The sequence below is a fragment of the Giraffa tippelskirchi genome, chromosome 3 (assembly GCF_054371585.1).
Source record: "Giraffa tippelskirchi isolate mGirTip1 chromosome 3, T2T-mGirTip1v1.2.pri, whole genome shotgun sequence".
NCBI classification, from domain to species: domain Eukaryota; kingdom Metazoa; phylum Chordata; class Mammalia; order Artiodactyla; family Giraffidae; genus Giraffa; species Giraffa tippelskirchi.
In genome coordinates, this window is record NC_137277.1 from 18,241,277 (window position 1) to 18,371,984 (window position 130,708).

Below are 130,708 nucleotides of genomic sequence, written 5' to 3' on the forward strand. Positions count from 1 at the left end.
CCCATGGACAGAAGAGCCTGTCGGGCTGCAGTCCATGGGGTTGTAAAGAGTCAGACATGACTGAGTGACTAAGAACATGCATACGTGCATGTGTCTTAAAAATTCAAGTACTAAAACATGTTAAATGGATGAAGAGTAAATATCCCTTTCTCAAGTTTTTCTTCCCAGGTGTAACAGCTGGTCCTTTTTTGAGAAATTACCAATGGTTTCTCCTGTGCATATGTCAGCTTACATATGAGGTGTCATCCTACAGACAACCTCCATGTCTTATTTTTTCACCTCCTACATCTTGGAGCACTTTGCACATCATTTGTAGACCTGCTTCAGTGTTCTAATGACCACTCTACTCGGCACAACCGTGGATGGATGCCTTCAGCTTCCTACTTTCTGCTCCCAGCAACCCTCCACACAGTGCCCTCTCCCCAGGAGAGAGCACTTCCCAGAAGTGAATTTGTAGCGCTTACCAAAACGGAGGACCATGCAGGTGCTTGATGGGGGAGGGGGGAGCGTCTTCAGCTGTCTCTCCAAGTGTAATGCCTTAACGTCTTTGTGTAATACATTCTCTGAACAAGGACTGACATGTAGGTTTGGCCCCTTCCTAAAAACTAAAAGCTGTATTAAATTTAGCCCACATCACTTTATCAGATTTAACGTCTACAGATTTAAGCCAAATCATGGCAGGATGAAGGCCAGTAAACACATTCCTAGTGTGGTCTGCTCAGAGCACAGTTACGGCTTCTGTAGATGTGAAGTTTCCTCATCAAGGATGGGAATGGGCCCACGGCTCTGGCTCTCCCGGTTGACACGCTAGAGTGTTCTGTTTCTAGGCCACATGCTTTAGGAGGAACATGGGTGGGCTGAAGGGTTTGCAGAGGAGAGTAATAGGACAGGGCAAGACCTGGCTCCCTGGCCTTCGAAGGACATCTCATGAATCCGAAAGGATCTTTAGTCTGAGGGCGAGAAGACTTGCGCTGGGAAATAGCGGTGGTCTTTACAGTTAGAATTCCCTGGCGATCCAGTGGTTAGGACTCTGCGTTTCTACTGCTTCTACTACGGGTTCGATCCCTGGTTGGGGAACTAAGATCCCACAGATCTCATGGCAAAAAAAAAAAAGACTGTCCTAGGAAAAGGACACTAGTGGGGAGAAACCAGAGAGAGGCAGAATGTGGTTTCCATTTTTCTGACAAATTTTCTCTAGGGTTTTGAGGTGGTGTGTTTCCCACCGTTGCAGGAATTCACACAAAGGCTAAATTGGGGGTTGTACAGGAGGATTCGAGCAGGAATTTGGACAGATACTTTCTCAGGTCCCTCTCATCTTCACATTCTACAATTCTGTCTGAATGAACAGGATTTTTGTCTCCATCCCCTTTTCAACAACACTGATTGTTACAGTTTGTTTCTTTTTCCCTCTGAAGCTCCTGGAAAGGCTGGAAAGTATTTTAGTAAGTAGACACTATAAATCTTTGAAGTTTATGAATTGTTCAGAAAAGGAATGAACCCACAGAAGTCCTTTGAAGCAAGTGGCTGGCTCTTGTGTTGGAGCAGCAGGCCTGTCCTGCCTCTCAGTTCCACAGCTCTGTCCTGGGCCTCAGGAATGACACAGGGTGTCGTGTGTTAGAGACCTCACCTCCAAGGATGTGAGCTGGCCCCACATAAAAACGGTGGAAGATGCAAAAAGAGGGAAAATGAGACTCCCTGGGTGCCATCACAGAACTGCAGAAAACAGGACCTTTACATCAAAGTTAACAGGGACTTCCCTGATGATCCAGTGGCTAAGACTCTGTGCTCCTAATGCAGGGGGCCGGGGTTCGATCCCTGCCTGGGAGCTAGATCCCACATGCCAAATAAATAAATACTCGATGCAGCCAAATAAATAAATAAAAATTTAAAAACAAACCAAAAAACAGTGACAGATGAGTGTTACAGGCAACATAGTGAGTGAAAGTCGTTCAGTCGTGTCCGACTCTTTGCAACCCAATGGACTATACAGTGCATGGAATTCTTCAGGCCAGAATACTGGAGTGAGTAGCCTTTCCCTTTTCCAGGGGGATCTTCCCAACCCAGGGATCGAACCCAAGTCTCCCCCATTGTGGGCAGATTCTTTACCAGCTGAGCCACAAGGGAAGCCCAAGAATACTGGAGTGGGTAGCCTATTCCTTCCTTCTTCAGCAGCTTTTCCCCACCCAGGAATCGAACTGGGGTCTCCTGCATTGCAGTCGGATTCTTTACCAACTGAGCTATCAAGGAAGCCCAACATAGTGAAGACATATCAGGGAAGGCAACATAGTGGGTTCAAGTGGGCATGTCCTCTAAGCCTGGGTTTCCATGTCTATCAGGTGGGGCTAAAATAACCCTGCTGCATTTGGTGAGTGTGCATACCTGCTGAGATGCCACTCTAGTGCCTGGTCCACAGTAAACACTCACCAACTAGGGGCTGTGAGCTCTCGGGCTTCATACGTGAGGGTGCTTGATGGGAAGATTGGTGTTTCCACCAATAAATCTGGAAAGGCGCAGGGGAAAGCTGGTTGAGGGAGAGGCTGTGAAATCGGGAATATAGTCCCAATTCTTTCTTTACAGTAACAAGTCAGTTATTCTTTGTGTTGTATGTTGGGAAATAAATTTCCAGAATGAGCACATCCCATGGGCTGTGTCTCAAATGAAACTGTTTTGCTTCCACACCCCAAAGATCACTCAAATTCCAGATTAAACTTCAGTTAAACAGGATAGTTGTGAGCCAATCTGGGCTCAGATGGTAAAGAATCTGCAATGCAGGAGACCTGGGTTTGATCCCTGGGTAGGGAAGATCCCTTGGAGAAGGGAATGGCTACCCACTCCAGTATTCTTGATTGGAGAATTCCATGAACAGAGGAGCAGGTGGGCTTCAGTCCATGGACTCGCAAAGAGTCAGACACAACTTACTGACTAGCAAACAGGACAGTTGGGAGCCAATCTGGATTTCAGGTCCAATTTTATGTTTCCCTTTTTTCTATTTTTTGCCCCCTACCCAACACTCAGCCATCCAATCCAGCCTTTGGATGGCACTGCTTTTTTCTTTTCACTTGACGAACAGTAAGTACCATGAATATTGCAGGTACTAGATTACATGCTGGGAATATGACATTGTAAAAGGCAGGTTCCACTCACCCATCAGGGAGCTGATGCTGTCTGGGAGAGCAGGACAAGCTTCATGATGGCATGTGCTGCATGCTCTGACCTAGGGAAGGAGAACTTTAAAATACTTCACAAACATGTTGGGAAGACACCCAACCCAGGCTGGCTTTCTGGAGCAAGCCACATACTTTGAGACCTAAAGGATAAATAGGCATTAGCTGGATAAAATGAGGGTCAAGACAATAGGGAGAAGTTCCCGGGATAAAAAACTTCAAGGCACTGAAAGAGATTTGCAAGGTTGGAGTCTGGGTGAAGGTGGACCCGAAATGAGCTGGAGAGGCAGGTAAGGGATGGACAGGTGAGCCAGAACTCTGGGTTGAGGAGGGACTGGAGAGGGCATGGCTGGAGGAGTGGAGCTGGCCATCACCAGGATCCAGATGATGGAATGGAGAAGGAGATGAATTTATAATTGACAACCTCCAATGTTTGATCGAAGGACTGAATGATTGATGAAGAAGTGTGATGGTGGGATAAGTGTGATGGTGGGATCAGCCAATTCTCCCTGGCGGTCTAGTGGTTAAGTCTCTGCACTCCCACTGCAGGGGACATGGGTTAGATCACTGGTCAGGAAACTAAGATCTTGCATCCTGTGAGATGCGGGGAGGGCTGGGGAGGGTGGTGGAGGGTAGAAAAGAAGTGTGGCTGTGCAGATGCAGGGCTGGTGGCCAGGGGTCTTCTGATGGTGGTGGTTTTGTTGTCAAAGATAGAAAGGTCTTGAGTTTGGGAAGAACTAGAAGATATCAGGGGAGAGGGTTAGGAAGTGTCAGAATAACGTCCTGAGAAGGTAGGAGGGGTTGGTGTTCAAACCAAAGAGGGATTGATCCTTGTGGGGAGGACCCAAGAACACTGGCAAGAATGCAGGTGAGACTCTGGCAGGGTCTAAAGAGAGGATTTCAGACTGAGTGTAAAGTAGGAGGGGCGCGGAGGCAGGATGGGGTGAATTTTGTAGGGAGCAAAGGAGGTGGGATTAAATAATGGGGAGTGGGACGAGCACTGACCAGCTAAATGCAGGTGTGTTTGTGCTGTTTTGTTGAGCACCCAGCTGAGGTTGGAGACCACAGGTAGTTTTTTTGTTTTGTTTTGTTTTTCGTTTATTAATTAATTTATTTTTTAAATTGAAGTATAGTTGATTTATAATGTTGTGTTAATTTGTGCTGTACAGCAAAGTGATTTAATTATACATATATGTACATTCTTTTTTAAAAATTCTTTTCCATTACAGTTTATCATGCCGCTGCTGCTGCTAAGTCGCTTCAGTCATGTCCGACTCTGCGCGACCCCATAGATGGCAGCCCGCCAGGCTCCCTCGTCCCTTTGATTCTCCAGGCAAGAACCTGGAGTGGGTTGCCATTGCCTTCTCCAACAGTTTATCATAGGACACTGAATATGGTTCTCTGTGCTGTATGGTAGGACTTTGTTGCTTATCTATTCCATTTATAATAGCTTACATCTGCTAACTGTATCCGGTCTCATCACTTCATGGCAAATAGATGGGGAAACAGTGACAGACTTTATTTTTGGGGGCTCCAAAATCACTGCAGATGGTGACTGCAGCCATGAAATTAAAAGACTCTTGCTCCTTGGAAGAAAAGCTATGACTAACCTAGACAGCATATTAAAAAGCAGAGAATTACTTTGCCGACAAAGGTCCATCTACTCAAAGCGATGGTTTTTCTAGTAGTCATGTATGGATGTGAGAGTTGGACCATAAAGAAAGCTGAGCGCCAAAGAATTGATGCTTTTGAGCTGTGGTGTTGGAGAAGACTCTTGAGCATCCCTTGGACAGCAAGGAGATCCAACCAGTCCATCCTAAAGGGAATCAGTCCTGAATATTCATTGGAAGGACTGATGCTGAAGCTGAAACTCCAATACTTTGGCCACCTGATGCGAAGAACTGACTCATTTGAAAAGACCCTGATGCTGGGAAAGATTGAAGGCAGGAGGAGAAGGGGACGACAAAGGATGAGATGGTTGGATGGCATCACCGACTTGATGGACATGAGTTTGAGCAAGCTCCAGGAGTTGGTGATGGACAGGGAAGCCTGGCATGCTGCAGTCCATGGGGTCGCAAACTGAGTGACTGAACCGAACTGACATCTGCTGACCCCAACCTCCTACCCTATCTCTTCCCCAACCCCCTCCTCTTTGGCAAACACCAGTCTGTTGTCTATGTCCATTTCTATTTTGTAGATGGGTTCATTGTGTCATATTTTAGATTCCACGTATAAGTGATATCATATGGTATTTGTCTTTCCCTTTCTGACTTACTTCACTTAGTATGATGATCTCTAGTTGCATCCATGTTGCTGCAAATGGCATTTTTTACGGCTGAGTAGTATTTCATTGTATATATGTACCACATCTTCTTTATCCATTCATCTGTTGATGGACATTTAGGTTGTTTTGAGACTGTGGTTTTGTAATGAGGTCAACTTAGACAAGCCTGGGAGTCTCCCCCAAAGATCAACCCTGCCTCCCACCACCCTACACATGTACCCTCAACCACACCTCAACCTGGGAATGACCCCCAGAGAAGTGCCAATCATCTCATGAAGAAACAAGAGTTTCCTGGGGTCAACTTCATACAGTCTGTCCTCAGTGAAGATGCCAGAACACTTTCCTGATGTGGCCTCTGGGATGATGGTGGCCCTTACTCTCAGCAGCAGCCAGGATCGGTGGCTCAACCTGGAGGAAGTTGCAGGGGTCAGGCTGAAGAAAGGCAGAGCGGGAGTTTATTTTTAAACCCAAGTGGGCACTCCAGCTGCCAGGAAGGAGCAGACGGCTCTTGGGGAGAACAGAGACTGGCAGCTGGTCAGACACTTGTCAGGAGTGCTGCAGGCCGCCAAGTGGGCAGGGGTTCAGGTGGCTGAAGGCCAGGACTCTGCCTGAGGGGTCGCATGGTGGGAGGGGTGAGGGGAGCAGCAGTTAACACTTTGGAGCCCAGGAAGGCAGTGGGGACTCGAGGCCCGAGCCCAGGGACCCTGGGGGCTGCCCTGGGGCCATCAATGTACTGAACACTCCCAGCATCCCTCCAGGATGGGGTGGAAGGGTCATGGGGGAATGTTGATTCACGGTCAGATGGACCATGTGAATATCTTCATGCAAGAGCAAAGGGCAGTCAAGCATCAGGGCTGCTCTGTCGGCACTTGGGGGGACCAAGTGTGCCTTGTGCCCTTACAGCTTATCTGGACTGCAGAGGTGGCCAGGGCTTTGCAGCCTCATCAACCTCAGGAAGCAGGGAGAGGCTTCTGCCAAGTTCAGGTGACAGTGAGCCCTCTGGGCGGCTCCTGCCCCGAAGGCTGCCAGTGCACATTTCTGGAGCTGTCACCAGGGGAATGGCGTCCAGGTCGTAATGTCATAAAAGGACAATGACAGCTTGAGTCACAGCGCTGACCGATGTTTATTTCCCACCTTGCTTTCGACATCAGGAGGCCTGAAGAGCCCCCATGATTGTAGAGCTAAGGTCAGGTTTCGGAGGGTCTCTGGACTGGGTGGGAACTCCTGGGGGCCTGAGCAGACCTCAGTCCCTTAAATGTGTCTGTGGCACATCAGGAAATGAGACTTCCCTGGCGGTCCTGTGGCTAAGACTCCACACTCCCCATGCAAGAGGCCCAGGTTCTATCCCTAGTCAGGGAACTGGATCCCACATACCACAGCTAAGACCCAGGGTAGTCAAGAAATAATTTTTTTTTTTTTTAAAGAAATGAGAATAAATCTTCATCTTCAAAGGCCAAATGCTGAAGCTGAAGCTGTTACTGACAGCCTATGAACTCCTTTCAGCAAGAAGAGGTGTTCTCGGCACCAAGCCTCAGGCCCAGGCTTGCCTGTCTCCCGCTGACCTTCTGAAAATGTTGATAGAAGTTGGACTCTCTACTTACAGCAAGTTCCCGGGGGCCAGAGCCACTCAGAGGGCAGGACACTTCCAGAACTCTCAGTCTAGTTTAAGTTAAAATTCCCCAATCCTGTCAAAGTCCTCCTAGCCCTTCTTTTGCCTTCTAGAAAGGTACACCCAGGATCCCTCTGACCTTCTGTGAGGTCTTGCCTCTGGCAGCAGGTCTTTCTTGCTGTACTTTGTTTCATCTCTCCAGTCCTTGCCTGATTTCCAAATTGCCTGGGTTTGATACTGCAGTTTAGTAGCATTAGTTATTGTCTGAACCTAAGCCATTCATTCTGGTGGCTACTGGCCACAGGTGGCCATGGAGCGCTTGAAACATGGCTCACTCAAACTGAGATGTGCTTTAAGTGAAAATACATTCCTGATTTCAAAGACAGAGTGCAGAAAGCAAATAACCCCTCCCCAAAAAACCAAGGAGACCAATGTAACATCTCAATGATTATGTTGATTGCATGTTGAAATGAAATTATGGATATAGTGGCTTTGCGTGCTAAGTCACTTCAGCCATGTCCGACTGTTTTTGGCCCCATTGACTGTAGCCTGCTAGGCTCCTCCATCCATAGTATTTCCCAGGCAAGAGTCCTGTAGTGGGTTGCCACTTCCTACTCCAGGTGATCTTCCGGACCCAGGGTACATCTCCTGCATTTGGCAGAAGGGTTCTTTACCACTAGTGCCACCTGGGAAGCCCATATTGGATTTAGTAAAATGTATTAACTTTACCTACTATAAATTTGTATTTTTTAATTTTATTGAATTTTTCCTCTGTGCTGTACTCAGGTTTTCTCTAGTTGCGGCAAGCGGGGCTACTCTTCATTGTGATGTGCGGGCTTCTCACTGCAGTGGCTTCTCTTGTTGCAGAGCCCCAGCTCTGGGACACAAAGGCTACAGTAGTTGGGGTTCCCGGGCTCTAGAGCCCAGGTTCAATAGCTGAGGCAGAGGGGCATAGTTGCTCCACGGCATGTGAGATCTTCCCAGACAAGGGATTGAACCTGTGTCCCCTACACTGGCAGGTGGATTTTTATCCACTGTGCCACCAGGAAAGCCCAGAAGAATTTTAAATGCATACATAGCTTGTATGTGTGGGCTGCATTCAATTCTGTTGGACTGCATTCAATTCTGTTAGTCTAGACACTGGGATGAGCCAGAATGAATTTGCAATCTTTCCTTCAACTCCACGAGTAGACTCTAAGCAACCACAAGGTGCCAATGTCCCCAGCTTTAATTCTCGGTCATCTCCAACTCATGAGGACACCGAGGGGACCCACACATTAGCCCAAACAAATAGGACTGGGAATTGAAATCTGCACCCATGATCCACCCAGAAATCCTCAACAGGGACTTCCTTGGCGGTTCAGTGGTTAGGGCTCCCTGCTTCCACTGCAGGAAGCATGGGTTTCATCCCTGGCAGGGGAACTAAGATCCTACATGCCGAGTGGTGTAGCCAAAATAAATAAATAAATAAGTCCTCAGCAAGTAGGTCCTGGTCTAGAGAGGGAGATTCAGACACAGACTGGGAGTCATTTTATCTACTTTCTTGCTTCTACTTTTGAAAAACCCGATACCCGGGAATTCCTCCAATAGGTGGTCTTCAGAGCAAGTTTAATTTCTGGTTCCACATCATACTTTTTAGGCACCACTCTGTCAGAACTGCCTGACATGTTCTAAGCCAAAGTAAGTACAGATTTCCCCACTGTCCAAATTAGAGCGCTCCTAGCAGACCTTTCATAAGCCGAATGGTGTAAAGTGAAGAAGCAATTACCTTAGGAAACGTCTTGCTAACAGATGCACAAAATAAATTGAGATAAAGTGTAGATGTTCACAGTTCAAAGCTATGGCAGTTTAAAAAAAAGAAAAAGGACTTCCATGGTGGTCCAGTGCTTAGGACACTGCGCTTCCACTGCAGGTGGCACGGGTTTGATCTCTTGTCAGGGGAATTATGATTCCTCCTGCCATGCATCGTGGCCAAAAAAAGAAAAATCCAAACGAACAGAAAAAGCTATGGCTGTTGGATGCTGAGTGTGGTTCCTTCTGGTGTCGCTCTCACTCCTTGGGGTGTTCGAGGCCTCTGTAAGAGCTGCTGCAAACAGATGCTGCACGCTATTTCATTAAATCAAAAATTCTCTCCAAAGTTCTTTCAGTTAGGAAAACAGGTACTAACACAGGTCTCTTGTAAAAGCAAAAAGGGCATAAAGTGAACTTTCAAAAAACAAGGGATGCCTGTAGTTTTCCTATTATCTGTCTGGGCCAGGTCTGATTGTTCCATGCCAGCCTATAGAGTCTGATACCTGGTCAAATGGGAGGGGTGCTGGCATCAGAGGTGCTACCTCCCTGGCATTCTCACTGCACCCCCTTGCACCTGCTCACCTCTGCAGCCTCCTGCATCACTATGCACCCATGTAAATAACAGGGGGCTCTAGGGGTTCCTGAGGTTGAGAGGCAGGTGTGAGTGGCTGAGCACTGATCTGCAAGAGCCAAGTGCTGCGCCTCCCCTGAGTCCCCTGCCACTGTCTGCCAACAGCCACACTTTATTTTTATTTTTGGCCGCACTGGGTCTCCGTTGCTGCACGAAAGCTTTCTCTAGTTGCGGTGAATGGGGGCTACTCTCTGTGGTGAGCGGGCTTCTCATTGCGGCAGCTTCTCTTGTTGCGGAACATGGGCTCTAAAGTGTGCGCTCAGTAGTCGTGGTGCACAGGCTTAGTTGCCCCTTGGCATGTGGGATCTTCCCAGACCAGGGATCAAACCTGTGTCCCTCACATTGGCAGGTGGATTCCCAACCACTGGACCGCCAGGGAAGTCCAACAGCCACACTTTTTACTATCTGAAGTGTCAGCTGTATACACATCAGACCAAGTTTGAAGGTCACCACGGATCGGGAATTGATAAGGGGTACAGACAGGGATGGAACAGTTGAGAGGCAGAAGCGATGACGCTGTAAGTAGAGTTTGCAGCCCAGAAGAGAGAAGAGAGGGCAAGCCTAGACTTCAGGTCATGACTGAGGCTGGAGATGGATTCTTGTCAGGCTGCCTCACCTGTGAACCCACTGGGGGAAAAGCTGACCTTCTGCAGTGGGGGAGTCTGGGGGCAGAGGTTCCAGATGTGCTGGGGGACTGAGATGCTGGAACAGGGTGGGGACCAGGAATCCAGGCCAGCACTGCCCGGGTGGAGTCCTGCTCTCTCTGCACGTGACCGGAGGGGTCCTGGGGGCTCCTGTCCTGGTGAGCAGCTTCTAGCTGCTCACTCTCCCCAGGTCCCTACTGCTGCTATTTCTTGCTCCCGTTATCTCCTCTCTCCCATTCCCTTCCTTCCTCCTCACCCCAGCCTCTCTCATCTTATCTTTCCCCTGAACAAGCAGGACTTTCAGAGCCAGATATCTCCAGGCCCAAAGCACTCCGGAGGCCAGGATGGGAAGACTAGGTTCTTGGCTCAAACTTGGCCCCCAGTGCGGGGAGGGCTCTTGGCCTTGGCTGTGCTCAGCCCCTTCCTGCCCCAGGCACAGTGAGGCAAGAGCCAATTCTCTGAAGGCCTGAAAGCACAGCACCCTTGGGACCGGAGAGCGGTTTGATCCAGCTTTCTGGACTCTCTTGGGAGGTGAGGAGTCTGGCTTCAACCATAAAAGGGAAGTTGAATCTTCTGCCTCTTGCTAGGATGCTTTCCTGCTCAATTCCCATCTACTTTGCTGAAACTGGAAAGGACAGTTCTCTTTGTTGGGAGAGCAAGAAAGCGGAAGGGCCAGGCCCTCCACCCAGTCGGTGCCTATTTCCTGGCTGTGAATGGAAAACTACGCCCCTTCTTCCCAGTCTCCCAGCGCCCACTCTTGGGTGCTCCCTTCCCACTTTTGGTCTCCAGTCATCACACTTCCTCCAGGGCCACGGGGCACGGGGGAGGGTCCTGGGCCGCAGTGTGGTCATTCACAGAAAGGAGACACAGGCTGGTGTGAGTTCCATGGAAGCCCTGGGACGTGATCTTTAATGGACGTTCCTGTCCCTGCCTCCCCACCCCGAGCCCCAGATGACGTATTTACAGGATGCTGTTTGGAGCCAGTTCCAGGCCCACGTCAATGTGCCTCCACCCCTCCCTGGGCGCCGCCAGGGTGGGGCAGGAGGATGTGGACAGCTGGGAGCCAGGTGGACTGGTCACAGGAAGTCTTGGGTTCTCCACACCACACCCCCACCGCATGTGCATGCACACACAGACGTGACCGTGTGTGCAGAGGTATTCACACTTGTGCGGAGATGTGGATCCAAATGCTTGTGCCAGATGCATCGCCACCTGTGTGCACGTGTGTACCACCCGTGTGCACGTGTGTACCACAAGAGGATGCATTAGGGTACCGCCGCAATAGTGCAAATCCAGCCCTTAGCCTCCCGCCCCTGCCTCAGCTTGTGTGGCTGGCTGGTGGGGCAGGACTGGCCATAGGGGTACCCCACCCACCCCCTTGCTTGGGCAGTGCCAGCTGGAGTTCAGTATCGAGGACCCCACTGCAGCCACATCCGGCCACCTTAAAGGGTGTCAGTGGGCCTTGGTCCCCAGTTTGCCCTGAGGGGTGGTACAGATAAACAGGGAGCCATTTCTTCCATGATTCCTCCTCACAGATGCCCCAGAGGGATTAAGACAGGCAGCTCAAAGACCCTGGGGGTATTCGGAAACCCCTGGGGAGGCTTGGGGGTACCCCTGGGCAGAGGAGCTCCATTCATTTGTGGCTTTCATCCAGAAGGTAGCTTGATCCCCAGCTTGCCCCTGCTGGCTGGTTTTTAGCAGTCAAGGAGCCAGAGCTCCTATGTCCCAAGTGAGGGTCATGAGGAAAGGCCATGGGCAGGACTGTGTTTGTGGGGGGACTGAGGAATTCTGCCCAGCCTTGGCCTCAGGTTCAGCTGCAGTGGAGACCAGATTGGAGGACTGATGGGGAAAATGACTGTAAACTTACTACTCGGCCCTGGAATGGGGTTAAGGAGCAGAATGGGCTTGACAGGGCCTTAAGGACGTTTCTGGAAGCTGAGGATCAAACGTGAGACTTGCCTTTTCCTACTTCCTCTTGCACATCACAGGCGGAGCCCCTAACCCTCCAGGCACTGGGCCACCCCTGGCCTTCCCTCCTTGGGAGAGCCTCCCCCAGCAGATGGCCTGGGACCTCCAGGCCATGCCAAGGGGCACCTAAACCCTGAGTCAGCCCCAGCATCACCCTTCTTGAAAGGGGGAAGGTGCCATGTTATTTCAGGGACTATGTATTCTAGGATCCTACCCTCCTCCCAAATACATGCGTCCTGGCAGGGACAGCAGGATGATTGTTTTGGAATTGAAGACAATCTGGGACGTGTGGTCGCCGTACCCATAACCTAGGCCTCGGGCACGGAACAGGCAGCTTTGGTTTGATTCAGCACTCGGACTTGTCTCCAAGCTCAGCAGGGCTGGGCGGAGGGGGCGCACAGGGTTGCCAGGCCCCTGCCTGGCTTGGGGACTTCTACGTTCAGTGAGAAGATGCTAGGTGTGACCACCCCTGCGGGGAGGGCCAGAGGGATGGCCAGGCCTCAACTCCTTTAGTCCTTCCTGCAAATGTTGAAATATCCCCACAGCTGCCTGGCCCAAGCACCCCCAAAGTTACATTCATCAGTTGAGATTCAGTAAAAAAAATAATAATAATAAAAAATAAAAGGTTGATGTCAGCTCCCTCCCCCTAGGTGCCAGAGAGGTTAGACCCTCCCTGGTCCCAGCTGCCTGGTTTTGAGGCGGGGCCACCCCAGGCCAGCCTCATTGCTGGCTGCGTGCCCTCCCCCCGCCCAACTTGAGCTGTGGCAATCTGTGATGATGGAGGTTACATTCACAGGAGGAGAGTTGGTGTGCAAGGCCAAAGCCGCATGAGGTGGGGTGGGGGACCATGAGGGAAATGCCCTCCAGGCCTGGTCCACCCTGGTGGTGTGAGGGCAGGGCCACGACCCGGCCCCAAGCCCCTGTGGGGCCAGGAGTTGAAGGGCTGGGCCTGGAAGACATTGGCATGGTGCCTCCCTCCGTGGCTGGGCGGGGGCAGCCTCCTGGTTCTGGGCGGAGATGGTGGGCACCAGACTCGGAGGGAGGTGGGGGTGGCACTTAGGCCCCTCCGGACCTGGAACGGAGAGGGGGCATCAGGGGAGGATATGAGGCAGGGCCCAGAGGGAGAGCACCCCCACCTCAGCCGGCCCCGGGAGGTCAGTGCTGGGCCCTGGAGGCAGCGAGTCACAGGCTGGACAGAGAGGGGGTCTGGCGGGAGGTCAGACAGTGGCGACATGAAAGACAAAACGGATGGGACGCAGAGGTAGGCTCCCTTCCCTGGGGAGGAGTAAGGGGGGTGGTGCGCACAGCTCCAGGGTCCACGGGGCCAGAGGTGGGCTGACCATTGGAAGGGCAGGAGTTAAAGGACCAAGGCCTGAGAGGGTGAGTGGGCTGGAGAAGGGGGCACGGGGCACGTAGAGGACTCTCTTCCTGGAGCGGGGTTCTCCCACCCCGGGAGTGACAGCCGTGACCGCAAGGGTGGGGGAACCGGCCCCAGCTCCCCATCAACAGAATGCGAGGTGACGAATGAGATGGAGGAGACAAGGACAGCGGGAGGGAGAACGTGGCCGGCGTCACACTGCCCCCTGCTGGGTCGGGTCGTACCTTCCTCGGCGGATGTTTCTTCAGGAGCCAAAGCGAGGCAGGCAGAGAAAGGAAAAGAAGCCTTCCGTGACCCTCCCCTTCTCCCAGGGAGGGGCCTCTGGCTCCCAGGAGACACCTTGCCCCAGAGATGCTAGACATTCCTTTATCCCTAGACGCTAATGACAAGCCCAGGGATGTTTGTCTCATGTTCAGAGAAAACAAAAAGAGAGCTGGTCCAGGAAAACCTACTGAAGTTGAGTCCTGCATTTGAGTCCTGACTGCAGCTAACTCACTGCCTGACCCTGGGCCTCGGGTCCCTCGTCTGTACAGTGAGGGGTTACACCAGCTTGAGGGCCTACAATGTGGGTGCCCACAGAACAGCCATGGCTGGGTAGGGCCCAGGGACTGGGGACTTGGGCAGCCCCTGCTCAGCTCCACTCTGTGGCCAAGCTGGGATGCACTGAAGAACAGGGGAACCCAATCTTCTCATTTTTCAAGAGAAGCTGAAAATCGGGATTCTTAACGTAAAATGCCTCCGTTTTAAAAGTCTGAGTAACTGATTTTTTTAAATATAAAAACAAGACCCTGTGGGCTGGCTTGGCTTGCGATGTGTAAGCTCTGGTTTAGCTAACCTCTCAGGGAGGTCCCCTCAGCTCCAACAGCCTGGGGTTCTGATAACCCTGGGGGATGCAGGGGGTGTAGGGGGTGTGTTCATGTCTTACTTAAATCCCCAGCCCGTGCCGCCCAGGACGATGGCTGCAACCAGAACAGCCCCGGCGATGGAGCCAATGATGATGTTGGTGCCGCTGGGACCTGGGGAGGAGAGCAGGGTGGGGTTGGCAGGGGCAGGCATGGAGAACAGGAAAGACAGAGCCCCACCCTAGCCAGTTTCAGCCTCACCCTTATATCTCTCTGTCTCCCCCGTGGGCGGAGACGTGGGCAGGGGGTTGTGGATACTGCAGTCTTTGCCTGTCCAGTCTGGCTGACAGATGCACTTCCCTTCATTGCTGCAGACCTAGAGGTGGGGTGGGGCCGGTACAGGTGAGCAGGGCCCAGTCCCCTCTTATAAGCCCCTCCCGCGATCCCTGGCCTCCAGGCACCCACCCCGTGGTGGGAGCAGATCCGGCGCTCCCCGCTGCCCGGGCAGGTGCTGAAGTTGAAGGCAGAAGCTGGCAGGCAGCGATGGTCCAGGCACAACATGTTGGGCCCGCAGGCTGTGCCGTCCTCCACATAGCTCAGGTCTGAGCCATCAGCCAGCTGCACATGACCACCCCTGGGGAGACGGCACAGCCAACCTCTGCCCTTGCCCTCCACCCCCACACAGCTGTAACCTCCCCTTCCCCAGCCATGGTCCCAGCCACACCTGCAGTCCAGTTCTTTGCCCTGGTGGTAGAAAGTGACGCTGCTGATGTCTCCCCCTAGATCCCCCAGCCGAGGAGCTCCAGAGATGTTGACACAGAGGAGGAAGCCACACAGCACATCCCTGTTCGTGTGGAGACAGTGGGCCCCAAGTCTGACCTCAGACCCAAATACAGACCTCGTGTCTGCCCTCTTCCCATCCCCCGATTTTTTCAGAATTTCCCATTAGGACTCAACAGCTTGCCCCATCTCTGAAAAAACCCTGCCCAGCCCCAGAGCCCAAGCCCCCAAACTGGGATGGCCCAACCAGAAGCTTTGACGACTCACTGTTTATTGCACTGGACCCAGCCTGACCCCTTGCGCCCACAGTTGCCACGTTCTGTCCCCTCCACATTCAGCTTCTCATAGCAGAAGCGATCAGCAGCCACTGTAGGGAGAAGAGGCCAGCGTCACCCCACCCACTCCAGAACCCACCTGGGACCTCGGGCCTGCATCTCCAACAATGGCCTGACTCCAAGTCCAGCTGAGTCACTGAGATCCTGGGGGGCTGCACATCTGTTGGAGGGGTTTTCAGCCAGAGCCTGCCCCCTCTCCAGACTCTCAATTTCAGTCTTCCAGAGTACCTTCTCCCATCTCCAGCCGAAGACTCACCATGGCCCCAAAGGGCCTGGCACTGCCGGTCCCGGGTTTTGCAGCGACCTCCGTAGCAGCGGCCCTGAGGGACAGTCAGGAGACAAGGGACAGAGACACTGAGGACAAGACAGGACACTGCACTGAGCCAGAGACCCAGATGAGGCGGAACCTCCATCCCTTCATACCTGTTCATGATCACAGTAGTAACCGTCCAGCTTGTGCAGGTTAGGTGGACACTGTGGAGAGAGGCACTGGACTGAATAGAGCTGCCCCAGGACTGGGAGCTAAGTTCGGCTCCAGGGAAGAGTAAAGGCCTGCCAAGTGGGGGCTCTGGCCCCAGGGCCCCTCCATGCCAAAGACAAGAGCAGAGAACTCAGATCACATGGCTTAGCAGGTCCCAAAGCCTCTCCAGTCTCCATCAGTTTTCTGCACCTACTTCACGGGACTGGGAGTACTCGATGACTGGCATGTAATAAGAATTTAGACATTAAATAATATTATTACCCACTGTTATCCCTAGTACACTCCAGGCACCTAGCCAGACTATAAATACTGGTCGAATGATTGGAAGAGCAAAGCCAGGAGGCATGAAAAACTCCTATCTCAGATGAGAAACAGCCTGATCAGCTGTGGCGACGCCAGCAGCCCAGAGGAGGGGCGCGGAGAACAGTCACCCAGGAGAGGGATAGTGGCTGCCTCGTTGGGGGTCCGCAGGGCGGCCGGCACGGGCGGACCTGGCTCGAGTCCCCGGTGCAGGTCTCCGCGATGTCGCACTCGTTCACAGCCTCTCGACAGGACACACCCCGCGGCTCGTACTAGAGAAGGCATGCATTGCGGGGTTCAAGCAAGAACCACGCACTCCCGCGTCTTCCCGCCTCCTCTGCCCCACCCTCTGCTCGGCTTCGTCCGGGACCGCTCCCTGCCCACCCGCACCGCACCCTCCGCTCACGGTTCCGCCCACCCCGCCACTTATCAGCAGGTGCTCCGCCCCACTCCCCGTAGCCCCGCCCTCAATAGAACATAGGGTGCCGCACACTCCGCCCCTCTCCTTTCCCATTGGCGCTTTCTTCGTGTTAAGCCCTGCCGAGCCTCCGGCGGCCCCACCTCCCTAAGTGCCGCCCCCTACATCACTCTGCCCAGTACTCCCGGTCCCGCCGCCTTTCCGCCCCTGCGGTGGGTACCGCTCACCTTGCAGCGGCGACAGCAGAGCCCGTCGCTACACATGGCGTCGTGAGTCAGGGTGCATTTCTTGCAACAGTTCCCGCCCGCGCGACTGCACTCCTGAGGGGCACAGAGAGAAGGCGAGCCCTGACCCTCCCCACCCAGACCTCCCTCGCACCCACCCCCGCGTCCCCCGCCTCCTATCTGGCGCCCGCACCCGTCTCGCACCTGCACCGAGCCGCAGTCGCACTCCTCCCCCGCCTCCACGAAGCCGTTCCCGCACTCAGGCGGGTCCAGGAGCTGGACGGGGAAGGGGTGTGGTGTCGCGAGTCTGGCCGGGACTCTGCCCAAGCCCCGCTCCCACGTTCCTCGCCCTGCGGCTGGTATTATACCTTGAGGGGCTTGTTGAAGAGGCAGCTCCCGCCGCCCTCCTGAAGAAATTGGTTGTACTCGTCGATACTGCAGCGCGAGAACTTGCGGGGCAGGTAGAACCTGGGCAGGGGTGAGGGGACCGTGCTGCTGAGTGCCCGCGGGCGCCCCCTCTCGCCCCTTCTCAAGATTGGGATGGGGTGCACCAGAGGACTCGGTCACTGTCTCGAGGAGGCTGAAGATCTATGTGCCTGGACACTGCACGAAAATCCTCCCGCCTGCCCATCAAAGGGCAGTGGGCGGGGGACGCCGCTCTAGTTGACTCCCGGAAACCTCAGGACTCCGAGAGAGTCGGAGGTTTGTGCGCTGAAGGGGAAAAGGGCCCCCAAACGGGGCTTTGGCGGCGCCCAGTGGCGACTGTGCGCATTGCAGCCTGGACAATTCTGGCGTCCGGCTAGGCAATGTGTGTGTCTCCCTGTACAGTGTCCACAGACAACTGCGTTTCTTGGAATTCTGAGTGGTCCCGAGAGCGGGGTCTCTTGAGGCAGCCAGGTCCAGAATGTCACCCAATGCTCGCCCTGCGACTCCCTTTGCCCAAGAACTCACCCAGTGTCCTCCATGATGCAACCCAGCCAGTTGTCCGGACATTTGCAGTCCCCTGCAAGTTGAGCCAGGTGAATGTAAGGGCGGGTGAAAGACGGTTCCCCTTGTATGGACACCCTCTTCACTTCTAGAATGTGGGTCTGGGCTGGGGGTGGGATCTTCACTGATACCTGCTGAGCTCCGGTGTTTATTCCACATCATGCCCAGGTTCTGCCCCAGCGTCTGGGCCAAGGTCACTGCCATGGCCCCCATGTTGTCATACTTGGGGTGAAAAAGATGGAACACAAGGATATCTACATCCCTCCAAAAGGCACAGTGCTCATGCCCTTCGCAGCCCCCTCCCTCCAACCCCTCACCCCAGTCACACCCCCATCCAGCTTACCTCGTTCACGCCCCCTCCCCTGGACAGCGAGCAGATGCCCCCCACGTAGGCAGCCCCGCTGCTGGTGCTCTGGAAAGTTCTGCCCCTGGAAGAGAGAGGGTTGCCAGGAGAACTGGCTAGCCTGTTCTCCCTGGTGGCTAGCCTGGGCTGTGAGGGGAGACAGGCGAACCCCCGTACCAGAGCCCCTCCATGGGGAGGTGATGAGCAGTGCCCTTCATGTCAGCCTGTGTGACTCAGGCAAGCCCCTTTCCCCTTTTGGGTTCATTTGCCCATAAGCCAAATGAAGGATTCTAATAGGTCATCTCTAATTGCAAGGACCTTTTATCAGGTTTTTCTCCCGTACCAGGGCATTGGGTCCCTGAGAAAGGGATGCTGGGACCATTTGAAAGGAGGAGCAGGGTGAAGGGGAGGTAATGGGCAGAGGAAGGTCACCAGGGTAGGGAAAAGGGGCCTCAGCTTAAGAGGCAGGGGAAGATGACCAGCCACTGTTGCAAGAGCAGGTACAAGGGGATCCCAGTCCCCTCGCCCTGCAAGAGCACCTGGCCCAGAGCCATGTTCAGTAACTCTGTGATCTGCAATGACCAACAGAGGCTGGCAGGGTCCATGGAGTGGCGGACTCACGAGAAGAGGTGGGTGGCATCACTGGGCTCAGGCAGGCCCTCCCGCCGGTAGACCATGAGCCTGGCCAGGGTCTCCAGGAGGTCATCCTGCACCTGGATCTTGTCCCCATCTGCCCACGTTTCCATGGCAACCAGCACTATACGTGTATTGAGCTGCTCCTTGTACATCTGTGCCAGGAAGGGAGAAGATGAGGAGGGGGCTGGAGGTCAATCTGTCCCTCCAGGAAGTGGGGGTCACAGGCTGACTATGCCGTTGAGCGCTCACCCCAAGGATGTGTGCATTAGTGTGGGGCGTGGGAGGAGAGGGAAGGGGAGGGCGGCCTGCTCACCACATCTGCCAGGTTCACCACGGACTTGGCAAAGTTGCTGGTGAGGACCACCGACTGCCGCATCTGCTCAAACTGGGAGAGAAGAGAGTGGGCAGAGGGCAGGGCTGCTTCCACTCCCTCCTCCCAAAGTCACTGCCCCACCCTGCCTGGGAACGTACCAGCTGGTGGTCATTGATCACAATCAGCTCCACATACTTGGTCTCACTGTGCACTGTAGGGTGGCCCCGGCGGACCTGGGGGGTGGGTGGGCACTTGGAATCAGTCCCCTCCACGTCTGGTCAAGCCATAGACAGACTCGAGAGGGGCTGGGCTCCAGCCAGGAACAGTACCAGCTCCTCACTGGTGGGGATCCCATCCAGCCTTGGTACGAGGCAGGCAGCCTCGGTTTGCCCACTGTGGGGACGTGTGTAGACACTGGCCTTAGGGAGTGGGGTGGGGGGCTTCCTCCCAGGGGTGTTCTCTGACCTCCAGCCACATCAGTCAGAGCCCTCCTTTGCCCTGGCTACAGACGGGGGTATCCTGTCTGGACCACTGCCTGAGATCTCTGCAGAGGGAGGTCTGTACGGGCCCCCGTACCTGCCTTTTCCTTCTCAGCCTCGGCCTGTTCGGAGGGGCAGGATGGTCCGGGGCAGCAAACAGGCAGCCTGGGGGGAGGGTGCTGGTGAGGGGGGCACAGCCGGCCCCCTCCCTAGCCCCGCTTTCCCTCCCTTACCTGGTTCCCTGCATCCGAGGGGGGCTGGGAGGAGAGGGGTCCGGTAAATGAGGTGGGGAAGGGGTCCCTGCAATGAGGGGAAATGAGTTCTTGGGGGGTCCGGCCAGGTCTGCTCTGAGCCCCATTGTGGGGGGACATCTCCAGCCCTTCCCCCCACCCCACCCCAGGGTGACCCAGCACTGGCCGGAGCTCCCATGTCGGATCTGGTCTCCCAGATGCTCAGATTCCGGGGTCAAGACCTGGGGGTGCCCTGAGAGACAGGGGCAAAGGACACTGGAGCCCAGTGGGAGGTTACTTGGAGGACAGAGGGGACATTGGAGCTGGGGGGCATAGCAGGAGGGAACCAGAGCTGGGGTCGCTGCAGAGGGCAGTGAGGCTGAGGTTACCAAGGTGGAGGGGGGTGGGAGGGGGGCGGAGGCAGCTGCAGCCAGTGAGATGACAGCCACTGCGATGACGAGCGGGGAGGGCCGTTGGGGAGGGGCTCACCTGGGCATCTTCCCGAGGCCCGGCCATCTCTCGGGGCTCCACGATGTAGGTGAAGTTCCCGTCAGAGAAGACCCCACTGCAGTGAGAGAAACGCAGCTCCCCACCGTCCCCGTCCCCAGGCCTGGAGGCTCCTCCCACCACCCAGCCCCTCCCCACACTCACTGCAGCCCTTGGCAGGTGGAGAGGGCAGCAAAGGAGTGGGGGTTCCCCCGAAGCTTCCCCTGGTAGTAGCAGTGGTCTCCAGCACCCTAGAGGAGCAGAGAGCGTGATGGACGTGCCCCCTTCCCGGCATGAAGGCATGAAGGCTACTGAAGCTGCCCCGTGTGGTGTGCAGGTGGCTGGAAATCTGGGGACCTGGAAATCCGGGGGTATCTGGAAATCTGGGGACCTGGAGCCTGGCTCTGCTCTGGCTGTGCTCCTAATTGGCTGTTGCACCCTGGGCAAGTTCCTAGCCCTCTCTGGGCCTTCTTTACCTCATCTACAACATGAGGACCCTGGAGCACATCAGTGCCCCTTAACCATGAACTGGGGCTGGTAGAGGGGTCACAGACTTCTTTGAGAAGACTAACTGACATTCACAAAGCACCTACTGGGTGCCAGGCAGTGTTCTAAGCGCTTACCATAGACCTGCTCGCTTAATCAGATGAAAGCTAGGGGCTCACCCCCGACACGCACACACCATTTCACACATAGTGTGTTCACAGATGCCACAGCCTCTGTGGACAACCCCTGGTCACGTGGTCTGCGGCTGAGGAACTGAGCAGCGTGTGTCCTCCCAGCCCGGCTCGCGGGTCAGAGGGGATTGACACCCCCTCGCCTCTGCTTCCTACAGAATTACTTGTGCTCCAGTTACTGAACAAGCTGGAGGGGGAGGGCCGAGGCTATTTATAGACACTCATTCATCTTTGCTCACACCCCTGGGCCTTCGGGCCCGGGACCCTGGGGTCCCAGGGAGCCAGGAATTCCTGGGGCATTGGTGCTGAGCAAGATTCTGGCCATGGAGCACTGGGGGTCCTGAAATGTCTCCAGGCTGGCAGACAGGTGGCTGAGGGCCTGTCCCCTGGAGTTGGGCAAGGGGAGCTCAGAGCTCCACACCATTTGACAGGCCGCCCCAACTCTGATTCTGGAGGGGCCAGGCCCATCCCCATTGCAGAGTATACCCCGGAGCCCATCTCCACCAGCCACCTCTCCTGTCATTTCACCTCCCCAGCCCCTTCCAAAGGCACTCACGGTGCTGTGCTGGGTCAGCCCCTCCCGGCTGAAGTGGCGCTCCACGTATTGTGAAGAGAGAAGGTGACTGGAACAGACAGAATGGGCAGGAGGAAGAAGGGGGTCAAGGTGGGGCTGGGTCCTGCTTGGGATCCAACCCTGCTCAGATCTGGGTCCCCTGCCCCAGCCCAGCCCCCAGACCCAAGTCCAGGCCATGCCAAGCCCAGGCCATGCCTTGCCCACCCGCGGGTTGCTCAGCTCCCGGACTCCAGGCCACACTCACTGGTTCAACTCCAGATCCAGAGTGAAGTTGGAGTTGAAGGCTGGGATGACGAAGCTCACCTGGGCCAGATGGACAGGCTGGGAGAAAGGAGGGAAGGCAGAAGAGGTGTCGACCTGGGGAGGCCTGGTGGTGGAAACTAGGGGGCCAGGGAAACCCGGGTACAGGGAGCAGCCCTGGGGAGGGGATGGCCCAGACCCGGTAGCTGTGGGGACCACTGATTTGGAGGGAAGATGCTTTCCTCCAAGCTCATCTTCCTCCAAGACCCTGTTCCTTTCCTGAGTGGAGAGGCAGGCGTGGGTATCCCTGGGCACTGACCTCCCTGCTCTCTGGGTGCCAGTCCACCTTCTCTGGTGTTGGTGCCTCCGTGGGGCCAGTCCACAGGAGCAGCAGGGAAGGACCGAGGCAGCTCAGCCTGCCCACTGCCTCACACCAGAGCCTCCCTGCTGTTGGCAGGGCCACCCCCACTGCCAGGTGGACTAAAGGGAGGCCCCTAGAAGTATCATGGGAAAGAGGCAAACAGGAGATAGGGTACAGTGTGACCCCGGGGCCTCGCTGAAGTAGGTCCCTCACTTCCTCCCTACGTCCCCCTCCCTACGTTGGCCCTAGCCTCAACTTATGGAGGGGACCTTGTACGCTGCAGACAGGGTTAGAATTGATCGAAGGGCCCCTGGAAGCTGGGGTGATGGGCAAATACCAGCCCGTCAGGAGGAAAGAACTTGGCTCCTCTACCCTCAAGTCCATTGCCCTCTGCCTCGCCCAAAGCAGCTCATCTTTAATATTTCAATCCCATGGTTAATTTTTAAACACGGAAGTTTTCCTGATAAATTTTTCAGAGGGGCCTTTGCAGTGGGGCTGGGAGGCTCCAGGTTGTCATGGCAATGTACCAGGCCTGAGCAAGATGGCTGCCCTCCCAGGCCTGGGCACCCAGCTACGGTGGGGGGTGGGGACTCCAGAGCTGAAGCTAGTGAGCCTGGAAGGAAAGCGACTCTGAGATAAGAAGGGGCAGGAGAGTCTGGGCTGAGTGGGAGTTGGCTTTCTCAGCTCCCATGCCCACTGCAGGCCTTAGGTCTTACAAAAGATCGTGAAGCAGGAGAGGGGCCTAGGCGGGACTGGAGCCTTCTTCTCACGCTCGTCCATTCAAGAAGGCTAAAATTCAGATCCCCAGATGAGGGGCCCACCAAGCTGTACAGATGTGAGAAAGTTTGTTGGCTGTCTTTTTTGGGGGGGAGTAGGTTATAAGAAGGAGGGGAGCCCCGATGTCAGAAAATCCCATAGCCTGGAGCAAGGCACCTTCCTGGTCAACTGCCTAGACTACTGCTCTTCATGAGCCCTTAGTATGTGCCAGGCACTGTTCTAAATACTTTACGTGTGTGCGTGCTCAGTCGTTAAGTCATGTCCAACTCTTTGCAGCCCCATAGACCGTATCCCGCCAGTCTCCCCTGTTCATGGAATTTTCCAGGCAAGAATACTGGAGTGGGTTGCCATTTCCTTCTCCAAGGGATCTCCCCGACCCAGGGATCAAACCTGCGCCTCCTGCATCTCTTGGATTGGCAGACAGATTCTTTACCCCTTCGCCACCTGGGAAGCCCAAACTACTTTAAATATCATCATATTTGATCTTCTCAACAAACAACCAATGGAACAGATGTTACTGTTATCCTCATCTGACATATGGGGAAACTGAGGCACAGAGAGGCTAACTAACTTGCCCATGGTCATAAGACTAAGAAGTGGTAGAGCTGGGACTCAAGCCTCAGGAATCAGCTTCCGGGGCCTTCTTACCCGGAAGGTGAGGTAAGGTGGAAATGGCCCAGTGTCCATGAGAGGTCCTGGGAATCAGGGTGAGAGTGGAAAAGGGCCAGAGCCTGGCTCTGCAGCCCTCTGAGCCCCAAGGACACGGACTCACCCCATCCCAGGTTGACTGAAGCTCCAAGCTCCATCCTAAGCCCCTAGAGCATCGATTAGACTTGAAATAGAAAGTCAAGGACAAGAAGTCACTGCTTCCTCCTCCCCACCTTGGCCTGGATCATCTCTGCTTTCCCCCTGCCCCTCGGCCCCGACCAGCTCTGTCCCCAATACCCTACCTCCTTGGTCTGGCCCATCCCTGCCCTCCTTCTCTCCTTGTGGGACTTAGACGATCTCTGCCTTCCCCACCCACCCCTGTCTGGACCACCTCTTTTCTCTCCTGCCCTTAGGTCTGTTTCTACTTGTTCGTTCTGGCCCCAGGGACAAGCCTCTGTTCCTGCCCCTATGCTGGCTTGGCCACCCAAGTGAGCAACCTGTCCAGGACCCTTGCCTTGATTCCACTCTCAGAAGCTAGTGGCCTCACCTCTCTGAGTTCAGATTTTTCCCCCTGAAAATGATAAGATGCAAGCCTGTGAGGTTGGCTTGCTCGGAGGATTCTGGAAGGGGCAACCCTGGTGCTTGCAGAATCTCCCCCACTTAGGAAGTCGGTAAGCTAACCCACCAGGCTCCTCTCTCTCTGTGCGGACAAAGTTGACCACCCCTCTGGAGAAAGCCAGATCAGTGGGGGAACAGACCCCAGGTCCTCTCTGTCCCCAGCCCTTCTGCAGCCTGCCGAGGCCTTGGCTCCCTCCCTACCTGGCAGGGCCTAACTGGGGACTGGGCGCCTCCCCAGCAGCTCCTGTCTTGAGTCCCAGCAGGACACAGGGCTCAGGCCAGGAGGGGTCCTGGGGCAGTGCAGGGGCTGCTGTGGGGGCTGGGAGGCAGGCCCAGGAGAAAGGGGAGGGAAAGTGCATAGCTGTGCAGGTCTGCCTGATCTGGCCCAATGTGGGGGACATGATGGGGACACCCCTTGTCTACAGGAAGGGAAAGATCAGGCAAACCCACCTCAGTCCCCAGGACCTCTGTACCCCAGGTGGCTGGAAGGGGGCTTCTGCTGGCACCACAGTCCTAACTCCCCCACCCCACCCCCAGTCAAGCTTTCAGCTTGTGTTCTATTAACCCAATTGCTCCTGGTGTGGCTGGCTTCCTGCCCCGGCCCGGCCCGGCCCTGACCTCTCCTGTGATCCCTCGGTCCCTCCCTTGGGAGCCTCTAGTGTCCCTGACTGCCGTCCTCCCCTGCACCCAGCTGCTGGTGACAGCCGACCGGCCTCCATCCCATGCCCTGAGCTTGCCTCTGCTCTCCGGCCACCGGCTCCCGTGTGCTCAGGCTCATTTGATCTCAACCCGCCCAGGCCGTCTGGTGCTCATTTTATAAGTGCCAGAGAGGGACACTTGGAGGTGACTGGCCCAGGGCCACACTGAGGAGGCGCTGGGTCAAGGCTCACCCTCGGGCTGGTGTTCCTGTCTCTCACAGCCGCTGTGACCACCTGGCTGCAGTGACCTTGCCCACCCTGAGGTTTCCCCGTCACCAGTTGGTCCACTCTCCAGGCATCTGCTTGCCCACCACCAGATAGGATGCAGAGGTCAGGAGGTAAAGATCCTGCTGAAGTTCTAGAATGACAATACGGGTGCACTGTCTCTATACCTATGGGGAAGTGTAGAGTCTTGGGGAGGAGTCTTGGGGAGTCTTGGGGAGGAGGAGGTTAAAGACCTTTCTGGTTCCCAAATGCCCCAAAATTCAAACATCCAGGTGCTACTCCTCACACAGCAACCTGAACCCCTACCCTCGTCTGTGACCACAAGCCTCCACCCACCCACCCAAAAGGGCTCTGAAGTGAACTGAAAGTGGCTCAGTCGTGTCTGACTCTTTGTGATCCCATGGACTAAGCAGTCCATGGAATTCTCCAGGCCAGAATACTGGAGTGGGTAGCCTTTCCCTTATCCAGGGGATCTTCCCAACCTAGGGATTGAACCCAGGTCTCCCACATTGCAGGTGAATTGTTTACCAGATGAGCCACAAGGGAAGCCCAAGAATACTGGAGTGGGTAGCCTATCCCTTTCCCGGCGGATCTTCCCCACAGGGCTCTGGCTCCCCTCTATTCCTGGGCCCTCTGGTACACTGATTTCTTTGGTCACTGATTCAACTTTTCATAGGGGTGGCACGTAGGCTCCTGGAGCTCCAGCTGCACCTGCCCTTTTTCCTGCCCAGGAGCCCCTACACTTATGTTGTAGGAAAGGTATCAGAAAGAATGAGTGAGCTGCTTACCCTCTCTGAGCCTCAGTCTCCCCACTGGTAAAATGATGTTGTCATGAGGACTAAAGGAAAGCCCTCCTTAACATGTTATTCTCACAAAGGTTGTGCTTAGTCGCTCAGTCATGTCTGACTCTCTGCAAGTCCATGGACTGCAGCTCTCCAGGTTCCTCTGTCCATGGGATTCTCCAGGCAAGAATACTGGAGTAGGTAGCTGTTCCCTTCTCCAGAGGATCTTCCCAACCCAGGGATCGAACCCAGGTCTCCCGCATTGCAGGTGGATTCTTTACCATCTGAGCCACCTCACAAGGGTTAGTAATAATAAATGAAGAAGGAAGTATATATGTTCCAGCAGAACTGAGCTTTGAGGAATTGGATAAACCACGTGGGCTGGTGGTGGCAGATGGGGAAGAGCCAGAAAGACTGGGAGAAATCCCCCCTGTTCCTAGCCGTGGTCCCTCAAGATGCAATGAGGCTCCACTTTTCAGCAGGACCATGGGAGTCCTGGGGAGTGAGCACAGTTGGACCAATTTCCGATAATGGAATTTGACCTAAATGCTTGAAGACAGAGTCACTTCCTTACAGGGTCATTAGTCTCTCTGGGGACAGAGTCTGGGCAGCTGGGTCCCTCTAGGCAATCAGGAGGGGTGCTTAGGTGAGGCCAAGTCCACAGGCTAGTCTGGCTGGGGAGGATTCAAGACGCCTACCATGTTGCCCCCCGCCACAAACTTGCCCGGAGTCTGACAGGTAACCCTAAACGCCCTAGCTCCTGTTTCTGACACCCAGCGCTCCTGCCACACCTGGCCCTGGAGGGAGGGCAGGCCTGACAGATGTTGAACATCTGCTCTTGCCGGATCCCAGGCAGGACGCCTGACGCCCATCATCTCCGCTAATCCTCCCAGCAGTCTGGCAAAGCAGGGACCACTGTTACCCCCATCTCATGGATGGGGAAGGTAGGGTTCAGAAGGCTTGCCCAGGTCACTCAGTCAGAGGCAGGGGAGCCAGGATCCACTGAAGCTGTCCTGCCTCAAGCCACAGGCGCAGCCTTTCAAAGGGAAACTGAGCTTCCTGAATGAATTCTCTCTCTGCCCAACCTCAAGGCAGGGCTGGTTCACAGCCTCCCTGGAGCAAGATGGACTCAGCGCAGATCCTTGCCCTGGCTTCCAGCCACCAGCCTCCTCCAGGAAACCCCTCCTGCCTCTGACCCCAGGGCAGAGCTGTGACCTTGGCCGCAGAAACCACAGCACAGCCTTGGCCCAGGGCGGGTACTAGGGCTCCAGGCACAGATCCTGTGGCTCCCTGCCCATGACTGCCATCTTGCAAGGGCGGGGGAACTAAGGCTTGCCTAATTGCCCCCCAACCCTCTGCAGCAAGACAGCATGGACACTGCGGCACACACCCTTGGTCAAGGGCTTCCAGGTGGCAACTGATGGCCGGGGCAGCCCTCACAGGAGCGCAACCCAGTGACTGAGGTCCCCTCCCCCAGCTGACTCGTGGCCCTGGGACCCTTATCCCCTCTGTTCACTAACTCATATCCTGCCCTCCCTTTTGTTCTGAAGGAGGCTTGGTTTTTCCAGGGGGAGGCACAGCCCACATAGCAGCTTGATCCCTTCAGAACACATATAGCCTCCAATTCATTCAGCCCACTGACCCAGGTACCCTTGTGCAGTGAACAACCAGCTCGACTGTACACTGTGGCCCGCACTCTTCCACCTCACTCCCAGCTGCAGCCTCCCGCCGATCACAAGTTTCTGCACTTCCAGAAGCTCCCCCACCTCTTGGTCCTAGGCCCAGCCTGCTTGCAAACTGGACAGAAGTGAGGTGTTGAAGAGATCTGTGGCAAAGAGGGCAGAGTCCCCTAACCCCCTCTTTGCTGTACCCCTGAGCGAGAGGCCAGCATGCATTGGCTAAGAGGGCTGCCCTGAAAATCAATCTGGACCATGCTACTGAAGTGCTGTGTGACCTGGAGTACTTCACCTCTCTGTGCCTTTCCTCATCTGTGAAATGGGAATAATAATATCCTCACCTCCTGGAATTGGGTTGAGGATGTAATAAATTAATAACACACAAAGGCAGAACAGTGTCTGTCCCACCAAGGGCCCAGCAAATTTAAACTTTAATTTCTCTAACTTCTAATTCCTTCCTGGCCAGCTTCCCTCTCCCTGGTCCCCGCTCACAAAAGTCAGGAGTCTTTCCCCATCCCCACCTCCTGGTAGTGCGTGGGTCTGAGATGAATGTTCTGATCATCTTGATTTGAGGGATCCAGAAGCTAGGGCTCAGAAAGGTGTGGTGGCCAGCCCAAGGCTGGAGCAGGTGAGCACCTCAGATCCCCCATCCCACCCTGCCAGCCAGCATGTGTCCCCAAACTCGCCATGTGACCCATAGCAGATAGAGATCTTGCTGCTGCCCCAACAACTTGCTTGGCTTGAGGTCCCAAACGGGTGCAAGAACTTTGGACAAAACCACACAGTGGCGGGGTTTGGGGGGCACTTCCTTCGGGACAATGGGCTCAGGGCTGCACAGGCTCCACCAAGAGCCCCTGAGGTTCTGAGGTCAAAAGTGCTCCAGGGAGAGATGCCCAGTGGGAGTGGGAGGGGCTCCCTCCGGTGAGGAGGGACTATTCCAGACATCTCATCTTGTCTCCCTTGGTCCTCCTCCACCTTGTGCTGGGTGGGGTTGGAAAGTGCCTAAATCCAGAGAGTGCAGAACGGCTCCATGGGAAGAGCCTTGGTCTTGGAGAAAATCACTCCACTGATAAAGGTCTCATTGACTGGGACTTCCCTAGTGGTCCAGTGGCCAAGACTCTGTGCTCCTAAAGCTCCGGGTTCGATTCTTGGTCAGGGAACTGGATCCCACATGCCGGCACTAAGTTCTCATGCTGCAACTAAGACCTGGTGTAGCCAGATCAATATATATATGTAAAAGATCTCATTGACTTTGGGCAAGTTACTTAACATCTCTGAGCCCCAGTTTGTGCATCTGCAAAATGGGTAGACAAAAGTTACCCACCTTACAGAGTTGTGAGAAATCCACCTCAGGGGAAACAAGTACACACAAGGCAGGGCAATGAGTCAGTCTCCCGGGGAGGCTGAGGTGAGGTCCAAGGGAAGGGAGAGAGATCCCCACTGGAGGAGGTGACTGTGACCACTGCCCCGCAGATCCACAGAACCCTCCACTCCTGCCCTCCAGACACCCTGTTGGGCTTATTCAGACTTGGTCACACACACATGCCAGCCATTCACCCAGCAGAGCAACACCCAAAGAGATTCCCCCACCCTCTGTGTATCCCACCCAGCTAGTTGCACCCATCCTGATCTTTCCTCCATCACAGGCACCACCAGACCTCAGAATCCTGCCCGTGACTCTCTCTTCAGGAAGGACGAAGCTGAAGGAGCACCCACTTTTCATTCCTCCCTGGCCCCCCAGCTTTCCCTCATCCTTGTCCTCTGATCCCACTGTGGCGACACCCCATCCTACAATCTGGACATCCCCTAGGATACCAGTCAGGAGACCCAGCAGCCCGCAACGGAAGTCAGCTCCCAGTCATGGTTCACAGGCAGGGGGCCACCAGAGGAGAAAGTCGGACTGAGGACCAAACTCAGCCAGCATGACCCCATCCCTGGCCCTGGGACCATCCCTACTGCCCATCGATCACCTGCCAGGGAGCCTGGGCAGCCTCCATCCCCTTACCCTCCCTCCTAGCCCACCTTCCTCTCCCCCTCCCCTAGGCCTCCCTGCTCAGGACCATTAAACACCCCCTCCCCTGCTCTCTCAGGCACTGCCCTGAGTGATGGTCCATCTATTATGCATGCTGCCTTCCTGCTCCATTCCATTTCCCGAGTAGCTCCCCCTGCACCCCCACAGCCCCCTCCACCCCCCCTTAAGGGCTTTTAACCAAGTACATTAGGCAGGGCCAGATGCCAGTCTGACAGATGTCCGTAATGCTAGCCTCCGTTTCTCTCCTTCCTCCCTCTGCCCAGCTCGATTCACCTCCCACCACTCCCAGCTGCCAAAACTTCCCAGACCTTGGTGGTACCCTTCCTCTGAGTCTCTCTACTCCTCTTGTTTCTGCCAGGCCTCGCCATCCCGCCCTCGCCGCCCCCGTTGGCCTGGCTAACTTTCAGCTTCGAGCTCCTGGAGAGCCGAGGCGTGCTGAATGAATATTCCATCTGGGTGATTATTATTCACATGATATTAATTAATTATTAATTGCAATTAATCTCCTTCATTTCTAACCTTCCTCAGGGAGGCAGGAGGGGCCTGGCAGCTGAAAGGGACGGGGGGGGGAGTGGAGTTGGCATTTGTGAGTGAGCCTGGGGCCTTGAACCTTTTCCCAAGGCCCCACCCAGAGCGAGAACACGGAGGAGCACAGAGGTCCTATCAGTGCGCAGGGGAAACTGAGGCAGAAGCAAGCACTAAGCTGGTCCCCCCAAAAGCCCATTGAGAGTGGCTGTGGTAGAAACCCGGGAGCCCTAACCCCTGAATGGGTTCTTAGCTGCTTCTTCCTGCCTCTCACTGCCCTCCCCAAGCTCCATGTGGTGTAGGACCGCTTCTTTGGACAGGAGAGGGGGCTGGTGGAAGGCGGACCAAGGCTGGACTGAGCCCTGGGCCTTCTGGGTCCTCTGAAAGCAGGGAATCCCCACCCTGATGGGAAGGGGCCTGGAGAGGGGCAGGCAGGTGCTCCCACTAGTGGGTTCCAGCACCCTCTGAGTAGCCCATTGCATGGAAAGGGAAGCTGCTGGGGAGGCGCCCAAGCCCAGGCTGCCCCGTGGTCGTCCCTGGGCTCTAAGGCCTGCTCCAGCCCCCTGGCCTCACCGCCCGCCCCACTCACCGGGCCGCCCGGAGGCTCCTGGCGGACCCTGGTGTCCAACTGCTGCTTTCGGACCTCTCCCCCGGAGCTCTCTCCCACCAGACGGCTGGGCTCTGTGACCTCCGGGGCTTCTGGGCCCCCCAAGTGTGGAGAGACCCTCCAGCGCAGAGCTCTAGCAGGACCCCGGGTCCCCACACCTGGGGAGAGAAGGCCATGGCTGCAGACGGATGCCCACCGGTGGGGCAAGAGACCAGGGCACGGGGTGTGTTCGGCACGCCCCTCCCCCACTCTGCTGTGGCCCTTGGAGCCCGGTGGGGAGCAGTTCTGGGTGGGAGGACCTGCTGCCCTGCAGAAAGGGAGAGGGGCCAGGAGCTGCTGCACTCCAGCCCGGCCGTCACGACTGCCCCCCCAACCCATCTCCTCCCAAAGCCGCAGAGACCTGCAGACTCCACGGCCGGCGACAGGGGGCTGGCCGCGGTGGGGGCCAGATGGGGACAGGTGGGTGCCTGCTCCCTCCTCCCTCCCCCGCCCCCCGTCCCCCGCGCTCTGGACCGGCTGTCACCCCGAGCACTGCAGAAAAGGTGGCTGCAGCAGAAACTGCCGCAAAACCCGGGGCGGGGGCAGGGAGGGGGCGCCGGGGCCGGGCCGGGCGGGGGTCACTCACCCGGCGAGGGGAGCAGTGGCAGCAGCAGCAGCAGCAGCGCCGCGAACGCCCAGCGCCGCAGCCGCCTCATGGCTCGCTCATAATCCTCGGGGTCCGGGGGCTGCGGCGGCGCGCGACGCGGGCGGGCGGGAGGAGCGGAGGGCGGGGAGGCGCGGGCTGCGGACGGCGCGGGCGGGGGCGCCGGGCGGGGGCGCCGGGCGGGGGGCGCGGGCCGGCGGGAGGAGGCGGGGAGGGCGCCCGGCTCAGCGCGCTCCGGCCGCGGCCATCCCGGCGCGGCGGCGGGCCGGGTTAAGAGCCGAGCGGCGAGCACGTGAGCCGAGGGCCCGCCCCCGCCCCCCGCGAACCCCCCCAGCCGGGCAGGGCCGGGGCCGCCTCAGCGCGAGGACAAAAGAGGCGCCGCCCGCCTGGGACCGGCCTTCCCGCGACCTCCTTGGCCCCCTAGACAGGTGCAGGGCGGGGCGCGCCGGTGTCCACCTCTTGGTCCTCTCCTCAGCCGCCCTTGCTTGGGGAGCTGCGAGGACCCGTCGGTTCGTAGGGGGTGGGAGGCGGGGTACAGAGGGACCCCCGGACTCTGAGCCGGAGACGGCCCCTCTGGGGCAGATCCATGGCTGCCCCGCCTGGGTGCTCCCCGCTCTGGCTTTGAACCCAGGAGGAGGCTTCCTTGGAACCAGCCACCAGCGCTGGGCTCCACCGAAGGCTAGGGGGCCAGGGACAGGAGTGAGGGGCAGGGGCTCTTGTGGCCCACAGCCAGCTCGGGCCTTTGGGATCTCCCGTGGCCGAGCAGGGCACTGTGGGTCCTCTCAAACCAGACCCCTTTCTAACCAGCAGTTTCCTTCCCTGGGTGGATGATACCTAGGGGGCTTCTGGCTTTGCTGCTGTCCTCGGAGGAGATTGGCTTCCCCTCTCTGGCCTGAGTGCCTCACACAGGGTGCCCTGATATTTCCCCTTCCCCCAAATACATAAAATAGCCAGGTGATTTACATGAAGGTAGCGTGTCCCATTTCTGTCCCTCCCTTTTGGCAGTCTACATCTTTGAGGAGCAGAAGATACCTCTGGAGCCCGCAGCCTCCCCTCTCTGCCAGAAGGGCAGAGCAACCAGCTAGGCTGCCCTGGCTACAGACCATCTGGCCTCTATGCCTACCTCCCCAGCTGGTCCCCCAGCTCAGCTCCCAGACTCCCAGGCAAGATGAGTTCCCACGGCTTGGGGTCCCGGGAGCCAAAGATGGGATAAGGTGAGGTAAGACATGGGCTCCGCTGGTGAGGCCTCGCCTTGACTTTGTGCCCCAGGCCAGAGCATCCTTGCACCCACAGTGGGCGACCACAGGTCACTGAGGAAGGAGCAGGAGTGGACACAGGGAACCCCTTGGTGGGTCCTCTGCTTCCCTGGCGACCCAGGGCCTCTGTCAGGGAGGGTGCTGCCTTTAGCTTGTGACAGCACCCCCCCACCCCAGCTCTATTTTAGGCCCAGGAAAAGTGAGAAGGCGATTTCCCAGGAGGCTCTGACATCAATGCTGGGAACAGGGCGACTCCCCTTCCCCCTCATCCAACCACCTGCCATTCCAGACCCAGATGCTCAGCAAGCCTGGGTTGATTGTTCCTTCATCCTGGAGACATCTTGAAAACCTCCTCCAGGATGTAGGGGCTCTGGGGAATTAAGACCTACTGTGTGATATTCCCTGGAAACCTACAATTACCCAGGACGGGGAGACCATGCTTCTCACTTTACAGGTAGGGAAACTAAGGCTCCAAGAGGCTACGAGAGTTTCCCAAACAGCTGGGCAGTGAGAGGTATATCCCATTCTCCAAGGTCCCCCTCCTCCCCGTATCCTCACTTCTGCCTTCTGTCTGGGACTTAGAAGGGACTGGCCCATCTACTCCATCTAGCCCACCCTTCACCCCCCTCACCAGCCTGTCGTATCCTACCTTCGCCATGCTACAGGGCCTCCCAGGAGAGATGGGGTTTGTCATTTCACACTGGAGGGCCTTGGGCCTGTGGGAGTCTGGATCCCCTCCCCCAACACGCCCAAGACCACACAGAGACCCCAGTCTGTGGCCCTGACCTCCTAGGCTGAGGCACATTCTTAACTCTGTGGCCCGGGGCTGTGGTTCCTGGGGCTGGTTGTTGGGGAGAACTTGCTGACCCTGAGTGACGCATCTCTGGTAGCTTTCTGGACCAGCTCCACTGGTGCTCAAGTGTACGGCCCGTTGATCTGCAATAGCCCCTTATCTCCCTGGGTTCCCAGCTCTGAACAAGCCCAGCTGGACATCTTGACCTTCCCTTGACCATATCCCACTCCCTGCCCTGAGGCCCCTCCCTGAATCTTGTCCTCAGGGTTAGCTCTGCTGCCAGCTGCACGCCTCGCCCAAGCAGAAGGCTTGTTTCAGATCCCTCACCCAACTTCGCTGCTGAGGTCGGGGGCTGTAGGTGGCCTTTCCTCAGACTGGGAGAGGAGAGGTGGGGTGAGGATTGTCGCCAAGGACGGATTCTCTACTTAGCCTGGGGGCCCTGAGGGCAGGGCCTGTGCATCCCCCTCAAAGAGAGGTTAGTTTTCCCGGGGGAGTTCCCCCCCCCACCAACCTCACAGCTGTGGCAGCTCCTTTGGACCCTATGCCTATCGCTTCTCCCCCGCTCGGAAAAAGCCAGAGGTTGGTGGCCACTGTCGTCTTGACACCACCCTTGGGCCACCCTCTGGGGGAGCTATTAGGCTCTGGTCCCCCCCGAAGCCCTCCTTCAGGAGCCCCTGACCATCAGGAGGCTGGGGCCTCCTTCCCCTGTGCAGTTCTTCCTGACCTTCAGCCAATTTTTCCTTCCAATTTTCCTGCACAGAGGCCAAGCTGGGCTGATGCGGGGTGAAGACCTAGTCCCACCCAGCAGCAGCTGCAGGTAAGGGAGGGGAGACTGCTGCCCTGGCCCTGGGGTGGCTCGGTGGGCAGGGATCCTGCTGACAGAGGCCCCCCAGGCTCCCACCTAGTCTGAGAGGCCTGCAGCAGAGGCCGTGCCAGGCAAGGACGCAGGATGCAAGGTGGGAAAGGGCTCCAGGAAACCCACAGGGGTCCCAATCCTGGTTAACAGCTTTGTGACCTTGATCAAGTCCTCCAATCTCTCTGAGCATCAGTTTCTTCACCTGGGAAATGGGGCTTCAAAAGTGTCCCCCAACAGTGCTGCAGAGGGATAAATGTGTGGACAAGCCTCTGGAGCTCAGAACAGCGCCTGGTGACAGACAGAAGGGTTCACTCACCCTAAGCTCGCACTATTCATGTCGCCCTTGCAGTGCCAAGGAAGAAACTAGCTCCTGGCCGTTGTCCAAGACCCAAGGGACTCCTTTATGGCTTAGGGATCTCAGTGTCCCCTCTACCCAGCATGAGGGGAGATTGATGACGTGATACTGAGGGGTGGGGAGTAGGGAAATGCCCACAGCACTAGAACAAGGAGTTCCTTCTGCTGCCTCCCACATCTTGTCCAGCACCGTCCTTTCCAACCAGGAGAGGACCGCTATTGTCATTCGAGTATCTCTTGGAGGGAAGCCTCAGTCTCTTCCCTCCTGGCTGTCTGGGTGGCCACCTCCTTTTTATTTACTTATTTATTTATTTAGGCTGCACTGAGTCTTGGGTTGCTGCATGGGCTTTCTCTAGTTGCAGCGAGCGGGGGCTACTCTCTAATTGTGGTGGGCAGTCTTTTCGTTGCGGTGGCTTCTCCTGTTGCAGCACAGACTATAGAGCACACCGGTTTCAGTAGTTGTGACACGTGTGCTCAGTGGTTGCAGCTCCCGGGCGACAGAGCACGTGCTCAACAGTTGTGGCCCAGGGGCTTAGTTGCTCCGAGGAATGTGGGATCTTCCCATGTCTCTTGTACTGGCAGGTGGAGTCTTTACCACTGAGCCATCAGGGGAAGACCACGATTTCATTCTGACTCCCTCGTAAGGTGACAATGACTCTTACTTCCATTCTTTAGATTTAGAAAGCTGACTTTCAGGAGTTTGCCCAGGGTGACAGAGTGGCAGGACCTGGATTTGAACTCAGGCCTGCGTGACTTGAGGTCTATAGGATTCATGGAGAATATGGAGGCTGTGCCTTGAAGAGCATTCTGGGTGTTGTCCAGGGTCAGGTCAGGGCCTGAGAGAGAGCACACGGGGGCTGGATGGCCCAGGGTGGTCTGGCAGGAGGTGGTGGAGAGGACAGGGAGGCAGGGCGGGTTAAGGGGAGGAGGGTCAACAGGGAAAGAGAACAGGGGGGCCTGGGGCTTCTAGAGAAAGTGGGAGAGATATATGAGTGGGCAGGCAGGGGAGTGGTTCTCACACTGGGACTGAGTTCTAGGTGAGTCCCTCTGTGGCAAATAGGACAGGAGGCATACAAGGGATTCACAGGAGGTGGTGATTTATTATTGGAGAAAGGACCCTTGAAATCATTTCACACGAGCCTCTCACTTAAAGATGAGGAAATTGAGACCCAGGGTAGTAAAGGAACTTGTGCTGAGTGCGGCTAAATCTCCTGCCTTCTCACCCAGCCTGGGTGAAGACTGGAACTCAGAAGAGAGTCTGGGGTGGAGCTACCAATTCACTGAAAGAACCAGTGCTGGGAGGTGAGAATAAGGGCCCAGACTCACCTCTGGAGAGGCAGTGAGGGCTGGGGGGCAGGGGACTGGGGCTGCTGAGGGAACCAATGCCCGTGGTAGAGAAGGCAGAGGCTGGGGGAGGGTGGGGAACCTGAGGTCAGCGGGAGCAGGGGAACCAGGTTCCAACAAGGTGGAAAAAAAGAAAAGGATGCCAATTTTGGTCATTATCAGGTTCTCCGGTGACCTTGGAAGGGATGATCCCGGTGGAGTGCTTTGGGTAGAGCCACCGCAGAGGTTTGGACGGGGCAGGAGGTTCGGGCACGGAGGCAGTGGCTGTAGACCACAGGATGTAGCCAGAGAAAAGAAGGGAGCTCTCTTTAAGCTGCTGAATCAATGCAAGTGTTCTCCAGGCTGGAGTTTTCGGGCAGAGGGAAGGAGAGGTGACAAGCCGGAGGAGGACACTGCCAAGGCTGGCGGGGTGGGCCGGAGAGCAGACGGCGGCTCACTGCTTCCTCTGAGAGTCAGACTGAAGGGGGATGCAGGGCGGGCTGAGGCTGCCCTGCTGAGTCTGAGTCAAGGTCATCTGCTGAGATGAAGGGAGGGGAAGGAGGTGTGAACAGTCCCCGTGTGGAGGAGCCACCGAGGGGCTTATGTCAAGCAGCGCCTCGCTGTCCTGGCTCTGGGCTCAGGTGGCCTGGGTTCCTCTCTCAACTGACATCCTAGAAGCTAGAACAGAGACCTGGAGGCAGGGAGATGTGACGTTGGGGCTTGACCTGGCAGCGATGTGATGTCCAGATGTCACATCAAGTTGTTGAAATGGGAGGGGAAGGCCATATAGTTGGATGCGAGGTCCTGGGCAGATGGTGACGAGGGCGTCAGGACCTGGTGTGTCGGTCTTTGAATAGCATGCGAGGCTCTCAGAGGTCTGAGAAAGGGGCAGGGGAGCTCCCTACTCAAGTGGCAGTGTCGCGGGAAAGGCAGTGGGGGACGAGGCATGCCCCTGAATTGCAGAAGAAGAGATACACCCATGGAGCCAGGAAAGAAGCTACTGTCTGGGCTCCGGGCGGAGAGGACCTGGAGCCCTGGTTCATTAGAGCAAAGGCGTTTTCCTTGGGAGTGGGCAGCAAGTGCGCCCCCTTCAGGCAACTACGAGGTGGGCAGCGGGCCCAGTGAGTGACTTGAGCAGACTGGACAGGCATACCCCCACCTGCCCTGAGCCCTCTGGAGCTAGGCCCATGGAGGGCGGTGGCACCCACACTCGCTGTCCCACTTGCAGGTGGCACCAGCTTGCTACCCCGTTGTTCTGTCTGCATCTGCTAGGCTGTCAGCCTGCCTGGGTCCCTGGAGGACAGATCAAGGCCCTGAAGGGCAGATCAAGACACATCACACGCCAGCCCCATCTCTTTGCTATTTGTTATTAATAAATTTATTTTACATCTCCTGAACCAAGATTAATTGTGAAATTTAACGGGATGGCATGAAAAGGCCAAACCTGATTTCTGTGAGCATTGTACACATAGCCGTTCTATTTCCAAACTAACAACTCAGGTCCTCACCTGCATCTAGCCTCCCCCACCACTTTCTTCCTCCAAAATGAGATACAGAATAGCACCAGGCTTCTGGTAGCTTTAACATTTAAAGAGACAAACCTAGAGGCAGAGAAGGATGAGAAGAACCACAGTACAAGATGTAATAATAAAAAAAAAAGTGGCCAAAGAATCGATAGCAAACTCATCTGTCTCCAGATTAATGGCTCAGCTGAAAGAAATGGGGGGAGGTCCTCGGGGAAGGAGGGGGATGCAGAAGTTGGCAGGTGAGCCACTGACCCTGGAACAGAACTCTGGGTGGGCAGTAGGAGCTGAGGCGACAGGGAAGAGCTGAGAGGGGTCCCCAGAGGAGGCTCAGGCCATGTCCTGGGCTCAGGGGAGGGGTCAGTGCTGGGCTCCCAGTTAAGTGTGGCGGGGAGGGAGCTTTGGAAATGGCACAGCCGAGCCCCTCCTCTGCTTCATATGTTCCTGAGGATCTGTGCGCACCAGCGTGGGGAGCTGGGGGAGGGGACAACACGCAGGCATCTCGGAAAGCAGGAGAGCCACACGCTTGTGGGAAAGGAGGCTGGGGTGGGGGTGGGGAACACCGACAACTAACCCTCTTGGCTGAGCAAGTGCCTGCAGAGGGACAGGAAGCCAGGCCAGGGCTCCTGCTGCTCTGGCTTCTCTGTGGGCCCTTCCTATGCCAACCTTGCCCCTGCCTCCTGGCCTGAGCAGCTGGCTGTGGCTGCACAATCCGTGGCTGGAGGTCGGGGAGAGGGCAGCCCCCAGCCCTGAAGACCTGGTGGCTGGGAGGACTGGCTCTGTCTAGTGCACAGAGCTCGGCCACAACCATGGCTGCTCACGTAAATGTCCAGGGCCAGACTCCGGGTCGGCTCCTCCTTGTGCGTCTGGTCGGCCTGGGCTGGGTGTGCAGCCCTCAGCTCACGTATAACTTGCCCTCGAGTTGGGAGCTGTCTGGCCCCAGAGCTGCATGCCCAGGGGTGGGCGGGGACTCATCGAAGAAGTTCTCTGTTGGCGGTGGGCTGAGGTTGGGAGTCAGAGGCCTGGAAGAGGCTGGGAGGTCCAGAACCAGCGGGAGCAGCTGGTCCCTCCGCTGGCTGGCAGAGGGTGGCGGGGAGAGGCAGCCGGGCTCTCTGCAGGTCCTCCTGGGGGCTCCGTGCCTGCAGCTGAGGGCAGGTGGGCTGGCAGCTGGCCCGGAGCTGCTCAGCCTGCTGGGAGACAGGGTCAGGGGTGGTACCCTCAGAACGCTTAGATAATGGGGGCCTTCCTCCCCCAGGCCAGGGGGCCTGTGTGTCCAAGCACTCTGCCAACCTATTGGGGGGCTGCCTGAGAGGGAGAGGCAGGTCTCTCCCTGTGGGTGGCACACAGGCTGGAGGGAGGCCAGGGACCTGGGCTCATGGCCTGGAAGGGGAAGGTGCTCGCAGCTGGTTGTCCTGAAGCCAGGGGAGCTGGGGGCTCTCGGGACAAAGAGTGAGGCTTGCGGCCAGGATGCTCCCGGCCTCTTCTCAGCACTGCCACTGGGGAACTGAACCTTCCGCTTGTGGCCAAAAAGAGGTAGGTCTGGGCCAGAGGAGAGTTCAGCAAGTCCAGAACTGGTTAGGAGGCCCTGGTAAGCAGGGCTTCCAGACCCTGGTGTCTCTGGGGGGTCCACAAAGCTGTCAGCTGACCCCCTCAGCTCCTGGCAGCTTGCCATCGGTCCAGGAACCTCGCCGGCCTTCACAGGTTCTGCTGCTGCCTTCATGCCACCCACGGTCCCACCATGCTCGGTGGCACCTGGGGCCTGGTGATGATCGTGTTTCCTCCTCCAGGGAGACGCTGCCCTGAGAGGGGAGGGCCAGTGGGGAGGTGGAGGCTCAGGACACAGAGGGTCACAGTCGGAAGCCAATGAGCCTGGCTGCCTGTGGGGACAGAAACACCCAGTGGGTCACAGAGTTCAACTCCAGAGCAAGTGGGGGTCCTCCTGGGCTGGGGGCACAGTGGAGGCCCGTATGGTGCTACCCCTTCTGGGGTTCAGAAAAGAGCTGCCATTCTGGGTCCCAGGTGAAAGGCCTATTCTTGGCTCTGCAGCCTGTGGTCGGGGCTGGCCAGAGGAACAGGTTAGAGGCTGCTCTGTTTAATAAGGCAGTCATGGAGGAGGCTGCCCTTTAGTGGCTAGAGAAAGCAGCAGAGGTCCTGGCTGTCCACTCTGGGAGCCCAGGGAGGCTGCCTGAGGTGGAGACTTGGGAGCGTGGGGGATGAAGCCACAGCTCCTTGGTGGGCAGCAAGGGGGCTGGTGCTCAGAGGGCCCTGGGATTCTGCCAAATCCCCTGCCATCCTTTCTGGGGTAAACTTCTAGAGAAGCAGGAAGACGTTCCTCTTCAACTACACAGGAAAGACCCAGGAATCCCCCTCCCTACTTCTAGAAGCCGTGACCAGACACATGCCAGGAGCAGCGACAGCTGAATTGCTCCCCCTGTGCCCCCAACTGTGGCGTTAGGAAGGGAGCTCTGGTTGAGGTCCGTCCTGATCTGATGGGCTGAAGCCCAAAATAGAGGCCTTCCCTTGACACCCCCCCCCCCCTTCAAAAGAACAGAACAGAAGATGGCAGGAAAGAAAGGGAAGGAAGGAGTAAGAAAGGTGAGGGACCATAGCCTGGTCTCTGCTGTCGCCAATTCAAGGGTTCCTCTCCACCTCAGGGCAGCAGCAGGAGAGGTGAGAAGGCGGTCGTGCCCGCCACCCACAGCAGGGTGGCACGGCGGTGCTTACCCGGGGAGGCTGGCCTGGAAGGGGACATCTGCAAAGCTGTGGCTCAGCTGGGCGATGATCCGATCAACTTCGGCGTACAGGTGGGCTTCCAGGGCAAAGCCCTGGTGCCGGGGGCTCTGGAGATGCTGCTCGGGGTTAGAGGAGGCAGGGGGGCGTTAGACTAGGCTGGGACGGGACACAAGTAGACCACCCAACCTCACCAGGGTGGAGAGACTGTCTGGGAGCAGCTGCATGGTGGGGAAGGAGCTCACCCTGTGCAGCTCCTGGAAGGCTTCTTGGCAGCACTCACAGTACCCTTTCCTCCTCCTGAGCACAGTGCAGGCGGCCGATCGCCGGCTTGGCTCCTGGTCCTTGGCTTCTCTGGGGAGAATACAGGGTGGGGGAAAGTGGTCACCGCTGGGGCCCTTCGAGCGAGCACTGCAGCCCTGTGGCCGGGAGTCCAGGCCAGTGGTGGGGGAGGGACCAAAATGGCTAGAGTAGGGCAGGCACGGGCTGGCCTTCCTACAGTTGGCACCACTCATACAAGGGGGGCAGGAGAGGCAGCAAGGACGGAGAAGCCTCTCTGTGAGTACCCCATCTTAGCTCCATCCTGACCCCACCCACATACCTCAAACCACAGGCAAGAATCCCTGACAGTATTCCAGCTCCGTGCTCATACCCAAACCCAGGGTCATTTGACCCACATAGCTGTACCTTCTCTGAGGACTTTCACATCTTTCAAGCCTGACTTCTTTGAATTTCAGTCCTACATTTGAGTTTTGATTTGTTAACTGAAGTATAGTTGATTTGCGATGTTGTGTTAGATTCTGGTATGCAGCAAAGTGATTTAGTTCTCTCTATTTTTTCTTTCTCATATTCTTTTCCATCATGGTTTATTACAGGATCGTGAATATGCTTCCCTGTGCTATCCAGTAGGACCTTCTTGTTTATTTTAAATATAGTAGTTTGTATCTGTTAATCCTGATTTATCCTTCCTCCATCTGATATATCCATCTGATATAGCAAGGAGAAATAAGAAAGCCTTCCTAAGTGATCAATGCAAAGAAATAGAGGAAAACAATAGAATGGGAAAGACTAGAGATCCCTACAAGAAAAGTAGACACCAAGGGAACACTTCATGCAAAGATGGGCACAATAAAGGACAGAAACGGTATGGACCACCTAAAAGAAGCAGAGGAGGTGGCAAGAATACACAGAAGAACTATACAAAAAAGATCTTAATGACCTGGATAACCACGATGGTGTGATTACTCACCTAGAGCCAGACATCCTGAAGTGTGCAGTCAAGTGGGCCTTAGGAAGCATCATTACAAACAAAGCTAGTGGAGGTGATGGAATTCCAGCTGAGCTATTTCAAATCCTAAAAGATGATGCTGTGAAAGTGCTGCACTTGATATGCCAGCAAATTTGGAAAACTCAGCAGTGGCCACAGGACTGGAAAAAGTCAGTTTTCATTCCAATCCCAAAGAAAGGTAATGCCAAAGAATGATCAAACTACTGCACAATTGCACTCCTCTCACACGCTAGCAAAATAATGCTCAAAATTCTCCAAGCCAAGCTTCAACAGTATGTGAACTGAGAACTTTCAGATGTTCAAGCTGGATTTAGAAAAGGCAGAGGAACCAGAGATCAGATTGCCAACATCTGTTGGATCATAGAAAAAGTAAGAGAAGTCCAGAAAAACATCTGCTTCATTGACTACACCAAAGCCTTTGACTGTGTGGATCACAACAAACTGTGGAAAATTCTTAAAGAGATGGGAATACCAGACCACCTTACCTGCCTCCTGAAAAACCTGTATGCAGGTCAAGAAGCAACAGTTAGAACTGGACAAAGAACAACGGACTGGTTCCAAATTGGGCAAGGAGTATGTCAAGGGTGTATATTGTCACCCTGTTTATTTAACTTATATGCAGAGTACATCATGAGAAATTCTGGGCTGGATGAAGCACAAGCTGGAATCAAGATGGCAGGGAGAAATATCAATAACCTCACATACACAGATGATACCACTTTTATGGCATAAAGTAAAGAGGAACCAAAGAGCCTCTTGATGAAAGTGAAAGAGGAGAATGAAAAAACTGGCTTAAAACCCAACATTCAGAAAACTAAGATCATGGCGTCTGGTCCCATCACTTCATGGCAAATAGATGGGAAAACAATAGAAACAGCGACAGACTTTATTTTCTTGGGCTCCAAAATCACTGCAGATGGTGACTGCAGTCCTGAAATTAAAAGACGCTTGCTCCTTGGAAGAAAAGCTATGACCAACCTGGACAGCATATTAAAAAGCAGAGACATTACTTTGCTGACAAGGATCTGTCTAGTCAAAGCTATGGTTTTTCCAGTAGTCATGTATGGATGTGAGAGTTGGATCATAAAGAAAGCTGAGTGCCGAAGAATTGATGCTTTTGAACTGTGGTGTTGGAGAAGACTCTTGAGAGTCCCTTGGACTGCAAGTAGATCAAACCAGTCAATCCTGAAAGAAATCAGTCCTGAATATTCATTGGAAGGACTTGTGCTGAAGTTGAAGCTCCAATACTTTGGCCACCTGATGCAAAGAACTGACTCATTGGAAAAGACCCTGATGCTGGAGAAGGGGACGACAGAGAATGAGATGGTTGGATGGTATCACTGACTTGATGGACATGAGTTTAAGCAAGCTCTGAGAGTGGGTGATGGACAGGGAAGCCTGGTGTGCTGCAGTCCATGGGGTTGCAGAGTCAGACATAACTGAGCGACTGAACTGAACTGAACTGATCCCTCTTCCATCTGCTTTCCCCTTTGGTAACCATAAATTTGTGTTCTATGTCTGTGAGTCTATTTTGTAAATAAATTCATTTGTATTATTTTTTAGATTCCACATATAAGTGATATCATATGATCTCTCTCTTTCTCTGGTTTGCTTCACTCATATGATAATCTCTATTAAGTCCACCCATGTTGCTACAGATGGCATTATTTCAGTCTTGTTTATGGGTGAGCAGAGCAGTATTTCACTGTGTGTGTATATACATATATATATGTATATGTATATACATCACATCTTCTTTATCCATTTATCTGGTGATGGACATTTAGGTTGGTTCCGTGTCTTGGCTATCGTAAATGTTGCTGCTGTGAACATTGGGGTGCAAGTATCTTTTTGAATTAGCATTTTCTCCAGATATATGCCCATGAGTGGGATTGCTGGGTCATATAGCAACTCTTATTTTTAATTTTTTAAGAAAACTCCATACTGTTTTCCACAGTGACTACACCAATTTACATTCCCACAAACAGTGTAGGAGGGTTCCCTTTCCTCCACATCCTCTCCAGCATTTATTATTTGTAGTCAGTCCTGCATTTTTAAATGGCCTGTAGGGTACTGGTATTTGACTGAGCAAATTCAGTGGGTCCAAAATATTCCCCTAAGGACTTTCTAAGTATGACACAAAACCCAGGAAACGGTAAAAAAGCTGATAAGCTCAACGACAAACAATTAAAAAATATATATGCATGGTAGAAAATATAAGCAAACTCAAAAAAAACACACCAGGAACTGGGGAGGATATTTATAACTAATAACATAGCAAAGGGCTCCTTACAAATCAATAAGTGATCAATAACTGAATAGAAAAACTGGCAAAGGATATGAAAAAGGTTCACACAAAAAGAGATTTAAAAAAAGATTCAAATGATCCAACATAGGAAAACATACTTAAGCTCATTCATAAAGAGAAAAATGAAAATTACATTACACTGAGATATGGTTTTTGATCTATCAGACTGGCTGAAGTCACAAGTCTGACTATCTTAGCCATGGGGATGGGGAAATGGGCTCTGGTCCACTGCGAGTGAAAGTGTACCCTGGCATTACCTCCATGAAAAGCAATTTGGCTGCACTTCTCAAAATTATAGATGTAGGCACCCTTTGACCCGGCATTTCCACTTTTAGGAATTTGTCCTGCAAATATACTTGAACAATCATAAATTTACTCTGAATAAGACTATTCACCGCAAAAGACTGGAAATCATCCACGCATGTGTTAAATGAAATACGGTAAATCCATACCATAGAATACCCTGCAGTCATTAAAGGGAATGAAGATGCTCTTCAGTACTAATAGGAAATTAAGAAATATTCAGTGGAAAAAAAAGCAAGATCCAGCACAGTGAATATTTTGCTACTCTGTGTGAGAAGAGAGAACAAAGGGTACACGATGTACTGTCCATAAACTCTCTCTGGAGAGACTCATGGTCTCGAGGTTGGAGGATGGGCACAGAATACAGACGTTTCACTGTAAACCCTTCATCTTCCCTTTATCAGCTCCTGTGCCATCCCCAGGCCTTCCCAGGCCGAGCACCCCTGCAGCCCCAGCCAAGGCAGCCTCTAGGCTGCCCCTCTTGTGTCCCTTGTATCTTCTGTGAAAGGGATGAAGGGCCCCTGGACTTCACCCTGGCTTGTTCTCGCCTTCCTCCGCTCTTTATCTACTGCCACAGTCCCTTTTAGTTTTTCCTCCCATTCGCACTATTTCCTGACTCTTAGCCCCTGTCTGTTGGTGGAAACCACAGGTCCTCCCTGGCACTGGGAACCCTCAGGCTGGGCATCTGCCCTCTATTCTCCTGGCCCGTAAGTTAGAAAGGTCTGGGAAGGCGTCCAGGTCATCACCTGAACTGCATGCCTTCTGCACACTGGTCAATGAAGGGTCAAACTCACCTATCTGCCAAGTAGGAGTACCAAACAGCCTACAAGTCACTTCAGGCCACACAGTGTGGCAGGTCTCCCAGACCCTCTGCCCACTATGTGTAGCTTCAAAGGCCTCAAATTTGGACGTGCACTGAAACCACACGGGAAGCGTGGGAACATGGAGCTCTGGGGGCTCCATCACCAGAGACTGTGATTCTGCAAGGGTGGAGTCCAGGAACCTGCATTTTTAACAGGCCCCCAAGGAGACCCCCTTAAGCTACAGTCCGTGGGGTTGCAAAGAGTCAGACATGACTGACTGACTTCACTTTTACAAGGAGACTCTAAGGAAGGAGGTCTATAATCCGAAGTTCAGAAACCAGCCTTGTGCCCTCTGGACATAGGTCAAGTTCTTCAGTATGGATGGAGAACACCAGATAAAACGGATGAACACTCCCGGTGTCCCTCTTCTCTGGGCTAAGTTCCCAGAATAGACTTTGCCTAAGGAGCTAACACATGGCCATTCCCCAGTCTGACCAGCAGGCCCCCGGGGGGAGGACTTTGGCCTGGAACCAGCCCTTGTACTCAGGAACCAGAAAGACCCACCTGGTGTGGTGCGAGCTGCTCGGAGTCATCGGGGCCTCAAAAGGACTGGCGGCTTTGGGTCCCAGAAAAGAAATTTCAGGAAAGGATTTAAACTGAAGGTGGAAAGGACGAAACTTCCTGAAACACACAAAACTTACATTTTGACTCCAGTGGGGAAGGGAAAAGGTGAGGAAGAGGGGCCAGCCCAACTCCTGAGAATTCCCATCTTGATAAAGCAGACTCTCACCTGCCCATTTTTGGGCCATGTCGCATAGCATGTAGGATCTTAGTTCCCTGACCAGGGATCAAACTTGTGCCTCCTATATTAGAAGCTCAGAATCTCAACCACTGGACCACCAGGGAAGTCCCTCACTTGCCCAGCTTTTAAATTCTAGAACAACATTCTCATCTGCCTTACTGGGTTAGATTAATATTTTAAATTAACACTCTTCCTGTCTCCTTTCCAAGCCTGTTTACACTCACTGCCTCCCCCAAATCCTGCAACCTCTGAGCTGAGCAGAACAACGGTGTTTTCATGTTTTATATCATAGAAGAGGAAATGAAGCCCTAAAGGTTCTGTGGCTTGCCCAAGGGCTCATGACCTATAAGCGGCCAAGTCCAGACGGGAAGCCACATCTCTCAACTCCTGATCTAGTTCCTCCCACCTTTCCATTTTGTTTCTCGACCCTCAAGTGACCTCTGAGAACTCTAGCCTGGCAGAAGGTAATCGCAAGGATGTTAAAACCAGATCAGTGATCTTCCTGTTCCATGAAGAGGAATGTTTTTGCTCTGGGCTGAGCCTTTGTGTTATCTGAGGGGTGGTGCTCTGAACAGAAAAGAGAGGCGCAGTGAAGGTTCTGGGCAGTCAGACCTACACTGAGTGGTTTGCCTTAAGTGGCTCACATTCAGGAGACTTTCAGAGCCAGACGTGGTGATCTGTGGGTACTCAGCAGCCCCTGACCACACCATGTTGGGGTGCAGTAGACGGTGCTCCAGGGGAAAGCAGGCCCTGGGTTCCAGGGGCATAGTAAGACCCTGGGGCCTCAGGAGTAAATTAACCAATGAGTCTTCCTGGGGACTTATCTGGCAGTCCAGTGGCTAGGACTCCAGGCTTCCACTGCAGGGGGCCCAGGTTCGATTCCTGGTTGGGGAACTAAGATCCCGCAGAGTGCCTGGCACAGCCAAAATAAAGTCTCCTTGGTACCCACCTTTCACCCTCCTCCGTGTTATTTTGTTTCTGCTGAGGAGTTGAAAAGTTGAGGCTGTTGTGGCTAAGTTGGGCTTTGAAGAGCTCCTGCTTTAGAACAGCATGCAAAGAAGGATCGAGAGAAGCTCAGCTCCATGTGCAGAGACACTGAGGCCCTAGTGGTGTCTCAGCCACAGCGTTCCAGTCATGACTACTTGTACTCAGCTGGTTGTGAAGGGGCGGACTGTGAAGGACATGCCCCCTCCTGCCCCCTCCCCGCCCCATCCCCCTGGGAAGGGGAGATAAGAGGGCCTCCTTCCATCCCTGGATTCTTTCCACTGGCTTTTGGGCCACCAGTGCCAACTCTGTCCTGTGTGCCACTGTCATGAGAAGGATGGGCAGGCCTGCCAGGCTCCTGGGGCTGGGTCTTTCGGTGGCCAGCCCAAAGCTGAGGGACACAGAGCATTCTGACCCAGGAGTCTCTTCTGGGGACACGTGGGCTTTAAAAAAACTTCTGGGGTTAATTCTAGACTTTCACAGACTTTTAATCTGGTACTTACCGAAGAGTCAGTGACAACTTAGGTGGCTAACAGCTCGTCAGGTTATCATTGATGTGACCCTCCTGCTGTAGGTAAGAAAGGGCCCTCATGGGGACAGACAGGACAGAGGGGAGAGGGCCCCAGGCTGGATGTGGACCCTAGCCTCAGACTAAGATTCACTAGCAAAGTGGCTGTGTTCGTGTCCCTGAATGTCTCTGACTTCAGTTCCCCCACTGGGAAGAGGATGGACTCTTCTCATGGCAGTTTTACCCACGGCTATGAGGAGATAACACATACCAGGAAAGGGTTTTACACAGCAAATGGAAAGGCTTGGTCAAGTGTTGATACAAGGTGGTCTGACAAGGGAACACCAACAGCACCACAGAGATCCTCACTTTAGCAAAGACTGTACCAGCACTAACACCAGCAATGATTTGGTTTTGAGTGTCAGCGTACACATGGGGGAAATGGGGAGACAAACAGCCTGGATGCAATATCACAGACTCAAAAAATCAGAGTTTTGAAAGGAAGGAATTCAGGGACTTCCTTGGTGGTCCAGTGGCTAAGACTCTGAGCCCCCAGTGCAGGGGGCCTGGGGTTCAATCCCTGGTCAGGGGACTGGATCCCACATGCTGCAACTAAGACCTGGCATAGCCAAATAAATAAATTTAAAAACAAATAAGGAAGGAATTCACACACAGGATTATTAACCTCTGACTCATGACCAAGAGGAGTGCCAGCTGGGCATGGCTCCTCTGATCTATACGAGACCTCCCCATGGCAGCCCGGGGCCCCTGAGTACCTCTCCTCCATGTAGGTCTGGTGACCCACTCACCTGCTCTCATCTTCGACTTTGAGGAACGGTGCCTTCAGTCGGGCCACTGGAAGGAAGAGTGCGCCTATCAGCCATCTGTCTGCCCTGGTGCAGAGCCTGAGCTCCACCCGCAGGAAATGCTCAGAGAGATGAGGCTCTGCCAAAGCCCAAGAGGTTCTCAGAACCAGAGCCCTCACCACCTCAAGGTGTGCCTTCCCTTTGGCTGAGTGAGGCCCCTGCTCCCATCTCCTCCAGCCTCTACCACCCTTGGGGGCAGAGGCTACAGGGTGCCCCAGGGTCCTAAATGTGTCCACCCTCAGCCTCCTGCATGTGGGTGATGAAGGCTGTCAACCTTGAGAGTCAGGAACCTGGCCAGGTAGGAGAAACCTGGCCCCTGCTGGTTTCTGCTAAGAGCCTCAGCTCCTTCCCAGACCTTAACTCCTGGTGTCTCAGAATCCCAAGGGGGCCTGAGGATGGTTCTCAGACAGAATTCTTCATGAGGAGCCTGGGGTTTTGGAGGGGAGGAATAGCAAGGAGGAGAACTGAAGAGTGTTTCGAAGTCTTGGCAGAAGGACAGTTAAAAAAAAAAACAAACCCAAAAGTGAAATCTGGTTCTTGAAAAAAATAGGGCAAAGGGGTGCTGGGAAAACAGATTTAGAGTCAGTTAATCAAGAGATTTGTCCCCTACTAGCTGGCTATCTGCACAGCTGTTTACAGATTCTCTGAGGCATTATAAACTCCTTTTGCCCTCCCACGATGACCAGAAGTCCTGTCAAAAGGGGCAGTTGAAGCACCAAAAGGCTGGGCACAGCTAGCTGTCACCAAATCCACAAGAGGCTGGCGCTTCTCAGCTCCCAGTGCCCTAGCAGAAGCAGCCTTTCTTCCTTAATTACTTTTTGGGGGTGACTCCTTGTCTTTCTAATTAACTGACACAGTGATTAAAATCAATTCTCCCACAGACTTCCTTGATTTGCAAGCGTAAGAGGTGCCAAGTGACTTTCCTTATTAGTTCCCGCTTGGGCACGAATAAATGCCACCGACACAGCATCTTTGGGAGAAATATCCAGGGGGAGAAACTTCCCTGCTGTCCAAGAGGAGCCAGGAGCTGGGCCCGTCAATCTGCCTATTTGTCAATTTCAGGGAGTTTGGCATTTCTGAAAGTAGTAGGCAGCTGTCAAACTGCCCATCCCAAACTGCTCCTGAATCAGAAGGAAAAGGATGCTGAACTTCCATCGATATCCAGGAACAGCCAGAGGCTGCAGGAGCCACAGCGACCGCAGGAGGTCTTGGCTCTACAGAGTAGGCCCGGCCCAGCAGCCCTGGACTTGCTCACAGACGTCCCTCTCCCACCACCCTCCTCTCTGAAGCTCAGGCCTGGCAACGGGACGGGGCTGCACACAACCTGGACTTGCTTCCTGCCGCAGAAAAGTGAGCAGATGCTGCCACAGAGGGAGTCGTGGGGAAGCGTTTAGGGAGGGAGGGATGGCAATTAAATGAGGAAGAGCTCTTGCACTGACCTTTCCGTGTTCTTGACTCTGCTGGACATGTTCCCTGAATGGAAAGGAAAAATAGGTTAAGGATGTGAGGGAGCTAGGGGGGTCGAGGAACTGGGCCCAGTGAGCCGAGCTGCTGCTCATCTGCCCCACTTTAGCTTTCTGCCCACGGCTGGACCCTGAGCTGGAGCAGACCTGAGCACCATGCTCCCTGCATGGTGAGCTCTGTGCGTGAATCTCAAGGGCCCTGACTTTGTGCAGGGAATGCAGGGCAGAGCAAAGAGCAAGCAAGGGCTGGGGAGCACCCACCACCACCTTGGGAACGGGGCCCGTGCCGCCCACGATGTTCGGGGTTCCCACCTAACATCTCGGATGTGGCACAGATGAAATTGCAGCAGGTGACACATCTGACGCAGAGGAGGAGCTCACTGATGGCAGCCCATATATTCTGGGCGCGTCGGCCGCCATTCCGGGGTATGAGGAAGAGGGTGAAGACAATGCCTTTTGGTTTTCAGTACCCTATCTTACACACCCTGACTGTGTTTGTCAAAATCGGCTTTCAGGCCAAGGTCAAACAAAGCTAATGTTACAAACCAAATGAAACAAATTTTTAAAAAGTCAGTAAAGAGTTGGGAGGCTGTGGATAGAATGAAAGATCCAGTGGCTACGTAACTGTCTGGGCCTCTGGGCCCAAGGGGATTCCAGATTCTCTTCCCAGGCCATGCTACCAGGGCCAACACAGCCTGAAGAAGCCTTCAACAGGCCCTCCCCCATCAGCAGACTCAAAACTTGCCCCAAAAGAGTCCCAAGTAGCTACAAAAGAGATTATTAAGCGAGCAAAGCAAAGTAATAATACCACGCATTTGCGTAAAGGGGGGGAATTTCTATGTATCTGCTTGTAGATGTTTGGGAGTCCTGGAAGAACGTTTGCGCAACTGTTCACACTGTTGACCTCAGGGAGGGAGCTGGTGGTTGGGGAGCAAAAGTCAGAGGGGAAAGAGACTTTCAATGTATGCGACCCCATGGACTGTAGCCCACCAGGCTCCTCTGTCTATGGGATTTCCCAGGCAAGGATACTACAGAGGGTTGCCATTTCCTCCTCCAGGGGATCTTCCCGACCCAGGGATCGAACTCTGGTCTCTTGCATTGCAGGCTGATTCTTTAATGCTTGTGCCATCAGGGAAGCCCTGTACACATTACAGCAAAACCTTAAAGATGCCCAGACCAGAGGGGGTGGGGCGAGGGGTGGCGAGGCTGAACGTTCCACCTGGTTTGGATGTGGTCCCTCTCCTGGGTGCCAGGCCCTGGACGGACTTGTAGGGCCTGATTCTTCCTTGAATTCAGTGCTGGGTGAAGACCCTGTGGCTTTAAATCAGCCTGCGCTCTCTTAAGGCGGTACACAGTTCTAACCCCAGCAAAAGAAGGAAAAGCCAAACAAGAATTTGGAATATGGCAGCTATTTCAAATGCTACCACCTCACTGCCACCACTCATGCAATCTGCAGGCTCATTTCCAGGCCAAGAACTATCCCCAGAATGGAAACCTGGCAAGCAGGCCATAAGGACTACCTGCAGGCAGTCCTTGGCCCTACACAGGGTTGTGGGCACCAGGGTTGAGCTGAGAGGCTGTGTTCCTCTCACCTTCACCAGCAAGGCCAGGAGGAGGTGGCTGGGGCAGGTCATGGATTTACCAATGCTGTCACAGACTTTCCCATTTCCCTGCAGTTTGGGAGGGGATGACCTACCTCTGGCTTCTTCGGCCCTTGTTTCTTCACACGTGGAGCATCAAGAGACAGTTGCTGCACCCGTATCAGCATTTCTGGGGAGGAAACAGAGGGCTGTGGCCAAAGGCTTCCTCTTCTCATTTCCCCAGCACAGCCCTGTCCTGGGGCCGGGGGACTGAATGTCCCACTTGGCCTGGCTCACTGGATCACACCAGCCTTGCCTGCCACCTTCTGGCTACGTGTCATCTCTGCACCTGCTGATAATAAAAGAGACTGCAGGGTCCTCTATCCCTGGAAAAGTACCTATGCTGACTGCATGCTCCTTTGAAGCACTGAATACAAGTCTTGAACAGGAGGTGCCTGATGACCCATAAAAGGCTTTAAGGTGCTACTGAAGAGCAGTTTTGTGGGGGAGACCAAGCCATGGCATTTACTCAGTTATATCCTTAGGTGGGAGACCCAGCAGGAGCTATACATGCTGGAGCTTCTCTAATACACAGAAAGGCAGGAAATTAGATCAAGTCAGACATGATGAGATGATGGAAATCTCCTCAAGAGATGATGGAAACTCCCACCATCCCAGACCAGGATCTCCCCTGGTACAGCTCCCTGCCCTCCGGCAGATCTCAGGTTGGATCTAGACCTGCCCCCTTTAATGGGTCAGAGCAAATGCCAGACTCAAAGTGGAGCTGGGTGGGAGAGCTGGCCACCGCCAGCAGATTCAAGACAGCTACTCTCATGTAAATGTATTACAGCCTGCACACAGGTGGTTATAATGTGTGGCAAACCCTAGAGGAAAGAAAGAATAGGAAATGTAGTTGAGCCAAACTAGAGGGGAATGTGGGCCTGGTGAGACTATGGGCAGTTTACACAATCTATTCTCTGAGGCTCAACTTCCTCACCTGTACAATGGGCAGAGACTGTGGTAAGGATTAAATGAGGTGCTTCCTAGCGCAGAGTAAATACCTGATAATGGTATTGGATATCCAGGGCAATGGATATTAGGATCGGTTCTTATTCAATCCTGCTGAGGAGAGCTGGCACTGGGGTTAAAGGAAGCAGCCCTTCCCAGCACCTGCACTCTGCTATTGCTGCGGCTGCTCACCACCTCTGCGGACCAACACAGTAAGTGACTGAGTACATCTGGCTTCAGCCAGTACACGACTCGGACCCTTCTCGCAGCCCAGGTTCCCAGGCAAAGTTGCCAACCCTCCCCTCTGTGGCCCCGGGCAGGAAGGGTACCGTCCACGTGGAGAATCTGCACCCCCCAGGAGCGGGCGTTGCTCAGGAGGCTGCTGCCGTGCCCACTGCCACCTCCACTGCTGCTGCCCTGGAAAGACAAGCGGAGTCAGGCAGGAGCACGAGGCCCCCGCCTGAGGCTCAACCATCTGGGGACAGGCTGGCCTGGCTTCTGGGAGCTACGGGTCATACACGTGCAGGGCTATTGCGAGAAGGTGGGCAGGGGAGCAAGTACAGAGCCTGGAGAGTCGACTATAACCCCTGGGAGGACCCTGTCATCCGCATGGGCTGGCCACCTCGGGAGGGGATGGCTGGCTGATCTGGCTGCTGGCTCTGCTCCAGCCACCTTGGGACCAGGAAGGGATATGTGTGTTCATGCGAGCAGCCTGTCAGGAGAGCCTCTGTGAGGAACGCTCTGAGCCCACAGGAGGGACACAATAAACACCAGTGACAGTCACCCTCATCGAACAGGAAGCTATGCTGGCCACACCACCCTCCTGCGTCACAGCCCACGGCCGGGGCACCCGCCTGACGGCACTTGAACCACTCCTCTGCAAGATCGCATTAACTCCTTCTGCTGCCAGTCAACTGTAATGGCCCTGGATCCTCACAGAAGGGATAAATAGCTACGTGTGAAAGACGCCCCGCTGTGTTTCTCCCAGGTTCTTAAGATCACGGAGTCAAAACCTGGCTCTTCCACCTCCTGCCGGGGTGACTCTGGACAGATGACTGAACTCCTCTGAGCCCCACTTCCTCGGCAGAAAGGAGGAAATCACGACAGTGCTACAAGTCTGGCCGGGCATGCCTTTTGCGTCAGTGCTTCAGAAGAGCCTTCGGAGGCGGGGCTCATTCTTTCCCTGCGCCAGACACATCGGCTTCCAGCCCGGCCCCCTCGGCTCACCTGGTTTCTGATGGCCTTCTGCAGGAGCTCCTTCCCTCTGCTCAGAGGCACCTGGCAGAAGAAGGCAGCGATGGGGGAGCTGTGGAGACTACCTGCGCGCAAACACACGTTTCCACAGGGGCTGGCCGGGACGTCTGGGAGTCATGTCCCTCGGAAAGCTGGGAGCAGGGACAGCTGAGCAGTGGCAGAAGTGAAAGCTGGGAGAACCTTCCAGAGGTAAAGGTAAAGCTGTCCTCAGGTTCGGGTCACTCATAGGCAGCTGCAGCCTGGGGGGCCTGGAGCCTGGGGAGGGCCATTTTGAATTCACCCGAGGTCAAGTGTTACAAAGGTCCTGAGACCTCTCTTCTTTGTTATTTTTTTAGACCTCTCTTTAAAAGCTCGCACTCCCCAGCAGACAAGTGTCGGTCAATCCTAACAAGCCCTCTCTGGTTTATTCCCCTACTGTTACTTTCTTTTTCTTATTTTTTAAAAAAATGTTTATTTATTTTTGGCTGCGCTGGGTCTTCATTGCTGTGCGTGGGCTTTTTCTAGTTGTGCTAAGCAGGGGCCACTCTTGAACTGTGGTGTGTGGGCTTCTCTTGTTGCAGGGCACAAGCTCTAGAGAACAGACTCAGTAGTTGAGGTGCATGGGCTTAGTCGCCCCGTGGTGTGTGGCATCTTCCTGGACCAGGGATCAAACCCATGTCCCCTGCATTGGCAGGTGGATTCTTAACCACTGAACCACCAGGGACATCCTCCCCTACTGTTTCTGAATCTCAGACTCTGAAGTCCCAGGAAAAGTGAATATTTATCACAGAAGGGAGGGCATCAGGACAGCATGTCGCTGAGGTATGTTGATCCAGAGCTGTGATAAGATAGTTTCACCCCCTGAATTCAAATGAGAGATTAAAATAAGCCAGATGAAACTAAAACCAGAAACTGTCGAAGCGGGCTCACCAAGGCCTACTTCCTTCATTTATTAGACACACCCTTCCCGCCCCACGAGGTTCTTACTGGGTCCATGGCTTTCTGGGCGGGCCTGGCACAGCTGCCTTTTGGGTTGGCCATTGGTGGTGTGTCCACTGTGACCTCGCTGGGGCCGGGGCATCCTCTGTGATTTGTCCTGCTGCTCTCGGACTTCGCCTCCCTGCGGCTGGACACGATGTAACTCACTTCTTTGCTCAGAAAACCCTCAATTACCTGAAACCAGATCACAGAGGTGGCTGAAACCCAAAAGGCAGAAGTAGAATCATCAATACTGAGAGGTCGAGGAAGGAAATCAGGTCAGCTCACAGAAACTCCAGAATCAATGTCCTTAAACAGACCAGATGCAATCCTGTGCTGGGCCCCCAAGAAGACATCATCCCAAAATATAATAAGGTTTATGTACAGGACAGAGGTCCTTGACTCCAGAACTGTAGCTCCTCCCAGCAGAACCTTGTGGGCTCTGAGTATTTGACTAGTTAGGTTTGCCCAGAGTGAGAGCACACTGATGGGACTGGAGGATCAAGAGCTTGGCTAAGCTGTGATTTTGCTGTGAAGATACACCGGGCCATCCAGATGCTGCGTCTGTCATCTTGACCACACTACAAAGAGGAGCCTGAAATAAAATTGGGTTCTGGATATTACTCAGCTGCATAAGTATCCGCTCATCTTCCCTGCGAGCCCTTCATGACACTGAGAGGGTCTGACTCATCCTAAGAAACCCAAAACAGTGCTGGAAACACAATGACACAACTCATGTCTGGGGGAAGAAGAAAAGATGGAAATAAGCAGTAGTGAGCTGGCAAATGCTTAATGCCAGACTCTTGGGATGAAAGAAAAACAAAACAAAACAAAAACCCTGCTTTGTAGCGTTTGCTGGTTTCTGTGGGGTAAAGTACTACTGGGGCTGATTTCAAGGTAGCCATATGACATCACTGAATGTGGAACTGGAAAGAGATGCTAACAATTGGTTCTCATGAGCCAGGACCAGCCAGCTCCACCATGCCTGTGAAAGGAAGGATGGATGATCTCTCTGAAGTGTGACTGCAGAAACCTGGCACTTAGGTTTAAAAAAAGAAGTTGAGGTCCCTCAAAAAGCTAAACACGGATTACCACATGATCCAGCAATTCCTCTCCGAGGTATATATCCAACAGAATTGAAAATAGGGACTCGAATGGACACTTGTCCACCCATGTTCACGGCAGCATTATTCATAATAGCTAAAAAGCAGAAACAAACTGAGTGACCATTAACATGTGAATGGATAAGCAAAATGTGGTCTGTCCATACAATGGAGCACTATTCAGTCATGAGAGAGAAACGGAACTCTGATCTACTCTACAGCATGCGTGAGCCTTGTACCTCTACATTAAAGTGTAACAAACCAGAAACAAAAGGACCAACATCAGTGATCCCACTGATACAAGGTATCTAGAATGGGCAAATTCAGAAAAATAATGTAGATGTGAATTCTGGGGAGGTAGGGGGAGGTGAAATGGGAAGTTCTTGCTTAAAGGTTACAGAGCTTCTGTTTGGGGTGATAAAAGTTTGGGAAACACAGAGTGATGATTATACAACAGGCTGAATGTAATTAATGTCCATGAACTTAAAAATAATATTTACAGGGACTTCTCTGCTAGTCCAGTGATTAAGAATCCGCCTTCCAATGCAGGGGACATGGGTTCCATCTCTGGTTGGGGAACTAAGTCCACACGCTGCAGTTACTGAGCCTGTGCGCCACAATAAAGACCCATGGCAGCCAAAATTTAAAAGAATAAAATAAAACGTTTTTTAAATTAAGAAGAATGAACCTATAAACAGTTACAAAGGCATATTTTATGTCATATAAATTTTATCACAATTTAAAAAAATCTTTAAAGCTATAGGTTGAAGGAGTATGTCTTTCTACCTTCTGTAATATGGCAAAAAGATAATGATTTCATGGCCACACATTTCTCCTATCCCAACAAGCCCACTCCTTAGCAATGCCACTCTGCTGGTCCTCCCATCAGGAGGTGGAGCCTACTTGTCCATTGCCTTGAATGGGACTCCTCTTGACCAATAGGATGTGGTGAAAGAAACATGTGAGTTCTACAGCCTAGGCCTCAAGAGGCCTTGTAGCTTTTCCCTTCATCTTCCGGGAAAGCGGCCCTGAGACCACTGTGTGAACTGGCTCTTCTAGTTCATTGTATGTGTATACATGATGGTGCATCTACACGTGATGTATGTAAGCTGCATCTCACATAATAAAGGAGAAGTACAGAGAGGCAGCAGCAGCAGCAACCGCTGGCTGAGTGAGTGAGGTCATCTTTGGTCCCTCCAGCCAGCTGACCCTCCAGCCGAATGTAGCTGCAAGAGTGAGCCCTGATGAAATCCACCCAGCCAGTCCACAGTACAGTGAGAAATAATAAACTCTTTTAAACCCAAGTTCTGGGGTGTTTGCTTGTTTTTTAATTTTTTGGCTGCACCGCACAGTGCAGCATGTGGGATTTTAGTTCCCCGATCAGGGATTGAACCTGCCTCCCCTGCACTGAAGCACGGAGCCTCAACCACTAGACTACAAGGGAAGTCCCCTGGGGTGGTTTTTCACACAGCAAAGACTAAGTGACAGAAGAGACTAAAAGTTCAAAATGTATTTGGCGCTGGTTTGGGTGTATGATCCTCACTCTGTCCATTCCCACTGCTGAGTTTCTACATCCCTGAGTTTCTGTCCGTTTGATAGCGAAGAGCCTCTGCATTCTGAGCCTATTTATGAAGTTTCCCCGGCTACCCGCCTCTTTGGCCTAAGTGCTATCATCCTATTATCTAAACACAGATACCCATGTCAACCCCTTACTAAGAGTATTATATGACACGTGCTCTATAAAATAATTTAATGGACTCAAATACAGCAAATGTTTTTTCCCCCAAAGTTGTTCACAGCAGTACTATTTATAAAAGATAAAATTTAGACATAATCTAAATATTTGTAGGTAAATGGTTAAATAGATAAACAGTCCACACAAAAGAATACTATATACTCATTACAAAGAATGTCTGTGAGGGGTAATAATGATAGGAAAGTACTATTGTTTCAAGGTTATGGGTGAAAAGCTGGCAATAAAAAAAATGTATTCGTGAACTTTCAGCAACTGTGAAGTTGGGGAGATCCTGAATAGGAGAAGGGTGTCAGACCTCATTGTTCTATCAGCCCTTCGACCCTTCCCTTAAGCTCATTAAAACAGCTTGATCCCCCTAAAATAAAAATAAAATAGCTCAATAAAGTGGACTGATCCCCCCAAAATAAAAAAGCAAAAAAAATCAGAAAATAAATGTATTCATGATCATAGCTACACAGAAAATAAGCATTAAATAAAAAGAAGCAGACGAGTGGTTATACATGGCTGGGCGTGTCAAGGGAAATGGAGAATGACTGATAATAGGTATGGGGTTTCTTTTTGGGGATGATGAAAATGTTCTAGAATTGACTGTGTAATCACACAATTTGCACATCTCTGTGAATATACTAAGAATCACTGAACTGTATACTTTAAATGGGTGAATTGTATGGCATGTGAATTATATCTCAATAAAGTCGTCAAAGAGGGAGGGAAGGAGGGAAGGAAGGAAGGAAAGAAGGGGAAGAAGAAGGAAAGGAAAGAGATGAGAAGAGAAGGGAGAGAGAAGAAAGAAAGAAAAGAGTCCAGAAGAAAATAAACACATCAAAATGATGGTTGTTACTTGGAACAGTTCCAGTTCTCCAGAATTCTAGAATGAACAGAAATTACTTTTCTAATTAGGAAAAAAAAATTTTACTTTACTTTTAAAAAACGGTTTATATTTAAGCTGCTTTGGAAAATGCAGTGATACCCCTGAAAATACCTGGAAGTCGCAAGCAGAACCCTTCTCCAGTTCCTGCCCTACAACCCGAGAAGGCACGTGGCACCACAGGGGAGAAGCAGGTTACCTACCCCACCCAGCTGCTGAATGGCCCCCGTCAAAAAATGGAGGTTCTTGCCAGCGGGCAGATCCAAGTAGAAGGACTTTCCAGAAAAGGGCTGCTTCCTGGCATCTGGTGAGCTCTTCTGGCATTTTCCCAGACAACTTGAAACTCCGAGCTGAGCTCCTAGAAAACAACAGTAAAGGAGAAGACAGTGAGAAGCTTGAGATAAGAGAGAGCCCTGGGGGTCAAGGAGCCTTTGCTGCCAACAGCCCCTGTGCGGTGCCCAGCCAGGCCCTGGGCACCAAGGTGGACACGAGACTCCTGTTCCTGCCCTCGGGAAGCCCAGATGCAGAGAAACCCAATCCTCATACATGGATGTTGGGAATGTAAAATGGTGCAGCCACTTTAGACAACAGTGCAGCTGTTTCTCAAAAAGTTAAGTATAGAGTTACACATAAGACCTGGCAATCCCACTCTTAGGCATACTCCCAGGAGAAATGAAATCATACATCCAGATAAAGTTCATAGCAGCATTATTCACTGCAGCCCCAAAGTGGAAACAATTCAAATGTGAATAAAACAGTAAGCAAAATGCAGTATATTCATATGATGGAATACTATTTGGCAATAAAAACCAATGAATTATCAGGACTTCCCTGGTGGTCCAGTAACTAAGAGTCTGCCTGCCAATGCAAGGGATACCAGTTCAATCCCTGGTTGGGGAACTAAGATCCTACATGCCATAGGGATCCAGTGGCAGCCAAATTAATTAATTAATGAAAAAAGTGAAAGTGAAAGTCACTCGGTTGTGTCTGACTCTTTGCAACCCCATGAACTATACAGTCCATGGCATTCTCCAGGCCAGAATACTGGAGTGGATAGTCTTTCCCTTCTCCAGAGGATCTTCCCAACCCAGGGATTGAACCCAGGTATCCCACACTGCAGGTGGATTCTTTACCAGCTGAGCCACAAGGGAAGCCCAAGAATACTGGAGTGGGTAGCCAATCCCTTCTCCAGCAGATCTTCCCAACCCAAGAATTGAACCAGGGTCTCCTGCACTGCAGGCAGATTCTTTACCAACTGAGCTATCAGGGAAGCCCTGACAGCTACACTCAATATGCTAGCAAATTTGGAAAACTTAGCAGTGGCCACAGGACTGGAAAAGGTCAGTTTTCATTCCAATCCCAAAGAAAGGCAATGCCAAAGAATGTTCAAACTACTGCACAATTGCACTCATCTCACACACTAACAAAGTAATGCTCAAAATTCTCCAAGCCAGGCTTCAGCAGTACGTGAACGGAGAACTTTCAGATGTTCAAGCTGGATTTAGAAAAGGCAGAGGAACCTGAGATCAAATCTGCCAACATCTGTTGGATCATAGAAAAAACAAGAGAATTTCAGAAAAACATCTACTTCTGCTTCATTGACTATGCCAAAGTCTTTGACTGTGTGGATCACAACAAACTGTGGAAAATTCTTAAAGAGATGGGAATACCAGACCATCTGACCTGCCTTCTGAGAAACCTGTATGCAAGTCAAGAATCAACAGTTAAAACTGGAGATGGAACAACGGACTGGTTCCAAATTGGGAAAGGAGTACGTCAAGGCTGTATCTTGTCACCCTGCTTATTTAATTTATATGCAGAGTACATCATGAGAAATGCCAGGCTGGATGAAGCACAAGCTGAAATCAAGATGGCAGGGAGAAATATCAATAACCTCAGATATGCAGATGACACCACCCTTATGGCAGAAAGTAAATAAGAACTAAAGAGCCTCTTGATGAAAGAGAAAGAGGAGAGTGAAAGAGTTGGCTTAAAGCTCAACATTCAAAAAACTAAGATCATGGCATCCGGTCCCATCACTTCATGGCAAATAGATTGGGAAACAGTGGAAACAGTGGCTGACTTTATTTTCTTGGGCTCCAAAATCACTGTAGATGGTGACTGCAGCCCTGAAACTAAAAGATGCTTGCTCCTTGGAAGAAAAGCTATGATCAACCTGGACAGCATATTAAAAAGCAGAGACATTACTTTGCCAACAAAGGTCCATCTAGTCAAAGCTATGGTTTTTCCAGAAGTCATGTATGGATGTGAGAGTAGAACCATAAAGAAAGCTGAGCGCTGAAGAATTGATGCTTTTGAACTTTGAATGTGGTGTTGGAGAAGACTCTTGAGAGTCCCTTGGACTGCAAGGAGGCCAAACCAGTCAATCCTAAAGGAAATCAGTCCTGAATATTCATTGGAAGGACTCATGCTGAAGCAGAAGCTCCAATACTTTGGCTACCTGATATGAAGAACTGACTCACTGGAAAAGACCTGGGAAAGATTGAAAGTGGGAGGAGAAGGGGACAAAAGAGGATGAGATGGTTGGATGGCATCACTGACTTGATGGACATGAGTTTGAGCAAGCTCCAGGAGTTGGTGATGGACAGGGGAAGCTGGTGTGCTGCAGTCCATGGGGTCACAAAGAGTCGATATGACTGAGCGACTGAACTGAACTGAATGAAAAAAAATTCTCTTCCCCAAATAGTTCCTGGTCTAATGAAGTCAGAGGTGAACCCAAAGGAGAGAGTAAACAAGAATATTAGCCTGAAAAAACTAAGAGGACGGATACTAACTGAGGTGGCTTCTCTTGTGGTGGAGCATGGGCTCTAGGGCATGTGGACTTCAGTAGTTGTGGCACATGGGCTCAACAGTTGCGGTTCCCGGGCTCCAGAGCACAGGCTCAATAGTTGTGCAGCACAGACTTAGTTGCTCTGAGGTGTGTGAGATCTTCCCAGATCAGGGATCAAACTTGTGTCTCCTGCATTGGCAGGTGGATTCTTTACAACTGAACCACCACGGAAGCCCCTGGACCTGATATTTAAAAAAATTTTCTGAAACTCTTCGATTCCAGAAATTCCTGCAACTCTCCTATCTACCATCCAGTCAGGCTTTTAATTGGACCTCTTCAGTTAAACCCTGCTTGCCCTGATGAGATACTATTTTTCTTTTTCTGAGTTACAAATGGCTTATTATCTGTCCTCGTAATATTTTCAGCTTCATATTCTTGTTTACTCACTCCTTTGGGTCCCCACTAGACTGAAAACTACTTAGGGAAGAGTTGGTTTTTTTTTTTTTTTTAATTAATTTGGCTGCACTGGGTCTTAGTTTTGTCAGGTGGGATCTTTAGCTGTGGCATGTGGGATCTAGTTCCCCAACCACTGATTGAACCCAGGACACCTGCATTGGGAGCTTAGAGTATTAGTCACGGCACCACCAAGGAAGTCCCTGCGAAGAGATTTTTGACTTACATGTGATTACCATTCCCATAATGCTTAAACTAGATCCTGCTTTCCCATCCTCAGCTAGCTTCTGACCTTCAAGCATTCACCCTCTGGTCCTGTAAACCTCCCTTTTCCTGAAAGTCCTAGGTATATAGAGACCGAAAACTGGAAAGTCAGCTTGGCATTTAACAGAAAAGGCCTTTGTTCTGAGTCCTGCCTCCATCTCTTACTACCTGTGCAACCCTGAGTAAGTCACAGTAATCTTACTTAGGATGTCTCAGTCTCTATTTCCTCACTTCTGAAATAGTGGTAATAATAAACACCCACTCTCATGGGCAGTCCATATGGGATAAGTCAAATATCATAAATGGTGTCAGGTAATGGTATTTAGGAGCTATTCAAATACTTAATAAGCACTCAGGATGGAGACTGGCCAGAAACATCTGGTCCAGTCATACCAGGAATACCAGCCAGATGTCAGGCCAGGGCATTATTCTAACTGTAGCCATTGTGGGTCCCTCCCCAAGGCCATCTTCTCCAGAAGGTAGGCCATGTGGGGTCGTAGCTCCCCAACCAGGGACTGAACCGATAACCCCTGCATTGGGAGGTGAAGTCTAAACCACTGAACCGCCAGGGAAGGTCCTCTTTTTCCTTTTATTGAGCAGTCTAACTGACATACAACATTATATTAGCTCCAGGGGATACAACATAATGATTCAATATTTGTATAGAAGGCTTTCTCAGAGTAAGCCCTTTTGACATTCACACAGGCCTACAACTTTCTCCACAGGACCTAATCCTAGGGAAATCTCTGAAGAAAGAAGGAATTAGATGAGATGAATGGCAGAGTCAGACACTGGCATGCGGGTGCGGGCGGCGCTGTGCCAGGTGAACAGCAAGCCTAGAGCGGAAGAGTGCCAGGACTTGCAGGAGGGTGAGACTGGAGAATGGCTTCTAGTTGTGCTCAGCGGGTCCCTGCCTGCCTGTGGCCAGTGCCAGGTAAGCAGTCCAGCACCAACCAGAGACAGTAGGGTAACATCAGGGCAGTGGTGGAGTGTGTGTGTGTGTGTGAAGCAGTTAACAAAAGGTCAGGGTCAAGGGGAGTTGTGAAGTCAAGGAGGTCAGTGAGCTGGCTGGCACAAATGAGCTTTCCTCCCTCCTCACTATTCATTTGGTGAATCAGGAAATTACAACTCAAGGAAAACAGCAGCTCTTGCAAATGAGCTGTACAAGGCAACACATGTATGGGGGGGGTGGTGGTGACTGAGCCCACACTGGAACCAGGGGATCCCCACCTTGGGGTGGTTTTCCTCTTCTACCCAAACCCCAACCTCTGAACTCAAAGGAGGAGCATAACATAGAACCTAAGCTTTTGCATCTTCCTTCCAGGAGCACATTATCAGTTAGAGTGGCTAGCAGTCTCAAAGGAACATTAGCTTCTAAGAAAATATGAGGCAACCGAAGAAAGCAAGTACTATAAAAGAAGCTTTCTCTGGCATAGGTTGTCCTTCTGTCATAAGTAATGGATCAGACAGAAAGAAGAATTTTAAAGCATAATAAATATCTCAAGAAGGCAAGGAGCATACAAGAAACATAAAAGAAGAACAGAAGGTAAATAAAATAATTAATTGAAGATAAGGGATATAAAAAATACAATAGTTAAAAAACAGCTCAAATAATAAAAAAAATTCAGTTTAGAAATGAGCAACAGACAGACATTGCTCCAAAGGTATACAAATGATCAATAAGCACATGAAAAGATACACAAGGTCATTGGCCTTGTTAGGAAAATGTAAATTGAAACCACAAAGAGATACCACTTCAAACCCACTGTCTGTGTGCTGAGTCCCTCAGTCATGTCCATCTCTTTGCGACTCCATGGACTTTAGCCCGCCAGGTTCCTCTGTCCATGGGGATTCTCCAGGCAAGAATACTGGAGTGGGTTGCCATGCTCTCCTCCAGGGGATCTTCCCAACCCAGGGGTTGCACCCAGGTCTCCTGCATTGCAGGCAGATTCTTTCCCGTCTGAGCCACGAGGGAAGTTCAATAAGAGAATTGCTTAGCAGGCCCCAGCAAGATATGAACTCCCGACACCTGGTTTATAAGACCAGTGCTCTAAACCCTGAGTTTTAGGGTCTCATGCCAAACCCACTAGGATGGCTTTAACAAAAAAAGACAGATAATAACAAGTGTTGGTGAGGACCTATAGAACTGGAACCCTCATACTTTGTTGGTGGGAATGTAAATGGTGTAGCCAATGGGAAAAGTCTGCCAGTTCCTCAAAAAGTTAAACAGAGACTTATCATAGGACCCAGCAATTATACTTCTAAGTATACATTCAAAGAAAAAAATGATAACCTGGAAACAAATGTTTATAACAGTATTATTCATAATAGCCAGGAAACAGAAAACTCTTATGTCCATCAACTAATGAATGTATAAAATGTGGTAATCCACACAAAGGAACTAAAGAACATGAACTTCCAGATTGAACGTTTCCAACAAGTGCTAGCTCCATGAATGAAAAAAGTCCCATGGCACACTATTCATGAAATTTCAGGACGTTGAAGAGAAAGAGAGGATTTGGGCTTCATTTCAGGTAATATTGGAGAGCAGGTTACCTAAAAGCCCTCCTAACACAAATATCTAAAAGTACTAGCTGACATAGAAATACCAATCCTATCTAACTGCTAAGTCCACAAAATTAGTAAAAAGACAAGAGTGCCCCATATGATGAGAAAGTTGAAAACCACAAGTGAAAGCAAATGCTGACTGCCCTGAGGGAGTCTGTGGACTTAAAAGCAAAGGGCTTGGGACTGAAGAGCCACATGAGCCCTGGAGATGAGGTCTTGTGCAAGCCTAAAGTCGGGAGTGAGGATTGAGAACTCCTGCATGAATCTAGAAGAAAAGGGAAGCCAGAAAATAATCCATCCACTAGGAAAGACAAAAAAGGAATACTGCCTACCTTAGCCTGGGCTCCACATGAAAGGAAAATCTTCACTGCAAATCCAAAGTACAAGCCTCCCAAGAGACTGGAGTTCAAATTCATACTCGTCATGTGGATTAAGAACCCACTACCCCCATCACCCAACAGAGATTAACATTAAAAAGTAATCCCAGCTAGGGTTTCCCTGGTGGCTCAGTGGTGAAGAATCTACCTGCCAATGCGGGAGACGTGGGTTCAACCCCTGATCTGGGAAGATCCCACGTGCCTTGGAGCAGCTGAGCCCAACACACAATTATTGAGCCCATGCTCTAGAGGCCGCATGCCCTTGAGACCAGGCTCTGCAACAGGAGAGGCCACTGCAACGAGAAGCCAGTGCACGGCAACTAGGGTAGCCCTCCTGGACACAACTAGAAAGAGCCTGAGTAGAAAAGAAGACCCAGTGCGGTCAAAAAAAAATAAATAAGAATTTTTAAAAAACAGAGCAATGTGCACAATCATTTGCAGATGAATGGTTGATGTTCAGTTGCTAAGTCATGTCTGACTCTGCAACCCCATGAACTGCAACATGCCAGGCTCCTCTGTCCTCCACTGTCTCATGGAGTTTACTCAAATTCATGTCCATTGAGTCAATGATACTATCTAACTGTCTCATCCTCTGCCACCCCCTTCTCCTTTTGCCTTCAATCTTTCCCAGCACCAGGGTCTTTTCCAATGAGTCAGCTCTTTGCATCAAGTAGCCAAAATATTGGAGCTTCAGCTTCAGTATCAGTCCTTCCAATGAATATTCAGGGTTAATTTCCTTTAGGATTGCCTGGTTTGATCTCCTTGTAGTCAGAGAGATTATCAAGAGTCTTCTCCAGCACCACAGTTTAAAGGCATCAATTCCTTGGTGCTCAGCCTTTTTTACAGTCCAATGCTCAAATCTTTACATGACTACTGGAAAAACCATAGCTTTGACTGCAGACCTTTGTCAGCAAAGTAATGTCTCTGCTTTTTAATATGCTCTCTAGGTTTGTCATAGCTTTTCTTCCAAGGAGCAAGCATCTGTTAATTTCATGGCTGTAGTCACTGTCCATAGTGATTTTGGAGCCCAAGAAAATAAAATTTGTCATTGTTTCCACTTTTTCTCCTTCTATTTGGCATGAAGTAAGGGACCAGATACCATGATCTTAGTATTCTGAAAGCTGAATTTTAAGCCATTTTTTTCACTGTCCTCTTTCACCATCATCAAGAGATTCTTTAGTTCCTCTTCATTTTCTGCCATTAGAGTGTTACCATCTGCATATCTGAGGTCGATATTTCTCCTGGCAATTTTGATTCCAGCTTGTGATTCATCCAGTCTGGCATTTTGCACAATGTTCTCTGCATATACAGCCTTGTCATACTCCTTTCCCAATTTGGAACCAGTCAGTTGTTCCATGTCTGGTTCTAACTATTGCTTCTTGACCTGTATGTTTTCAATTCTTGTATTTTCATTATTATGAAAACTAAAACCTTCCAAAATTAACACAGTTATGTTATTGTGAATTTTAAGAACAAATACAAAGAGAATAACCTAAAATCTTCTACAGGGAAAAGCAGGTCATACACTAAGGAACAAGAATCAGATTGACATCAATTCCAACAGCATCTACTTTTTAGCAAGAAGAGACCACTGTCACTTTTCAATGTGTTGAAGGGAAAAAAACTGACTCAAGAACTTTAATACAAGGGTGAAATAAAGATGTTCTCAGGCATACAAGCCTCAAAAAGTTTATCACATAAAGCCCCCTTTTGAAAATATGCTTGGAGGAAGTTCATCGGCAAAAAGAGAACTAGAGCCAGAAGAAAGCAACACGACATGGGAAGGGAGAGTAAATAATTTAGTGAAATATATCACCATGTAAAAGGCAACAACGAAATGGCATATCTGTAAAAATCCAGAACTCAAACTAGACGATACTAAGAGGGCAGAAGGGAGCACTGAGGGAAGTGACTAGTGCTAAAATACTTATCTAATTGGGTGGGGCTCTTTAAGTTTATCAATAAATTTAAGAATTTTATGGTAAAAGTAACCATGAATATAGGTTTAATAAGTTACTCCGTCCTGACTCTCCATCTGCTCATAATATCAGAGGGAAAACTCTTGTTTGACCTTTATCATGAATTCCTTAATGATCCATGACATCCCTCAACACAAACAACCCCTCCCAACACACACACACACACACACACACACACACAACTGTGACCTCGAAACTCTCATTTTGGCCCTGTTACCTACCTTGGTCCGCAGCCCGTAGCCTCCTCTCATCCATTGAACTCTCCAGTTGAAGGCGATAGTTGCCTGAAAAAGGACAAAACATCAGGTGAACTACCTCCACTAATCTTCGACCTTCCATCATCCCCTCCTCCAACCTCCCAAATCCTGCACAATTTCCATCGAGGCTCCCGGGAACCCCAAGACTCAACTCCATCCCAACCCACATCCCCTCTCAACTCGCGGGCCTCCTTCCAGGCTCTTGTTCCCCCAGTTCCTCCGCCCCTTTAGACCTCTGTCCCCTCAATTCCTATGACCCCCTCCCCGGTCCCTCTACCCTCCCCAGCTCCCGTAACCTATCTGCTTCCCAATTCCTGTGCCCACTTCCCAACTCCGAACCCCTCTTTAACTCCTTTGACCCTTTCCACCTTCCTTCTTATCCCTCCTTCCCGTTTTCGGCATCCGTACCCTTTTCCGGATCCCTCCTCCAATTCTCTGCTCTTTCCCGGTCTCCGTACTCCTTCAAGGCCGCCGTATCCCAATCGCGGGCTCCATGGGCTCTTTCAGGCTCCCGGGCACCGAGAGCTTCTCTGCAACTACAACATCTTCTCCAGGCACCCTTGGCCGCGGGTTCGGTTTAAATTTCCTGTTGGTCCCGCCCCCAAAATTACGTAAGAGCTGTGAGACTGCCCTACGGAGGCCCTCGGAGGACAATATTAGCTAGGCCAACTCTCTCTTCCCCTTCATTTTTCACTCTGCTCTGTCTCTTCATCTGTCCACTTTTCATAGGCTTGAGATCTTTTGAGGTTTAATAGCCAGCGAGCTGGGGACTGCAGTAGCGTCTTAGTGATTCTTCACACTGAGCTAGTTTGAAATTCTTAGGGGTTCAATAATAAATAACAAAATAAACCTAATGCTTATAGATAGAGCGTTTACAGTTTACATAAAGATTTCACATACATAGAATATCATCTTCACATTTTTGTCTCCCCTCATTTTCCACTTATCCACCCAACCAAAAAAAAAAAAAATCTCAAAAGTGGTGTCTCCATTCCTTACTTTCATGTTTTCTTCAGTTCACCTAATTAGAGCTTGATTCTCACCTCTCCCATCAAAACCGTACTTACCCAGCCAACTGTGACCTCCATTTTCCCGAATCCTAGCTGACTTCTAGAACATTGAAACAGACTACTTCCTCCTTCTTGAAACACTTTCTTGCTTTTGCTTCCATTTCTACCCATTTTCACCTTACCTCAATGGGCTCCTTCTCCATCTCTTTTGCTGGATCCAATGCCACTTCCACTTATAAATGTTGGTGTGCACCAAGGCTTTAGCTTTTAGCCCTCTTCTCTTCCCTATTAACACTTTCTCCCAGGGAGATCTCTTCCAACTCTGTAACTTTACAGTTCAGCTCTGTATTAACGCCTGAGTTCTGACTTCTCCCCAGATCTCCAGATATATGGTCAAGTACCTACTGGACATTTCCATTTAGGTGAAGACTATGCATCTCAGGCTTAACAAGCTCAACATTTGTTCCACTGCCCCCCCCCCCCGCCAACAAAAAAACAAACCTCCTCACCTATCCTTATCCCATCTCATTATCCACTCAGTTCAAACCAATGTTATCAAAAAAAAATTAAAAAATAAAAACTTTAAGTTATCTTTCAGAACTTTCCCCTATCCCCACCCTGCTCCCAAAACAAATTCTACCAATTCCAAAGTACCTCTTGAATCAGACCCAGCCACTGTAATTTCTTGCCTGAAGTACTACAGTTAATTCCTAACATACTTCTACACTTAAATAGCTTTCTACCTCTTCCCAATATTATTGAGAAGAGCAACCAACATTATTCATGAAACCCATGGTAGAAGTGTATATACCACAAACACCTTGTATCCCTTCCAGTGGGGCCTCTCCCTGCAGAAGATTTGAGTTCCTGGGGAACCTAAGCTTGGCCATGTGACTTGCTTTGGCTGATGAAAATAAAAAGAAAACAAGTGACACATCACTTCCAAGAATAAGTTTAAAATCCAGGCTGGTTTATCAAGTTCTCTTTTCCCTTATCTAGCAATGTCCAGTCAGAGGGTACCCTGTCAACATGGGTTCCTTGGTGAAGAAGACTTCCAGCAGAACCGTGGGCAAGCCATAACTGACATGTAGCATGAGTGATAGTCGTTCAGTAGTGTCCGACTCTTTGCGACCCCATGAACTGTAGCCTGTCAGGCTCCTCTGTCCATAGAATTCTCCAGGCAAGAATACTGGAGTGGGTTGCCATTTCCTTCTCCAGGTAGCATGAGCAAGAAATAAACCTTTGTTGTTGTAAGCTACTGAGATATGGGCATCATTTATTACCTGGGGCTTCCCAGGTGGCTCAGTGGTAAAGAATCTGCCTGCCAATGCAGTAGACATTGCAGTAGACATGCAGGGTTTGATCCCTGGGTCGGGAAGATCCCCTGCAGGAGATGGCAATCTACTCCAGTTATTTCTTGCCTGAGAAATCCTACGGAGGAGTCTGGCGGGCTACGGTTCATGGGGTTGCAAAGAGTCAGACACAACTTAGTGACTAAACAACAACAACTAGAATCTAGCTCCAGTTTCTCAAAGTGTGGTTCAGCCCTTTCAGAAGGTTCCACGAGGTCAAAACTGTTTTTACAATGATACTAAAATCATTATTTATTTTTGCTCTCAATGTGTCATGAATGTTCAGTAGAGTATGCAAAAGCAAAAATGAGAATCTAGCATTTTTTCATTATATCATCTATTTAAAAGATTTGCAGAAATGTAAAATAATGCCACTCTTTCAATTCCATTAAAAATGCATCATTGGGACTTCCCTGGTGGTGCAGTGGATAAGAATCCTCCTGCCAAGGCAGAGGACATGGGTTTGATCCCTGATCTGGGAAGATCCCACATGCCTCACAGCAACTAAGTCCTTGCACCACAACTACTGAGCCTGGGTGCCACAACTGCTGAAACTGTGTGCCTAAAGCCTGTGTTCCACAAGAGAAGCCACCTCAGTGAGAAGCCTGTGTGCTGTAACTAGAGAGCAGCCACTGCTCTCCGCAACTAGAGAAGGCTAACGTGCAACAACAAAGATCCAGCACAGCCAAAAATAAATTTAAAATATCGTAGTGTGTACCTGTCAAAAAAATTTTTTTAAAGTGCTTAAGAAAATGCACCATTTATCTTAACACCCAGCGGGCTTATTTTTAAATGAATAAATGCATTTTAAACTTGTTTTAATTTCTAATATGGTAAATATCAAATATGATTTTATAAGTATATACACAAATACATAAAATGTATTTATTAGTACAAATTTAAAGATACCTTGACTCCTGATAGTCATTGTTTAGTCACTAAATTTTGTCTGATTCGTGACCCCATGTAATGTAGCCCACCAGGCTCCTCTGTCCACGGGATCTCCCAGGAAAGAATACTTGAGTGGGTTGCCATTTCCTTCTCCAGGTGATCTTCCTGACCCAGGGATCCAACTCAAGTCTCCTGCAAGTCTCCTGCAATGGCAGGTGGATTCTTGACCACTGAACCACCAGGGAAGCCCCCCTGATAGTCATACTCACATCCAGTAAGGCTATATACCAATAGAGTATTTTTAAAAATATTTATTTACTTATGTCCGGCTGTGTTGGGTCTTCATTGCTGCAAAGGCTTTCTCAAGTTGGAGTGAGTAGAGGCTACTCACTAGTTCCGGTGTGCAGGCTTCTCACTGCAGAGGCTTGTTTATTGTGAAGCACAAGCTCTCGAGCACAGGCCCAGTGGTTGTGGCATTCAGGCCTAGCTGCCCTGTGGCAAGTGGAATCTTTCCAGACCAGGGACCGAGCCCATGTACCCTGCACTGGCAGATGGATTCTTAACCACTGGACCACCAGGGTGCCCCTGTACCAATAGAGTATTGAGGAAATGACAAAGTGTGACTCTGGAGGCTAGGTCATAAAAGACATCTCAATATCTTCATTGCTCTTTCTTGGTTGCCCGCTGTGGGGGAAGCCAGCTGCCATAACATGAGGGCACTCAAATATGCCTGTGGAGAGGCTCCTTGTGGAGAGGCTCCTTGTGGAGAGGAACTGAGGCTTCCTGCCAACAGCTGGTCCCGACTTCCCCATCGGTGACTGAGCCATCTGGCAAGTAGATCCTTCAGTCTCAGTCTAGCTTTCAGATGACTGCAACCTCACAAGAGACTCCAAGTCAGAAAAATTCCAGCCAAGCTGCTCCTAAGTTGCAGGCCCACAGAAACTGAGAACATAAATGATTAATGTTGTTTTAAGTCCCTAAATTTTGAGGTGATTTGTTACACAGCAATAGATTAACAAATATACACATAAACAAAAAAGCTGTTTGGGATTCTCCATTTCAAACAATGTAAAAGGGAGGGAATTCCCTGGCCATCCAGTAGTTAGAATTCCGGCCTTCCACTGCCCAGGGCCCGGGTTCAGATCTTAAAATCTGTGCGGCCAAAAACCAAAAACGAAAAGGGCCTAAACCCAGAACTTACCTTATCCTCACTGACAAAATCAGATCAAATTACTCTTTTCAAAAACTTCCAGTGGCCAGTGGCTTTTCCAGTTTGCTCCTCAGACCAAATTTCTCTGAGTCTTGAACAATCCTAGCTCATTCCTGCCTTAGGACCATTGCACTAATGGTTCCATTTCCCAGATCTTCTCTTTTAGGCATCAGATCAAATCTCATTTTTTTTCAGATAAGACTTCTGAAACTGCCCAACCTAATGGTAGTTTACTTGTTTGTGGTCTATATTTCCCCCCAGAAGGTTAAGTTTATAGAACAAGGACCTTTTCTGTTTTACTCACTGCTATATCCCCAAAGTAAGAATGTAGTAGCTTTTTTTTTTTTTATAAATTTATTTATTTTAGTTGGGGGCTAATTACTTTACAATATTGTAATAGTTTTTGCCATACATTGACATGAATCAGCCATGGGTTTACATGTGTTCCCCTTCCTGGACCCGCCACCCACCTCCCTCCCGATTCTTTTTTTTTTTTTAAACTTATTTATCTGGCTGTGCCAGGTTTTAATTACAGCACACAAGATCTTCAGGATCTGTATCTGTGGCATGTGGGAGCTAGTTCCCTGACCAGGGATCAAACTCTGGCCTGCTGCATTGGGACCATGGGGTCTTAGCCAGTAGATGAACAGGGAAATTCCAACAATGTAGTACATTCTTAATGAATGTTGTTAAATGAGTGAAAAAAAATTAATCTCTCTGATCTTAATTTTTTTTCATTTGTAAAGTGAAGATAATATTAACTACCAGGCAGTGAGGTTTTAAAGATTAAAGATGTGTTTAGCAAAGTCTGTGAACAGAAAAAGGTAGCTTTTACTGTGTATGTTAGTCACTCAGTTGTGTCCAATTCTTTGTGACCCCATGGACTATAGCCTGCCAGGCTCTTCTGTCCATGGAATTCTCCAGGCAAGAATACTGGAGTGGGTTGCCATTCCCTTCTCCAGAAGATGTTCCCCACCCAGGGGTTGAACCTGGGTCTCCTGTATTGCAAGCAGACTCTTTACCATCAGAGCCACCAGGAAAGAATATTTACTACTTGGCAGAAAATATTTTGAGATAATAATTCAAATTGTTCGTCCTGGTTTTTTTTGATTCCTGAGGGCAAGTGCTTAGAAAAAAAATCAGCTCATACCATAGAGCAACGATTGATTTTTCAATATCTAAAAAGCTTGTACAGATAGATCCAGAAAAGATCAACCACCCAATTGAAAAATGGGTATGGGAACAGTCACAGTAAAGGAAATACAAAGAGCATTCAAATATGCTCAACCTCACCTAAAATAAGATAAATGCAAATGACATCTATATCGAAATACTGTTTTTCACTTAACAGACTGGCAAAGATCAGTTTTTCGAGAGAGTGCCAAACTGCCTTACGTAGGGTTTGTACCAGACTCCTGTGTAAGGCAATTTGGCAAGCTCTAGGAAAATTATAAATGCACGTATCTTTCCACCCAGAAGTCCTGTGTCTAGGAGTTCTTCTACAGATACACTCATACATATGGGATATGACTTCTGTAATAAAGGTATTTACTGAAGCATTACCATATCTAGCAGCTATATGGTGTTTATTAGACAAATATCTATAAAATAATGACACAGAAAAAGGATGCACATATATCTATTTAATGCTACAAATACATATGGAATGCATACTATAATGTTCAAAGTGCTTTAAAAATAGTAATTAATCTTCATAACAATCCTCTGAGGTAGGTAGTAACTAAACCCATTTCATATTGAGGTTAAAAATTGGCTTGAGGTCACACACCTAAAAGGTGTTAGTGCTGGAATTTGAACCCCAGCAGCCTGACTTCAGAATCCATGCTCTTAATGTTGTCTTCTCAATGTAGGGTAAATGGAAATCTGATACAGTGATATTAAAATCTGACAGGATAGATTTTGAGAGATAAAGGAGTATTAGGAATACAGATGTCATTTTTGATGATAAACAGTTTACCAGGGACTAAATAACCTAGTCCTTACATGACTCTAACAACATCAAAATAAGCCAGAAAGGGAAGGGAAAACTATAAAATCTACAATATACAAGGAAATTTTAAGATACTTTTCTCCTAAAAATAGATGATAGATGAAACAAAAATAAAGTAAGACTAGCAACATATAAAAGATTCAATGAGGAGAATTCCCTGGTGGTCCAGTGGTAAAGACTTCATCTTCCAATGCAGGGGTTGATCCATGTGCCATCCAGGAGGACCAAAAAAAAAAATTAAAAAATAAATAAAAGATTCAGTGATATAACTAACAAATTTTAATATATAAATATCAGAAAATACTCTCAAGTACATGAAACATTAAAAAAATTGACTTGAACTATGCCACTACAGTATCAACCAATGCCAAAATACCAATATCATACAGAACACATCCTATGACCACAAAATGAAGTTAGAAATCAATAACAAAAAGTTAAGTTTTTTTTAAAGAGTAAAACAAAACATATTACTCTGGAATTTTAAAAAAACACATTCTAAATAATTCATGATAGAAGAATAAAACAATGGAAACTGCAGTATATTTAGAACCTCACCAATGAAAAACTATAGATCAAAAGCTGTTAAATTCCTTTTAAAAAGCTGTAAAATTCAGCTAAAGTAACTAGAGAGAAAGTATGACCTTAAATGTGGATGCTATATTAGAAAATAAGACAGACTGAAAATGAATTAGGTAAGTGTTCACTTTGAGAGGTCAGAAAATGAAAAGTACGCCCAAAGATTATGGACAGTCAGAAATAATAAAAGATAGAAATTAATGAAATTAAGAAAAATTAAAAAGATCAATGAAAAAAATTAAGAAAAAAGGAAAGAAAAAGTAGATTCCTACAAATGAGCATGACAAAGACAAATAATCTAATAGAAAAACCCACAAGGGATATAAACAGGCAATTCAAAGATGAGGTAATTTTGGACTTCCCTGGCAGTCCAGTGGTTAAGACTCCGAGCTGCCAACGCAACGTCCCAACGCAGGGGACACAGGTTTGATCCCTCGTCACTAAGATCCCGAATGCTACCTGGTGCAGCCAACAAACAAATAAATAGACAAAACAAAAGAAACACTTGAAAAAATGTTTCCTCATTAAAAAAATGAGGAAATTTTAATGGCTGATAAATATATAAAAAGTGCTCAGACTCAATTGTAATTAAATGCAAATTAAGCCCAAGCTAGTAATGCAAATTAAACAATTAGAAGCTGTTTCACACCCTTTTCACTGGCAAAAATTAAAGTATATTAAAAGCAAGTTTTAGTAAAAACATGAAGGCAAGGGAATGTAAACTGGGACAAGCGCTTGGGAGAGCAATATAGTGATAGTCAGCAAGGCTCATGCCCTTCAACCCAGCAATTCTGTTTCTTGATATATCCTGGTCTCTGAAGAGAGGTGTGCACCCCTCAGACACAAGATATTCACAGAGGTGCCAAAAGAAAGCACTGGTATTTAAATATTTATTTACTTTTGGCTGTGCTGGGTCTTGGTTGCTGTGCACGGGCTTCTCATTGCAGTGGCTTCTCTCGTTGCAGAGCACAGGCTCTAGGCGCTCAGGCTTCAGTAGTTTCGGCTCTTGGGCCCTAGAGCATGGACTCAGTAATTGTGGCTCTCAGGCTTTAGTTGCCTGTAGCATCTGGACTTCCCGGCTGGCTCAGTGGTAAAGAATCTGTCTGCAAAGAAGGAGATGTAGGTTCGAGCCCTGGGTTGGGGAGATCCCCTGAAGAAGGAAATGGCTACCCATTCCAGTATTCTTGCCTGGGAAATCCCATGGACCGAGGAGCCTTGAGGGCTACCATCCATGGGGTCACAAGAGTCAGACACGACTTAGCTACTAAACAACAAAAAAATGTGGAAACTACCTGGACCAGGGATCGAAGTTGTGTCCCCTGTGTTGGCAGGTGGAGTCTTATCCACTGTACCACCAGGGAAATCCTAAATATATTTTTTTATTTAAGAGAAAAACAAGTAAGCTTAATAATCTTTAGTAAGCAGGCTAACGCTGGTGTCCTCCCCATGCTCTTGTCAGAGATCCTGGCTTACATAGTAAGGCAACTGAGCTATCTGGGTAAAGGGTAAGGGAGCTTCCTATCTAGACAGGTTGTCTGTGTTTTCTCTGCAGAGTTTGGAGTGAGTTGGTTTTACACTGTTCTCCATAATTTACATATCCCCAGATAAATTTACAGATTATGCTATCTGGATTTCCCTAACTGCCAGAAGTGAACAAGAGGCTTAATAAGATTTGTCCAAAGAAGCAAAGTTAAGGTTACAAATAATCCAAATGACACACACAAGTGAACACTCCAGGTACAAACTCTCAGGTTCGGTGAGGAGTCAGCTGGCCAATGGTTGAGAAAAATCACTGAAGTTCAAGAGGAACTCTTGCCAGTAATGAATCCTTTGCCCTACTCAACTGTACACTTGAAAGTGGTTCAGATGGTAAATTTTATGCTATGAGCATTTACAATAAAAAATTTTAAATAGTAATAAGGTAGGAAAGGAATGAAGCATATTCAGCCACATTGTTTTCACTAAGTATTTTGGTACTACAAACAAATAAATATTTATAACATATTATTGGTCTTTTAAATCAACCTTTTGTTATTTATTTTTTGGCCGTGCCCTGTGGCATGTGGGATCTTAGTTCCCTGACCAGGGATCTAACCTGGGCTGCCTGAATTGGAAGCGTGGAGTCTTCATTAGTGGACTGCCAGGGAAGTCCCTTAACCACCCTAAGTTATCTTTTTATATATCTTATGATGGACATACTAATTTTGTATAGTGGTTTACACTATTATGTAATTCATAAATACATATTCTTATGCTAGGTATGCAAAGCAAAAATATTTTCACTGCTAAAAGTATGTAGCAAAAATGTTTGATGGTCATTGGCCCAGAGAAATTTTTTCACAGGTGGGCAAGGAGATACATAAAAGAATGGGACTTGAAGCACTGTTTGAAAAACTGGGAAATAATCTAAATGGCCATCAGCAGAGGAATGAATCAGCTGGGCTATATTCAAGCAATGGAACATTACACAGTGGTTTAAATGAATGGATAAGAGTTACATGTATCAACAAAGGAAAATATTTTCAAGATCTTAAATGAAAAAAGCATACTGCAGAAAGAAAAGTCCAACATGTAAAACAATGCGATATATTGTTTATGGATACATACCCATGGATACATACATATTACATATGCATATGCAGTAATATGTACTATGTTTAAAAGCATTCAAGAGGAAGACAAATACCAAATTCAGGAACAGAAGTTACCTCTGGATAGGGAAGGAAGCAAAGATTTAAAACAAAAGATGCAAGGTAAATTAATGTAAGGAATAACATTATTTTTTATATTACTTTATTTTTTAATTTATTTTCAGCCACATTGGGCAGCATGTGGGTTCACAGCTCCCTGACCAGGCATAAAACCTGTGTCCCACACATTGGGAGCATGGAGTCTTAACCACTGAACCACCAGGGAAATCCCAATAGCTCGTACTTTTAGAACAAGTCTCCCTGAATTCTTCTCTTCAGTGACAATCATCTTCACATTCCCTCGTGTATTTTTCCAGATATTTTATGCACATGCCAGGTCACATATGTGGATGTATTTCTCCCCATCCTTCCTCTTTTTAAACACAAACAATAGCAAACATTACATATTATTCTGTGCCTCACTTTTTTTTCTTTAACAATGTATCCTGAAGTTTGTTGTCAGTACATCAAGAGCTTCCTCCACCTTTATAGCTGCACAATCCCTGTTTCTGTGGCTTGAGTCAGTCTTCTGTAGACAGAATGTAAACTATTTCTGTTCTTTCACTACAATAAGCATCACTGCAATGCATATCCTATTATAAATGTCATTCTGCATGCCTGCATGTATTATAATCAATTCCCAGAAGGAGAAATGTTGGGTCTTTTCAAACTGCCCTCCAGCAAGACTCTCCCAGTTTATCTGCTGCAGCAACATTTCCTAGTGCCTATATCACCCAGTCATAGACCAACACTTTGTATTGTCAGACTTTGAGAAGAAAACATGGTATCTCATTACAGGTTTAATTTGCGTGTTTTATTTATTTTTTAAAGAATGTTTATTTGGCTGCACCAGGTCTTGGTTCCAGCATGTGGGATCCTCAATCTTCATTGTGGTGTAAGAGATCTTTAGTTGCAGCATGTGGGTTCTTTAGTTGTGGCATGTGGGATCTAGTTCCTTGACCAGGGACCGAATAAGGGCCCCCTGTATTGGGAACTCCGAGTCTTAGTAACTGGACCACCAGGGAAGTCACTGTTTGCATATTTAAAAAATTATAAATGTGATGCTATAGTGTAAAAAGCCATCTTGATTTTTTCTATGAGTTTTCTGTCATTTGTCCAGTGGTATGAATTGGTTTTTTGAACTATGAGCTAATTACTTTTGTAATAAAATAGCCAGCAAGGATTCTTTTAATTGCAGGATCTGTAGAGCCTTCCCTCAGTTTTGTGAGAAGCTTGTATGTGTCTTCAAAAAGCCTTTGTTGCATTGTGCTAATAGTGGTTTCCTGATACTAATACTATAGCTATACAAGATGTTACCATGGGGGCAAACTGAGTAAAGGTGTACAGGTCTCTATGTACTACTTATGCAACTCCCTGTGAGTCTGGAATAATTTCAAATTAAAAAGTTAAGAAAGAACAAAATTTGTGGTCCTTTTCTGATTATGGGGGCTTTGACATCAAACTGTGATCCCTGAGTCATGACGGCTCCCAAGTCTGTTACCTAACAAACTCCACCTGCAAGACAGTCACTGGATTAAAATGTACATCTAAGAACCTGAAACTGGGACAAGTCTTTGGGGGCTGACTCTGGCCTCTGACTCCATTATTGTCACATTCTAACTCAGGGAGCACACAGAAGCCATGAGGCTAACAGGCCCGTATCCTGTATTTCTACTGAGCTTTACAGTGTTCCATGTCCATCCATTTACATTATCCCAACGATAATAAAGGTAGAGCATTCTCTCAAGAGGCCCTTTGCCAGTTATACCAGACCCTTCCTTTCCTTTTGTTGTCACCCCCTGAATATCATCGATCCGAACTCTGCAGTTCAAGCCATCCATAATTCTCTGGAGGGCCCCCCACAGCTCCCTGCATCTGGGTCTGCTCCTTTTCTCTTCCAGTCTTTTTGCCTAAAGGACTCTCACTTGGTCTTCAAAATAGAGAAGGCCTCACCTCCACTAGGAGGCCTTCCTCCATCTCTCATCTCCAGTTTCCAACTTCAATCCAACAGGCAATGTTAACCTAATCTTCTTCCAGCCATCCTACCGCAATTTCCATTAGACACTGAAACACTTATCTCACTGTATTGCCATTATTAGTTTAAACATGTCTGTTCAACCCACTGAAGATCCTTTAAAGGGAGAGATTTTGTGACATTAATCTTTGTCTTTTAGTGCCCAGCAGCAATGCCAATAAATATTTACTGGCTTGCCAGCCTCCTCTGCAGTTCAGGGAAAGCCAATCTGGGTTCTTGAGTAATTCATTTCAGCCCAGAGCCAAGTGTTTTGATAATCAGCTAAGACTCTTCCTGATGTAAACGAGCACTTGCTTCTGGTTAGGCTCCCTGTAAATGTGAGTATGTTTTTTCCTTATTTTTACTATGTGGACAATAAAAGCATCTCCTCACATGGTTGTTAGGAGGATTATAAGAGCTAATGACTCAAATAGAGAAGGCAATGACAACCCACTCCAGTATTCTTGCCTAGAGAATCCCGTGGACAGAGGAGTCTGGTGGGCTGCTGTCTATAGAGTCGCAGAGTCGGACACGACTGAAGCGACTTAGCATGCATGCATGCATTGGAGAAGGCAATGGCAACCCACTCCAGTATTCTTGCCTGGAGAATCCCAAGGACAGAGGAGCCTGGTGAGCTGCCGTCTATGGGGTCGCACAGAGTCGGAGAAGACTGAAGCGACTTAGCAGCAGCAGCAGCAATGCCTCAAAAGCTCTTGGATAACGCTTGGAAATGGGTAAGGAAGGCTCTTCGAAGATATTTCTGTTTAAGTGTTGACTGGGTGAACGAAAGAAGCGACTGGAGGTTGCCAGTTCATTTATTGAGCACCCACTATGTGTCTGGTACTGCGTTAAGCAAGCATGCTAGGTGCAGAGAAGCAACGGCAGCACTTTGGAGAGGCCTTAATTTAACACAGATTGCAGGGAATCAAGGAAGGTTTCTGGAGTTTGAGTTTTGATGAGGGTGGGGAGTGGGGGCGGCGGCGGGGGGAGCTTGGAAAGGCGCAGGTGGCAGTTGATAGCCATAGTGCATATTCCACAGAGCCGGCGGTTTCCTCCTTGAAAGCTGTGTGGGAGCAGGTGGCTTAGCCTTCTACGACTGGCGGCGAGAAAGGGCAGCTTGGTGAGGCCTGTCAAAGCGCTGGAATCGAAGCTGAGTTCGTCCTGTTTAGTTAGTAGCCGCGTGACTTTGGCCAAGTCACTGAACTTCCCCAACTGTAAAAAAGAGTCTGTTAAGAATACTCACTGGCCAGGATTCCTGAGAGACCGCATGACCGTGCCTAAGCCAGGATGCGCTCTATTTAGAAGGGACAAAACGCACATGCAGGTTACTACGGGTCGACTGGGCTCTAAGCCCAGCACGCCGGGGGAGTGGATTTCCTCTCTGAGCATGCGCAGTGGGCCCGCGGCGCGGCCCGTCAGGCACTGCGGTAGGCGCCCTGAGGGCTGGCAGGTCCCTGGCTCCAAGATGGCGGCGCCCAGCGCAGTGGCTGCTGCTACCTCCAGCGAGAGAGATGGAGGGGGCAGCGGCTTTGAATCGTGGCTAGATGGACGGTTGGAGGCGCTGGGAGTGGACCGAGCCGTTTATGGCGCCTACATCTTGGGTGTCCTGCAGGAGGAGGAGGAAGAAGAGAAGCTGGATGCTCTGCAGGGTATCCTCTCTGCTTTCCTGGTGAGAAGCCCAGACACATTCCTTTAGCCTCTTAAGCCGTTTCCTATTAGTACTTCGTATCACCTTTCCCCTACCTCGTGTCCCAGAGGATTAGCGGTCTCACCTGGAAGAGAAATACTTTTCTGAGCCCTGGGCTCCGGGGACAGGGAGCTGCTTCTCATCCAGGGTTTTGGGAGCCAGAAGGTTGCAGGTGCAGAGAGAGGAAAGGCTTTCTCTTATTTCTGAGGACAAGGCCCTCTTAGGTGCCTGTAGGTCAGCTGGGTGAGTATTCTTCCAAAGGCATTGAAATGAGTTTTCTCATAAACATCCTAACAACCAATTTCATTCCCGTCCGTTGACAGTGTTCAGAGGGGGAAATTAAGTGCTCTGGGATGTCTGTGCCCCTTAGGAGGCAGAGCCCCTGACAAAAGCCCGCAAGAAGTACCCTCTTGGTTTCCTATTTTGGAGGTAGGATTCAAAAAAGATCAGTTTAGACAGTAAAGGTCTTTTCACGACTAGGCAGAATGGAAGCAAATTTGGGCTTGATCCTTTGCTGTATTTAGAAATGCAGTAATCATTGGGGGGAGTGGGTGGAGGAATAAGAGAGATCAGAATTTTAATTAAGAGAAATAAACACGATACTTAGCCTCCTAGAAGCAGATCCAGGCTTTCAGAAATGTGTGCTTTAAACTGTGTTTAAGTAGTAAGTCACCAAGATGTCCACACTTTTCCAACCTGACCGTTTCTGCTGCCTTCATCTCTACTTTACACTTATTTGGTAAAACACTAGTGCAGCTGTCCTAGGGCCTCTTGGCAAGGGCCCCCTTTTTAATTCCAGAACCTGCTCTGGTGAGATTGACCTATAAATGGGAAAGCCTTAACACAGCTTGTGGTGCAACTCATAAGTTTGCTGGAAATACAACACAGAGGAATAAATTCTTTTCCTGAATCCTTACATTGCAGGTTGTAATTGGAAAGAATAGGAGGCAAACAAATTAAGTTACCTTAAAAAAATTTCCCACTGGGAAGTTCCTAAAGAGTCCGTGAAAAAGAAGTTCAAGTGACTTGGGTACTCATTGGCACCAGCTCCTTGACTTGTTCTTTTCATTGTATCATTACTGAGAACTGTATGTCTGCTGATAAAGGTAGACCTGAATTTTGCCTGAGACTATTAACAGTCTCTTAGTAGAAGAGTTATCTAGACCAGATTTGTTTTTTTCTTTTTTTTTTTTTTTTGCATCTCTTGTTTGCATAAACTGCAGAGACAAACTCACTGTTTAAAAATAATTGAGTCTTAAAATATATATATGTGTATATATATGCGTGTGTGTATATATATATATTTGGCTGCTCTGGGTCTTAATTGGGGCACACGGAATCTTTGATCTTCATTGCAGCATGAGGAACCTTTAGTTGAGGCTTGGGGATCATTTTAATTGTGGCATGTGAACTCTTAGTTGCAGCTTGTGGGATCTAGTTCCCTGACCAGGGACAGAACCTAAGCCCCCTGCACTGGGAGCGCAGAGTCTTAGCCACTGGACCACCAGGGAAGTTCCAAGACAAACTCACTTTTAAGGTGACTTTCCTTCCTCCCCCTGCCCAGTTCACAAACCCTACTTAATTTTCTTGTAATTTCCCCAGCCCCTTCTGTGTAGAAAATAACTTTGAAAAAAATTGGCCAGGATCAATATGGTGAGGCAGGGGTCCTGTCCACGAAACAACTTGGGAGCAACCTTATAGAGCAGCAAGGCCAATGAATATGGCAGACACCAAACATCACTTATAGTGCTACTTACTGTTAGTCAGTTGGGCTGGGTATAAAAGCTCCCAACTATTATACTGAATCCCATTCTAGGAAAAACAAAAGATAGCCAAGTTAGTCGCCATATTGGGCTAGGATTCATTACTAGGAATTTAGAAGCTTATCAGCAACAATTTGAGCTAAGACTTAAGAACAGTATATATGGTTGGGGGAAAATGACAGTAGACAGAAACTTCCTGTCATCCTCTTTATTCCTTCTCTTTGCACTTATGCTGATTGATTGATTCTTCAAATTTTTATTGATGGATTACTTTTCTGCCAGGCACTGCCCTAAGTGCTTGGGGGGGGGGTACTTCAAGGAACAACACAGACAGAAATCCCTGCCCTTGAGAGGTTATATTCCAGTAAAGAAAAACATAATCAGTAAATTATCTAGGGTATTTGAAAATGATTAGTGCTAGGAGAAAAAGAAGCATTGTAAGAGAATTGGGAGTAGAATGGCGGGTGAGCAATTTTAAGTAGGGTCATTACATTAAGTAGGATGTTACATTTTTTTCTTCCAGTTGTATTGAGATATAATTGACATACCAGCACTACATAAATTTAAGGTGTACAGTATAATGATTTGACTTACATACATCATGAAATTATTATCACAGTGAGTTTAGTGAGCAGGATATTACATTTTGTGGCAGCTGTTCATATACCAGCCTTTTTCTACAAAAAGAAACTTGCTCACAGATCTGGATTTGAATTTAACCAAGTCTGGCACCAAAGCCAGCATCCTTTTTGTCATACCATGCTAAAGAGGAAGACTGGTTGGTGTGCAGAATATGTTTGCTTATGTAAAATGGACAGAGGGATGGCTGGATAGGAGACTATCTACTCAACTTCTCTTTATTATGGATCAGTGAGTACATTGGAGAATGTACTGAATTGCGTATATTGGCCAAGGAAGATTTCATAGAGGAGCATTTTGACTCAACAAGTTTTTGCTCCAAAAGGAGAAGGACTGCCCTGAGTTGGTGGGAATCCTCTCCTTTGGAGCTTGGCAGGATGGAGTGGGTGCTCTAGCAGGTGTGGCTTTTGTGACTCACATAGGATTCCCTCTGTGTTGGGAGCCTCAGAAGAGAATCATCATCTCTATTCTGTGGGTCCCAAACCCACCCTGTGATTTCTTCCCATCACCAGCAGGGGGAGCTCTGCCCTTTGCCTAGACTTGATGAGGTTGAGAAAGTGCAAGTGAAGTCGTTCAGTGGTGTAGGACTCTTTGTGACCCCATAGACTGTAGCCTACCAGGCTCCCCTGTCCATGGAATTTTCCAAGCAAGGGTACTGGAGTGAGTTGCCATTTCCTTCTCCATTAGGTTGAGGGCTCTCAGGAAATTAATTGGTCTACTTTTTCAACTAGGAAGAAGATTCCCTCTTCAATATCTGCAAGGAGATTGTGGAACGATGGTCAGAAACTCAGAATGTTGTCACCAAAGTGAAAAAAGAAGGTAGAGTTGGAGTTTTTATGTCTAACCTCCAACCACTTTTTCTGTACAGCTGTTAAGAGTCTTTAGTTTTCCTCACTCAGTTGCGCTAAACCGGTAAACACCTGGCAGCGTATTTTAACTTTTTAACTGAAGGTTGGGTTTCTTTTCTTTTACATTTTTCCACCTCAGCTGACCATGGCTATCTTCACTGTTGTTCTTGCTTTTTTCTTTCTCTTTCCTTTTTACACTCCCCTGTGTATATTTGCTCTGCAGCTATGGGGTCAACTATATTTTCCCACCCTTTTCATATTCTCATTTCATAACACAGACTGATTGGTCTTTTTCTTTATTCAGCTAAACCCTCCATCCTTTCAACTGAAAGAGATGATCTCATTAGGATGAAAAATCAGCTACAGATAGCTCAAAACAGAAATCCAAACTTGAATAGAATCTATTCTGAGCTATTCACATGCTGGTTCTCAGTTGTGGCTGTACACTGGAATCGCTTGCTGTATGTTTAAAAGTGCCAGTGCCCAGGCCGCACCATGGGCTAATTATATAAACCTCTTTGGGGTGTGGACCCGGGCATTGTTATTTTTTCAAAAGCTCCCCCAGATCATTCTAATATGCATCCAGGCATGAGAGTCACTGCTTGACACCATTGCCTCCTTTCTTTGAGCATGGAGAAGTCAAAAGATAATTTTGTTTTTAAAATAATCTAAGTTTCACCTGGCATAATTATCAACGTGGGACAGACCAGCCTAAGTTAATGCTAGATTCCTTCTTAGGCTTCCGGTTTGAGACCTAGAGAAAGTTGCATGTTTGGAGGCTTGATTTTCTCTGGTTCTAATGCAGTACTTTTCAACTTTTTTTTTTTCCTTAAAGCAGCAGAACTTCAGTATATAATAAAAGTAAAAGCAGGGCTGCTCTGATTGAAGATGGATATGAGACTTAAAGCCTGGCCTGCATGGCCTTTCCTTGCCTTTCTCATTGGCCCCCGAGGCACCTCCTTTGCATCCCAGGACTCTCAGGAGTCAGCAGCTGCCATTGCTTTTGCTCCAAGCACTGCCTGGGTGGACTGGTGGTTTGGAAGCATGTTTCCTCTCACATACAACCTTGTTGTCCCCTCCTCCCCTCCCACCACCTCCCAGATGAGGTCCAGGCCATTGCCACCCTCATTGAGAAGCAGGCGCAGATCGTGGTGAAGCCCAGAATGGTGTCAGAAGAGGAGAAGCAGAGGAAAGCTGCCCTCCTGGCCCAGTATGCTGATGTGACAGATGAAGAGGAATATCCTTTCTGGAGTCTCGGCGCCATTCCCTGAGGCTCAAGTCAAAAGCCTTTGCTGGTTTTCACTGAACTCTGGGAAGTTGCCAATCCCCCTCTATAGCTTTATTAAAAAAAAAAAATTTATTTCTTTGGCTACATCAAGTCTTAGTTGCTGCATGTGGGATTTGTTTAGTTGCACCATTGCGAACTCTTAGTTGCAGCATGTGGGATCTAGTTCCCTGACCAGGCATTGAAGCCCAGGCCCCTGCATTGGGAACACAGAATGTTAGCCACTGGACCACCAGGGAAGTACACCCTCCACCTCCACCTCACCAGAGCTTAATATTCTCCTCTAAAATGCAGAGATTGTAGCCCTTTGCGGGCATGAGGAATGATGCTGGAATGGTTGATACTGGACTATTGCAACATATATGTTCTTCAGTGTGAAACAAATAATGCCTGAATGGACCATTTCTTATTGTGTTTTCAGAAAATAAGATCTAGCTGTGATTCTTTTTTTTTTAAATTGAAATAGTTGATTTACAATTATGATTCTTCGTATTTGTATAATACCTTTCTATGAAGTACAGTGTTATGTGTATAATACATCTTTGTAATTTTTATCACAGTTGATAAGGGAATGGAGGCAATAAGAGATGAATGAGTGATATTCCAGTGACTACATAATTAATAAAAGTGACACCAAAATAAACCTGGAATTTGAGTGAGGACTATGTAAAAAGCAAGTGTTGCTGGTAGGAACAGGTTTGGTTCCAAATCTGGATCTGAAATCTCTTTAGGGAATACTTAACTTACTGAGCCTGCTTGAATGGAGTGGCTGTTGTATCAGAAATGTTTGCTTTCTAATCACTAGGTTAGGAAAGAATTCTTAGGCTCTTTGGGGTCAACTTCTTGTTTTCTCTCACGATTTTTCTTGCTAGGTTTGGCAGAACTGGGGTTCCAATTACAAAAATCTCGTTTCCTGGGCTAGAAAAAAGTGTTTTAAGCAGTAGTTCTCTTGGAGGACTTGTTAAAACACAAATTGCTGGGCCCTGTGCCCCACAGTTTTGGATTTTGTAGATACAGAGGGGGGCCCAATGGTGTGCATTTCTCAAAAGCTCTTAGGGAGTTCTGGGAACCACACTTAGAGAACCACTGTTTCAGAGGTCATCTCGCCATCCCCTGGCTCCCAGGTAATGTGGCAGTCCACCCAGACCAGCTTCAGTTTCTTTTCAGACCCTAACAGATAAGGATCCTACAGGAGCTCTGAGCAGTCTTCCCCAAGTTGAGACTTCTAAAGGTGACTTTCCTGGATTTACCATCACATCCCTGTCAGAGTCCTTCCATGAAGCCTGCTTTTCCTTCCCATCAGCTTAATCACTGTTTTTTGATGTTGTGATGGGATGTGCTAACCTTTGTTTTACATCTGAGTTTCCTTAACCCCACTCACCGAAGCGGATGAGAAGGATGACTCGGGCGCCACCACGATGAGCATTGGTTCTGACAAATGTATCCTTCTCTGTGTCCATCTCCAGGTGTTGCTCCATAGGATCTTCTTGTGGGTCAGTTTGTATTTCACTGTCATTGCTGGGGGCTGTCTCTACCTCCAAGAACACATGTTAGGTCAACATTGTGAGCCCCAGTCCTTGGACTGCTAAATAGTCAATTTAGCAAGAATTTCCCCCCGAAGAAAATATGTTGACATGAACTGTGAAGGGGTTAGTTTAGAGAAAGGATTTCTAAGGGAAAATGAGAATCTGTACTCCTTGTGTATAGTGTTGGGTTTCCTAGCAATGTGGAAGCAATTAGAATAATATTGCAGTTTTGGTCCTTGTCCTCAAAGACCTGGGAAACTCATTGGACAGAGAATAAAAGCACTGAATACTTGAAATGAAAATATGGACAAATTGAAACATACGTGCTGTAGAAAGTCCCTACCAACAAAATCACTTATGAGAAGCTTATAGAGAAGGTGGATTTAGAAATCCACCTTCTTAAAGGTGAGGAGTAAGGTGGATTTTCTGAAAGGGAGGTTATTTTCTGAGAAAGGGGGGTTATTTCAGGGAAACTTAATTCATTTTAAAGCACTAAAGGCAGAAAAAAATTATGTGGAAAGAGTAAAAAGGAGCTTGTCTGGTAGTAACAGGTTATGTTTTAAAGTCATAAGAAATGAGGGGTAAATTTTTTGGCTACCTATTTTCTAACTGTGGTTAAAGCTATTTCTTTAGAACATGATTTTCACTTAAGCTTTAGTGGTCTAGGAAAAGAAGCAAATTGATAAAGTTTAGTAAGGTTAAACAACTTTTTAAACTCTTTTCAAGCATTTTAATAGTGCTGAGTACAGGAAAATTTTGCCAGTTACTTTAATACTCTAGTCACTAAAACTAGCCTGGATACTCCAACAATATTCTGCCAGTGAATGATATGAGTACTTATTCTAGAATGAGATTTCATTTTCATAAAATATTTACACTCAATTTAGGTAAGTCTGAATGAGATTTTTATTCTTTTTTTTTTTTTTTTTACTAATGGCAGTTGTAGGATTTTCCATTGGACTAAAGATAAACATAAAATTTGTTTGTTTGTTTGTTTTTTAAAGATGAAGGATAGATAGAGAGTATTTGAAACTTGGCTTGAATGAGGAGAGCAGGAGTTGAGACCTGTGTGACTTGGACCCTTATCCCTTAACTCACCTGTAGCTCTGTTCCGAAACACCAATGTGGAAGATGTCCTCAATGCCCGAAAACTGGAGCGAGACACGCTTCGAGATGAGTCCCAGAGGAAGAAGGAACAGGACAAGCTGCAGAGGGAGAGAGACAAACTAGCCAAGCAGGAACGCAAGGAAAAGGAAAAGAAAAGGACACAAAGAGGGGAGCGAAAGCGATAACCTTGGGTTACTCTATTTCTCCTAATGAACTTGGTCAAAGGGAGACCTGGTTATGCATTTGTGTATTTAAGAGAAATGAGAGAACATTGCCAGGTAGTTTCCCAAGGCATTTCCCCTTTTCTTTACATGGTCACAAGGAAAATCACAAACAATTCTAGCTAATTACAAAATGTGCCATGTCTCTGTGGTGTGGGTAATCAGATTATTGTAGCTGATGTCTGAACCAAAGATCTGGGATGGGGACAGCCTTTCTATTTTAATACTGAAGTCCTGTACTCCTTTTGACCACTTTAAAACGTCTTCCCTTACCTTGGATAAACAGCAGGAATATTCAGAAAGCTGACAGTTTTTGTCCTGAAGGAGCTGAATCATGACCACTCCTTCCCTGAGATGAATTATAGGAGTGTCAATTGCTTCAGAAGTATTATTCACATCTAAATAAATGGTTTTATGGCTGAAATAGGAAGCTAATGAAGAGCCCTACCCGGATCCAGACTTTTATGTTACATGGCAACAAAATAGGAAAATAAGAAAAGGTTATTTGGTGTATGTTCTGCATTTGAGATTTTTTTTAAAAGTTTCAGCCTATGATAGGAAACAAAGTTTCTTTTAGTAAGAGATATATTTTTCCTCATCTAGGCTGTGATTTTAAGAAGGATGTGTCAGTATTGAGTGCAGGGAATCATCATTAGCTAGATTCATTTTTTTATAATCATGAATCCTCGAGTGCTAGTAGAGATTTTAACCCTTATCTGCCCTAAAACATACAAGGACCTGATAATTACAGGTTTAGAGAAACTCTTAAGGGAAAACACTGAAAATCTCTGCTAACACACAGATATTTAAGAGTGTACATAGTAAGTGCTCAATAAATTTATTGAATGAATGAGTGAATGGAAAAACTACTTGGGAGAGTTGAAAGTGAGTAGGAACTCTCCTCCATTTCTACTTTTGTCACAAACCACATCTGGTTGTAAGTAGCCCTTTCTCTACTTCAGGAAGCAGACCGTCAAGAAGCCTGAAGAGAGCAATTTGTCTGTCAAGACAGAAAGTAGATACATTATACCAGGGATGGGCAAACTACTGCCAAATTTGGTCGTTTTTTTTTTGTATGGTTCCAGCTAACAATGGATTGCACATTTTTAAAGGGTTATAAAAGAAAGAACATGTGACAGAGACCTTATGTGACCTATAAAGCATAAAATATTTACTACCTGGCCCTTCAGAGAAAATGTCTGCTGACCTCTGTTTTATACCATTAACTATGAGATTAACAAAAATTTTTACCGTTCCACATAAGGTAAAAAACATGGTTAAGGAAATGATGTGTCACCTCTATACACTCCTATAGCCATGTCATTGTAAAATTTTTTTAAAAAAATAACCACCTTTTTAAAAAATAAACTATTTAAATCAGTATCTTGACTTATTCTGATTCCTTCCAGCTGCAAGTGAGTTCTGTGTGGATAGTCCCTTAGAAATGTGTTTGAATTTTACTTGTTTTGATTAGCCCAATAATCTCTTCTGCTAGTAGACCCTCTTCCTGGAATCCATAAGTTCTCTGCCTCAGTTTTCCTTTCTGTGAAGTTGGATATTAGGAGATCAGAAAGATTACCTTCTTTTTTGGACAGCAGGTTGGCTTTGAAATCTCTCAAGTACTGCTGGCATTTTAGTTTTATATGTGGCTGTGGCTACAGATGGCATGTGAGATAGCCTGTTTTAATAACCCTTATTTTGGATTTTTGGTTTGTTTTCACCTTGATCTTAGTCTCTGAAGCAGAGTCAGGTTATATCTATAGACCGCTGAAGGGTAGTAGTTTCAGTCTGTTTTAAGAGCAGTCAATTCATTCTTCCAGGACTCTGTTAGGTCACAGTTAAGTATACACCTGAACTAATGTTTAAACAGAAGAAAAGGATCAATTTATTAGGCTTTGAGTAAGGTTATCCATGTAACTCAGGTGCATAAACCTTTTATGTCTAAAATATTCAATATTGGAAAAGGCAAATTTTAAACAACTATGTTTTCTACAATATGATGGACATTTTAGGCCAAATTTGGAATTGCAGTCATTAATTCCCCAACCTTCTAAAATCTTACAGTACCAGACTATTCAAGTGAGAAAGACATTGATGTAATTCAAGGTACCTAATTTTCAACCACCTTTATAAAAAACTGCTTTTTCTATTTAAAAAAAAATTGAGTATTCCAAATTCTTTTGGATTAGAAATGATGGAAGGATCAGTTTGATCAGACTGTAAATCTTGTCATAACTTTTATAACACTTTCATAAGTTGTAATTCAGAAGTATAATACATAAGAACCATCCATCGGAGGGTATTCAATAGAAAGGGACAACCAACTAATTTGAGAGTTATCTGCAGTGTGACTTGATTAACAAAATTTCAAATAATTTTTGTGTGTTTTTTGTTAATAGTGTTTCATTTCTGACCACTGTGTGTAAAAGTTTCCCTGGAAGTTTTACTATGGTTTTCCTGGATTAGCACAAAGGCAGAAAAAAAATTTCATATTTGAAGGAGGTCAGGTTAAATCCAAGGAGATCTGAATGGTGTTGGTTTATTATCTACCAACATTATTTATATGTTAATAATGAAGTTTAAAACTTAGCACCAGTTCTTATCAGTTAAGTGAACTTTATTGGTTTTCTGACAAGTGACTCAATGTTATAAACTAATACAAACTCTTAAAAAAAACTATTTTCAACAAAGCAATTTATTTATTTTTCTTGAGAGACTAAATTCAGTACAATATTTGTTTCCATAACATCCAACATGTCTTATATCAAACTTAACCACTTTCTATGCAGTGACTGTGGTGGGATGATCTATTTTATGTGACTACCCTCAATGTAATTCATTTGGGTAGTTTTAAGGCATTTCAGTGATCAAAATGTTTCTCCCTGCAGTTACTCCTGCATTCTCAATCAGTTTCTTCCACACATCATCTAAAGAAAATTTATGTGGTGTGATTACACTCTTTTTTTTTTTTTTTTTTGATACCAGGATTTCTAAAACCAAGAAAAACACCAACATTTAAAACATTAGTGTTTCTAGTCAAGGGTAGTTCAATTAAATTTCATCGGTACATTATAGTTTAACTCATGCTAGAAATGTTAAAACCCAAGATCTTCTGAGTCACATAATACCAACATTTCATATTACTGAATAAATTACTTGGGTTCCATACAAAGATATTAAGTGATGAGAAACAGAAAAAGCCAAGCTTTCAAGAGCTCTTTTAAAAAAATTCAGAAGCAAACTAATGAACACAACTACAGAAAATATACACTAACCAATTGCAAACTAAACTAGTTAAAGATTAACCTTAAGAAAATACATTTTAGAACTTCGTGATACCCTCAAAAAGGCAGCAAACTAAGGGTATTAAAACGATAGTCATTATTTTAGTTATGTATCAAGTCTAAAAGATCCAGGTTAAGGAAATGTTTTGTTTTTTGATTCAATTAAAATACTTTAAAACTGGAAATATTTAATAATTGATAGTGTAATTAAAATTTAAATAATATACACAAATGATTTGAACAGGTTTTATATTCAGTAACTTGCATGGTTTTTACACTGGCACTTTTATCACTCATCTAGGAGAATCAGATGCACTTCCCTCCAAATACTTAGGCACTAAGATTTCAAATTTATAAATATGGTAGTATTTTAAATATTAAATTTTTACATGAATATTGGGTTCATCCTTCTTTCCTTTGTTCCCTAGGTATTATCCAGTTTTGTAAGGAAAACATTCTTATATCACAATCAAAACTTGTTTTGGTTACTAGACTGTAGTAACCCATAATTGGGTTACAGTCACTTAAGATTCATTATTTAGAATTATACTTACTAAGGCAGACCTAAATGAAACTTATCTTCTAGAAGAATTTCATATTTGCATTTCCCTGCACTGCAGAATGAGTTTCAGCAATATTTCAGCTGTTAGGAAAAATTTAAACTTGTTATCTTAGACTACCTGGGAATTCCTAGTTGCCCTAGAATAGTCAACTTCACGTTTGACTCACTTTCAACTACATCTGATTCATTCCAAATAGATTTTTAAATAGAAGTTAGACTTCATTAAGGTATTATTAACTGAAAGACAATTAATGTAATGAAATTTTCAAGTTTGACAAGTTCATTAAAATTTTTTAGCATGTCTTGATACATTTACTTATCAGCTTTTTGTTCTTCTTTCTGCTGCCATTTCCTTAATGTTTGTTTGCTTCACCTCTCTGGTTCATTGGATTGCTACTATTTAGGCTTTCATGGACTTGATCTTCACAGTTTACTATATCTTGTAAAGCCTTTTCTACATCTGTTTGGCCAGCTGTACTGGCTGTTTTTGGCAAGGTCATCTGCAGTGCACACCACAGGGTAGTACGCGCTTTCCGAGTAGCTACACACATCTCTTTAATTGCTGAAGCTAGCGCAAAAACACCTGTAAAAGAAACATTTGTGGTCAGTTCAAATTAAATACCATTTAAGTACTCCTTAACTCTTATAAAACCCAGTCTGTGCTACTAAATGATCAAACATTATTTTTTATAAAAGAAAGATGGCGATAGACTGAGCTAATCAAAGTACTTGACTTAATATTTAAAAGTGTTATACCTTAAATATAAATACTAATGTAAAAAATAGTCTTACACTTGTATTTTATTTCTGACTTGTATGACCATGACTATGCTTTGGGTAGAACACAGACTTTGAAAGAGTTATTACAGTTAAATGGGTAAAATTAGCAAAAAATATTTTCACTTTCACTTTTGGAGTAAATTATGTAGGTACCATTTAACAATTTATTCTTTAGATAAGTGTAAATGTTAGAAATCCAACCTTTTTAACTTCAGAATCTGATTTTATTAACATTCAAATCAACTCTGCCTTATCAAAAGGATATGCATTAATGTTTGTACCTCTGTCATCTTGGCATCTAGGAACTCCTTGCCTTTGCCGATTTGAAGCATTAACAATTTCATCCTTTCTACGTGACTGTACAATGTGAATGGACTCCAAGTGTCTATCAAGAGCTGTAGAGATATTGGCATGAAGAGGAGAGCTTCGAAGACGTTCCATTTTGCCCAGAAGAGTCACAACCTGAGGGAAACATTTTAAATTTTGATGAGGCATTTAACTACACTGCCCTGTCATTAACTTAAAACGAACCATCAATGAAGCAGAATAGAGATGGAATAGAGGAATAATGTTCATTCAGTAATAAGTAAATGTTTAGGCTTCCCTCATAGTTCAGTTGGTAAACAATCTGCCTGCAATGCAGGAGACACCCGTTCCATCCCTGGGTTGGGAGGATCCCCTGGAGAAAGGAAAGGCTACCCATTCCATTATTCTGACTTGGAAAATCCCATGGACTGTATGGTCCATAGGGTCGCAAAGAGTTGGATGCAACTGAGCAACTTTCACTTCACTAGCTTACTATATCCTGACACCATGCTGGGAGAAACAAAGATGGAAAGTTGGTCTTTTGTACGTATGTTAATTCTAGACGGTTTAAAAGTAGTCAGTTACTGAGAATAAGCAACAACGAAAAAGTCAAATATTCAAATATATCCATATTATTAACAGTAAGTGCAAATATAAAATCTGACATTCTTTTTGGTAAGTAAGAGAATAGCCTGCCAAAAGAGCATTATTAGGAGTTACTGTAGTTAAAAGAAAAAAATTGAGCTAAAAAGGGTTAATCAGTCTCTAGATCTGATTAATTTTGACCTCAGCAATTCCTTTCTGGGCCTTCATGTTCTCCCTTTTGGAAGTTAGAAATAATATTGGCTAGTGTTAGTTTTAAGGCGTCCATAATCCAGAAAATACTGACTTTAATTTATGCTGAAGTAACAAAATAAATCCTATAAGTGTCAAAATTGCTAAGGAAAATTAGGAGGTCTTAATCTTCTGGTGGTAGAAGAATCTTCTGGTTAATTAAGTTTAAAAAAGGGCACTATATATCTTAGATCAGTAAGAGGAGTATGTTTCATAGCTGTATATGCCTAAAGTTTCAAATTCTAAACTTGGAAGGAGTAAGGAAGGAGAACTTTTGAGTAGACAGGATTTGAACATCTAGTAAATACAGTAACTGCCTTTGGGAGCCAAATGATTTAAAACTCACATAATTCAGTGACTGGAAAGAGCAGAAAAATACCTCTCAATAAGCACCTGAATGAATGCCTCTAACCTCACACTCCTATCAAATTTCTTGGTATAAGTCCATGCCAGTTCAAGCTCATGGAGGAAACACAAGTGTACAGGTATTAAATATTTTCCTCCCAACTGTACAACCAGCCAGATTCTTGAGGGGGAAAATAAGACAACACAAGAAGAAAATACACAGTAAAAACTCCAGTGAACTACAAATTATATATTTTAAAAATAAGATAGTCATTTTGAATAACTATAAGGAAAAAATTTACACAAGTGATTTTTAATAAACTTTTAAAAGATTTTTTTCAGAATTCTATAAAACCAGAAAACTAGAAGTAGTACACATAAAAATATTTTTGCCCTTTGTATATTATTAGTCTAATGTTGCTAAATATAAACAAAATTATTTTAACAGCTACAAATATGCTAAACTAGGGTGAAGCCTAAATAAGGCTGGAAAAAGTATATTTCTTAATACTCACATTAGCAATTCTTTGATTTATTGCCTAGAAATATATTACTGAGAAAAATTTTAACTTGGAAGAGTTTAAAAAAAAAAAGATTTAATTTTATAACATTTGGCTATATCTGACCACACCACTGATAAATTCCATTGTACAAACTTACGAATTTGATTAAAAATTACAACTGATCAAGGCTGAAAGCTAGTAAAAATCAATATTTTCCCATTGAAGTATTTCATATCTGTATTTTAAAGACAGCATAGTATAGGTAAGAAACTAATGATCAATAAAATAAGACTCTGTTGTGCTGATTTTTTCTAATTCCTTAAATGGCTTTTATTCAATCATAGATGTAATCTGTTTCACTGTATGCCTTTTCCTAGGAATCATTATCAAATTTTATTTGGAAAACAGAAGGAAAACAAAAAATTATTTTGTTTAGTTATTTGGCTGCACCACGTCATAGTTGCAGCACTCGGCATATTGAATCTTCCTAGCAGCATGAGAACTCTTAGTTGCAGCATGAGGGATATAGTTCCCTGACCAGGGATGGAACCAGGATCCCCTGCATTGGGAACATGGAGTCTTAGCCACTGTAGCACAGGGAAGTCCCAGAAAACAAGTTTTTAAAAGAGGAAGGTCAGAATGAAAAAACTACCCTATTCTATTACAGTTGCTTAGAAAATTCTGAAATTACAAAGGAGATAATAGGAAAATATTTTTTAATTAACATCAAGATTCTTTACATTTGATCTGAAGTGATATACTACTTTTCCAAAATAAGGCTATTTTATAAAATTATGCATACACCTACATACTTCAGTTTCAGTTCAGTTGCTCAGTCGTGTCCGACTCTTTGCTTCAGTTTATTAGTAGTTAATACATTGCTAGATATACTTAAAGTTTGTTAAAAAACTCAAGAGAACAGGGTCAAGAAAATGAAATAAGGTAATTTCCTATTAATTTACTACCTTGTATAATATAAGCAAAGCTTTTTTGTGAAGCTAGAAAACAAATGTTTATGATTAAGAAATGGGACTTTCCCTATAAATAATATTCAAAATGGTTTTTGCTTTAAATTTTTTTCTTTCTTTTGTGGATTAGTTCCATTGCTAATCTGGATTTCTTGAAGAGGAATCTCTTAGATTACTAAACTTACTATTTTAATGACTGAGTGGGGCTAGTTTCCCTTTCCTAAATAACTAATAGTTCTAGGTCCAAACATGGGAAAGAATATACATTTCAGAGAGTTACACATAAATGTGATTTAAGAATACGTCAGAACTCTAACTTGCTGAGGCATTTAAAAATTTTATTAAACAGTTAAAAAAATCTGCTATTAGATATTTTCACAGCTTACTCTGGCTTGTTCTCTAAGTTCTTCCACAATTAACCGATCAACTCTAGATGGATTGGAGGTCAGCCTTGGAATTGGAGTATTGTTAGTACTGGATACTTTTTTCCCTGGATAATTCTTTGCAAGGGCCAATTCAGTCTGTAAAAAAATTATATAACTTTTAGATGCTAAATTTTCTAAATATGATTCAATCATGAATAATATTTCTTATAGGCCTAAAAATAAAATTGGAAATTACTCCTTTAGATAAAAATTCTGTTTTGGTATCAAAAGGCAATAAATACAGACCACAGTACCATGTACTCTTCTGTCACACTTATTGCATAAAATACCTTAACACTCCAATAGTTTAATACTTAGAAAATTCAAATAAATAAACTTTCAACGCATTAAGGAAAAAGTCTACCTAACAGGCAAAATAAACCTTAAAATTTTTTAAGCCCCAAGCATTTTTAGTCTCTAAGTCACCTAATTAATTCTGTATAGTCATGGACTTAACAAATACTACACATTATCGAAGAATTCAACTTAAAAATAAGTACTCTTTCTTAAACTACACTAGGGTAAACAAAATGAAAATAGGCAAAGGGGATATGGATATAAGTTATGCTTAAATGGATAGTTTTGTATTACCTTTTTTCTCTCCTTTTCAAATGCTCTCCATTGTTCATAACACTCTTCTAGACGAATATGAAGTTCACTGGCTGGTCCACTGCGGGTTTTAATTGGTCTTTGAAATCCAAAAGTTGGCACGAAACCAGAAAAGGAATTATCACCATACATCATATCATTAAAATATGGGTATAAATGGCTTAAGTCATCATAAGAAAACAAATCATACGAATCCAACAGTGGAACAACTGAATAGCCAAATGGATGAGTGGATCTTAGCGGAAACCCACTTGAACCAAGTTGTTGAAAACTCTGATTATGCCTCAAATCTCCCATCATATAATTATTAGAAAAGCATGACGCCTGTGTGCGATTCACACGGCTATTAATATTGTCTCCACTTCCCTGTCTGTGGCTATTAAAATGACCCTGTGACTCCAACAGATCTTGATACGTATTTTGAGATAAGCCATCTAAATGCTTTGGCCCTTCCTCAGGATCATAATGTCCACTTTGGGGCTTAGCTTGAAAATTATGTTTGTTTACATTTTCAATGATCCCATACTGCTGAGCTGAATAGTTATCACAAAATCCTTTTGGCTGCTTTATTTTTTTATCGGTAACAGATTCAAAGAGATTTTCTTCTCCAGTCTTTGTCAGTCCTTCCATGTGATTGACAGATTGGATTCTTTCTGCACCACTGTAACCAAAATCAAAACTAGAAAATGCTGAAGGGTTTTCTTGGCAATACTTCTGAAATAAATTGCTATTTGGGGTTAAATTCGTAGATGATAGTTGGGGGAAATCTGAAGAATGGTTAGAACCTTTTGAAGCTGCACTTAAATGAGAATTTAATTTCATGAAGTTACCTTGATTTCGATAAAGAATAGGAGTGTTATTTTTTGTTTGGACATTCATCCATGTTGGTCTGTTTAAGGTGATACCTCCTGAAGATGTTGCTGAATTTGCTAGTAAATTCACTGATTTAAAATACTCAGAACTTGGGGGGTCAGGTTTAGTAAACTGTTGTTTTTCTGTGACATTAGCAAAATCATTATTAGCTGGACAAGTTGTATGAGGTTTTAGTCCATATTCTGATTTTAAGCCAAAATCAGCAGTAAATGCTGCTTCCTTTCCAAACTGTTTTTCTGTCAGATGTGGTGTAGTTTTTGGAAATGTGAAATTCTGCTGGTCAGGTATTATCTCCTCCATTTTTTTCTGATTTGCTGGTTTTACCTGAAATAACTTTGTGTAGGTGTCTGCTTCTACAGTTGGTGTTTCAGGTGTGGCACTAGCTAATTTTTTACTATCTTGGACACTAAAATTCGAACACTTACTCAGCTTAGCCTTATTAGGATGAGCATATTCTGGGTATCTACAATAATCTGGATTTTCACTGTACCTATTAAATTGGGAAAGAAATACCTCTGCCCTCTTTTGCTGTAATGGTGCTTCAAGACCTTTAGCACATATTTTCTCTCTTCCGTAAGAGTAAGTATCAACTCCTGATTCTTTCATGATGTCAGACAGACCAGTTTGTGGTGTAAAACAATTTTTGATAAATGGATATTCTTGAAATGCTGTCTTAGCTGTATCATTTGTCTGAATATTGTAACAGTTAGAATGATCACTTCGTGAGGGGTACATCCATTGTTCTTCAAGGTCTAAACCAGTAAATCCATGATAAAGTTCATCTATGTTTTGTTGTGGTATGAGATTACTGTTATGTAGGTACTGCTTTTCCACTGCTGACACAGATTCACCAGTATAAAAAGCTTGCTGAGAGATGGCTGTATCTGCTGGCCTTTTGCTTTCTGTTAAGAGGTCATGGTGATCTGCAAATCTGCTTGTGTTCATTGGCCAAACTGACTTTAAATTGGAGGAGCAGGTCCTAGAACAAGCAAATATATTTAATTACAACTTAGATTTTAAAAGTCTTTATTTCCTTAGTGGAGAAGGGAGGAAAGGCTTTCAAAACATTTATATTGCCACATTTCACCATTCTCTAATCCTTTCCAACTTTGCCTTATAAGCTGCCATTACATCCAAATAACTTTCTGCCACTTAAAATGTGCTATATGCTGCATAAATATGCATTTTAGTCGTAATATGTCTTCAGTATACTTTTTGAGGAGACATAAACTAAAGCCTGAGGCTGGTGATTCCATGGTCTTACATGAACTGTTCACATATACTAAGTAGAAACCAGATAAGTTTTTTCTTATGTTATTATATAAGATTAATACAAAAGTGTTGTTGACCACAATTTTTTTAATTAAAAAAGATGTACTCTCATTGAAATGAAAACATTTTCATTGGTTAGATGTATGCTACATATTTCTCTATTTATGAAATAGGGAATCTGGATAATATGGCTTCTACACCCAAGTAAAACAATTAAAGCATACTTTAAAAGTTTTTACTAAATGAATAAAATCCATACATATTTCTACACAAAATCAACGATAGTTTTATTTTTGGAGGTATAAGTATAAAAGTCGTTGGAATTTATACTCTTTAAGCCAAATTTTATCTCATGAACTCAAGGGAAATAGCTTTCAGTTATGGAAGAATGATTTTTCAAATGAAAATTCTTAATAGCAAATTAAACTTTCAATTGTATGGCAAGCACCTCAGGAAAATCAAGGCTCCTAGAAACAAATATCTGAATTACGATGTCAAATGTCAGATGATCCTCTATTAAGTAAAAATAAAAGTTAATGATCTAGTACCTTGGAATTTAAAAGTTTATTACACACTATATAGGGTATGTAATATACTAACCCCTCAGCAAAGTATGGCTGTGATTTATCTTGTTCTTCCAAAATGTTAGACACAAGTCCATGTAAGTCTGTTTCACTACCGTAGTCATTTCTTTCTGTTTGAATCCTAAAAATCAACAAGTATCACATGTAAATTCTTCTGCTCATATTGAAACATAATATACTGATTTCTTTTTCCAGACTTATTCTGACTTATTTTTCTATAAAATATTTGGGTTAACTCTATACCTTCATTTCAACTAAAGAGGGAATAGGAACTCAAGAATATTTTCCACTTTAGCATAGTGTTTATCCTGCAAAAATATTTCTCCTTCATTCCAAATCTTATGTCTAGTTCCCAATGAACGCTTACCTCTTATTTCTCCAAAACACATACTATTCATTTTAGGTGACCAAGATATAAATCTCTAATCTATGACGTTATAGACATGATTGGTACCATGGCTGCTTCTGAAAGCATGTCTAGTCCTATTATACATCATTATATCAACACTTGCTAAGTTTTTTCATTTGTGATTTGAAAATCATAAGAACCTGCTCCTCTATTTTTGTGACTCTTATACTAAAAGTTGGATTAAAAAGTACAGTGATATGGTCATCCTAAATATCACAAGAATGCAGCAGCTGTCCCTTAAATGTAAAAGATTTGGGGGCTATCCCTAAGTCTTTGTCAAAGAAGTGACTGGTGCTCCATGTAGATGAAATCCTACCTAGTGACCAACACTATCTAAACAATACAAAATGTAAAAAACAACAAGATGGAATATACTGGTCCCTTTTTACCTCTTATGGATTTTAGGTAATTTGTTCCTAGAAGTTATATGTTGTTTTTAAATTGTAACTTCTTGTTTTCTAATATTTTATGTCTAACATTTCATAGTGTTAGGACATTTTAGAAATAAAAATACCTTATACTTGCATAACATTCAAATATTTCCTTGATCATTACATAGGAGAGATAGGTATTAGTAATCATTAAACTGAATAAATGATCATGATATTAAAAAACTTGAATTTTGCAAAGGTTTATCATTTGCCATGCTTTACTATATACTTGTTGAATAAATGGTCTACCTACAAGTCTAATACTTTTCCCACTACATCTTGTTATTTCAAAAAGATTCGATATCAACTTTTTGTATAATAATATGTTAGTATACATCTAGAAAAATATTCAATGTAATATATACCAAACTGTTAATAGTTGTTACTAGGAGGTGGAAAGGCAGGGTAAAGGTAAACTTTTGCTTGCCTTTACGTATTTCTGTAAAGTCTGAAGTTTTTCAATGAACATGTATTAACTAAAAAAATACTTTTTTGTGTGGAGTTATATATTATATAGTCTACCTAATAAAATCTATTTTAGAGAACTTAAAACTAATTTCTAAATTTTTAACAATTATTTAATTACTAGATTTTAAAAATAATTATTTCCTGGTAAACTAAAGACACATCAGTCTCTTTTAACTGCTCCCTTATTATAATTAACATAAAGGTAGTGTCACTCCCTTAAGCTTCTCTTTGCAAAAAGCTCTCATATTTCATACTTCTTCCTTTAGACCTTACCTTGCAGTACCAGGCACTTCCAGTGCCTGGCAAGTTATCATAATTATCACCATTACTGTAAGATCTATAAAGGCAGGGATAATATTTGCCATGTTAATTCTAATATCCCCAATAGGAGAGAATCTGACACACAGTTAGCCCTCATTATTAGTGGAACTGAATAGAAAATAAGTGTCTTACATTTGATAAAATCCTGTTTGTTGCATACTTGTAAGGGAAGAATTACTGAAAATTTAGAACTGGATTAAAAAACAGATTGAATAATTTTAACTCCTTTATATGGTATCTTTAGAAAGAAGAACTTAAGATGTACTCACTTAGGGTTGCTTCTAATTAATGAAAGAAAGTAGCAAAAAAAATTATAGGCCCATAACTTTTAAGATTTCCTAGAAGTTTGATAAATAAAATTACAATGTCATAATATAAAAATACTGATATAGGGAACAAAGAGCTAATACAACTAGGTTCCCACGTAATCAAACTTAAGAACACTTTGTTTAGCCTGAGAAATCTAATTTATTAATTTACCTGTTCTTTACATTGATCTGAGAATTAGAGGGCTGTTTAATATCATCTCCATATGTAGACCATGGTGCATAGAAAAGTGAAGAATCTACAGAACTTGCATATTCTGTTGATGAAGAAAGTGGAGCATAGGTCTGCCTTAGGTCAACACTCTCTTCATTCTGAAATTTTAAAGACATGTTTGTATATCAGATACAATCAAAACTACATTTATTACAGAATATTAGTGAAATAATAAGAAATTTGAGGAAATAACATGTGTAAAAGTTGAGAGACAAATCTAGATTTAGCCACTTAAGCTTTAACAGTAAGAGTTGGCAATTTTTTTCTCTAAAGAGTCAGATAATAAATATTTTACGGTTTCCTGTGTTAAGGTCTCTGTTGAAACTCCTAGCACCAAAGCAACTATAGACAATGTGTAAATTAGAGGCTGTGGCTATTCCAATAAAATTTTGTTTACAAAAACAGCCACTCAGCAGATTTGGCCCCTGTCCAATAGCTGTTGCTTATCCCTGAGATAGGACACGAACACCTACAATTATTGCTTTTAATTTTTTGAACAGATGAGCACTATGTGGACCATAGCTGTGTTATTTTAGTATTATTTTTAATAAATCGTTTACAAAATTCAGTCTTAATGCCCCCAATCTGTGAAAAAAAAAGTGAATGTACATTTACATTGAATTTTCAAAGAAATTCCACACATTATTGTATTCAGTCACCTTATGTCATGAATATTCTCTGTATTTTAAAAATGAGGAAATGGGTGTTTTATAATGGGTTTAAAAATGAGGCTACAAATTATTGAGCTAACAGGTGACAAAACTAAAACCCAAACTCAAGGCTGTCTTACTCCTACACTGCTGCTGCTGCTAAGTCGCTTCAGTCGTGTCCGACTCTGTGCGACCCCGTAGACGGCAGCCCACCAGGCTCTGCCATCCCTGGGGTTCTCCAGGCAAGAATACTGGAATGGGTTGCCATTTCCTTCTCCAGTGCATGAAAGTGAAAAGTGAAAGTGAAGTCGCTCAGTCGTGTCCGACTCTTAGCGACCCCATGGACTGTAGCCTACCAGGCTCCTGCGTCCATGGGGTTTTCCAGGCAAGAGTACTGGAGTGGGGTACCATTGCCTTCTCCGACTCCTACACTAGGGCCTTTTAAAACAGTATCTTTAATTTTCAGCTTAGTTTATTTTCAAGAGGAAGTATAAAAATGAGACAATACATAAAATATTTTATCTTAAGAAATTTAAAGATATTATAGTTAGAAGAAAAAACAAGTTCATTGTTCTTTATACTTCTATAATGAATTTTGAGTAAGTAAGGTAAAAGGTTTGAGTTTTAAGATTTTAATGAATTATTTGAAGTCCTGTCTCCTTCCAAAAAAGGAGTTGAAGTACAATGAAAATACTGCACCTCAAATTTTAAGTACTTAAAATAGTCTGAAAATATAGATTCACAATTTTTAACTCTCCAAATAAGGAACTACTAAAACCTGAGAAGTAATAGCTATAAATATCCAGACACAGTAGAAAGGGTATTTTCTTATAAATATAGAAGGTATATAATCCTGGTTAAAAATATTTTCTAATTGTTTTTATTCTCAATCAAAATTGATGTGAAAAGAGATAAAACATGTTTAGATCAAAACATTCCTAAATTTTTGTTTTTCATGGACATGATAACTGAAAAATAACCTTTTAAACATTCACTGAGTTTATACCAATAATATATGAAAATTGATACCATCTAATCACAAGCCTTCACAAATCTCAAACATATTATAGCCATTTGGTTAAATTCTAGTTATGAATATTATTTGAAACCTACATATTATAATTTTCTTGTTTATAGCTTATTATTTTGTTGACTATTCTGAAGTTGGAGAAACTGAGGCACAGAAGAGATTTTGCTAAAAATGCCACTAAAAACTGTCTTTCCAAAATTTCTGTTAGTTAGCAGTAACTTTTACAAAGGCTGTTATGGTTAAAACCTTTCATAATTTTATTCCTTCAATTCTGAAGTTTTTATGACAGGCCCAACCTAACTCTCTTTTAGGTGTGAAGTATCCAAAGTGATACAAATAATTTTTCATCTTTTTGAAAGAGTTGCTTAAACAAAATGAGCATTTTCAGATTATATAATATCAAATGAGGTAAACAGTATTTGAAACAAAATATATTGAAAAAGTATTATTTCAAATATACTTTATATTTTAAAGATTTGAGTATTAGAAAAATTAAATCCTTTTAAAAGATTGATTTAATTTTAATGTTCTAGGATTAAACAAGCAACTAAAGTAATGTGGTGGCTATCTAGATCCTTTTCAGTCAAAACATTTCTGGAAGTTAAATATGTGAATGCTTAGGGTTGGTACACTAATTAGTCTAGATAATTGCAAAATGTCTCACTTTATTATTGCTATGCTTAATCAACTGAAATTAAATCCAAGTAAATTTTAGTAGTCAAGTAAATGGCAACCCCCTCCAGTACTCTTGCCTGGAAAATCCCATGGTCGGAGGAGCCTGGTAGGCTACAGTCCATGGGGTCTCGAAGAGTCGGATACGACTGAGCAACTTCACTTTCTCTTTTCACTTTCACGCTTTGGAGAAGGCAATGGCAACCCACTCCAGTGTTCTTGCCTGGAGAATCCCAGGGACGGGGGAGTCTGGTGGGCTGCCGTCTATGGGGTCGCACAGAGTCGGACACGACTGAAGCGACTTAGCAGCAGCAGCAAACATTATAGAGAGCAGTGGAATTCTGGTCTTGGGAGTGAAAAGACCTGGAGTCAACTTACAGCACAAGTCAAATTCTTTGGGCCTCAGTTTCTCTATATGTACAATGGGTACAATACTATACAAGGCTGTCGTGTGAATTAAATAAAATTATTTATTTCAGAACACAGTTATAATTCAAAATATAACAATATCAACAGCGATGTGCTGGTTAAATAATTTCAAATGAAAATGACATATTATCCTAAGCTAATTTAACACAATTAACAAAACTAAATGTTTTAGGTGAGGTAAAAGGTACCACATCATCTAAGACATTGTTAGAGCCAGAGAATAAAAAAGTATAGAAAAATTTCCCCTTTAAATGATCAAACGTATGTTTGCACCGACTTCCAATAAATGCTGGAAGGGAAAATTATCTTACGGTCTAAGCAAATACGGATTTTCTTACATTTCTGGCATCGTGTCACGCTGAGGACAAGGCAAAAGCAAGAATCAATGAAAAATCTTATTCCTTAACTTGCTTTCAAAACCAGTGTGTATTCTACAAACTCTGTATTTAATATTGTCTGGTCCTAAACGTGGAGCAATTTAAACGCCAATGTGAATGGGCTGGGGGCTGGGGGTAGGGTCGGATTTGAAGGAGAATAAACCCTCTAACAAAGGGCAGAGCGGAGAAACGGACCTGCGATTTGTAGCAATCATAGAAGGAAGGGGAGCCCGTCAGCATCACGCTGTTGAAGACATCTGTTAGTCGACTGCTGGCGTCCGCACTGAGGTTCCAGCAGCGATTCGCACCTCCACGGAACGCGACTTTCGGCTGCACGAAACGGGGATAGGAAACAGGAGACAAACGTCACGCAGGGTAGAGCCAGACCGATACTGCCGGACGACGGCTTCTACGGTTCTACGTCGGCTGTGCGCCTAGCTCCACCCGGAATCCGTTCCCAGAACACTCATTTGGGGGCCCCGCGCTTCCGCCCCCGCGGTTCCCTCTCCTTTTTCCGCCCGGACCCCGAGGCGCGCCTGACAGGCCCTCCCTGCTGGCCTCCGCCTCAGCGCCGCCGCGGCTCGACGTTGGGGAGGCAGCGGCAGCCTGCGCGTCGCGGCCAGTCTCACCTGCTCCTCCCCGCCGCCAGTTCTGTCAGCCCGCGGCGCGTCCCCAGGCCCCGACCCCACCGGCCGCCGAGCCCCAGGCTCACCCCCGCGGCGCAGCCCGGGCGCCCCGTCGGGGCTCCTCGCCGGCGACCCGGCCTCTCCCGCCCGGCCGCTTCAGAGACCCGCGTCCGGGGACGCGCCCGCTCTGTCTCTCCTCACGGTCGCCATCCTCCTAGCCCGGCCGCCACCCAGACCCCGACAGTCCCCGCAAGTTACCTCAAGTCCCTCCCTCAGGCCTGGGGGGTGAGGGGGCGGGTGGGGGTCTCCGCAGCTCACCTCCATGGGCCTCCCAGCCCCTCCTGGACTAGGCACAGCGCCTGGGGTACGGGGATGGGGGGGGCGTCGAGGCCCAGCTCCCTCACCCTCAACCCGCACCCCGCCGCTGCTGCCTCCGCCCCGGGCGCTGCCTGGAGCCGGTCTGTGGGTGCGGGGGCAGGAGCTGGGAGGGAGAGGCTGATGAGAGGCCGTTACATTGCCCACCAGGGGCTCGCGACCCGGCACGGGCCCGCCCTGCCCCCTCCTGGGAGGCCCGTCTCCCGCTTCGCACCCCTCATTGGCCCGCTGCCCGGCCAATGGGCGGCGGCCTCCGAGGCCTGTTACCCACTAGAGACAAGGCCAAAAACCAGCCGTTAAGGCGACCTCGCTCTCTCTGCGTTTCTGAGCCTTTCCCGCTCAAAGTGAACGTGTTCGGGATTGGCCCAGTCCGTCAAGCACCCGCCTGATGATTGGCTAGTAGAGCAGCTGAGGGGTGGGGCGTGGAAGGAGGATTAGGAGCTCGGGCCTACCAGGTGGGAGAAGTGATGGAAGTGGTCAGGAAGGTTTGAGAAGTCGCTCAGCAACCGGCGGATAATCCTAAACTTACTGGCTGTTCACCTTGCTCCAACATTTCATTTTGCCCCTGGTCCTGCCCCTAACTCCCAGAATCCTTTGGAGCTGCCTCAGAGAATGATAGACCTGGGCTAGCTTACGGAGCGTGAGGAACCCGTTAAGGAGTTGGGGGTTGTTGGGAAAGTCCCTTCTGAGAAGGAAGAGAGCTGTTCTTTGACCTAGGCCCCACGCTTCGGTGGGGGTGAAGGCATTTTGGTGCTTATGGAACCCCTGAATAACTTTCACTCTGACCTGTACCAAATAGGCCATTCACATAGATGGTCCCATTTGAGGGTGGGATATCTCAAGATTTTGTCCCCAGAAAATGCTAAACAATTTTGTGTGCATTGAAATATTGAAGACGATCAAAGTAAGCACAGTTACCACCTTTAGGTAATGTATATTTAAAATCAAAATTTGAGAAGCAATCAATAAAGTGGAAGGTGTTTTTTTTTTAACTCAAGCATAAATGGAAATAGGATAGGGGAAGATGTCTTTTTGGCCCTTATTGCCCTGATGGTTATTTTGGATCCCAACTCAGCTTTGAGTTAAGAAAGCTTGTTAGTTGACCTGGATGTACCAATTCATTATATTTATTTCCCTACCTCACCCTTAAAGTTGCTAACCTGGAGTTTACTCCCTCCTTACATTTAGAGCATACTGTTTTGTCTCTCTCCCATAACACCCAGAATGATTTTGAAAAACTGAATCCTCTTATGTATCTTTTTTATTATAAGATATACATAAGATTTGCCATTTTGAGCACCTTCGAATGTATAAGTCAATGACATTATACTCAGTGTTATGCAACCATCACCACTATCCATATCCGGAAATATTTCATTATCCCAAACAGAAATTTTGTACCTAATAAAATAAATAACTCCCATTTCCCCTTCCTTCCACTCTCTGAGAACCTCTATTCTACTTTGTGTTACTGTGAACTCACATATTCTAGGTACTTCATATAAGTGGAATCATACAATATTGGTCCTTTCGTGACTCATTTCATTAGCATAATGTCAAGATTCATGTTGTGCATGTAAGAACTTCACTCCATTTTATGGCTGAATAATACTAATCAGTTGATGGACACTTGGCTTGTGTTCACCTTTTCTTTGTAATGAAGAATGCTGTAATGAGCATTAGTGTACAAATGCCTATTTGATTTCCTTTTTCAATTCTTTTGGATATATGTTTAAGAGTGGAATTGCTGTCATATGGTAATTCTGTTCAACATTTTCCACACCAAACTATCCTGCTGAAGCTGCACCATTTTGCATCCCCACAGCAATATACCAGGGTTCCAGTTTATTCACATCCTTGCCAACAGTTATTTTTCTTTCCTTTGTTTTTTTAATAGCCTTTCAAGAAGTTGTGATGTGATATATCACTGTGGTTTTGATTTTCATTTCCCTTATGACTAATGATGTTAAGCATCTTTTCATGTGCTTATTGACCATTTGTGTATGTTCTTTGGAGAAATATTTATTTAAATCCTTTGCTCATTTTTTTGAGATTGTATTGTCTTGTTTAGTATTGATATGGTTTGTTTTGGAAATGAAGGCTACAGGAAAATGGAACTCAATTCAACCCCATTGAACTCAAGTGAATACATTAGAAAAGGGATCATTTTGGTTATGGAGTAAAAACAAGTATTTAGTGTATAGTTAGTTCTTTTTTTCATCTCTTGCATTTCTTTTTTGGAAGATCTCATTCTGAATGGACAGGTTGAGAGGTAGATGGGATTGTTTTCACAACTGCCTAAAGATAGATACAAACCTCAGACTACAGTAAGAAGTTAGAAATACTCAAACAATTGTTTTATGTCTTCTCTGCTTTCACTTGAATTTAAAGTTCTAGGGGGGAAATGGTGACCTTTCTTCATTTATTGAATGTTCCTATGTAGGAATAACCAGGGATGATCTTTACATAAGATGACCACGTTTCAGTAACTTTGATCCAGCTCAGAATAATGCTGCCCTCAAGTAACAAATTCATTTTTTTCTTGCTATCTTTGGGATAAGTAAGTGAATCTGAATTTATGATTTGTTGTTGTTGTTGTTGTTAGTAGCTTATTTATTTTTGGCTGTGCTGGATCTTTGTTACTGCAAGAGGGCCTTCTCTGGTTGTGGTGAGCCAGGGCTATTCTCTAGTTGTGGTGCATGGGCTTCTCATTGTGGTGGCTTCTCTTGTTATGGAGCACAGGCACGACAGCATTGCAGGCTTCACTAGCTCTGAGGCATGGACTCAGTAGATGTAGTGCTTGGGCTTAGTTGCTCTGTGGCATGTGCAATCTTCCTGGACACAGATTGAACTCATGCCTCCTACATAGGCAGGCAGATTCTTGACCACTGGACCACCACGGGAAGTCCATATGATGTTTTGTTTTTTAAAAAAGATATGTAAGAACATTTTTAAAGAATAATTTAAACCTATTTCATCCTGAAAACTTATTGCAGACTGCAGACTTTCTCCTCTAAAATATATTTCAAGGTTAATTTCTTCTTCTTCCCCTTCCTTTTTTTTTGCAGCTCTGGAAGACAGTGTTCAATGTGGTAGTCTTTATTTACATTAATGAAACTCTTTTTATATTTTCACAGGTGTTTAAACATTTTGTTTTGTAATAAAAATAAATTATTTGTCTCATTGGAAAAAAAAGGCAGTCTTCCCTGTAGAAATGTTTTGAGGAATAAAATAAGTAAGATTTCATTATTCTCCCAAGTAAAACTTAAAGTTCAAATCAAGCACTTAGTTTTGAAAGTTCAAGGTGTATTATGGGCACAACCTCAATGCCAAAGAGCGAACTCTGAATTGATCCTCCATAGAAAGCAATCATATAATTTCAAGTCAGTATATATAAGTAATCATAAGGGATTTGATTTAGGTCATACCTGAATGGTCTAGTGGTTTTCCCTGCTGCTAAGTCACTTCAGTCGTGTCCGACTCTGTGCGACCCCATAGACGGCAGCCCACCAGGCTCCCCCGTCCCTGGGATTCTCCAGGCAAGAACACTGGAGTGGGTTGCCATTTCCTTCTCCAATGCATGAAAGTGAAAAGTGAAAGTGAAGTCGCTCAGTCATGTCCGACTCTTAGCGACCCCATGGACTGCAGCCTACCAGGCTCCTCTGTCCATAGGATTTTCCAGGCAAGAGTACTGGAGTGGGTTGCCATAGGAAATGGCAAATGGCAACCCACTCCAGTACTCTTGCCTGGAAAATCCTATGGACAGAGGAGCCTGGTACTTTCTTCAATTTAAGTCTGAATTTGGCAATAAGGAGTTCATGATCTGAGCCACAGTCCGCTCCCGGTCTTGTTTTTGCTGACTGTATAGAGCTTCTCCATCTTTGGCTGCAAAAAATATAATCAATCTGATCTCAGTGTTGACCATCTGGTGATGTCCATGTGTAGAGTCTTCTCTTGTGTTGTTGGAAGAGGGTGTTTGCTATGACCAGTGCATTCTCTTGGCAAAATCTATTAGCCTTTGCCCTGCTTCATTCTGTACTCCAAGGCCAAATTTGCCTGTTACGCCAGGTGTTTCCTGACTTCCTACTTTTGCATTCCAGTCCCCTATAATGAAAAGGACATCTTTTTTGGGTGTTAGTTCTAATAGGTCTTGTAGGTCTTCATAGAACCGTTCAAGTTCAGCTTCTTCAGCATTACTGGTCGGGGCATAGACTTGGATTACTGTGATATTGAATGGTTTGCCTTGGAAACGAACAGAGATCATTCTGTCGTTTTTGAGACTGCATCCAAGTACTGCATTTCGGACTCTTCTGTTGATCATGATGGCTACTCCATTTATTCTAAGGGATTCCTGCCCACAGTAGTAGATATAATGGTCATCTGAGTTAAATTCACCCATTACAGTCCATTTTAGTTCGCTGATTCCTAGAATGTCAACGTTCACTCTTGCCATCTCCTGTTTGACCACTTACAATTTGCCTTGATTCATGGACCTAACATTCCAGGTTCCTATGCAATATTGCTCTTTACAGCATCGAACTTTGCTTCTATCACTAGACATATCCACAGCTGGGTATTTTTTTTGCTTTGGCTCCATCCCTTCATTCTTTCTGGAGTTATTTCTCCAGTGATCTCCAGTAGCATATTGGGCACCGACCAACCTGGGGAGTTCATCTTTCAGTGTCCTATCTTTTTGCCTTTTCGTACTGTTCATGGAGTTCTCAAGGCAAGAATACTGAAGTGGTTTGCCATGCCCTTCTCCAGTGGACCACATTCTGTCAGACCTCTCCCCCATGATCCATCAGTCTTGGGTGGCCCCACACAGCATGGCTTAGTTTCATTGAGACAGACAAGGCTGTGGTTCATGTGATCAGATTGGCTAGTTTTCTGTGATTATAATTTCAATGTGTCTTCCCTCTGATGCCCTCTCACAACACCTACCGTCTTACTTGGGTTTCTCTTACCTTGGACGTGGGGTATCACTTCATGGCTGCTCCAGCAAAGTGCAGCCGCTGCTCCTTACCTTGGACAAGGGGTATCTACTCACGATGGTTCCTCCTGACCTTGAATATGGAGTAACTCCTCTCAGCCCTCCTGGGCCCACTCAGCCGCAGCTCCTTGGACCTGGGGTAACTCCTGTCGGCCGACCCCGGCCTCGAGCACGGGGTAGCTCCTCTCGGCTGCCGACCCCGGCCTCCAGCCCAGGGTAGCTCCTCTCGGCCGCTGCACCCAGCCTTGGCCGTGGGGTAGCTCCTCTCGGCCACGCTTCTGCGCGGTCCGTCGCAGCTGCCGCATCGCAAGTATGACCTAAATCAGATCCCTTATGATTATACAGTGGAAGTGACAAATAGATTTAAGGGACTCGATCTGATAGACAGAGTGCCTGAGGGACTGATTTCCTTTAGGGTCAACTGGTTGGATCTCCTTGCAATCCAAGGGACTCTCAAGAGTCTTCTCCAACATCAGAGTTCAAAAGCATCAATTCTTCAGCACTCAGCTTTCTTTATGGTCCAACTCTCACATCCATACATGACTACTGGAAAAATCATAGCTTTGACTAGACAGACCTTTGTTGGCAAAGTAATGTCTCTGCTTTTTAATATGCTGTCTAGATTGGTCACAGCTTTTCTTCCAAGGAGCAAGTGTCTTTTAATTTCATGGCTGCAGTCACCATATGCAGTGATTTTGGAGCCCCCCAAAATAAAGTCTGACACTGTTTCCATTGTTTTCCTATCTATTTGCCACGAAGTGATGAGACCAGATGCCATGATCTTAGTTTTCTGAATGTTGAGCTTTAAGACAACTCTTTCACTCTCCTCTTTCACTCTCATCAAAAGTCTCTTTAGTTCTTCACTTTCTGCCATAAGGGTGGTGTCGTCTGCATATCTGAGGTTATTGATATTTCTCCCAGCAATCTTGATTCCAGCTTATGCTTCATCCAGCCAGGTATTTCGCATGATGTTCTCTGCATATAAGTTAAATGAGCAGGGTGACAATATACAGTCTTGACATACTCCTTTCCCGATTTGGAACCAGTCTATTGTTCCATGTTCGGTTCTAACTGTTGCTTCTTGACCTGCACACAGATTTCTCAGGAGGCAGATCAGGTGGTCTGGTATTCCCATCTCTTTAAGAATTATCCACAGTTTGTTGTGATTCACACAAAGGCTTTGGTGTATTCAATAAAGCAGATGTAGATGTTTTTCTGGAACATGGAAAATCCCAAATTTGAGGGATCCCCAGATATAGAATGAAGGATCTCTTGACACCAATGGACTGGAAAACAGCTTCTTCTTCTTTTTTTTTAAATTAAGATCTGCAGTTCTAATTTAGACCACAGAGTTTTAGAACTTTAAAAAGATTTCTTGTTTCTGCCTTTCCTCTTTCAGTTAGATAGGGTTACAGGTCATTCTCTCTTAATCTGGGCATTTAAAGATCCATTAAAGCTTTGTGTTGTGATATACTGCTGCAAACAAGCTTCCTTCCAAAAGGTAGAAAATTAAAAGAACATTCCTGAAAGACATGGTTTTCAAATTGGATGATTATATACCATTGAGGTGGGAAATAGATTCTGAATATATAGAATCTTCCTGAAAACACACAGCCCACCTCCTTGTTGCAATTTTTCAACAGCTGAATTTCCTATATTATTTTATCTGTCTTGCTTTCTATTTGTGCAGTCTAAAATACCATGAGAGGACATACTGACAGGTCAACCTGAAAGCTGGATGTTTTGCAAACCATTGTATTAAATAATGAAGTTGGGGGTCCTTATCAAAATTTATCAGAGCCTGGAAATATTCAATAGTTGTTTTATTGCAAAAGCTTTTAAATTCTGCTCAGGTTCTGAACTGATCCCTAAGTAGGTAGAGTTCTCCAGCCTGTCCTTTCCTAGGGCACCTACAAAATTAAAACCTAGAAAAGCTACTTCCTTGACTCCTGCTTTGGAGGGCGGAGTAAGCGAGGTTCCCCACTTGTAAGGCTCTACCTCTGTTTCAAGGCTTTTACCTTTGATCTGGAGTCCCACTGCTTGTCTGGCTTGATGATTTGATTCTCTCTTTTTAATAGACGACATTATTTTTTAAATTTTATTTATTTATTTATTGGCTGTGCTGGGTTTTCATTGCTGCACACAAGCTTTTCTCTAGCTGCAGAAAGTGGGGGGCATTCTCCAGTTGCGGTACTCGGGCTTCTCATGGTGGCTTCTCTTGTTGCTCTAGGGCCCTTGGATTCAGTAGCTGTGGTGCCTGGGCTTAGTTGCCCTGCTGCATGTGGGATCTTCTGGGACTGGAGATCAAACCTGTGCCGCCCGCACTCATAGGCAGATTCTTAACCACTGGACCACCAGGGAAGTCCTAGACATCATTTTTTAAAAAACAGTTTGAGGTTCACAGAAAAATTGCATGTAAAGTATAAAGAGTTCCCAAATATTCCCTGCCCCCATACTTGCACAATGTTCTCCCTATCAGCATACATACCAAAGTGGAACATTTGTTACAATCAATGAGCCTACACTGACACATCATTGTCAACCAAAGTCCACAGTTTACATGAGTGTTCATCCTTGGTGTTGTGCATCCTATGGGTTTTGACAAATGTATAATTCCATGTATCTATCACTACAGTATGATACAGAAAAGATTCATTGCCCTAAAAATTCTCTGTGCTCTAACTATTCATCCCTCCCTCCCTCCTAACCGATGCTAACCACTGGTCTTTTTCCTGTCTCCCTATTTTGCCTTTTCCAGAATGTTGTATTTTCCAGAATGTCATCCTTCATGGCTCAGATGGTAAAAAACCTGCCTGCAGTGAAGTGACCGGGGTTCAATCCCTGGGTTGGGAAGATCCCCTGGAGAAGGAAATGGCAACCCACTCCAGTATTCTTGCCTGGGAAATCCTAAGGAGAGAGGAGCCAGGCAAGCTACAGTTCATTGAGTTGCAAAGAGTCAGACACGACTAAGCAGCTAACACACAGAATGTCATATAGTTGGAACTGTACAGTACGTAGACTTTTCAGATTAGCTTCTTTTACTTATAATATGCATAAAATTCCTTCAGGTATTTTCATGGTTTAATAGCTTATTTCTTTTTAGCACTGTATAGTGTTCCATGTATGAATGTAACACAGTTTATGTATTTACGTACTGAAGGACACCTCAGTTGCTTCTAAGTTTTGACATTTATTTAGTTTTGAATAAAACCACTATAAACACTCATTTGCAGCTTTTCATGTAAACACGTCTTCAACTTATTTGGGTAAATACCAGGGAGCATGATTGCCGGATTGCCTAGTAAAAGTATGTTTAGTTTTGTGAGAAACTGCCAAACTGTCTTCCAAAATGGGTGTATCATTTTGCATTCCCAATAGCAAGGAATGTGAGTTCCTGTTGCTTCACATGTTTACCAGCACGGTGGTGTCAGTGTTTGGAATTCTGGCCATTTAGTGTGTAGTAGAATTATCAATAACCTCAGATATGCAGATGACAGCACTTCTGGCAGAAAGCAAAGAAGAACTAAAGAGCTTCTTGATGAAAGTGAAAGAGGAGAGTGAAAAAGTTGGCTTAAAGCTCAGCATTCAGAAAACTAAGATCATGGTATCTGGTCCTATCACTTCATGGCAAATAGGTGGCGAAACAGTGGGAACAATGGCTGACTTTATTTTGGGGGGCTCCAAAATCACTGCATATGGTGACTGCAGCCATGAAATTAAAAGACACTTGCTCCTTGGAAGAAAAGTTATGGCCAACCTCGACAGCATATTAAAAAGCAGAGACATTACTTTGCCAACAAAGGTCTGTCTAGTCAAAGCTATGATTTTTCCAGTAGTCATGTATGGATGTGAGAGTTGGACCATAAAGAAAGCTGAGTGCTGAAGAATTGATGCTTTTGAACTGTGATGTTGGAGAAGGCTCTTGAGAGTCCCTTGGATTGCAAGGAGATCCAACCAGTTGATCCTAAAGGAAATCAGTCCTTAATACTCATTGGAAGGACTGATGCTGAAGCTGAAACTCCAATACTTTGGCCACTTGATGCAAAGAACTGACTCATTGGAAAAGACCCTGATGCTGGGAAAAATTGAAGGCAGGAGGAGAAGGGAAAGACAGAGGATGAGATGGTTGGGTGGCATCACCGACTCAGTGGACATGAGTTTGAGTAAGCACTGGGAGTTGGCGATGGACAGCGCAGCCTGGCGTGCTGCAGTCCATAGGGTCGCAAAGAGTCAGACACGACTGAGGGACTGAACTGAACTGAACTGAGTGTGTAGCGATGCCTCACTGTTGTTTAGTGTTCATTTTTTTCCGTCTTGCTTTTATGTATTCTTGGATCCTAACTGTTTCTCTACTTTCTCCTACTGCTCATTTTCTCAAGGTGTTCTCAGTGGTTCTCAAGGTATGGTCACCAGACCAACACTATCAACACCATCTAAGAACTTGTTAGAAATGCAAGTTTGGGGGCCTTGCCCAAACCAATTGAATGAGAAGCTCTTGGCGGGGGGGTGCAAAAATCTGTATTTTTAGCAACTCTCCAAGTGATTCTGATACAAGTTAAAGTTTGAAGACATCCTTCCAGACATGCACTGTCCAACATGATAGCTTCCAACCATATGTAGCCACTGAGCTCTTAGAATATGGCTAGAATGAATCAAGATGTGCTGTAAGTATAAAATACACTGCAGATTTTGGAAATTTAGTATGAAAAGAGAGAAAGATGGTAATTGGTAATCTCATTGGTAATTTTTATATTGATAACATTGAAATGATAATATTTTGGATTGCTGTTGTCGTTCAGTTGCTCAGTCGTGTCCGACTGCAACCCCATGGACTGCAACATGCCAGGCTTCCCTGTCCTTCACTATCTCCTGGAGTTTGTTCAGACTTATGTCAATTGAGTTGATGATGCCATCCAACCATCTCATCCTCTGTCACCCCCTTTTCCTCCTGCCCTCAATCTTTCCTAGCATTGGGGTCTTTTTCAGTGAGTTGGCTCATTGGATATGTTGGGTTATTTTGGATATATTGGGGTAAAAAGATAAATTATAAAAATTAATTTCACTTGTTTCTTTTTAGTTTTGCTTTTAGTGGGGTTACCAGAAAATTTTAAGTTATATATGTGACTCTCATCATACTTTTATTAGACCACATTATTCTAGGTAGCACTAGTGGTAAAGAACCTGCCTGACAATACAGAGATGTAAGAGACACATGTTTGATCCCTGGGTTGGGAAGATTCCCTGGAGGAGAGCATGGCAACCCATTCCAGTATTCTTGCTTGGAGAATCCCACGGACAGAGGAGCCTGGTGGGCTGCTGTCCACTGGGTCGCCAAGAGTTGGATGTGACCGAAGCAACTTAGCAAACAGGCACATTTTAGACCAAAATCTATTGTCTACTTTTGCATGGCCCATGAACTAAGATGGTTTTAAATTTTAAGATAGATGGAAATAAATTTTACAAAAAATGGTATGAAAATTATATGAAATTCAAATTTCGCTGCCCATAAAAAAGTTTTATTGGAACATGTCTTCGGTTGATTTTGCTCTACAATGGGAGAAGAGTAGCTGTGATAAGGACTCTATGGCCTGCAAGTCTAAAATATTTATTATCTGATTCTTTACAGAAAAATTTGCTGACCTTTAGACTAGACTGTCAGTTTCTACATACCCCCTGGGAAAGGACCCTGCTTTTATGACCCTGTTCTTTGCTGGGGCTTCTCCTGTGGCTCAGCAGTAAAGAATCTGCCTGAAATGTAGAAGCCGCAGGTGATATGGGTTTGACCCCTGGGTCGGGAAGATCTCCTAGAGGAAGGCATGGCAACACACTCCAGTATTCTTGCCTGGAGAATCCCATGGACAGAGGAGCCTGGGCTACAGTCCATAGGGTCTCAAAGAGTCAGACATGATGGAAGCGACTTAGCACACCCACATACTGTTCTTTACTAAGCTTTTTTGTTTGTTTGGCTGCACTAGTTCCCTGACCAGGGATAGAATCCTGGCCCCCTGCACTTGGAGCATGGGATCTTAACCTCTGGACCATGGGAAAGTCCTCGCTAAATTTTAGGTCCAATTCCTTGACACTTATGCCCAATTCTCAGTAGAATTTTGAGGTTACAAGGTTTGACCAATCCATTATTTACATAACAAAGAGGCAGGCAAAAAATGTTCCTGCCTTCCAGAATGGCACTGGGAACTTACGGACCCAGCAAAAAGGAACAGGGAGATGTTCCGTAGCTTCTTTCTTCAAAGCCGGGGCCTTCCTTTCCATAAAACAAAGAGAACCCAGGATTGACATTTCTATCAGATTGAGGTGAGCCTATGATTTAGGGCTGGCCCACTTCTTTCACTACTCAGTGACACCTCTTGAATTAAAACTCTCTATGAAGTTTTGGCTACTCTCAGCCAGTTCAGATAGCTTCTGTGGTACCTTGTTCTGCCAGATCTTTTGTGGACATTGCCATGATGTTTTTTCCACACTAGCGAAGCAGATGTCTGGATCCCTTTGTGAGCATCTTGATTGTTATTCCCTACCACCTACACCAACATGCAACCAAAGCCTTGTTAGCTCAGTGAATCTTTATGGTCTCATTTTATAGGCTCCCCAAAGAAGAGAAGTATGACTGTGTTTCCAAGATGTTAATTGGTAACAATTCTTGGCAATCATGTTCTTTCTGACTTTCTCTCCTTAACCTGCTCCTCTACCCATAATAAAAACATCATTTCTTAGTAGATGGACACCAGTCTGGATTTTCTCTCTCCCCCTCTCTCTTTCTGTGTATGTCTCTCACTCGTCCTTCATTCCTTTTTTCTTTGCTCTACGGATTATACCTACAACTGTTTAACTTTCCAATATGAACTAGTTTGTAAGCAAGCTCCCTGGACATTGTAATGAAGTGAGTATCAATGACTAAAAGGGGCCTCACTGAGAGGTATTGCTCCCCATTTCAACCACAGGTCACTGTCAAAGTTAAGAAGGGGTCTTGTATCTTTGTTCACTTAAGAACTCTCTCAGGACTTCCCTGGTGGTCCAGTGGTTAAGACTTTGCCTTCCAATGCAGGGGATGCAGGTTTATCCCTGATCAGGGAGCTAAGATTCCATGTGCCTTGGGGGAAAAAATATATATATAAATCAGAAACAATATCATAAGAAATTCAATAAAGACTTTTAAAAAAATGGTCCATATCTAAAAAAAATCTAAGGAAAAAAAAAAGAACTCTCTCTTCTAGATAAGTATCTTAGATTCTGTAGTTGAACTGAATTTAGGCCCTAGGATGTGGATAAGAAGAGGTAGGAATCCTTTCCCATATGTGAACCCTAAAAAAACCTGGCTTTTCATATCTAACTCATCTTAAATATTGGGCACCAAGAAGGAAATCTATCAAGGGTTTCTGTTGGAAAATAAGCTGGGGGATCAAGTGGTCTAGTATTTGATTTTATTTATTTATTTACTTATTTATTATTTATCTGGCTGTGTCTGGTCTTAGGTGTGGGACTTGGGATCTTTCGTTATGGTGCATGGATTCTTTAGTTGTGGCACTTGGACTTAGTTGCTCCACAACATGTGGGATGTTAGTTCCCTGACAAAGGATGGAACCCACATCCCCTGCATCACAAAGTGGATTCTTAACTACCAGATCACCAGGGAAGTTCCTAGTCTAGTGTTTTATTCCAGCTCTTGTCCAAGATGATCACCAAATTTCTGGCCTTTACCTTCTCTTGGTTTCACTTTTCTTATCTGTAAAATAAAGGGTCTAATTAGATAAGCTTTAAACTTCCTTCCAACTCTTGCGTTATCCTGACTCCACATCCCCCTCTTTAACCTAGAAACAATAATCTCTGCCCTTGTCATTCAAAGATTGAGTAATGTTAATGAACTGCCAGAAATAAAAACTTGTTGAATTCCCCAGAAGAGAAAGATTCATTTAATCAGAGTAAGCAGGTAATGGAGTATTACACTTATTTTCCATATGGTTCAGTTCAGTCGCTCAGTCGTGTCTGATGCTTTGGCACCCCATGAACTGCAGCATGCCAGGCCTCCCTGGCCATCACCAACTCCTAGAGCTTGCACAAACTCATGTCCATTGAGTCGGTGATGCCATCCAACCACCTCATCCTCTGTTGTCCCCTTCTCCTCCTGCCCTCATATGGTAGTTAAATGGAAATAGTTATATACCATTTATGCATTAGCAAATATTTATGCAATTAGAATGCCCAACAATGGAATTATGATAACCATAAAATAAAGTTTTGGTTTGCCCTCTTATAATGCCTTCAGAATAGATTCCAAATTCTTATAATCATTGTACAGCACTGGAGTTATAGATGAGATTGGGGAGAATTAAGAATATATAATTAAAATTACTTCTTGAAAGCTTTGTTAACAATTTTTATTTTTCACAAAATTAGAATATAGAACAATTCAAGTTACTAGAACCATAGAATTACATAGAACCATAGAATTTTAGATCTGTAAGGGCCCTTGAAGATCATTTCACTAAATCCTCAAGTGTACAGGTTGTTCAGTCACTCAGTCATGTCCAACTCTTTGCCACCCCATGGACTGCAGCACACCAGGCTTCCCTGTCCATCACCAACTCCTGGAGCTTGCACAAACTCATGTCCATTGAGTTGGTGATGTCATCCAACCATCTCATCCTCTGTCATCCCCTTTTGCTCCTGCCTTCAATCTTTCCCAACATCAGGGTCTTTTCCAACAAGTTGGTTCTTCGCATCAGGTGGCCAAAGTATTGGAGCTTCAGCTTCAGCATCAGTCCTTCCAATGAATATTCAGGCTTGATTTCCTTTAGGATTGACTGGCTTGATCTCCTTGCAGTCAAGGGGACTCTCAAGAGTCTTCTCTAGCACCAAATATATGGATGAGAAGTCCAAATCACAGAGCGAGTGGTGCCAGAGCTGGCTCTAGAGCTCACGTTTATTTGAATTTCCCTGGTGGTGTAGTGGTTAAGACGCCACGCTTCTGCAGCAGGGGCATGTGTTTGATCCTTGATCAGGGTAAAATCCCACGTGTGGTGGGCGAGGGGTGGAGGGGGACAAAAAAAAAAACCCAAAAGACAAAACTCATGTTTCCCACAAAGATTGCCTCCTGGAGAAAGGGATGTTTATAAGATCACAATCACTTTATTTTTAACTCTCAGTCTGTAGTTAAGCCTCTTAATAATCTCATAATTATCTATTCATGTAATCATCATCATCGATCCCTGAGATAATTTCCTACTACACAGTGTAGTTTTCCTCTAAAGGAAATCAGTCCTGAATATTCATTGGAAGGACCGATGTTGAAGCTGAAACTCCAATACTTGGCCACCTGATGCAAAGAGCTGACTCATTGGAAAAGATACTAATGCTGGGAAAGATTGAAGGTGGGAGGAGAAGGGGACGACAGAGGATGAGATGGTTAGATGGCATCACCGACTCAATGGACATGAGTTTGAGTAACTCCAGGAGTTGGCAATGGACAGGGAGGCCTGGCATGCTGCAGTCCATGGGGTCACAAAGAGTCAGACATGACTGAGGGACTGAACTGAATTGATAAAGTGTAGTGCTGCTATCTTTTTGGAAGTTATCAATAAAATGTGGGTCAGATGGCACTACATTAGTAGAGGTTTTTTGTTGTTGTTGTTATTTTTATTTTTTGAAATGTATTTATTTATTTTACTGTGCCTCAAGGCTTGCAAGATCTCAGTTCCCTGACTAGACAGAGATTGAATCCGGGCCATGGGAGTGAAAGCCTGGAAACTTAACCACTAGGCCACCAGGGAATACACAGTACTTTTTTTTCTTTAAGAGATAAAATTTAAGTTTTTGAAACTAAAATTTTAAAATGTACATGGTACCAAATATTTCATTTGCATACAATTTTATCTTTCACCTAGATGTTTTAACATCATGTAGATCACTTTCCATTATGGTTTATCCCAGGATATTGAATATAGTTCCCCATGTTACATAGTAGGACTTTATTGTTTATTCATTCTATATGCTAAAGTTTGCATCTACTAACCTCAAATTCCCAGTCCATCCCGACCATCCTCCCACAAACAAAAGTCTGTTTCTGTATCATAAATAAGTTCATTTGTGTCATATTTTGTTTATTTATTTACTCTATTATTTATTTATTTATTAGACACACTGATAGCATGCAGGATCTTAGTTCCCTGCCCAGGGATGGAACCTGTGCCCTCTGCAGTGGAAGCACAGAGTCTTAACCACTGGACTGCCAGGGAAGTCCCTGGGTAATATTTTAGATGTCACATATGAGTGATATCATATGGTATTTGTTTTTCTCTTTCTGACTTTCTTCCCTTAGTGTGATAATCTCTAGGTCCATCCATGTTGCTGCAAATGGCATTATTTTGTTCTTTTTTATGGCTGAGAAGTATTCCATTGTACATATGTACCACATCTTCTTTATCCATTCATCTCTTGATGGACATTTAGGTTGTTTCCACATCTTGGCTATTGTGAATAGCCCTGTTATGAATATAGGGGTACATGTGTTTTTTTTTTTTCCTGGATATATGCTCAGGTGTGGGATTGCTGGATCATATGGTAGTTCTTTTTTTAGTTTTCTGAGAAACTGCCATACTGTTTTCCATAGTGGCTGCACCAACTTACATTCCCACCAACAGTGTAAGAGAGTTCCCTTTTCTCTACAGATGGGATATATTTGATCACTGTTATTTTTGCTCCCTGTAAGCCAGATCAAGAAGAATTTCGCCATCCTATTATCACAGTAAACACTACCTCAGCTGAGATCAGGGCTTCCCAGAGCTTTGGTCAGGGAAGTTTGAGATCAGAAAAGGTACCCCTCTTATTCCAAGACTCAGAGAGGTGATTTGTTTTGTCCATGACCACATAGCTGTTAACAGCAATTCCAGGACCAGAACTTTGACATCCAGCCTCCCAATGCTTTCCATGACAATGAAATCAACATGGTTTGCTAGTGACTGTATCATTCTTGCTCTTAGAACAATCTTCTCAGCAAAAGTTTGCTTGATTTCAAACGATGGATATTCTTCAGTGGTCATTTGGCTGAGAGGACTAGAAATTTCCCTTAACGTCACTGCTCTTCAACCACAACGTGTCCTCGTAATGCCAGCCAGCTGTTTTTCAAATATGTTCAAAGTGTTAGTAGATGAAAGAATGTGGACATAGCAATGCAAGTCTGCCTACACTTTTAGAAAACAAGTGTCTATTGCACTAAACACTACCATCATATACAAAAGGTGAACTATTATTCAATTTTACCTCTTTTGGTCTAAGGATGAAAAACTAGGAAATATCCTCATGGAAGTTGCTTACCTAGTAGTTGAGATGATAATGACTTTGATCCCACCACAGATTTCACTTCAGTTTTGCAAGATTCCTAGCTGGAAACAAAACCCCATACTTCTTAGCTTCTGCATCTTAAAGAGAGACAAGCCTGGCTTCCTGTAACCTTTCAAGTAAGAGCGAGAGATCATGGCTGTTCTCACAGTAGTCACGGTAACTATATAACCAGAAACTTAACTAATTCATAATAACTGTGCTGTGAAATAAATGTTTTAGCAGCCCTCTTTGCAATTCCTCCACTCCTGAAAAAAGATGGCATAGCTTTGAGGCTGCATGAAACTGGGTGTGGAATAAGTTCAGTTCAGTTCAGTGGCTCAGTTGTGTCCAACTCTTTGCAACCCCAAGAACCGCAGCACACCAGGCCTCCCTGTCCATCACCAACTCCCGGAGTCCACCCAAACCCATGTCCATCGAGTCGGTGATGCCATCCAACCATCTCATCCTCTATCATCCCCTTCTCCTCCTGCCCTCAATCTTTCCCAGCATCAGGGTATTTTCCAATGAGTCAGCTCTTTGCAGCAGGTGGCCAAAGTATCGGAGTTTCAGCTTCAACATCAGTTCTTCCAATGATCACCCAGGACTGATCTCCTTTAGGATGAACTGGTTGGATCTCCTTGAAGTCCAAGGGACTCTCAAGAGTCTTCTCCAACACCACAGTTCAAAAGCATCAATTCTTCTGTGCTTAGCTTTCTTTATAGTCCAGCTCTCACATCCATACATGACCACTGGAAAAACCATAGCCTTGACTAGACAGACCTTTATTGGCAAAGTAATGTCTCTGCTTTTTAATATGCTGTCTAGGTTGGTCATAACTTTCCTTCCAAGGAGTAAGCGTCTTTTAATTTCATGGCTGCAATCACCATCAGCAGTGATTTTGGAGCCCAGAAAAATAAAGTCTGACACTGTTTCCACTGTTTCTCCATCTATTTGTGATGGGACCAGATGCCATGATCTTAGTTTTCTGAACGTTGAGCTTTAAGCCAACTTTTTCACTCTCCTCTTTCACTTTCATCAAGAGGCTCTTTAGTTCTTCTTCACTTTCTGCCATAAGGGTGGTGTCATCTGCATATCTGAGGTTATTGATATTTCTCCCGGCAATCTCGATTCCAGCTTGTGTTTCTTCCAGCCCAGCGTTTCTCATGATGTACTCTGCATATGAGTTAAATAAGCAGAGTAACAATATACAGCCTTGACATACTCCTTTTCCTATTTGGAGCCAGTCTGTTGTTCCATGTCCAGTTCTAACTGTTGCTTCCTGACCTGCATACAGATTTCTCAAGAGGCAGGTCAGGTGGTCTGGTATTCCCATCACTTTCAGAATTTTCCACAGTTTATTGTGATCCACACAGTCAAAGGCTTTGGCATAGTCAATAAAGCAGAAATAGATGTTTTTCTGGAACTCTCTTGCTTTTTCGATGATCCAGCGGATATTGGCGATTTAATCTCTGGTTCCTCTGCCTTTTCTAAAACCAGCTTAAACATCTGGAAGCTCATAGTTCACATATTGCTGAAGCCTGGCTTGGAGAATTATAAGCATCACTGCACTAGCGTGTGAGATGAGTGCAATTGTGCGGTAGTTTGAGCATTCTTTGGCGTTGCCTTTCTTTAGGATTGGAATGAAAACTGACCTTTTCCAGTCCTGTGGCCACTGCTGAGTTTTCCATACTTGCTGGCATATTGAGTGCAGCACTTTTGCAGCATCATCTTTCAGGATTTGAAATAGCTCACCTGGAATTCCATCACCTCCACTAGCTTTGTTCGTAGTGATGCTTTATAAGGCCCACTTGATTTCACATTCCAGGATGTCTGGCTCTAGGTGAGTGTTCACACCATCGTGATTATCTGGGTCATGAAGATCTTTTTTGTACAGTTCTTCTGTGTATTCTTTTTGTGTGTGTGTGTGTGCTGCCGAAGTGAGCACCTTCTGTGTATTCTTGCCACCTCTTCTTAATATCTTCTGCTTCTGTTAGGTCCCTACCATTTCTGTCCTTTATTGAGCCCATCTTTGCATAAAATGTTCCCTTGGTATCTCTAATTTCCTTTAAGAGATCTCTAGTCTTTCCCAATCTGTTGTTTTCCTCTATTTCTTTGCATTGATCGCTGAGGAAGGCTTTCTTATCTCTCCTTGCTATTCTTTGGAACTCTGCATTCAGATGGGAACATCTTTCCTTTTCTCCTTTGCTTTTCACTTCTCTTCTTTTCCCAGCTATTTGTAAGGCCTCCTCAGACAGCCATTTTGCTTTTTTGCATTTCTTTTTCTTGGGGATAGTCTTGATTCCTGCCTCCTGTACAATGTCACAAACCTCCATCCATAGTTCATCAGGCACTCTGTCTATCAGATCCAGTTCCTTAAATCTATTTCTCACTTCCACTGTATAGTCAAAAGGGATTTGATTTAAGTCATACTTGAATGGTCAAGTGGTTTTCCCCACTTTCTTCACTTTAAGTCTGAATTTGGCAATAAGGAGTTCATGATCCAAGCCACAGTCAGCTCCTGGTCTTATTTTTGCTGACTGTAGAGAGCTTCTCCATTTTTGGCTGCAAAAAATATAATCAATCTGATTTCAGTGTTGACTATCTGGTGATGTCCATGTGTAGAGTCTTCTCTTGTGTTGTTGGAAGAGGGTGTTTGCTATGATCAGTGCGTTCTCTTGGCAGAACTCGATTAGCTTTTGCCCTGCTTCATTCTGTACTCTAAGGCCAAATTTGCCTGTTACTCCAAGTGTTTCTTGACTTCCTACTTTTGCATTCCAGTCCCCTATAATGAAAAGGACATCTTTTTGGGGTGTTAGCTCTAGAAGGGCTTGTAGGTCTTCACAGACTTGTTCAACTTCAGCTTCTTCAGCGTTACTGGTCGGAGCATAGACTTGAATTTCCGTGATATTGAATGGTTTGCCTTGGAAACGAATGGTGATCATTCTGTTGATTTTGAGATTGCATCCAAGTACTGCATTTCAGACTCTTTTGTTGACTATTATGGCTACTCCATTTCTTCTTAGGGATTCCTGCCCACAGTAGTAGATGTAATGGTCATCTGAGTTAAATTCACCCATTCCAGTCCATCCTAGTTCACTGATTCCTAGAATGTCGATGTTCACTCTTGTGCACCTGAGGTCAGGGGCAGCGTGCAAAAGGAGCTACCCCGCGTCCGAGGTAAGGGGCAGTGGCTGGGCTTTGCTGGAGCAGCCGTGAAGAGATACCCCACGTCCAAGGTAAGAGAAACCCAAGTAAGATGGTAGGCACGAGAGAGGGGATCAGACGGCAGACAGACTGAAACTACAATCACAGACAACTAGCCAGTCACATGGACCACAGCCTTGTCTAACTCAGTGAAACTAAGCCATGCCATATGGGGCCACCCAAGACTGATGGGTCATGGGGGAGAGGTCTGACAGAATGTGGTCCACTGGAGAAGGGAATGGCAAACCACTTCAGTATTCTTGCCTTGAGAACCCCATGAACAATATGAAAAGGCAAAAAGATAGGACACTGAAAGATGAACTCCCCAGGTCGGTAGGTGCCCAATATGCTACTGGAGATCACTGGAGAAATAACTCCAGAAAGAATGAAGGGATGGAGCCAAAGCAAAAACAACACCCAGTTGTGGATGGGACTGGTGATAGAAGCAAGGTTCAATGCTGTAAAGAGCAATATTGCATAAGAACCTGGAATGTTAGGTCCATGAATCAAGGCAAATTGAAAGTGGTCAAATAGGAGATGACAAGAGTGAACATTGACATTCTAGGAATCAGTGAACTAAGATGGACTGGAATGGGTGGAATAAGGATGGAAAGTAAAGACTTCATATGTGGAGACAATGTGGTTAAGAATGAGATCTTCCACTGTTTTTTTTTTTTTTCTTAAAGATTTGCTGGAGGGACTTTCAGATCACTGGTGGTCCAGTGATTATGACTCCTCGCTCCCAGGGCAGGGGGCCTGCATTCAATCCATGATTGGGGAACGAGATCCCACTTGCCACAACTGCAACTAAGACCTGATATAGCCAAATAAACAAATAAAAATAAAATTTTTTAAAAAAGGTTTGGACTTCCCTTGTGGTACCATGGATAAGAATCTGCCTGCTAAAACGGAGGACATGGGTTTGGTCCCTGATCCAAGAGGATTCCACATGCTGTGGGCAACTAAAGCCCATGGGCCACAACTGCTGAGCCTGTGTTCTAGGGCCTGTGAGCCACAATTAGGGAACACCTGGGAGGCAACTGCTGAGCCCAGTACTCCCTGGAGCCTGTGCTCCACACCAGGAGGCGCTACCACAGTGAGAAGCCTATGCATTGCCGCGAAGAGTAGCCCCCAGCTAACCTCAGCTGGAGAGGGCCCACAAACAGCAACCTAAGATAAGTAAAGGATAGTATGCATGTTAAGTCACTTCAGTTGTGTCTGATTGTTTTCGACCCTCTGTACTATAGCCCATCAGGCTCCTCTGCCCATGGGATTCTCCTGGCAAGAACACTGGAGTGGGTTGCCATGACCTCCTCCAGGGAATCTTCCCGACACAGGGATTGAACCCATGTCTCTTGCAACTCCTGCTTTGGCAGGCAGATTCTTTACCACTAGTACCACCTGGGAAGCCCCAGATAAATGAATAAATTATTTAAAAAAAAGATTTGCTGAAGATCGTAATTTTTAATGTGGTACAGACCAATGGTGGGGATTTTACATCAATGCTCACAAGAGCCAGTTGCAATTGCTAACATAAGTATGATTCTGAGACAATAATTTTTCCTACAGACTATATTTTTGGGGCCCTTTTTTGCCCACTAAATTAATATGCATACAATGTAAAAACAGCTGATTGATTTAGGAAGCCTAGTTATAGTTACTAGAAGAAAAGAGAAGTAACGATCTCTTGAACTAAAAATCAAAGTCAATTATTTGGTATTATGTAGAGTAAATCAAGACTCTGGTATAAGATATTTCCACCTTAAAAAATGTTTCCATCTAAAAAAAAAAAATCAAGACTCTGGTAAAAGAAATTTCTACCTTAGGGACTTCCTTAGTGGACAAGTGGTTAAGAATCTGCTTTGCAATGCAGGACACACAGGTTCAATCCCTGGTCAGGGAACTAGGGAACTAAGATTCCCACACGCCTCAGAGCAGCTAAGCCTATGTGCTACAGCTCGAGTCAATGCACTGCAAGACACAAGTAAGACCCTGCATGCCACAATTAAGACTCTACATAGCCAAATAAATGTCAAACTTTTTTTAAAAAAGTTAAATTAAAAAAAAATTCTACCTTAAAAAAAATTCTCTTTTCCCCTCTCCATTGTTCCTGAAAATTTCCCACTTTTTAATGGATCATCTTGATATTTTACTTACTAACTTTATGCCTAACTAACTTTATTTTTGTGAGTGGAGTAAATGCCACCAATTTTGGAGCAGTTTTGGTGTACAGATAGAATCCTCAAATAAACAGTACTTGGGTGGGACTTGCCCATGTATGATGTGGTTTTGTCTGGTCATCTGTTCTGATTTAGGAGAAAGGAGGACTCCTGGTGATTAGCCCCGGTGGGAAGCTATTTTCTGTACTAGTGAGTGCTGCTCAATGATCTTCAAAGGGAATTCAGGGGATTGTGGTGATGTGGTTTGCAGGTCACTCCCACTGGATGTTAAGATCAAACCTCGCCTGGAGAGTTCAACTGCTTTTGTTTACCCAGTACGCCCAGCCTCACATACCCCCATCTTGATTATTTATTTTTGTTTGTTGAGCTTTCTTTTTGGCTCTAGGGAAATATCAAACACTGGGCAGGGAGAAGGGAGTTGTATGGATCATGACCTTGATGTATTCTTTGACCAGTGCACTATTAGAAAACATTTACAGGAATTTCCCATGCTGGGAGTAGTTACTAAAAAAACTGAAGAAATATATACATTTTACCTTAATTTTCACTTCTTTCTTAAAAATGTTTATTTTTGGTTTACAAAGATAACACTGCTTGGTGTAAAGAAGTTAGACAAATAGGTTAAAGAAAAAGGAAAAATATCCCTAGAAATTCCATCATACTATCAAAGCCGTCAATCTCTCTCTTCTGTGCATAAGTGTACACATACACACACACACACATACACAAGCATGTATGCTAATCTTCTTCCCCAGATCACAAAAATGGAAACATTGGGGCATATTTGAAAATGGTAGTGGTACTATCTCCATGAGATGGTGCTTAAAGATTATTTTTATTTTTAGTTTCTGTTCTGACAATTGTGAAATTACACTTTACAATTTATGTAGGCAAGTTCATATGCTATCACATTCATGTACATCTTTGTGTATGTGTGTTTCATTAGATTCAGAATTTATAAAAATTTTATCCTCCCTTTGGCGATTTTGGTTACTACATTGTTTCATCGAAAAATATAAGAGATCGGGACACATTGTGATCTAAATGACAACCCACTTCAGTATTCTTGCCTGGAAAATCTCATGAACAAGAGGAGCCTCGTGGGCTATAATCCGTGGGATCAAAAAGAGTCGGACACGACTTAGGGGCTGAGCATGCATCCCATTTTCACCAGACAATATTTTATGGATATCTTTCTATCTATAGACTTAGAAAGATATCTATCTATCTTCCTATGTCTCTATCTAGCTACCTGTAGAGATCTATAGTCCTTTGAAGCATTCCCTTACACAAATGTTCTATAATTTATAATTAACCCTCAAATTTGTTTGATTATAAAAGCAGAACATTTTGAGACACTACAGAAATATACAAGGTAAGTTTCTTCCCCCAATCTTCTCCACTCCCTTCTAGGAGTATCTACTGTTAATAGCTTGGTATGTATCCTTCCAGACTTTTTTACTTTTGATACAAAAAAAAAGCAAGCAATATACAGTTTTTAATTTATTCTTACAAAAATAAGGCCATTGTAAGGTGTAAGATGACTCTGTAGCCTACTTTTTCCAGCCAATATCATAGTACAACTTGTATCAGGGTACATAGTCTCTTTAAATGACTTTGTAGCATTCCAGTAGTATGGGTCAGCCTTCTATTGATTTAACATTTAGGTTCTCCCTAATTTTCACATTGTATTTTTGTTCACTTGACTTATTAACTCAATGATAAAGTCATATAGTGGAATTTCTGGGTTGAAGAGCAAGTTCATTTAATATACTGATAAACAAGTCAAAATGCCCTCCAGGAAAGTTCAATGTACTATTTCATATCTTTACAAAAATGCAGAGAGGATCTACTGTCTGGGAACAATTTTTTTCTTCATCAGTTTGGTCAGCAATGAATATACTTTCCCTGTTGATTTTATTTCTATTTCTGTGATTACTAATAAGGTTAAACATATTCTCATATGTTGTGACCATTCCGTTTTTCTTACACTCATTTCAATAGAAATGATTGGCTTTCTCTTATTAACTTGTAAAAGATCTTTCTATATGGGAGAAATTAGTTACCTATATTATGAGTTGCAAATGTTCTTCCAATTTGTCGTTTGTCTTTCAAACTTGTTTATAGTAATTTTTGCATATAGAACATATAGAAATTGCCTTCATTTCTGTGTTTTTTGTGTTTGGTCAAATTGATCAATCCTTTTTGTTGTTGTTACAGGGCTTCATGTCAAGCCTATAAAAAAAGACCACTCACCCCAGAATTATACAAAGTGCTACCATATTTTCCTTCCAGAACTCTCACACTTCCATTCTTTTGGATTTAATCTTTTAATCCATCTGGAATTCATTCTGGTATAAACTGTGAGGTATGAGTCTAGCTTTCATTTTTTTCCCAAATGGTTAGCACTTGTCCCAACAACATTTATTGAACAGTTGAATAATCCATATTTTCTGCCCTGATTTTTACTGTCTTATTTAGCAAATACTAATTTCCCATATAGGCTTCGCTGGTGGCTCAAATGGTAAAGAATCTGCCTGCAAAACAGGAGACCCAGTTTTGATCCCTGGGTTGGGAAGATCCCCTGGAGAAGGAAATGGCAACTCACTCCAGCATTCTTGCCTGGAGAATTCCATGGACAGGGAAGCCATTTGAGTTTACTTTGGACTCTGTTCCCTTGATTTATCTACTGTTTAATTCCTGTGCCAATTACACACTGTTTTAATTTCTGTAGCTTAAAAATATTTTCTAGGGGATTTCCAGGCAGTCCAGTGGTTAGGTCTCCAGGCTTCCACTCCCAGGAGCATAGGTTCAATCCTTGGTAGGGGGAATAAGATCTCACAAGCTGTGTGGTGTGGCCAAAAAAAAGAAAATTCTAGCATCTGGTAGGGCTACTCCTTTAAAAATACTAGTTTTTCTTTCCACAAGTTTTAAAAAATTTATTTTATGTTGGAGTATAGTTGATTAACAATGTTGTGTTAGTTTCAGATGTACAGCAGAGTGATTCAGCTATATATATATACACACATGTATCTATTCTTTTTCAAATTCTTTTCTCATTTAGGTTATAACTCCATAAGTTTTTAATTGAAGTGAAATTCATATGACATAAAATTAACCAATTTAAAGTGAAAAATTCAATGGCATTTAGTAGATTCCTATTGTTGCGTAAACACCACTTCTAAATAGTTTCCAAACATTTTCATCACCCTAAAAGGAAACCCCATCCTCCTAAGCAGTTTTCCCTCCTTTCCCCATCCATATTGATCTTTTATTATACAACCTCAGATTTCCTGTCTACTGTGTATTAAGGAAGCTTAAAATTCAAGCCCGAATTCAGGATCATGGAGAAGGCTTCCCCAATTAAGGCCTTACTCCAGCATGCCTCTGCACCCCCCCAGCTGGCTTCTTTATCCCCAGCCTCCCAAACTCAACTTGTATTCTGTTGATCTGTTAAACTGCTTTGTGATTTTTCTCAAGCATCTGTGACATTTTTCTCAAGGAACTCCTCAATAACCTTATAAACCCACTTTTTTTCTCTTCTCCAGCCCACCCTCAGATCATCCAGCCCTGGATTTACAGTCACATTCTCATTAAATTATTGTTGATTGATTGTTATAAAATTTTCCATATTGGACTCAGCAGGGTGCCTGGAGGCTGTCCAGAGCATGATTTAAGTGAGAATTAAGAGGGAATTAAACGTACAGTCTTTTACT

At 46.1% G+C, this 130,708-nt stretch overlaps 4 protein-coding genes and 1 long non-coding RNA gene across 19 annotated transcripts; 1 reads left to right on the top strand and 4 right to left on the bottom strand.

Moving 5' to 3' along the window:
• Positions 1 to 11,000: 11,000 nt before the first annotated feature.
• Positions 11,001 to 31,652, bottom strand: ADAM11 (ADAM metallopeptidase domain 11). 6 transcript variants are annotated; one of them, XM_081577148.1, is made up of 26 exons: positions 31,389 to 31,652; positions 30,746 to 30,921; positions 21,819 to 21,895; positions 21,557 to 21,623; positions 20,489 to 20,574; positions 20,327 to 20,402; positions 19,841 to 19,907; positions 19,709 to 19,772; positions 19,287 to 19,361; positions 19,129 to 19,200; positions 18,801 to 18,967; positions 18,180 to 18,264; positions 17,968 to 18,058; positions 17,801 to 17,852; positions 17,218 to 17,317; positions 17,054 to 17,125; positions 16,853 to 16,945; positions 16,399 to 16,479; positions 15,850 to 15,900; positions 15,683 to 15,746; positions 15,359 to 15,458; positions 15,036 to 15,155; positions 14,777 to 14,945; positions 14,573 to 14,687; positions 14,395 to 14,485; positions 11,001 to 13,711 (listed from the first exon to the last, which is right to left on the bottom strand). In XM_081577148.1, exons 7-26 carry the CDS (start codon positions 19,852 to 19,854, stop codon positions 13,663 to 13,665), a joined length of 1,725 nt encoding a protein of 574 aa, XP_081433274.1. In that variant the 5' UTR covers positions 19,855 to 19,907; positions 20,327 to 20,402; positions 20,489 to 20,574; positions 21,557 to 21,623; positions 21,819 to 21,895; positions 30,746 to 30,921; positions 31,389 to 31,652; the 3' UTR covers positions 11,001 to 13,662. The 6 variants fall into 6 exon arrangements, with proteins under 6 accessions (XP_081433274.1, XP_081433269.1, XP_081433273.1 ...); XM_081577143.1 differs by having other exon boundaries at positions 19,705 to 19,772; positions 31,389 to 31,646; XM_081577147.1 differs by having other exon boundaries at positions 19,841 to 19,864; positions 31,389 to 31,476.
• A 5,691-nt stretch (positions 31,653 to 37,343) lies between these two features.
• Positions 37,344 to 67,333, bottom strand: DBF4B (DBF4B-CDC7 kinase regulatory subunit). Of its 4 annotated transcripts, none has more exons than XM_081577149.1 (13): positions 67,190 to 67,333; positions 66,746 to 66,808; positions 58,296 to 58,450; positions 54,375 to 54,560; positions 53,382 to 53,432; positions 52,484 to 52,571; positions 51,263 to 51,336; positions 49,543 to 49,576; positions 48,047 to 48,092; positions 45,508 to 45,624; positions 40,487 to 40,595; positions 40,236 to 40,360; positions 37,344 to 39,388 (listed from the first exon to the last, which is right to left on the bottom strand). In XM_081577149.1, exons 2-13 carry the CDS (start codon positions 66,777 to 66,779, stop codon positions 38,407 to 38,409), a joined length of 2,001 nt encoding a protein of 666 aa, XP_081433275.1. In that variant the 5' UTR covers positions 66,780 to 66,808; positions 67,190 to 67,333; the 3' UTR covers positions 37,344 to 38,406. The 4 variants fall into 4 exon arrangements, with proteins under 4 accessions (XP_081433275.1, XP_081433277.1, XP_081433276.1 ...); XM_081577151.1 differs by having other exon boundaries at positions 53,382 to 53,473; XM_081577150.1 differs by lacking the exon at positions 54,375 to 54,560.
• A 5,482-nt stretch (positions 67,334 to 72,815) lies between these two features.
• On the bottom strand, positions 72,816 to 79,925 carry LOC145541242 (uncharacterized). The gene is made up of 3 exons (XR_014078894.1): positions 79,782 to 79,925; positions 74,733 to 74,937; positions 72,816 to 74,293 (listed from the first exon to the last, which is right to left on the bottom strand). It is a non-coding gene; the product is annotated as an uncharacterized LOC145541242 (long non-coding RNA).
• Positions 79,926 to 79,986: 61 nt separating this feature from the next.
• Positions 79,987 to 87,759, top strand: CCDC43 (coiled-coil domain containing 43). 4 transcript variants are annotated; one of them, XM_081577158.1, is made up of 5 exons: positions 79,987 to 80,207; positions 83,359 to 83,446; positions 84,577 to 84,712; positions 86,133 to 86,200; positions 87,391 to 87,759. In XM_081577158.1, exons 1-5 carry the CDS (start codon positions 80,004 to 80,006, stop codon positions 87,576 to 87,578), a joined length of 684 nt encoding a protein of 227 aa, XP_081433284.1. In that variant the 5' UTR covers positions 79,987 to 80,003; the 3' UTR covers positions 87,579 to 87,759. The 4 variants fall into 4 exon arrangements, with proteins under 4 accessions (XP_081433284.1, XP_081433286.1, XP_081433285.1 ...); XM_081577160.1 differs by having other exon boundaries at positions 86,142 to 86,253; XM_081577159.1 differs by having other exon boundaries at positions 86,142 to 86,200; positions 87,391 to 87,621.
• Positions 87,760 to 90,293: 2,534 nt separating this feature from the next.
• Positions 90,294 to 105,481, bottom strand: MEIOC (meiosis specific with coiled-coil domain). 4 transcript variants are annotated; one of them, XM_081577155.1, is made up of 8 exons: positions 105,231 to 105,481; positions 104,482 to 104,616; positions 101,069 to 101,226; positions 98,976 to 99,080; positions 96,213 to 98,082; positions 95,583 to 95,717; positions 92,522 to 92,702; positions 90,294 to 92,043 (listed from the first exon to the last, which is right to left on the bottom strand). In XM_081577155.1, exons 1-8 carry the CDS (start codon positions 105,234 to 105,236, stop codon positions 91,814 to 91,816), a joined length of 2,820 nt encoding a protein of 939 aa, XP_081433281.1. In that variant the 5' UTR covers positions 105,237 to 105,481; the 3' UTR covers positions 90,294 to 91,813. The 4 variants fall into 4 exon arrangements, with proteins under 4 accessions (XP_081433281.1, XP_081433283.1, XP_081433280.1 ...); XM_081577157.1 differs by having other exon boundaries at positions 98,972 to 99,080; XM_081577154.1 differs by having other exon boundaries at positions 105,171 to 105,481.
• Positions 105,482 to 130,708: the final 25,227 nt, after the last annotated feature.

Excerpts from the sequence above, each read along its gene's own strand:
- ADAM11 (XM_081577143.1), bottom strand. The coding sequence starts at position 31,458 with ATGAGGCGGCTGCGGCGCTGGGCGTTCGCGGCGCTGCTGCTGCTGCTG. Across the intron at positions 21,896-30,745 it reads AGGAGCCTCCGGGCGGCCCG|CCTGTCCATCTGGCCCAGGT; the intron begins GTGAGTGGGGCG and ends CCTTTCTCCCAG. Across the intron at positions 16,480-16,852 it reads TCTGCTGTCGCCGCTGCAAG|TACGAGCCGCGGGGTGTGTC; the intron begins GTGAGCGGTACC and ends TGCCTTCTCTAG.
- DBF4B (XM_081577149.1), bottom strand. The coding sequence starts at position 66,779 with ATGGATGAGAGGAGGCTACGGGCTGCGGACCAAG. Across the intron at positions 49,577-51,262 it reads AAGGGCCGAAGAAGCCAGAG|GGAACATGTCCAGCAGAGTC; the intron begins GTAGGTCATCCC and ends CTTTCCATTCAG. Across the intron at positions 48,093-49,542 it reads AGAGTCAAGAACACGGAAAG|TGGCCCGACTGAAGGCACCG; the intron begins GTCAGTGCAAGA and ends TCTTCCTTCCAG.
- CCDC43 (XM_081577158.1), top strand. The coding sequence starts at position 80,004 with ATGGCGGCGCCCAGCGCAGTGGCTGCTGCTACCTCCAGCGAGAGAGAT. Across the intron at positions 80,208-83,358 it reads GTATCCTCTCTGCTTTCCTG|GAAGAAGATTCCCTCTTCAA; the intron begins GTGAGAAGCCCA and ends TTTTTCAACTAG. Across the intron at positions 83,447-84,576 it reads CACCAAAGTGAAAAAAGAAG|ATGAGGTCCAGGCCATTGCC; the intron begins GTAGAGTTGGAG and ends ACCACCTCCCAG.
- MEIOC (XM_081577154.1), bottom strand. The coding sequence starts at position 105,236 with ATGGAGGTGAGCTGCGGAGACCCCCACCCGCCCCCTCACCCCCCAGGC. Across the intron at positions 104,617-105,170 it reads GCCTGAGGGAGGGACTTGAG|CCGAAAGTCGCGTTCCGTGG; the intron begins GTAACTTGCGGG and ends CGTTTCGTGCAG. Across the intron at positions 92,044-92,521 it reads TAGATGCCAAGATGACAGAG|GTGTTTTTGCGCTAGCTTCA; the intron begins GTACAAACATTA and ends TTTCTTTTACAG.